The 144,179-nt window shown below is 45.9% G+C and overlaps 2 protein-coding genes across 2 annotated transcripts; one reads left to right on the forward strand and one right to left on the reverse strand.

Annotated features, from left to right (window-relative positions):
• The first annotated feature begins 22,452 nt into the window (after positions 1-22,452).
• On the forward strand, positions 22,453-40,515 carry HMGCS2 (3-hydroxy-3-methylglutaryl-CoA synthase 2). The gene is made up of 10 exons (XM_080800236.1): positions 22,453-22,610; positions 26,519-26,973; positions 30,725-30,850; positions 31,419-31,583; positions 32,908-33,073; positions 34,816-34,986; positions 35,953-36,059; positions 36,672-36,797; positions 38,230-38,341; positions 40,205-40,515. Exons 1-9 carry the CDS (start codon positions 22,507-22,509, stop codon positions 38,334-38,336), a joined length of 1,527 nt encoding a protein of 508 aa, XP_080656362.1. The 5' UTR covers positions 22,453-22,506; the 3' UTR covers positions 38,337-38,341; positions 40,205-40,515.
• A 3,365-nt stretch (positions 40,516-43,880) lies between these two features.
• PHGDH (phosphoglycerate dehydrogenase) lies at positions 43,881-74,996 on the reverse strand. Its single transcript, XM_080802207.1, has 12 exons — positions 74,724-74,996; positions 67,261-67,412; positions 65,516-65,581; positions 61,019-61,073; positions 60,820-60,918; positions 52,275-52,407; positions 51,707-51,855; positions 50,253-50,405; positions 47,301-47,433; positions 46,234-46,364; positions 45,078-45,315; positions 43,881-44,185 (listed from the first exon to the last, which is right to left on the reverse strand). Exons 1-12 carry the CDS (start codon positions 74,859-74,861, stop codon positions 44,031-44,033), a joined length of 1,602 nt encoding a protein of 533 aa, XP_080658333.1. The 5' UTR covers positions 74,862-74,996; the 3' UTR covers positions 43,881-44,030.
• Between the last annotated feature and the right edge of the window lie 69,183 nt (positions 74,997-144,179).

A 144,179-nucleotide genomic window follows, 5' to 3' on the forward strand; every position in this document is an offset into this window, starting at 1 on the left:
CCACCCCCCAATGTGGAGCCCAACATGGCTCGAACTCAAGATGCTGAGATCTGAATTAAGAGTTGGTTGCTTAACTGACTGAGCCCAGGCAGTCTTCAATATGGTAAATATTAATAATTATAATCCATAAGTAATGCTCCTTGGGACCCTCAATAAGCTTCAAGAGTGCAGAGTGGAGGTAAAGCAAATAGTCCTTTAGGATAATACTCATCATTTCCTTGACAAATAGAAGTATGTACACAGTTGTATTTCTCTGAAACTATTGCTGCTAAATAGAGCCTCATCACATATATTCATTCTAACTTATGACCAAGGTAACTTCAAATTCACAAAGAAAACTTGGGGGTGGACAACTGAGCTTACACACCAGCTGCATTGCAGTCCTTCAGAGCTCAGCAATACAATGCAACTTTCTATAGCCATACTTTCTACAACTTCTCAAAATAACAAAAATGAACACATTCATTAGTAGACTCAAGAATATCTAGTCTCCCTGTAGCATATAAGAAGAAGCAAAATTATATAAAGTTAAATTCTGCTTAGTAATTAATGTTTCAGTATTCATCTTACTTAGAATGGTAGGTATTCAATGTGTAGCCATTACTTAATTCAACTTAATGTCAGTCTGAGGTTTAGTTACTTAAACATCCTGGAAATTATCTTCAAGTTGACATACTGCAAAACATAATTGCTGTTGAAATCACATTTTATCAGAATAACAAATCAATTTGGTAAAATACAAAGCTATATTTTTCATAACTTTGAACATTAAGTAGAAGTATTCCTGGCCTATGTGGTCAGTAAATCTACATAAGTTTGGGAAGAATATACCCACATAGAATAAAAATCTACACTTTACACTGAAACAGCAGTGAAGACTTAGCTGTTTTTATTAAATTAAAATGACTAAACTAGCTAATTTGGCAAATTTACCAAAATTATGTGAACTTGAATTCTTAAAACATTTTTTACTTAGTCTGAATAAGAATACTTTTTACTTCTAATACATTGAAAACATTACAAGTTAAATTTCCTTGTTTTCTGGGAATCTTAGAAATATTAATTTATATAAGCACTATTGTATCTCAATAAGCTAATCAGAATATAGATCCTTTCATTTAAGATAATTTATAATTCAATTTGTTAACAACAACCATAAGAAAATATTAGACCCTCACATAATGAGATGTAAAGGTCTTTCTGACATGTATACATCCTGAATCAGAGAGAGGAACCTATCACTTCAATTCTAGAATTCAGCCATGAGTCAAGAGTAAACACAAAATTACAAAGCCCACTGGTCTGCAGAGGAAGATGTGGTGCATACACATGGTATGTGCGTGTATCTGTGAATATATATGAATACATATGAATATTATATGAATGTATATGAATATACTATATGAATATATATATGAATATTACACAGCCATAAAAAGAATGAGATCATGCTATTTGTGACAACATGGATGGGCCTAGAGGGTATTGTGCTAAGTAAAATAAGTCAGACAGACAAAGATAAATACCATATGATTTCACTCATATATGAAATCTGAAAAAAAAACCCAAATGAATAAACAAACAAAAGCAGAATCAGCCTTATCAATGCAGAGAACAACTGATGGTTGCTGGGGGAGGGAGGTAGAATGGGAAAAAAGGGTGAAGGAGAGTGGGAGGTCTAAGCTTCCACTTATGGAAGGAATAAGTCATGGGACTAAAAGGCACAGTACGGGGAATATAGTCAATGATATTGTTATAGTGTTGAATGGTGACAAATGGTAGCTACACTTGTGAGCATAACAACATATAGAAGAGTTGAAGGCTATGTTGTGCATGTGAAACTAAAGTAACAATGTGTGTCAACCATGCTGAAATAAAAATTATCTTCTTATATTAAATATATTTAAACATTAAAATAGACATATATGCTTTATGCCTGTAGCTCTTACAAAACCAAGAAAGAATGACATGTTAAGTAGAAATAAAACTATCTATTTGATAAACTTCAAATTCACATTAATGTGGCTTAACAGAGAATGCTGGTTTGCTGCAACAAAACTAGGCTTACAAAAGGAACCTGGGATATTTTGCTTTAGTTCTGATTCTTCTGGAGTTCAACAGTGACTTTGTGGCTCAAATGTCACTTGGCTTTTCTGCATCCAAACTACAAAGCCTTCATTGTGGGCAAGCCAAGCAGCAACACTTGGCCTCTACACCACACCACGTTACATGGGAAATCAGTCTGTGTTTTCTCCCGTTAGCTTGCAATTAAAGTAACACAACTTGGTACCAATGAATTTTGCCGTTAAGTGTCAATGCAGCAGGAAAAATCTCAAGGCATTACTCAGAAACCGGTTAAGCATATTATACAGAAAATTATCATTTCCCCCAACACTGTCATCAAAATGAAAATGCACTTTTAGAGAAGTTGTTCAGAGAACCAGCAAATTCCCTAAATTATTCCCATTGAGCCTGAGGGGCACACGGCTCTAGTGCGAGAAACACAAGGAAAAAGCATGTATTTTGTTGTCAAATGCACGTGGGTTCTAGTCTCTGATCTGTCTATTAATAGCTGTGTGACCTTGAACAATTCAATCTGTTTTTCTGAGGCTGTTTTCCCCTCTGTAAAATGGAAAGAAAACAAAAGACTTTGTTTAAGGATCATTGAGTAGATTTAATGAAATTGTTTGTTAAGGAAGGTATTAAATTGGGAGCACAGTGATGTATATCCCTTAGACTCCTGCAGCAAATCTTCTAGTTCAAGAAATAACCCACTTGAAGGGCTATTCTAAGCATATTGCAATTGTATATTGCCTGAGGCAGTCAATGTCCTGGGATACGGATTTAACAGAAAGTGTCAAGACTTGGTTAAAGTTCCTGAGATTCACAATTAGCAAAGTGGTCATGGGCAAAAGTGGTGGATCAACACAGGGGTAAGGTGCCAAGCTCTGGAGAATGCATGGTGGGCATCAGCCCAGCCTGTGGCTGATTCTGCAGGCTCCTGGAAGCTGCCCTCCCAACACAGGGGTTATTCTTGGAGGAACACTGGTTGGGCATGGGAGGAAGGCCTGAGGCAGTGGGGAGCTTAGAGCCCAAGTGTGCACCAACACCTGGACCAAAAGTGCCTTTCCTGTGGCAGTGGACACATGTGTCACCTGGACTTGCCTGACCACTCTCTGATAATCAGGACAATAGCAAGACCAAGAGTGACAGCAGCAGAGCAGTATTTGAGTATTTGATCCTTTCCCCTGGAAAGGATCCAGGTCCACGACTGCCCCAGATGCTGAGGGTCCCTGCTAATTTTGGAAGAGCAGTGGACTGTGATGAGACTGCAAAGGGGTCCCACTTGAAGATTTTGTTTTAATAGGGGCAAATATGAAGTAGTTTGCATGGTTATCCACAGGAGAAGAGAGGATGAACACAGTTTTATGAGGATATTAAGTTTTCTGACTTCCAGTGTGATAATAGAGCAGGGAAATAAATAGCTTAGAAGTGATTTTTGAGGATTCTCTTCTTGTCTCTGAATTTCTTAAAAGATGAATCCTCTTCTCAGGCCTCCAGTGAACACAGCAGAGGCCTGAGTGACAAGAGCGTGCCTACTGCCCACACTGGAACGAACCTACAGAAATGGGGGCTGACCTGGGCAAATCTCCATTCAGCCAGACTGGAACGCTGAAATTCCAGAAGTATCTGCCCCACCATTTCTACCCATACCTTGTCTCAAGGGAGGAAATATTTAATCTTGCCTGGAAACAGCACTGAAATGCTAGATAAAGTGGAAATCAGAAAGCAAGTCCAAGAGAGGGCTAAGCTGGTTCCAGCCCATAGCCGTATGGAAGTCTTTGGAGGCCTGTAGAACAGTCTTTGGAAATTTAGAGAGCTGCCAAATAATGCTAAATTTCTCTAAGTTCCTAGAGAGCAGAGGAGAGAGTCTCAGTCTTGTAGTGCTTTCTAAAGGATTCCCTGATTTTATAAGTTGCTAACATACACAGGAGGAAGAAAAGAACTTTAAATACCATGTTGCAACCCAACAGACTTTTGAGAGGAGCCATGGAACAAGGTCCTGTGAGGCCTGACCTGGTCCGGACATTGGGAAAATCTGGTTCCACTGGATCAAGTCCTCCAGAAGGAATTTAAAAAGAAGCATTATTGAAGAAACATGTATTCACCAGACAACTGCTAGAGCATGCACACATTTACCTTTAGTGAAAACAATTCACGAGGAGCAAGAAAGGATGACAAAGTTAGCTGTCCTCAGATAACAAATCAGAGGGCGAATTTGGGCCCGGAGACCAGAGGCCAGATCCTTGCCTGCAAGATCGTAGGTAGGGAATGTGGATAAATGAGTCCCCATCTTGGATCAAAAGGTTTCACATGATGGAATGCAGTTTTTTTTTTCTTTTGCTGCATAAAAATGTACCATAAACTCAGGGGCTTGCAGCAACACATATTTATTATTTCAGAATTTCCCAGGGTCAAGAGCCTGTGCATGGTTAGCTGGGTGTTCCTGCTCAGAGTCTCCTGAGTCTGCAATCCTGGAGTCACTGGGTTACATTCCCATCTGGAAAGATATGGGAAAATCTCCTGCCAAACTCCTGCAGGCTTTTGACAATATTCATCTCCTTGTGGTTGCAGGACTGAGGGCCCTGTTTCCCTGTTGACCATGGCCTGGAGGCAAGACCCATATCCTAGAGGCCACCACAATTTCTTGCCATGTGACACCCACACACGGCACAGATGTGGTTGTCTGCTTCTTCAAAACCAACACCAGAATCTCTCTGGTCTCCTATCACATGACATAAGCCCAAGAGTGATGATCCTGTCACTTTTGCCCTATTCTGTTGGTCACAAGTAAGACCTAGGTTCCATCCACATTCAAGGGGGGAGGAGTACACAAGGGGTGTACACACTGCTACACACTGATATAATTCACTGTGTATATGTAGGTGTTTATGGGCACATGGGCTCATGGGTATGCTTCTGGGTCTGTGTCCCTCCAGACTCAGACACTGAGACAAAGATCCACATGGAACTAGTCTACTTGGGAGATGATCCTAAGAAACCTCCAGGGGAGTGGGGAAACTGAGACAGCGAAAGGAGGCAGCTATTAAAGGGGGTGTTAGCAAATTATAAACTGTGGGTGAGTTGAGCATTAATCCTTTTGGGGAACTCCAGAAGCCCGCCTACTGTACACACCTCACTCAGATCATAGGTGAGGGGCCAGGGAGAAGAAACATTTATACACCAGGAGCAGGCACTGAAATGGAGGCCTGAGAAGGTAGGGAGAGAGCCCAGACTGTGACTTGACAATCCAAATGTCACAGGTGTGATCACCCCTGGTGCTTTCATCTTGCTTCCCCAAGAGCAGGAGAACTGAGAGAAGGAAGATGAAGAAATGCTTGAACTAGAAGTTAATGGGATACCAGAACTCTTCTTCGAACCCATCCCTTGGAGAGAGAATTTATGAATCCAAAGTTGTAAATATTTGCAAATGCTTTATTCAGGTGAAAATGTAACAGGACAGAGAACAGTTTATTTACAAGAACTATGGAAGAACCAGTGGAGGCCAGAAGGTATGATAGGGCTGTTCCCTGATACAGGGGAAGATAGATCGGAGATCAGACCTTCCATGAAGCTGTGCAAAAATGAGGACAGACATATGTCCATGGCAGGAGCTAAAATGCCTGAGCATGAGCAGTGCAGCAGGGACCCAGCGGAGAGCTGAGAGAAGGAGGAGGCCTGAGAGAGGCCCCACTTGGCCAGGCAGCCTGGGAGGGTCTTTAAAAGAGCAGGAGTGTCTGGTAAGTTTTCTTTCACTTTTACTGAGAGATATAATATGTATACAACAGTGGGCACATACGGAAAGTGCACACCTCAGTGAACTTTCACAAACAGAACACACCCACAGAACCGGGACCCAGATCAGGCACCCTGGGAGCGCCCCTTGCGTCCCTTCCAGTCCTGACACCTCCTGCAAAGGGCAACCACCAGCATGACTTTGAGCGGCATCTGTACTCATCTTTGGCTGGTGTCTTTCACTCACCACTGTGTTTGTGAGGTCCTCCATTTTTGTTACATAGTTGCAGCTCACTTATTCTCGTGCTGTGTAGTGTCCCATTCTGCAAATAGACAAGGTTTTATTTGTCCATTCTACTGATAATGGACATTGGGGCAGCTTGTTTATTTCTTTATGATTTGAGAAACCTTTTACATTTTATTCATTTATTCATTCGTTCAGTTATTCATTTATTTATTTTTATGGAGTTATAGTTGACATATAACATTATGTTAGTTTGGGGTGTACAGTATAACGATTTGATATTTGTATGTATTGTGAAATGATCACCACAGTAGGTCTTGTTAACATCCATCATCACACATAGTTACATTTTTTTCTTGCGATGAGGACTTTTAAGATCTAGGCTCTTAGCAACTTTCGAATATTCCATCCAGTATTTTTATTTTATTTATTTGACAGAGAGAGAGAGCACAAGTAGACAGAGAGGCAGGCACGGCGGGGGCGGGGGGGGGGAAGCAGGCTCCCCGCCGAGCAGAGAGCCCGATGCGGGGCTCGATCCCAGGACCCTGAGATCATGACCTGAGCCAAAGGCAGAAGCTTAACCCACTGAGCCACCCAGTTGCCCCTCCATACAGTATTATTAACTGTAAACATTATGCTCTCTGTTATATCCTGTGACTTGTTTTATAACTGGAACTTTGTACCTTTTGACTCCTTTCACCAATTTCTCTGAGCCTCTGACAACCACCACTTTGTTCTGTATCTATGAGACTGGCTTTTGGTTTTAGTTTCCACATGTAAGTGAAATCATTCAGTATTTGTCTTTCTCTGACAGTGGCTTAGCACAATGGCTTCACGTTCCATCCATGTTTTCTCAGATGGTAAGATTTCATTCTTATATTTTTTAATGAGTGATTATGTGAGCATTGTGTGTGTGAGCATGTGTGTGTGAGCACGTGTGTGAATATACCACATCTTCTTTATCCATTCACCCATCAGTGGACACTTAGGTTGTTCCCATACACTGGCTATTCTAAATAATGCTGCAATGAACATGGGGGCTCACGTATCTTTTGGAGTTAGTGTTTTCATTTTCTTCACGTATGTACACAGAAACGGAATGGCTGGATCATACGGCAATACTGTTTTTAACTTTTTGAGGAACCTTCAAACTGTTTTCCAAAGCAACCACACCAATTTGCATTTCCACCAACAGTGCACAAGGTTTCCCTTTTCCCAACATCCTCTCCAGCACTTGTTACTTCTTGGGGGTAGTTTCTTAAGAGAATTTTAATTGGTTTGCTGCATGGTGTACAATACAGCCTTCTCTCTCCACACAAAAATCTTCCATCAAGGATGTGGGATTTGAGGGGATTTTCTAAGGTGAGTGCAGAGAACTTCCAGGTCAGGTGTCAGGGGTAGTTAGGGTGGAACAGGGGCCACTCCCAAACCAGCCACCCTAGGCAGGCTGAGTGTTTCTATTTTTAATATCTTGAATAACTCACTCAGAATTTGTTCAACCAAAGTGCATCAAGTCATCCAGGCAGGCTGACTGGCCCCGGGCAGATCTAAAGGAAGAACCCTAGTGGAAATCTTTGCATCTTTTTCTTCTGTTTTTTCCTTCTTGAGAAATTCCATATAGTTTGGACTTGCCAGTTATAAAAATTCCACTTACTTATCAAGGGAATGGTCATGTGACCCAATATAAACAATTTAAAGTTTCTTTCTCCAAAATTTGAGAGTCAAAATTTGTTTGGAATTGAGTGACCTAATGTGTACCCTAAACAGGTGGTCCAGGAAGCCATACTACAGCAACTTCCAAATGGTCCCCAGTTTCTGCCCTTCTCAGGACCATGAACAGCCTTTCTTTTGAGTCTGCTTAGGCTTCTTTTGTTTGCCACCAAAGAATCTGAACAGTTAAAGCTCCTTTGACTAAAAGCCTCTCCCCCTTTTCCTACCAAAGTCCCCATACTGGTGATCCCTGAGAGTCAGCGAGTGAAAACATGCAAAACTGAGCTATTGTATCAAAGTGTTGGGGAAAGACTCTCTGCTGAGCTGAAATTAATTTCTGAAACATGTTGTCATAGATTTATCAGCTCTCATTTAGATCCATAAAGAAACAGTATACAGAATGAGTAATTTTGGGGGTGCCTGGGTGGCTCATTCAGTTAGGTGTCTGCCTTCTGCTCAGGTCATGATCCCAGGGTCCTGGGATCCAGCCCCGCACTGGACTCCTTGCTCAGTGAGGAGTCTGCTTCTCCCTCTCCCTCTGGCCCTCCCCCAGCTCATGTCTCTCTCGCTTAAATAAATAAATAAAATCTTGGGAGAGGAAAAAAAGAATGGGTAATTTTGGGGTTAGAATGGGACAGTTGGGCACATGACACCCCTCCAGGTAAAAATCTCTGAGCAACTTGGAGAAAGGTGTGAAGGTAGATGATTTTGGCTGAGTGGAAGGAGGATGTTGAAGAGAGCTATTATCCACATCAGTGATTAGGTTTTTTTTTTTTTTCTTTTCAGCGTAACAGTATTCATTGTTTTTGCACCACACCCAGTGCTCCATGAAATACGTGTCCTCCTTAATACCACCACCTGGCTCCCCCAATCTCCCATCCCCCGCCCCTTCAAACCCTCAGATTATTTTTCAGAGTCCATAGTCTCTCATGGTTCACCTCCCCTTCCAATTTTCCTTAACTCCCTTCTCCTCTCCATCTCCCCATGCCCTCCATGTTATTTGTTATGCTCCACAAAATAGGAGAAGATTAGGTTGGTTTTAAGTCATTGTTGGTGGTCAGCTGTGTGGCCTCCTCTCCAGAACAAATGGCACAGGAAGAGTGTTTTCTGTTTTTATTTTTGTTTTATTTCCCCTGGTGATTTTCATGTGCAACAGGTTTGAGAACCTTGAAGTCAAATGACTTCTTAGAATAATTTTATGTTGGATATTACCTTGATACTTTCTTGTTGCTCATTTAGTTCTTTTTTAAGTTTTTATTTAAATTCCAGTAAATATACAGTTTTATTTTAGTTTCAGGTGCAGAATTTAAGACTTGTTACTTACATATAACACCCAGTGCCCACTGCAAGTTCCCTCCTTAATCCCCATCACCTATTTCACCCATTCCCCCATTGAACCTCCCCTCCAGCAGCCCTCAGTTTGTTCTTTTATCATCAAGGGTCTGTTTCATGGTTTGCCTCTCTCTTTTCTTCCCCCAACGTTCATCTGTTTTTTTCTTAAATTCCACATAAGTGGAATCATATGGTATTTGTCTTTCTCTGACTTATTTCACTTAGCATTATACTCTCCAGCTCTATCCATGTCATTGCAAATGGGGAGATCTCAGTCTTTTTGATGGCTGAGTACTATTCCATTGCATATGTGTGTGTGTGTATATATATATATCTTTATCCATTTATCTCCTTTATCTATTTATCAGTCAATGGACACTTGGGCTTTTTCCATTATTTGACTATGGTTGATATTCTATAGCTCATTTTTTTCCTTTTCTTTCTTTTTAATTATTTTTTTTAATTTTTTTATGAACATATGATGTATTTTTAGCCCCAGGGGTACAGGTCTGTGAATTGCCAGGTTTACACACTTCACAGCACTCACCACAGCACACACACACACACACCCAATGTCCGTAACCCCACCACCCTCTCCCGACCCCCCTACCCCCAGCAACCCTCAGTTTGTTCTGTGAGATTAAGAGTCTCTTATGGTTTGTCTCCCTCCTGATCCCATCTTGTTTCATTTATTCTTTTCCTACCCTCCAAACCCCCCACGTTGCCTCTCAACTTCCTCATATCAGGGAGATCATATGATAATTGTCTTTCTCTGATTGGCTTCTTTGGCTAAGCATAATACCCTCTAGTTCCATCCACGTCATTGCAAATGACAAGATTTCATTTCTTTTGATGGCTGCATAGTATTCCGTTATATATATATATATATCACCTCTTCTTTATCCATTCATCTGTTGATGGACATCTAGGTTCTATCCATAGTTTGGCTATTGTGGACACTGCTGCTTTAAACATTCAGGTGCACGTGCCCCTTCGGATCACTACGTTTGTATCTTTAGGGTAAATACCCAGTAGTGCAATTGCTGGGTCATAGGGTAGCTCTATTTTCAACTTTTTGAGGAACTTCCATGCTGTTTTCCAGAGTGGCTGGACCAGCTATAGCTCATTTTTATGCAATGATTGTTTTCCTGAACTTTTAGAAGGTAGCATGGTTCAGAGTAGCTTTTCTAACTTCGCAGAGCTCCCTCTTCTCTTGTTTTCCTGTAGTATTAAAAAATATGGCAACTTGTTCTCTGAGATTTCCTGGCTCTGTTCCATTCCCCAATTTCTATCTCTGCCTCTTTCCCTTTTTTGCTGTTGCCCCTGTCTTTTTGAACTTTGATTCCACAAGTTGCCAGTCAGTACACTGCCACTCCTGGAAAAGAGCTCTGGTTTTTCCCAGTGTTCATGGTTGGCTCCCACCTTGCATGTATGGATTGTGCACCTCTCCTCCCGACTTTGTATCCATGTTGGTAGCATGCAGTGAGCCATGATGGGAACGTTTACAGCATGGGAACTGGCAAACAATGCAAATTGTGTTTTTAAATCGTTAAATGGCACACCACTGACTATGCCATTCCAGCTCTTCTTACTGGGAGACTTCACACTCACCGACACTGAAGTGGCAAAGCCACTCCCATTTTGAGCCACTTCTGTCTAATTGGTTGGCCTGCTCTCCGGTGATTTTTAATTGGCTGTTTAAGAATCCTGTTCTCAGATTCCTCCAACAGGTCATTGCCGCCCTCTGCTTCCTCCCTTGCAGATGTCACCATAGGTTCTATGAGTATAGGCTTATCCTCATCTGCTTGTATTGTGGGGCTCCTAGGGACACAATATCATTTAGTTTTATTACAAATGTTCATGAGATTTTGGTTTTGACACATTGCTGTCATCTAGGCTTTGTTGTTCCATCTAGAAAGCACAGGCAGAGTAGATTTAGCATACTTCTTAAGGCTTCCAGGATTTTTAGAATGGTAAATGAGCATTGACTTCAACTTAAGGTTACCAGCTTCATAAGCCTCTAATAAGAAAGTCAGCCTGTCCTTCAAAGATTTGAAGCCAGCCATCGACTTCTCTCTAAATATGAAAGTTCTAGATGGCATCTTCTTCTGATGTAAGGCTGTTTCATCTACACTTCAGAGGAGCCACCTTCACTAATTACCTGAGCTGGATCTTCTGGATCACTTGCTGCATCTTCTACATCAGCACTTGCTGCTGCTTCTTCTTTTTTTTTTTTTTTTAAAGATTTCATTTATTTATTTGACAGACAGAGATCACAAGTAGGCAGAGAGGCAGGCAGAGAGAGGGAGGGAAGCAGGCTCCCCGCTGAGCAGAGAGCCCGATGCGGGGCTCAATCCCAGGACCCTGAGATCATGACCTGAGCCAAAAGCAGAGGCTTTACCCACTGAGCCACCCAGGCGCCCCCAGCACTTGCTTCTTCGCCTTCCACTTTCATGTTACTGGTTCTTTCCTTAAGCCTCACTAACCAACCTCTGCTAGCTTCAGACTTTTCTTCTGCATTTTCCTTGCTTCTCTCAGCCTTCATGGAATTGAAGAGAGTAAGGGCCTACTTTGGATTTGACTTTGGCTCTTAAGGGAATGTTGTGGCTGGTTTGATCCTTATCCAGACCCCTAGAACTTTCTCTTATTGGCAATAAGACTGTTTCTCAAGCAGAAAAGACCTCGAATAGCCAAAGGAATATTGAAAAAGAAAGCCAAAGTCGGTGGCATCACAATTCCAGACTTCAAGCTCTATTACAAAGCTGTCATCATCAAGACAGCATGGTACTGGCACAAAAACAGACATATAGACCAATGGAACAGAATAGAGAGCCCAGAAATAGACCCTCAACTCTATGGTCAACTAATCTTCAACAAAGCAGGAAAGAATATCCAATGGAAAAAAGACAGCTTCTTCAACAAATGGTGCTGGGAAAATTGGACAGCCACATGCAGAAAAATGAAATTGGACTATTTCCTTACACCACACACGAAAATAGACTCAAAATGGATGAAGGACCTCGATGTGAGAAAGGAATCTATCAAAATCCTTGAGGAGAATGCAGGCAGCAACCTCTTTGACCTCAACCACAGCAACTTCTTCCTAGGAACATCGCCAAAGGCAACAGAAGCAAGGGCAAAAATGAACTATTGGGATTTCATCAAGATCAAAAGCTTTTGCACAGCAAAGGAAACAGTTAACAAAACCAAAAGACAACTGACAGAATGGGAGAAGATATTTGCAAATGACATATCAGATAAAGGGCTAGTATCCAAAATCTATAAAGAGCTTAGCAAACTCAATACCCAAAGAACAAATAATCCAGTCAAGAAATGGGCAGAGGACATGAACAGACATTTCTGCAAAGAAGACATCCAGATGGCCAACAGACACATGAAAAAATGCTCCACATCACTCGGCATCAGGGAAATACAAATCAAAACCACAATGAGATACAACCTCACACCAGTCAGAATGGCTAAAATTAACAAGTCAAGAAATGGCAGATGCTGGCGAGGATGCGGAGAGAGGGGAACCCTCCTACACTGCTGGTGGGAATGCAAGCTGGTGCAACCACTCTGGGAAACAGTGTGCAGGTTCCTCAAAAAACTGAAAATAGAGCTACCCTATGACCCAGCAATTGCACTACTGGGTATATATCCTAAAGATACAAACGTGGTGCTCCGAAGGGGCACGTGCACCCGAATGTTTATAGCAGCAATGTCCACAATAGCCAAACTGTGGAAAGAGCCTAGATGTCCATCAACAGATGAATGGATAAAGAAGATGTGGTATATATACACAATGGAATACTATGCAGCCATCAAAAGACATGAAATCTTGCCATTTGCGACGACGTGGGTGGAACTAGAGGGTATCATGCTTAGCGAAATAAGTCAATCGGAGAAAGACAACTATCATATGATCTCTTTGATATGAGGAAGTGGAGATGCAAGGCGGGGGGGTGGGGGGAGGTAGGAAAAGAAAAAATGAAAAGATGGGATTGGGAGGGAGACAAACCATAAAAGACTCAATCTCAAGAAACAGACTGAGGGTTGCTGGGGGGAGGGGGGACGGGAGAGGGTGGTGGGGAAATGGACATTGGGGAGGGTATGTGCTATGATGAGTGCTGTGAAATGTGTAAACCTGGCGATTCACAGACCTGTACCCCTGGGGATAAAAATACATTATATGTTTATTAAAATAAAAAATTTTAAAAAAAAAAGACTGTTTCTCTTTTTTATCATCCCTTGTTTCACTGTAGCACTTTTAATTTCCTTCAAGAGCTTTTCCTTTGCATTTGCAACTTGGCTAACCTCTTGATACAAGAGGCCTAGCTTATGGCCTGTCTCAGCTTCAAAACATCTTCCTCACTGAGCTTAATTATTCTAGCTTTTCATTTATAAGAAGAGACAAGTGTCTCTTCCTTTCACTTGAACACTTGAAAGCCATTTCAGGGTTTTTAATTGGCCTAATTTCAAAAATGTTTTGTCTTAGAGAATCAGGGGGCCTGAGGAGAAGGAGAGAGATGGTGAAACAGCCAGTCAGTGGAGTAGTCAGAAAACATACACTATTTATAGATTAAGTTTGCCATCTTATATGGGCATGGTTTATGGCACCCCAAAACAATTACAATAGTAACATCAAAGACCACTGATCATAAATCACCATAATGAATATAATATTAATGAATAAGTTTGAAATATTTCAAGAATTACCAAATTGTGACACAGATACATGAAGTGAGCAAATGCTGTTGGAAAAATAGTGCCCATAGATTTGTTTGGCACAGTTGCCACAAACCTTCAATTTGTAAAAAATGCAATATCTGCAAAGTGCCATAAGGCAAAGTGCAGTAAAGCAGGCACCAGAATTTTAATAGAAGTAGGAGTCCAAAGTCCTCCACTTGAGCAAAGCATTTCATTTTTCTGAGCCTGTTTACTCTGTTGAATGGCTTAATACCTGACTTTTGCTCTAGATCCTGCCTCCCCATAACCAAACAAACAGATTTCAAAAAGGAAAGGAAAAAGTTTCCAATGAGCACAAGAGGAAACTTATTCTGCCTCTTATTCTGGGTTTGCAGATCAGCCAAAAGCCAGACTAACTCAACTCACCATACAGAGAAAATCCCTTTTCTCATCAAGTTACAACCAAATATGACTCACAGGTATAATGATTGTGCCCTGATGTCCTAGATCTTGGAACCAGCAAAGTTACAGGCTGCCAACTTCTTTCCTTTACAACCAGATGATTCTTAATTTGTTGCTAACCATTTCATAGCACTTGGTTTTGTACCTCTGACCACATTTCGCCTATTATCCCTCCAATGATGAACATCCAAATGATCTCCAACTCCCCATTTGAGTTCAGTTTTGTTTTGGTCCACAAAGTCCATTTGCTATTAGCTAATCTATCCTCTTCCAATCGATTTGTGGTGCAGTGTGTGTCATAAAAATGTCCATGTACATGCACGTCTGTGGCTGAGCAGCTTACTTTATTCCAGGGGTATATTCTGGCACCCAACCCACACTGTTTTTACTACTAAGGATTTGTACAACTGGGCAAAGTCTCCCTCACTATTTTTATTTTTTAAGTTTAACTTGGTTATTTCTGGATCTTTATTGTTATTTTTATATTTCAGAAAAATATATCAAGTTTTTCAAAAAATCCACCTGAAACTTTTATTGGGTTGCATTGAATTTGTGGATTAATTTGGAAGAATAAATATCATTACAATATCAAGTTGTGCCATCCAAGAGCATAAGATCCTTCTCTATTTTTTCAAATGATCTTCTATGTTATTTTTTCAAATTTTACATTTTTTTCCATAGAGGTCCTGTCTAGTCTTGTTTAAATTAATTTCAAGGCCCTATTTAGTTTTTGCCACTATTGTTAATTGGATTCATTTTTCTCATCATAGTTCCTAGTTGGGTGATGTTAATGCGAAACCCTATTGATTTTTTAAATGGATGTTGTCTCTGACAGCTTTGTTGAATCCTTTCTTTAGTTCAAATATTTCATTGATTTTAGTTGAGTTTTCTAACCAATCTACAAATAGTAATTATTCCTATCTTCTCTTTAATCCTTTCAACTATTCTTTCTTTCTCTTTCTTAATAGCATTAGCCAGAATCTCTAGTATGGTGAGGTAAACAGTAGTGATCATTCTTATCTTATTCCTGATCTTAAATTAATGTTTCTCCTTTACTTATAGGTTTTGAGAATATCATTTTGGGGAGTTTTACTCAGCTTTTTTGGGTATCTCCCATGTATACAGGTTATATACCTGTTACTAAACCTGTTTGTTTTTCTCCTGTTATGTCTTTAATTATAAGGGGAGTCTCAGCCAAGAACCTAGACAGGTAAAGGGAAAATCATTTTTCCTCCTGTGCAATTCCTTATTAGAACCTTATAATACAAAATCTTCCTCTCCGCTCTTAAGTACACGATATGATTATTTTAAATTCTTGGCCTGGCTGTTTCAAAAATTCTCTTTGAGGTGGTATGTATCATTAAGTGTGCTGTCTTTTTTATAGTCCTCAACAACTCATTATTTTGAGTTCATGTGCCCTGGAGGTAATGTTTGCTCTCTGGTTCTGTGTGTTGGGGAGGCATAGAAGTCCTGGCCCCAGTCCGTGTTTCTCAAGACATATTTCAGGTGAGGGGTGGGATAAGCCCACAGTGGAGAGTCCCAGACATCACAGAACCACTAGTGAAATCCCTGCTTGCTGCCACTTCACCAGGAGACTCCCCTGACTAAGGTTTCACATTTAAGCTGTTAGGAAACAATGGCACCAGGAGAAAATATCACTGGGCCGCCAGCTTGGGGGTTTGAGAATGGAGCTTTTGTCAGAGGGATTGTCAGAGCATGATGGTCAGTCTGCAACTCTTTTCAAGAACTGGGCACCAGGATAGGGCTTTTGTGATGTACCTCTTCCTACTGCCGCCTCCAGCCATATTCCACCCCAGGCTTCAGCCTGCTCCCAAACTCATCCCTGCCTTCATTCCTACCCCCCATCCCTTGTCTCCACTCCTAACCCCCATCCCCAACACCCATCTGGCATTCTTCAGACTCCTCAGTGGTTGCTCACAGCGTTTTATGAAACTGTTCTTCAGGTTCATGCTTTTACTCACTTTGCTAGTGCTTTCCGGGTTGGTCTATGACAGTTTGCCATGTTGCCAAATAGAAAAAGTTTCAACATAAAATGCTATGCAAACATAAAATAGGCTAATTAAGACAAATACTTGATAATTGTCAAAATTCTGAGAGCTCAGAAAAAGAAAAGATTTCTTATATTGATAGGTTATTTTGTGACATATTACCGGTCATTGACACAAAATGACCGTGGGAACGTAATTTTTTTTAAAAAACTGCTTAAGTGTCTGTGAAGATAGAGGTTTGACAATAAACCCAAAGAAGTGATGACAGCTGATGCTCGGGTCTGGCTCACTGAGAATCATGGGCAACTGTGCCATCACTACACTGTGTCTCACTCACGCAGATATTGAATCTTCCCCACTTGCGGCTACACATCTTCTTGCTAGGTTTCTTCCCTTGGTGATATGACAAATGCAAGGTAACACCTGGTAGGGTAAAACTCCAGAAACAACAAAACACCAACACTCAGTGTTTTTCTGGGAAATCTCATCAGACTCCATGCCCTTCCCCCTATTTTTCTCCAGACCTCTCACCTAATTAGATAGGAATCTATACAGACCAACTTCAAGCTTCGGTGCTCCTCCTTCATGAAACTCGAGACTCAGAAGCTTTGGAATCAAAGGTCTGAATGTCACTCTCTGCGATCATAAAAGGCAAGCCCTGGCAAGTAAGAGATTGGCTAACCAGTAACACAATCACAAGCAGTATTGGCTCCTCCTCTCCCACAGCAGAATCCCCAAGTAGATGCAATGAGAGAGCCCTAGAAGTGGAGCTCAGCATTGATTTCTACTCCTAGCTATTACCACAAACTAATCATATACCCACCAGCCAGGGCACTTCGTCTCTCCAAGTCCCCATGACCCAATCAACTTTGTAGAACTGTTGTGAGTACAGATTGCATGGGAAAGCACTTCAAAACAGATAAAGAACCAGGTATGTTTGTATTTATTACTGTTACTAAGAAATAAACATGGTTAATTTCCCAAAACATAAAGACATTTCTCTAGCCCTGGACTGTCCATAGAAATAATTTGCCTAAAATCCTGAAAGCATCCTTTCTTTAGGTTGAGATAAAAAGTGCAAATCTCCACTTCAATTTATCAGTCACTGGAACCTAGGGTAAATGCATTTTCCACACGTTTGTTGAGAATCGTGAGTTTCTAAGGTAGACAAGAGATGATATGGCTAGAAGGGTAAATTTACCTGGGAACATTGTTTATAATTTGCTCTCCTAAACCAGCACTCTTGGCAGAATTACGTAAAAAGCAAACTTTGTTTTTGTAAGACTTTCCCCTGGATATCTAAACTTTTTTTTAATCTACGATAATCAATTTCTCTGATTCTTAACGCTCACCTAGCTCATGACACTCATTTTTGATTAATCAACACTCAGCTTTTTCAGCTGCAGCCCAGGAGCTGAAAATCTCAAAGGAAAAATCTAAGTGTCTGTTTTCATTTAGGAAGTATCAGAATGGGACACTTCATTTAAGTGTTTGAGAGGTAACTTCTTTAAATAAAACAGCTAGGTTTTGTCATCTATTTCCTTCAAAACATGAGGCAACTAATAGAAAAAGCCAGTTACTTGATTGTGCTTAAGTACAATTACTTGATTAAGTCCACTAAATTCCCTTCACAGTGGAAAGCTATGACCTGGTGGTGTTTTGTTCACTTGTCCTCCAATTTATACTTTCATAATTGTATTCCCACTACTTCCTAGACTTACAATTTTCCCTTATTCCAAAGGAACAACTTAATATTAGTTTGAACCACACAAAAGTACTTTTTCAGGTCAAAACTGGTTTGAAGACTGGCTCAGATTATGTGTAGGTCCAGATAGCCTAGATTCAAAGCCCATTTCAGCCACTTCCTAGGTCTAAAGCCACAGGTGGTTATATATTTCTTCTAGATCTCAGTTTCCTCATCTGTATAATGGGTGCTGTAATATTATCAGTCTCATTTGTGAAGATTAAATGAGAGAGTGCACAAAAGTACTTAGCACAGTACCTGACACATGGCAATTTTTAAAAATTTATTTATTTATTTATTTTTATAAACATATAATGTATTATTAGCCCAGGGGTACAGGTCTGTGAATTGCCAGGTTTACACACTTCACAGCACTTACCATAGCACATACCCTCCCCAAAGTCCACAACCCCACTCACAGCAATTTCTTAGTACATGCTGACTTCAACAACAGAAAGGAGTAAGTTTGATCTTTCCACTTGTATTCCCAATGCTTAGCACAGTGCCTGGTTTGTTGTATATCGCAAACGAAGTTTATACTAGATTGACTGGTTTTGGTCTTCCATGTTATCAGAATGGCTTATTATGTGTCCATAATCCTGTGTGAATATTTGCATATTGGTCTCCGAGCCTAATGTTCCTATTATTTCCATCTATTTTCGCAGTGAAATGAGGAGTGTACGGGAACCATCTGAAGCACTCCAACATTCAGAGGAAAAGCAGCAGGGAGGAGTGGTAGGTGGTATGGAGAAAAACATGGGAATGTCAGGTCCTATAAGGCAAATGAATAGGATATTTCAGGAAAGAGGGAGTGAGGAGCCTTGCCATACACTCCTGAGAGGTCTAGTAAGCTGAAAGTTTAGGATCAACCATTGGATTTGGCGATGACAAAGTCATTAATGACCTTGACAAAAGGAACTTCAATGGGATGCTGGGAACAAAAGCCTAAATGGATTGATTAAAGATAGAATAAGACCCTCCCATCACCACCACCTCCAGGGTCCAGGAGCACTTGGGGCTCTGTACTCCAGGGCTGTTTACTCTAAGGCTGCTGTCTCCAAGCCAATGTGGACACAAGGCTGGGCCCATGCACTCATTCCTATCTCTCTCTCAAGGCTCAGGGCAAAGACATGGAGCTAGTAAGCAGCCCACTAACCATGCACATGCTGGACACGGCCTCAGGGCTCCCAGCCCAGGGCCTCCACCTCTACCTATCCAGGTTCGAGGACCATGGGCAGTAGTGGACAGAGCTGAGGAAAAACTACTCCAACTTGGAGTCCCCTGGCACCAGGCCCAATGAAGGCAGGCATCTACAGGCTGACCTTTGACACCAAGGGCTACTGGAAGAAGAGGAGGTAGGAGAGCTTCCATTCATATGTGGAAGTCACTTTCACCATCATCAATGAGACCCATAGTTTCCATGTGCCCCTGCTGCGGGGCCTGTAATCCTATAACACACACTGAGGGAGCTAGTAGCTGAGCGATTGTCTCTGGCCAACTGCTGGTCATATAAGCATCAATCCCATCCCCAAGACTCACTGAGGCACTCCTACAGAGAGCACCAGGTCACATACCCTGTGGGAGGTTCTGGTCTCCCAATTTCCAGTAGCACCTGAGTCTCAGGCATTGGTCAAGTTGGTCCTAGCAAAAAGAAGAAGAATGGGAAAAAAAGAATGAGGGGTAAGGATGTAAAACATTGAAAGCAGACAATATTTTTAATGGCTTTTGCTATAGTATAGAGCATAGATTTGGTGATTCACTCAGTAAGACATTTAGGGTCAAGAAGGAGTTTTTAAAAATGGGACTATATACTTACAAGAACAACCTAGTAAAGAGGGAAATTGATCAGGAAGAGAGGGAATACCTGCAGGACCACCGTCCTCATGTAGACCAGAGGTGACACAATCAGTGCACAGGAAGTAACCTTGGCCTTCAATCTAACAAGGACTGTCCCTCTAGATAAGAGGTGGAAAGGCAGAGTGTGGGGTGTAAAGGCAGGCACTTTCCTGAATTTGCTAATGAGAGACAGGTAGTTCTCTTCTGATTATTTCTGTATTCTTAGTGAAACAGTAGTCAAAGTAAGCAGCTAAGAATGAGCAATTATGAGAAGAGAAAATATGATTGGCTCTGTTGGGACTGAAAGAGCCAATGGACTAGGAAAATATAGTAGGGTTTTCAGGCTATGCTGGGAGTCCATTTGAAATGTGTGGTGATAAGTTGAAAGCTAACAAGTCAGTACAGTACTGTGTTTTTCTTCAGCCATGCTCAGCTGTTCAGATATAAGCACAGAGTAGACCAAGAGTGGCTTTCACCAAAGTCAATGGCTTGCTTGGCCAGTCTGACAGAGAGAGTATATGGCAAGGTGTGTGTAAGAGACTCTTTATGATGATGCACTATGGGTAATCTGAGCTGCATAAAGAGAGAAAAGAGGTCATTTAGAGGTATGATAAATGGCAAAAAAGTAGAGGAGCCAATGGTGGTCCCAATGGGAGAAAAAGGTGGGGTTCTTTTAAAGTGAGTAGGAAAGATAGAGGTTATTAGAAATTAAATTGTATGAAATTAAAATTTAGAAGGTGGTATAGACACTATACTGATAAGGTCAAGAGTATGGGTTTAGAGTGGGAGGCTAAAGTCCTGTGGAGGACAAGATCATGGAAGTGGGAACTGAAGTGAAAGGCTAGAGTAGATGAATTATCTATGTGGAGATTAATCTTCATGAATGCTGAGAGAATTGATGTGGAGAGGAAGGCAGTGATTCACGTGCTACAGTCCTCATGAACAAGGGGAGCAGAGCAAGACTGTCAGTTGACCTCAAGAATGAAGGGCATTGAATAAAATCTTTAAAAAAGGGGGGGGGGCGCCTGGGTGGCTCAGTTGGTTAAGCGGCTGCCTTCGGCTCAGGTCATGATCCCAGCGTCCTGGGATCGAGTCCCACATCGGGCTCCTTGCTCAGCAGAGAGCCTGCTTCTCCCTCTGCCTCTGCCTGCCACTCTGTCTGCCTCTGCTCACTCGCTCTCGCTCCCTCTTTCTCTGACAAATAAATAAATAAAATCTTTAAAAAAAAAAAAAAGAATGAAGGGCATTGGGTGGCTCAGAGTGATGGCAAGGGCTTGAAGAGAGTTCGGCCTTTGACAGAAGGAAGAGGAAAAATTCTCTAGCAGTATCAATGTCTTATATGTGCCTTATACTGAGTTCTTATGTCTTATGTCCAGGGGGTAGATTTTGTGGGGCTGGCAGAGAGCCCAACCACGATTTGAAAGCTGTAGGTTGAGACAGAGCAAGAAACAAATGTCATTTTCAGAAAAGGAATTGGAAATAAAGAACTTAAAATTGATGACAGAATTTTGCAAAAGCCTCGGTGGTAGAGCATGGGTGGCAGAGAGAGCTGGGAGATTGGGTTAGAGCAGTAACGCACCAAGGTGTATGGAGAAAAGAACCTAAATGCGTTGGAAGACCCAGGAGACTTGGACTTCTGGGGGAACCTAGAAGGTCTCTGTATGCAGGAAAATGAAGTCACCTCTGATTCCCCTAAAGCAAGAAACACTCTGGTTCTTCTCCATGCCTTCCAAAGAGTCACATTAGAAGGGGAGTTTCACTGAGTGAACCAGTGAGTAAGTGCATGGCCCTCATAAAAGACAGAGGAAGACTAGTACTGTGAGAGAGGGGTGGAGGGAGAAATTCACTAGCAGATCAGATGGCAGGAAACTTTTCACAAAGATGTAGAAGAGCAGAGTGGAAAGACCAGAATCTGGAGTCAAAAGACAGTCCCTTAGGTCTTTGGGAAAGTCATGTCGTCTGACTACATATCACTGGCCTCATCTGTAAAGTGGACCTTTCCTCCTCAGGAGAGTCCTGGTTACCCCTTTGCGACTCCTGTACAGCTCACTAGGAGGTTGTGTACAGCTATACATGTGTAAGAGTGGCAATAAAGAGAGGAGAGGTACAGTGTGCGCCACATCCCTCTACCCGCGTGCCTTTGCCTGTTGTCAATATCTACTCCTAACTACATAAAAGACTGCTATTAAAACATTCATCCTTTCAGTTTTGAAAGATGTTCCATATTATGCATAATGTGTTAAAATAATAACAGGCAACCCCACAGAGAGCATTCTGGAACAGCAAGCAAGAGTAACCCCGATGAGGAGCTAGGGTCCAAGACAGGCCAAATGGGGTTACCCCAGGATGTGTGACAACAGGGAACATCATAGCCGTGCAAGCTGGTTGGCCGTAGGAAAAGTTACCACAAGAGCCTGAGAAAGAAGGAATCAGAGCCATCCATTCCCTCATGTGCCCAGGATCAGGGCAGCTGTGTACAAGTTGGAGGGATGATGTTTTCCTTCCACTTGCCCATGTTCTGAGTGAGAACTTTGGCCCAGTTTTAGAAGTCATCTGAGCCTCGATAAGCAGGGGCGGGGCTTCCAGGGGCAGGAGTCTCAGAGCTCTATAAAGCCCAATGGGGCCCAGCTGGGCAACTCTCCCAAGGGCTGTGAACTGTTGGCTTTGTGCTCATTCCTTTGGAAATGCAACGGCTGTTGACTTCAGTGAAGCGGGTCTTGCAAGTGAAGACAGCAATGCAGGAAGTCTTCGTCTCACCTGCTAGCCATCTTCCCACAGCCCACCAAAGGTGAGTCATATTCGCAGGGACTGTGAGAAGTGTCATAGAACCAGTAAAAGATAGGTAGATAGAAATCCTGCCATAAGGAAAAGCTCTCTAGAATCCCAGTGAAAAGTTGGCGAGGCTTGTGCGCAGCCTTAGATGAGCAAGTTAACCTGTTAGGGTCTCAGTTACCTCCTCTCTACACAGACAGTCCCTCTCAGCTAGAATTCCAGGATCCCAAATCTCTGATACCTGCTGTTCATCGACGGTGATATCCTTCACTGCCCCAGAGGCATGAAACAGTGGAAATATCGGTTCCAGGGCCCCCAGCGTTCTTCTTTCCACCACCATTCCCCCCTTTACCTCCAGCTCCTGCCGAGACCCGTAGCACTCTGTGCCAACCGCAGTGTTAGTCAAACCAGCTGCTTCAAATCACTGCAGCAAGATTCCAAATGGCCTGGGGTCAGAAGCCTGTTTCTCTGCCCTCTGATTTTGTGAAAGGGGGGAATGGGATGTTAATACAAGAGTATATGTCTGTGTGTGATGTGTTGTGCACAGAAGCACACATGCATGCCTTGTATTTGTAAGCACTCCCCAGCTTGGCCCATGTGCTTGGATCCTCCCAACACCGATGGTAATAGCTGTAGCTAAGGCCTTCAATATCCGAACCATGCGCTGTACCCTGAAACTAGCCACTTCTCCCACTTCCACACTGCACTCTATGACGACTTAGAAAAATGACTTTGACTCAGTGTCTTCCCTTGCCTGGGATCCAGACCTGGCTGCATGAATGTGTGGAGTAGGGGATGACGCTCCTTAGCCTTCTTATTTTCTTCCTCACTCTCTGCCATTGTTCATACCCTCCTTCACCCTCTTTAGACAGGCCAAATGTCCCAGCTCAGCATTTGACTTGTTCTTGCATCTGAGAGGAAGGGACTGACATGGGTTTGCTTGTTTCAGTAAGTAACAGTGGGCTGCCCAGCAAGAGACAAACCTCAGAACTCATCCAACCTGCCCCTCCTTCAGGCATCCTTGGTTCACACATTTCCCTTTTTCCAGCTCATCCTGTTTTCTGTGGTTTGAAAGAGTATTAAGGATCTTTCCTATGAGTCTCTCTTTCTCTGTATATCTGTCTCCTCTTCTGCAACCTGCCTCGGCTCTCAATCCAACCCAAGAACTGCTCCCGTTGCAGCTTATGCTTCCCTGCAGGTTAACAAAGAGTGGTGCCCTCCGGTTGGTGGTCCCCACCTGCTTTTCTCATGTGCTGTGTCCCTAATCACCTTCACTCTCCACTCTACCAGGTGCCCTTACTTGCTCAGTCATCTCCCACTGTGACCACCGCCTCCTCCACCCCTCTCTAGTTCTTTATCAGCAGAAGTTCCGCTCATCCATCAAAGTCAGTCTCAAATGTAGCCTCTTCCATGAAGATTTTTCTGAGCCTACCAACCGCAGGAAATCTTGCTTCCTCCAAACTCCGGTGTGATTTTGCCTATATCCCTCTTGAGGTCCTTATCACATTCTGCCTCCTAGCTGGGGTATGCATGTATGTGCCCATTTATTACTCCCATTGGTCAAGGAAGTCCTTAGAACTTTAACCTCCTCTTTTCTTTGTCAACTCTCTCCACCTCGGTAGCCTATCACTAGCATGGTGCCTGACATGTAATGGTGAATTTTGAAACAGAAGGAGGAGAATTGGAATAAAGAAAGAAAAGCTTAATGCATATTCTTAAACCAAGCAACCTCAGAACAAAACCAATTTTAGATTAAATAAAGTTTCCTAGAGAAAATATACAGATAAGAAGAGCACTCTTAACTTCAGTGGTCTGATCTTTCTGGAAGCCTCTACATGCTAACTCTTCTTCAAGGCTCTGGAACCCTTTTCCAGAAATAGCCCCCTATTAAGACAGTTTCAAAAGTTAACAGGTGGCTGATTCTTGGAACCTCTCCTTGAAAGCTTAGAATTCTAACTGGAAAGAGAGGAAAGGAGAGAGAATGAGAATGCAGAATGAGAATGAGAAGACAGAATGATAATGAGGCTGAGGGGAAAGCCAACCAAGTGCAGGACCTCTGCTGGCTAACCATTAGCTCCGACATACTGGGTAAGATTCTCCACAAATATTTGAGAGTACAAACTCCAATTATTTGGGGAACACCAAATAAATAGGGCAGATAACTAAATTCCAAACCTCTCTTATCAGATATGGGTGAACATTTATACTTTGCCTCATTGTCTTATGATCTTGTGATACACTTTACCTCAGCGACCTTTCTGATGGGAGAACTGGGATTTACCAGAAGTCCAGAATCCTCAGGGTGACTGACAGACACACTCAATCTGAGCTACAGTTCCTGTGGCATAGAGCTAAATGCGTAAGCCTGTGGAACCATCCTGTCACTCACAATGGTCAGGAATTCTATAGCTAGGTATGAGTCAAAGGACTCTGGTGGCACTCACAAGTGCTTTGGTGGCCCCAAGGTGGTGAAAGGACAGGATATTTCTAACACATGAGTAACCATGAAGGTACTCTGAGCGCAACACTTCACCAATGCTTGCCTTGATTTTTTTCACCATCTGCAAAATGAAGAGTATCAGTAAAGTAACCAGATTTCAGGTATTTTCATGTGGGAACAGTTGGAGGTGGACCTGGTGATTTCTGTACTTACAGCTGGATGGAGAAACTCCAGATTTTCACCAGGGGTATTGGGAGTCAGGTATTAGAAGAGAGGTGGGTAGGTCCAGGAAAGAAACAAATTATCTTTTCCCTCTTCCACTTACCCCTTCCCCATTTTCTCTGTGCTGCCATGTAGAATTGTTATGTCTTCTATATTCTCACAGCCTTTGCTTGTTATACTATGTATTTAGCTCTTGAACATCTGCCTGTTCCATTAGACTATGCTCTCTTGGTGGCCACAAAGGATGCCTTCTTCTCTACTGTGCATCTGGAACCCACCACTGTGTTGGATGTGCTCCATAAATATTCAGAGGCCCAATCAGAAAAGGCAGAGAGGATGGACTCAAGCAGGAAGCTTCCTTAAAAAGTAGAAAAACAATAGGTGTGTTCTTGTGTAGTAAGAAGAAAAAAGGAGAAAAGGGGTGATGAGAGGGACACTTTATTATTTTTTTTGAAAGGGGTACTTTAAAACTGAATGAGATTTTTCAAGTTATGTCCTATGAGGTTTATAACATGTGTAGAAGTAAACCACATAACAGTAATAGCTCAAAGGGATGGAAAGGATAAAGGGAGTTAAAGTATGGTTTTTCACTGTTCAGAAAACAGTAGAAGTATTAATGTAAGTTAGATCACAATAAACCAAGCATGCATATTGTAATCTCTGAGATCATTACTAAAAGAAAAAGAGGAGATAAAATAGAATAATAAATACTTGTTTAATCCAAAAGAATGCAGGAAAGAAGAAATAAACAAAGGACATGTGAGACAGATGGAAATAAAGAGTGAGACGGTAGATTTAATCCCATCTATATTAGTCATTACAATAAATATAATTGGACTAGTTACTCCAATTAAAGCACCAATACTGTAAGACTTGTTAAAAAACAAAAAAGACTCAACTATGTGCTGTTTAGAAGAGATATGTGTTAAATATAAAGACCCTGAGAGATTAAAAGTATAAAAGGACAACAAAAGATACATTATGCAAACAGTAATAATAATAATAATAAAAACTAAGGCAGCTTTCTTAATATCAGGAAAAGTAGATTTTGTGACAGGACTATCACAAAGATGAATTAAAGAGGGACATTTAATAAGGTTAAAAGTGCTAATTCAACAGAAAGATAACCACCCCACATTTACATTCATCTGATAATATAGCTTCAAAATATACGAAAAATGAATGAGATTATTGCTGTATTGTATTTTGAGGAGACTGGCTGGAGACCATTAATAGGGTTTTGATTGTTATCTCCATTACAGGTTTTCAACCATCCCTGCTGTTCCCTTGGCCAAAACAGATACTTGGCCAAAGGATGTGGGCATCCTTGCCCTGGAGGTCTATTTCCCAGCCCAGTATGTGGACCAAACAGACCTGGAGAAGTTTAACAATGTGGAAGCAGGGAGGTACACGGTGGGCTTGGGCCAAACCCATATGGGCTTCTGCTCAGTCCAGGAGGACATCAACTCCCTGTGCCTGACGGTGGTGCAGCGGCTGATGGAGCGCACACAGCTCCCATGGGACTCTGTGGGACGGCTGGAAGTGGGCACTGAGACCATCATTGACAAGTCCAAGGCTGTAAAAACAGTGCTCATGGAGCTCTTCCAGGATTCGGGGAACACTGACATTGAGGGCATAGATACCACCAATGCCTGCTACGGTGGCACTGCCTCCCTCTTCAATGCTGCCAACTGGATAGAGTCCAGCTCCTGGGATGGTATGTGCTTCCCAAAACCTTATGTAAGAAAGGAACTGGGTTAGAGGCTGAATCCTCAGTTTTGTTTCTCCATTTCCCCAGCGGTTTCATCAGGGAGGAAAGGACAACTTACACAGCTATTCTTATCATCAACAACCACAATGATGATTACTGCTTAGACTTGTGTAACTGTATACTGTTAACTAGGTAGCATGGGCACATGATTCATTTAGTCCTTCCAACAGCCTAGAAAGTGGGTGTTATGCCTGATTTACACATGAGAAAATGGGGGATCTGATATCTTACACAGTGTTTGGCAGGGGTGAGACGCCAAACCAAATCCAATATATTCCTATTTCTCATAAGGTTCTCCTAAGCCTCTGAGAGAGAGTTAAACAAATTTAGGTATTAAGGGGAAAACATGCTGGTAGGAGGAGACCCAAAGAATCACAGGATAAAAAAACAAAACAAAACAAAAAAGAATCACAGGATAGACTATTACACAGAGTATTTATTCTCCTACTCCCTTGCCTACTTGCTAGGAAATTGCTTTTTGCTTAACATATAAATAAATAAAAATTGTTATTTGCTTAACAAATAAATAAATAAAAAGATCTTATTTATTTATTTATTTATTTATTTTAAGGGCAGAGGAGTAGAGGGCAAGGGATAAGCAGACTCTGTGCTGAGCATGCAGCCTGATGCTGGGCTTGATCTCACAATTCTGAGATCATGACCTGAGCTGAAATCAAGAGTCAGACCACTTAACCCACTGAGCCACCTGGGCACCCCATGTTTTTTGCTTAATATATTAACATTATCTTGTTTCTTACTTACATCTTCTCTGGATGTTATACTGGAGGAAGAACCCCCTGTTGTGATAGCAAGAAAAGATCCAAGGGAAACAGTACAAGTTGAGAGTTCAAAATCTAGCTCTGTTGATAACTGCTGACAAGTCCCTTAACCACTTTGAGCCTCATAGTTCTTATTAGGCAACCTAATAATTTGTATATTTTTTACCAGCAGGGCTGGTAAAAGGACTGTACAAGAGATCCACAGAGATCATCTGGGCCGTCAAGGCACTTAGTATGCTAAGTGGAAACTGGAATTTAAACTGTAGATAATTAATAATTAACATTATTTAATTATAATTAATAATTATAATAATAAATACAATAAATATATATTTATAATATATAAATAAATATAATTAACAAATTTATATATTTTTATATATTTATAAATAAATAAATTTATAAATAAATATAAATAAATATATATTTATATATTATATATAAAATAATATATATTTATAATAATATATAATAAATAATAATAATTAACATTAATTATAAAATCTTAATGTTGGCAGAAACCTTGGAGATTATCTAATTCAATATTCTTTATTTCAAAGAGAAGCCATGAAAAGTTGGACAGTTTGCTGTGCAGTGCAATTCCACACACCTGTTCAGTATTTTTTTTTAAAGGGGGCTCCACACACAGTGTGGAGCCCAATGAGGGGCCAGAATTCAGGATCCTGAGACAGAGACCTGAGCTGAGATCAAGAGTCAGATGCTCAACCAACTGAGCCACCCACATACTCCAATTCATTCAGTATTGTTTTGGAATGCCTTGAATAGCCCCACCATCAACAGTTCCATTGATTTGGGATGTTCTAGTCTCTACATCATCAAATCTGTTCTTAGAGCATTTTTCCTATTTGGTAACCCCTACTGCCATCACCACCAATATTTCCAACCATGCAATTAGTTGGGCAGTAGAAATGAAGGGCAAGAGATAGTCACCAGCCTTTAACCAAAAATCAGAACCTTGTTTGGGAACATCATCAGCTTTAATTATGTCAGTTCCAATGAGTAGATTCTGCTGAGTGGCAGGGTATTCCTTCTTTAACAGGATGTCTTGGTCAGAGGGAGAAAAAAATAAACTATTGCGATGTGATTCATTAGTCTGTACCAAAACAAAAAGCATATTTAAGCTTGAACCTAATGGCAACCACCAAGACCAAGCAAAGCCAGTGTAGATGGGATGTCTGCTTTGATCTGACCAACCATCCAGCTGGGATTTCTCGGATGAGCAAAGGTGGTTTTGGGACTCACCAGGAAGTTCCAAATCACCCCATAGAGACAGCAGGTTTTGAGGAAAGGAAAAAGTGGCACAGCCTCAGATTGTCCAGAAGACTTCACTTTTCTTGTCTTTTTTTTTTTTTTTTTAGTAAAAGTAACTGAAATGTATAGTTGAAATAAATACATATACACAAATGAGTGTAAAGCAAAGAAAAAGTTCTCTTTTGACCCCCCATTACCACTTTCCAGAATTTCACACTAATGGTTTCTATGTATTCTTCCAGAATTTTTCTTTGTTCTTGCAAGTATGCACATATATAGCTATTCAGTTTTGGTTTTTAACATTGTACATATTTTTCCTCACCTCCATGATGTCTTAGAGGTCATTCCATACCAATATATATAAAGTCTATCTCATCTTTTAAAAGCCTTACAATATTTTTTGATGAATATGCCAAAGTTTATTTAATTAGTTCCATGTTGATGGATATTTAGGTTTTGTATATTTTTTGCAATTATAAAAAAATGTTTTAATGAACATTGCATAATAGCTTTACATGTTTGTGGTAATATGTTGTAAGAATAGATTCCTAGAAAAGGAATTGCCAGATATGTTGATATAAAAGTTTGATAGAATGTGCCAAATTAGGGCACCTGCATGGCTCAGTTAGTTGTGTCTGCCTTTGGCTCAGGTAGTGATCCCAGCATCCTGGGATGGAGCCCCACATTGGGAACACCTGCTCAGCAGGGAATCTACTTCTCCCTCTGTCCCTCCCTGATTGCTCATGCTTGAGCTCTCTCTCTCTTTCTCAAATAAATAAATAAAAATCTTTAAAAAAAGAATGTGCCAAATTGTCCCTCAAGATGTTGTACTAAAGTATATCCCTACAATAAGTATTGTTAAGCTTTCTAATCTTTGTCAATTTAATATGAAAAAATAAGGATTTGCCCTTTTTTCATTATAAAAAAGCTTCAGTATTTTTTAGGATGTTCATTGGCCATTTTCCCATTACATACTTTGGGTTTTTTTTATGAGACTTTTATAAATGAAGGAAAATAGCTTTTTGTTGGTTGTAACTATTGTAAATACTTCCCCAGTTTGTCTGAGTTTGTTTCTGTAAAAAGTTTGAATTTTTAGATAGTCAAATTTGCTAATCTTTTCTTTAACAGCTTCTAAATACTTTTCTATAGTATATATAGTTTCCAAACTATATATATATACTATATATATAGTATATATATGTATACTTTTCTATAGTTTCTATTGTTTCCAAACTATATATAGATAGATAGATTTCATATCTATCTATATATATATATATATATATACAACAATATTTTTTGTTGGAGTTGGAGTTGTTACAATATTTAAAAGAAGGTTCTTGAGTTTCAGTGAATTTGTGTTGGAATCCTGACTCTGAATCCTTATCATACCATCATACCATCTATTAGCTGGGTGGCTTGGGCCAAGTGACTTAAGATCTTTGGGCCTCCATTTTTTTTGTCCATAAAGAGAGAATAACTGTGCCTGATATATAGGTTGATCATGAGGGAAAGGATTTTTACTTTGTTCACTGGTCTATCTTCAGTACCTAAAATTGTGCCTGGCTCACAGGAAGCACTCTGTCTACTCGAGGTTTCGGTTGTGATCTCAAGTAGAGATAATTACTTCTTGTCTCTCATTACAGGTCGCTATGCAATGGTGGTCTGCGGAGACATTGCTGTCTATCCCAGTGGTAACGCTCGCCCCACAGGTGGGGCTGGAGCTGTGGCTATGCTGGTTGGGCCCAAGGCCCCTCTGGCTCTTGAGAGAGGTCTGTGGTAAACTGTGGAAATGTGGTACCAAGAGACTGTGCACAGCTAATGCATAGCTCCCGATCCCAAGTTGGCATACCCCCTACATAGGGCTGAAGTGTGGATTTGAGGATGACATCACATGCCTTCAGAAGGCTGGACTGGGGAGCAAAGAGCAGGGAGGAAGGGAACAGAGGGATCATCAAGGTTTCCTCTTCTGCACCATCACATATTGGGATCATGATGCATAGAATGAGTAACATTGTTGCTGCAGACCAGGACCTTTAAGGTGCTAGACTGGCAATTGAAGATGAAAGAAGATAATTGGGTATAAGGAGAAAGGTTCTCCTTTGAGACTTTTGGCATCTATTCCAGATTTTGTTAAAGCCATAAAGGTATGGAAAGGGAAATAATAGGTCTCATTTATATAAAAGCAACCATCTATTAGATTCCCTTTGAACGTGGGAGGGATGTTGAGTGGTCTCAGGCAGAGAAAAACCAGGGAAATGTTAGTAGATGTCTCCTTATCCTCTCTGTTCCATGGGGACTGCATCATACAGTCCTGAATCCCCCTGCGTGCCTTGCCAGGGCTTAGAGGAACCCACATGGAGAACGTTTACGACTTCTACAAACCAGATGCGGCTACAGAGTACCCAATAGTGGATGGGAAGCTCTCCATCCAGTGCTACCTACGGGCCTTGGACAGATGCTACACATTATATCGTCAAAAAATCCAGAACCAGTGGAAACAAGGTATGGAGGAGAGCAGAAAGTGGGGACTCTATTACTAGGGGACAAAGAGTTGGTCCTAAAAGCTTAAGACAAGGTTTCTTCTCTCCTTCAAAAATGATCTCAAGAGCATGGCTTCATGTCCCCTTCCTCTTACATCCTTCCATGGGTCTATGCTAAAAAAAGTCCATCTAGAAGCTTCCAATTCAAGTATGAAGCTGCCTCTTGAGCTGAATGCAAGAGATTAAACAATCTAGGACCAAAGCCACCAGTAGGAAACCAGTGACTGTCAGCTACCTGGGGAGGTACTGTGGTGAGTCACTGTAACCACATCCTACTGGGGCTAAGATTTGTTTCTGTTGAAGTCAGGAGTGATTTAACTCACCATTTGTAGTTTGCTGCCTTTTAAAGCCTGGCCGATGTTGAGAAATCTTATCTCTATTTTCAGAATAGTTAAGTGTTCCTGATTTTTCTTTGGATGATAATGTTACAAGTTAATTTTATTTTCACCTTTAGTTTCTGAGTTCTCCCGCTAAGAAAATATGTGCTGCTTTCATAATCAGAAAGGAAATAAACTTTCTTTTAAAAGTTCAGAGCACTCTAAAAAAATCAAAGGGTTCTTATTATGACCAGAAGGGCATCTGTGACAGGCAGTTTTCAGTGTGGAAAAAGGCATATGTGGAAGTGTCAGAGCATGGATGCTTTAGGGAGGGACCTGAGGAGCCACTTCTTGCCCCTTTCCACTGCTCTGAGAGGGCTGCCAGCCACCACGGCTGGCCTCTACAGGTAGCCAGTGGACTTGGACTTCCCTACCTTCCATCCACTGTAAACTTGCTCTTGGCTAACTGCTCTCACCAGCTCTGTATTCTTTCAGCATTCTCATTTTGCTCCCTAACCTTATGTGGAATTTGATGGTTGCTGCTTTGGCCCTCAGCTCTAAGAGACAGTCTGGGATGTCTATAGAGTCAGAAACATCAGAACCTAAATCCAAAGCCAGCCATTTTCAAGCTGAGTAAACTTGGACACATGACCTAGCTTCATATTTTAGAGACTCTGTTTCCTCCTCTGAAAAACAGAGAAAGTAACACAACACTAGTTTGATTTGGAGGAATTATCTGTCATAAAGGTTGGCAATAGTAGACAGGAAGAAAATGCTTGTTTGTTTAGCTTCTTTCTTCATAAGTAGAGTGCTTAGTGAAATGCTTGTAAAGTGAATGAACAACTTACATGTGTTTGCTGAAGGTTCCCTGGGACGCCTCAAGTCCCTCGGAACACTTCAGTCTTGGACTGTAGGTCTAAGTGGCTCATTGGCCATGGCATATCCTTGTTTTCACACTTCCTCTTCCAGCTGGCATCAATCGGGCTTTCACTCTTGATGACTTACAGTTCATGATCTTTCACACGCCCTTCTGCAAGATGGTCCAGAAATCCCTGGCTCGCCTGATGTTCAATGACTTCTTGTCAGCCAGCAGCGACACGCAGACCAACCTCTATAAGGGTCTTGAGGCCTTCAGGTGGGTCCTCTTCGGGGAACCCTGGAGGTTCTTGAGGGCTGGGGAAGGAGAAGGTTTCCTTACTCCTTGAGTCACCAGCCAACCGTGGGGGTGAGAAAAGGACAATCTTCCAACACAATAGAAAGGACACCAAGTTCATACATGACCTACTGGGTTATGGTCTACATGGGGTCCCCCCACCTTTTATCTCAGGGAACACGGGGAGTTTGCCAGCACCTCTAGATCAAGTGGCTGGCTATCAGAAGCTTCAGAGAATAAGAAAAAAGGGAAATGGAGTGTGGCTAAAACATTCAGTCAGCAAACATTTTATGAACATCAACTATATGTCAGGCTTCATACTCAACTCTAGGGACACCAAAATAAATATGACTCCGTGATATCCCAGTCTGTATAGACAGAAATACCTAGAAGTAAATAATCGCAATACAGGATGGCAACTTGGGAGCATCAAGTCTCATTCTCACTTGCCATTGTTGAATTAATGTCTTGCCTGTTGCCTTAATTTCCCCCATCTATGAAACAGAGATAGTCCAGCTCCTCCCCCCTTAGAAGAATACTGTTTATTGAGGAATTACTCTAAGACATTAAGAATAGAAGAATCTTTAATACACAGTTCCCAATGGGAAGAAAATATTCCCTTTTGGCATGGTACCTGTTTAGTTCAAGTTTTGGGGTATTCTACCAACATCTGCCCCCATTACTAATTACTACTAACCCTGCCACTACCTAAAACACCAAAGTGAGCACAAACGCTATTACGAGACCTGCCCCGTGAAAGAAAATTCTAATATATGCCAAAGATAATAGCTTAACATCTTTAACACATGGAAGTCTCATCAATAACAGACACTCTAATAGGAAAACAAGCTAAAGATATGCCCCAGAAATTTCCTCAAAGAAGAAATGCACATTATCCCATTTGCAAATATGCTTGCCCATTAGTAAAAAAATTTAAAGAAGCGACCATTTTTCTTACATAGCCTTTTTTTTCCCCTAAAGATTATTTATTTATTTATTTGACAGCCAGAGATCACAAGTAGGCAGAGAGACAGGCAGAGAGAGGAAGGGAAGCAGGCTCCCTGCTGAGCAGAGAGCCTGATGCGGGGCTCAATCCCAGGACCCTGGTATCATGACCTGAGCCGAAGGCAGAGGCTTTAACCCACTGAGCCACCAGGCGCCCCTTACATAGCCTTTTTAAAGATCTGAATACTCAGAATTGAGGAGGCTCTAAGAAAATGGACAACAGTGGATGTGTGAATTGACACAAGGACTTTGGGAAGGAGTAGGAAAACACAGAGCAAAAGCCTTAAAGACGTGCACACTTTTTGGTTCAGCAACTCCATGTGTAAGAGGGAAGAGGCAGAGTTTTAACTGGTGAGGACAGGATGGGGAGATTGGTAGAAAATTAATTAGGGAAGCATGTCGAATGGAATATATAGCATGATTTTATTTTCTGGTTAACCTCTGAGGGCAGGGATAGATTCCACAAAAACAACTGACCTAAGGGCTCTCTCTGAATGGTACGACTGTTAGTGACATTGGTTTTTTGTTTTGTTTTGTTTTTTTGTTTTTTGTGCTGGTCTGTATTTCCAAATATTCTGTAAAAAATAAACAAACATACAAACAAAACAAAACAAAACATGTGCCTAAAAGTCTGTCCAGGAGCTCTTACTTTTCCCCCTTGCTGCCTCCCTCCCCTTCTGTGGTCTCTCACCTGGCCCATGCCTCTGCTTGCCTCCCAGGGGGCTAGCGCTGGAAGAAACCTACACCAACAAGGACATGGATAAGGCACTTCAAAAGGCTTCCCTGGACATGTTCAACAAGAAGACCAAGGCCTCCCTTTACCTCTCCACTCACAATGGGAATACGTACACCTCATCCCTGTATGGGTGTCTGGCCTCTCTTCTGTCCCAGTGAGTACTACCCCCAACCCCATGGTCAAGGTCAGAGGGCTCAACCAAATTTGGTTCCTCTTCCGGTTCAGAAATTCTTAAGGAAGGAAAGATAATGAAAGAAACTTCTTTCAAAGGGACATGTGTAGGCAGCTCTACTATCAGAATTAAGTAATGGTCTCCAAAGTGACGATGTATGACATCAAGGAATGTGTAAGGTGTGCTTGGATGCAGCAAGCACGTAACAGAACTTCGATGCATAGTTTTAGCTCATCCATTTGAAATCTCTGGCCTTAGTAAAGCACAGTGGTTAAGAGAGTCTAGCTTTAGAACCCACAGCTGGGGTTTCAATACCACTTATTAGCTTTGATCTTGGAAAAACGCTTCATCTCTATGTGCTTCACTTTCCCCATCTATAAAACATATGCACTAATAATACGTCCCTCCTAGCATTTTGATGAGCGCTCAGTGGGTAAAGGAACTAAAACACTAGAGCTCAGCAAGTGCTCAGATACTGGTTGTTATTTCTATTGATACTCTATTTTCTGGGGTTTATAGGAAATACTTGTACTATAGTACCTGCACATAACATAGGAGATAGATATACATGAACTCAATCAAACGATTACTGATGAGGATACAACTGCTGAAACATTACCAGAGAACATGGGAGCCTTGAAGTGGTCTGACCTCCAAACACCAGAGTTCACTGAATTCATCTTGTCCCCATATGTGACAAGAAGCTCCAAATTCTGTTATGCTCAATGGGTCTTCTGTATCTTGGATTTTAGCCACTCTCCTCCTGGCAAGTTTTCTTCTTTCTGGGTCTATCCCCAGGGTCTTCCAAAAGCCCCTCTTTGTGCAGGGTGCCTGGAGCCCATTTCTACTTGCAAGAGGTTGACTAGATTGGGGCGATAGGTTGGTAGCTTATTTGAAGGGCAGAATAATGCCAACGTGCTTCTTGGATTTTGCTTTCTTTCCCTAAAGGTACTCTGCCCAAGACCTGGCAGGCTCTAGGATTGGGGCCTTTTCTTATGGCTCTGGTTTGGCAGCAAGTTTTTTTTCATTTCGAGTGTCCAAGGACGCTACTCCAGGTGAGTCCTGTCTTTTTATTAGGCCCTGCTGGTGTGATTCATCTGGTCAAAGAAACCACTCTCTTCCTCCCCACTACTGAGGCTCCCATCTGGGCAGAATTATGTTGTGATTAAGAACAGAGGAACTCCAAGAAGGGATTTAAGCAATGGAGTAAGTTTATCTCATTTATGGAGTTGAAGCATTTGGCAGGCTATGACTTGGAACTAGATTGAAGAGAAACGAAGGCGGAAGTGGGAAACCAGTCAGATTGTTCCAGCAAACAGTTCAGGCAGGAGGTAATTCATGGCTGTTTGGTTGCAATTAGTTCAAGGGAAGTTTATGGATTTGAAATTTTCAGTAAATATATGTTGATTATTTTCTGTGAGATATAATTGCGGGTGTGTACCTAAACACCCTGCGGGACATTCCTTGACTAAAAGAGTGTGTCTGCCAGTAGGTTTCGCTAACATTATGTTTGATGACCTTTATCATTTCTCGACATTCCAAGCTACACACAACACTGTCCTCCAGGGTTGGAGCCCCCACAGAACCTGGCTCTCTATTAAACTCATGATTGGCAGCAGTGACGATGACAGTGAAGCAGATATAACGATTTTGCCTTTGTTTCCCAGGATCCCCCCTGGAGAAGTTGGTGTCTAGTATGTCGGACCTTCCAAAACGCCTCGCCTCCCGGAAGCGTATGTCTCCTCAGGAATTCACAGAAATAATGGACCAAAGAGAACAATTCTACCATAAGGGTAAGAAAAAGGATGAGAAGAGAGGAGATGGCAATTTTCTAAGATTCCATGCTGGTGGCAGAGAGCCGGGGATTTACCCGAAGTCTGGACTACAGTGAGCCAGGGCGAAGATGTCTATACAATATGATTGGGAGAAAATCTGTCAGGCCCAAAGGGGCAAGAATTGGGTGGGAAAGCAGGAGGCCGAGTGGAGAAGAAGTGGGCAGTAGCATGCAGCTTCCCAGGATAGATCGTAGCTAACCGCTCAAAACAGGATCCTGGAAAACGCAGTCCCAAGGACTTCTGGCAGGTGGTCTTTAAAACTGCTCTCTATGCAACCGTTGAAGTAGACGGACTTTGGAGCTAGATATTCAAACCTAAACCGACCTGTGATCCCCGGTAGCTCTTGGGGAAATCATTGATTTTTCTCAGTTGTCTTATTTCTAAAATCATACCAACTTTGCAAGACTGCCACGCAGATTAAATGAGTTAATGTACATTAAAAAGTTCTATTATCGACAGATATTACTGTCTCTGTGCACCTGCCCCCCTTACCCTACCAAACATAAAAACAAAATATTGCCCAATGGGGCACCTGGGTGCCTCAGTCAGTTAAGCATCTGCCTTTGACTCAGGTCATGATCTCAGAGACCTGGGATCGAGCCCCGCATCATGCTCCCTGCTCAGCAGGGAACCCACTTCTCCTTCTCCCTCTCCCCTGCTTGTGCTCTCTCTCTCTCTCTCTCTCTCGAATAAATAAAATCTTAAAAAAAAAAATATTGCCCAGAAAAGCAACAAAGGAAAAGGAGACAAAATGACAGTTATGACTGGAGAGACCAGATGGTGGTTTTAATACCAAAACAAAGCATATTTTCTCAAGCAAGACTTCAGACACGTGGCTTGCAATGGGATCTGAAAGGGAGACAGAATACATGGAACTGGGAATGTTCCAGAAAACCTAGGCCTAGTAGTCATCCATCTTCTCTGGAACAGGGACATCTTAGGTCAAAGAGGAAAAACAATTAAAGTAAAAATAGGACTTCTGAGATGAACTTTGTTGAACAAAGAACAGAAATAGGACAGTGAATCAGAGCCAGAGAACTTAGGGCTAAGAAAGAAGTGTCTATTAGAAGACAGGAAGCTCTGAGGTATACATACCTCAAGGCAGGTATCCCTGGCAAGAGAGCGTGGTGAGGATTTCAAGAGAGGAAGGTCATATTTACTGTAGGAACACGTCATACTCCTACAGTAAAATTGCTCATAACTGAGGCTTATGTACTAGATCCAAGATGACTGCCTCTGGTTCTTGGGCTGGTCCAGAGGTCTGCTGGGGCTGGGACAGGTGGCCAGCCTCGCAGCCAGAAGAGCTTCATGGTGAAGGCATCCCTGGCACTCTTTCCTCCTCCCAGCCTCATGTATCCCTCAGTAAGTATTGCTTCTCCTCATGCCACAGTGAATTTCTCACCACCTGGCGACACGAGCAGTCTTTTCCCCGGCACGTGGTACCTGGAGCGAGTAGATGAGCTGCATCGTCGCAAGTATGCCCGGCGACCAGTCTAAAAGTGGTGAGCGACATTCTGTAGGGTTGGTGATATCAAGTTTGTCCTCTGGGTAACAGATTCAGTTCCAATAGTGTAACCAGGCCAGACAAGGTCTATAGCTCGGAAATGATCGGGGGTGGGGAGTTTGTACCATGAGGACCACCCAGAACCGGTGGGGCTCTTTGCCCTGGAAAGACAAAAGCTGGGGGAGGGGCACATTTTAAACTCTGGAATGCAGGGAAAAGTCAACTTGTTTACCTGATCTGCTCAGGATCAGAAGCTCCCCTAGAAATGTGATAGAAACCAAAGTGGCATCTGTTAGGGAAATCTTCAGAACCCATTCCTCAAAAGGGGTAAGGTAGGAACAAAGATGAGTGACTTCAGAAAAGGTTCCTACATATTCATGAAGAAACACAGTGTTGGGGATTCTGTTGGGGCCAGAAGCCTTGGGAGGAGGGAGCCTCACCTGGGTAAAAGCAGTGAGGTTTGGAAAATCAGTGGATGGGGGGATTGGAGGTGGAAGGAAAGAAGGGTTTCTTAAAAGAGGACTGCCTGAAGGGGAGATGGAAGACCTGTTGGGATACTTGTTAAAGGAGAATCAAGTATTTAGAAGGAGAATCTTGGGGGTGTCTGGGTGACTCAGTGGTTTAAGTGTCTGCCGTCAGCTCAGGTCATGATCTTGGAGTCCTGGAATCAAGTCCCATGTCAGGTTCCTTGTTCCGGCAGGGTGCCTGCTTCTCCTTCTCCCTCAGCCACTCCCTCTGTTTGTGCTCTCTCTCTCTCTCTCTCTCTGTCAAATAAATAAATAAAATCTTTAAAAAAAAAAAAAAAGGTGGGGAGAAGGGTTAGAATCATATAGTTCATGGACCCAGACATCTACCTTCAGTTTATCTTCCAAGTTGCTAAAACAAGTAGAATGGAGGTGTGAGAAGCCATTTCTTCAACAACCCATAAATCTCAACAAATACAGTCCCCAAATACTCCCTTTATATGTGTGTGTGTGTGTTTATTGTTTCCCTTCTCTGGTAGGTGAAGGGTAGAAGAAGTTTTGCCGAGGGCGGGATACGGAGCTGGGGAGGAGGAGGAAGTCCACAGGTAAAGGAGATACATAGACAAAGCAAGAAAACCACGGAGTAGACGGGATGCCCTTGGTTCGGTGCCCATGGCCTCCTCTAATGTGATGTTAAGTGCTCAGCAGGGTGGACAAGGGGCCTGACCGGCCGGGGCTGCAGATGTTGTCGGACTCCAAGCTCAGTATCCAGGGCTACAGACTTGGACACGGCCCCTAAGTCATATGTGTGCCTGCTGGCTTGTAATAGGATTCTTAAGGGCAAGTCAGTGGCGAAGAGGGGGCAATTAGATGTGTCAATGGCTAGTTCAGTCATCAGAAGGAGAGAGAGAAAAATTTGGGATTTTCAAGGGCAAGTTTCTAAATCAGGCTCCCTCCCTCTCATGGTCCTCAAGCATCGTACCTCTGAGGAGGAAAGTTGGGACTCTGGTCCTTGTCTCATGCTGATGGCTCACACAAGCAAGGACCTCACAACAATGAAATTTTAAGCGAATGAAAGATTTTCTGTCAGTGTGCCACTCTGTGGAGGTGTCTCTTCACCATCCAGCTTGTCCAGCCCTCTCTTCCATTAGGTAGAATGTGTCACAGGGTCCCTGCCCCTCTCCCTTGGCTCCTGTGGCGTTGGACACAGGTGGCTCAGGTGTCCAGGCATGGAGCTGGGCCGGCAGCAGAGCCCCCCAGACCTCATGATGCAGGCAGGAGATGCCTTGGCATTGTCTTACCTCAGACAAGACACAGATACTGGGAGCAAGGCCGGAGGGATGCCTGGGATGAGGCTCACACTGAATGTCCTTCTTTTGTCTCTTTAATTTCTACAGACCGCGGTTCCTGGAAAATCTACAGTAGCAGAGTTTGTGCTCATGGATCCTACTTTTAAAAGCCCACTCTTAGATGGAAATGAATTAGATTGGACACCATAGTCCCCAGAAGCAGCAGCCTTGGAGAGTGAAGGGCTGTCCTTAGCAATCTTTTCTGCCTTTCTCTGGGCTAATGGTGGCACAGGGGTCTTCCGTGGAAGAAGGAATGCGAAGAAAGCCTAGCCCAGAAACCTTGCCCTCTGGAACTGGGGAAAAAATCCAGATAACTTTGCCTGTCATGTTCCCTTGTGGCCATTATTATCATTACTAGATTTCTGTGCTGTTGTATCTTTTCTCATTTCTTAAGTTTTTCCATCAGTTTCTAGATGTTGCAGCTGGTACTAAGCCCATACAACACAATGCAAAAGTTAGAGAAGGAGGCAGTCCCTCACTGCATTGTTTGGAAAAACCAGGGCTCAAAACAGGCACCAGCTGACATGCCGAGGAGACTGCCGGACACCCCGGCTCTGAGGGTCCCACTCTCCGTGACCCCCACCTGCCCCCACCACTGAGTGCTCACCTCACACACCCCGTCCCCATTCCATTCCATTATCCAAGAAGCACAGGAGAACAAAGGTGGGGACATACAGCCTCTGCGCCCAGCTTCCTTCCCTGATCTAAAGACGCCACCTGTAGACCGGGCCAGAAATGCCCTCAAGGGCGGCTGCAGCTCCTTGCCCAAGCCTTGCCAGTGTTCTCTGGGCAAATACACACCAAGCAGAGGTTAATGCGGCATGCTCTTGACTCCTCCAGCCAAAAAAAAAAATTGCATTTTGATACCTAGCAGGGAATTCTTCTGCTAGAGATTGATTTGTCTCCCTTGAGTTAGGCCACTGCTTTTTCCAGGACCCTCTTATAAAGTAGCAAGGGTCCATGGCAGTGGGCATTGAGCTGGGGAGGGGGTCTGGGAGGGGGAGGAAGGATACCAGGTCTTTTAAAAAGCTTCCTCGGCTGCCCCGTTTTGTAGAAGAGAAGCTGGCTTCCTTTGGTGGGAAACAGGGCTGGCTAGGAGGGGGGTTGCCAGAGACAAGGGGGCACGGGGCAGAAGGGAATGAGATGCTGAGCCCGCCCACTTCACAGCCGGCCCAAGGCTGTTCACATCCCCACACGCACCAGAAAATCCAAGATAAACCCGATTTGAGTTCAGAACTCAGGAGGAGTTCAGCTGACTTCCCCAGCCCTCTCTCCAGGTGCGTGCTGAACTCCTCCTGTTCCCCCAACTGCCCCTCTCTGCCAGCCGTAGCTCCTCCCCTGCGAGCTGCCTGGAGGCCCTTAGTCTAGATGACAGTCCCACAAGACAGCATATGCCTTCCCTAAGATCAATGGCGTGGCGTCGGAGTCACGGGCCAAAGCCCCTACTCACGATAAAAGTCTCTGGGCCTTGCCGTCTATCCCTACGGAGCTCAGTGGGGGGCCTTAGCAACCAGGCCCTTCATGTCACCCGGTGCCTCCACTCAGGAGTCCTTTGGACACGATGTGGGAGTGAGAATAAGATCTGACAATGAGGATGTCAGGCTGCTGACCGGTGGAACGGATGCTGCCCGTGCCCCAGGCACACCAGGTGATTATCAGCCCTGGTTCAACTCCAGGCACTCAGGACGCCATCGGTCATTGCCTCCACCCCGCAGACTGAGATTCCTGGCCGCTTCTTCGCCAGCTTTGGTACTGAGCCCTGGGCCTTCCGATGGCAGTTCTGGGAGCACTTCAGTGAAATGGATGCCTGCTGGCTGCTGAACAAAGCCCTCCCCTCCATGTAAGGTCAACACAGGAGGGAAGGATTTCCAGTCGTCCTGTCCCGTGCTCACCCTTGGGTCTGCTCCTACCATTTGATTCCTTGTCCAGATAACACTGGCAGGCAAAGACTCTCCCTGCAAGGGCGTCCGGGTGGGTCAGTCGTTAAGCGTCTGCCTTGAGCCAGGTCATGATCTCAGGGTCCTGGGATAGAGCCCCACATCAGGCTCCCTGCTCAGCAGGGAGTCTGCTTCTCCCTCTGCTCCTCACGCCACTCGTGCTCTCTCTCTCTCAAATAAATAAAGTGTTTAAAAAAAAAATGTCCCTGCAGAGGCAAGAAATCGCCCTGGCTGACTTGGGGCTGGGAAGAGGAGGAAGGGATCACCAGCTAAAGGCACTGAGCCACGAGAGAGTGTATCACATGTCCTATTAAACCGGACGTGAAGAATGGCCAGCCCACCATTTCTGTCACAGCTCTGCTTCCTAGCCGAGGTACGTGGAATGACACGGCACTCTAAAGTGAGGTAGGGCGGCAATGTCACAGACCACAGAGCAACACCAAGGAAACGCCCCCCCCCCCCCCCACCGTGGGGCGCCAGCTGGATTGGGAGAATCTTGCCCTTTTCAATCTGGGAGTTATGTGGACAGCCACGGGACAGGAGGGATGCAAGTTAACTGTCCCAGGCCTGCCCGTGCCACCCAGGGCTAGGAGGCTGTTTGGAGATGCTCAAGTAATTTGAGCCCCCAGAACTGGTTCTGACCACCTCTGAGCCCCAAGTATGCTGTGTCCAGGGAATTTCGGAAAACAAGGCCAAGAGATTGAATATTGAGCTCAAATTTTAACAGATTTTCTAACTCCATCAGTCAGCCTGTTTTTCTAGGATCAGTGGCCTCAAGAGAAGGTCTCCTTAGTGCGAGGGGCTCAATGAGAGACTGAGGGAGACGTGCTGTCCATCTTCAAAGGGATGAAACGTTTTAATCCCTTTGTCACTGGAGCTCTGAGGCACCCCATCCCTCTTACAGATGAGAAAACAAAGGTGTAGGAGAAGTAAATATTCTTTGAAGGCCACCCTCCCCCCCTCCAGGTCTGCTACAGCCAGGCCAGAACAAAGAGGCCAAAGTGGTGGGTTTGCACCCGCCGTGTCCATCAGCTGCCTTGGTCCAACCTTCTCCGTCCAGTCGGGAGCCTCAAAAGCAGATGCCATTCAGCCCAAGATGGGGATGGATCATCCCCTACTAATGGGGGGGGAGACCCTTAAAAGCTGACGTCCTTAGGTTCAGGAGTGCTATTCTGCTGTGTTTCAGAAAAATCACTTTTTTTTAATGTCAAGTAATATACCTGTCCAACCTATACTGAGCTGGCTTTGTGAGATAGGCAAATATTCTCATGCTTCATACCTTAATGCACTTTCTCTCCCTTATGAAACCCTCCCAACATCTCAGACACCACCCTCTGCTCAAATCACTCCCCTGGACTCAACAGAATTCACACCCACCCCACCACACCCAGGGGCCTCCGTGTGCTGTCCCTCCCAGCGAACGGAGACTTCGCTGGGAATGGTCTGGGCTTTAACCCTCCTCTGGGACAATTAACCCAGCCCATCGTCTGGCATGAAGGGCTGTGCCTCTTTGCTGATACATTTATTAACATGCGTGTACACCCCCAGAAGGAAGGGATCCGAAACACCACAGGAATCGGAGATACTGAGTTGTGTTCCCATAAAGATGCCTCTGAACAACCTGAGACAGGCAAGAGAGAGATCCCTCTTCTGAGCACACACCTAAGCGTGCTCTTTGCCCACCCCCATCTCCCCCCACATCCCCAACCCTCCTGCCAGGGAACCTGCTGCAACAGCCCACGGCTGCCCTCTGGTGGATCTGCAGGGTAATAACAGAGAGACGCAGGGACATTTGGGGCAGGCTCTTTATTAGGTGGTTATTGCTGCATTATGGAGGTCAGCCAAGGTCTGCAGAGTAAGCAGCTGTCGGCCTCAGGAATGTGGATCTTCTCTGTTGATCACAGTGGGCAGGTTTCTTCAGAAAAGCTCCCCAAAGCTTAGAAGTGGAACTGGAAAGCCTCAGTCACATGCTGCTTCCATGTTTCCAGGCTGGGCAGCAGGGAGGAGATGCCCATGACGTGCCAGGTCTCCCCATCTGACACCACCGAGGTCTGGTAGGACAGCAGCTGCACGCCTGCTTCTGCCAGGAGGCCTGGAAGTAGAGAAGAAAACTGCTGGTTGGCACAGGGCACGGGGGAAGGAGAAGCAAGAGGCTGGGAGCGGGGCTGGAAGCCTTGGACCCCTGTGAGCAAATTTGCAATGAGGGGTGGGGAGTGATGGTCTCAGAATCAGAGAGCAAAGAGATGGAACAAGAGGGCACCTGCCCAGCCTGTTCACTATGCAGAGACTCTGTAGGAACACCCTGACCATCAGGTCAGCAGGGAAGGAATGATCCAGCCACAAACTGCTTAGAGTTACAGCAATCTCCTGACTCGCCGGTCATCAGTTTCATCCAGACCAAGAGCGAAGGAGCAAAGCAGGGGACAGTTCCTCTGGTCAACTGGCAAGGATGGTGAAATTAGGGCTTTTGAGGTCTGTGGACACATTCTTCCACACCTGGAAGTGCTCCAAAATGCCCAGGGCCCCAGAGCCAGGGTCCTGGGGCAGGTCCACGATGTCCGCGGACTGCTGGAGTGGACGCCCTGACGTGGCAGTCAGGCTGGCCCCCAGGGCCTGCGGTCGGAAGCAGGAAACCTGCACTCAAAGGCTCAGAGTTCCTGGGACACAGCCCTGCAGGCAGGTCTGCACTGTGAGCTTCACGATGGTGAGCAGGACGATTAACAGGGGCTCTGGGGTTCTACCCCTGCCACGTGGCTCTGCTACCTCTGAACTCTGTATCCCCTTCCCAGATGTTCTGGAAACTGACTTGACAGACCCTCTGTATGCTGCAGATCCAGAAATACCCTGAGAGACGGAGCTAAAGGAGGCCAAGGCCCATGGAGTCCAATCCCAGGAGAGAAACCCTCTGTCACACACACCCACACATGCACACACACTTGCCCCCGCTTCAAGGATGCAGGCAAGCCCCACAGAGCCCTCCTCACCGATCATGGTGGGTAGCATCACAGGGTTAGACGGCTGGGCCCGGAACAGGAGCAGGGGCAGACCCCTGCGGAGAGGCACTTCCGGTCTGAAGACGGCTCCGTTGAGCGCCTGCAGCACAGGCGTGGTGCCCTGGACCAAGCCCACAGCCTGGTAGGGAGCACCTGCCAGGGCCACGGTCAAGAGGCCTTCCCCAGAGCCCTGCTCCCCTGGCCCCGCAGGGTTGTGGGAGGTGGTGACCTGCAGGGAGAAGAAAAGGAGCCACGGTCAGTCCTCCCAGCTGTATGGCACCCACCCTCTGCATCCACCCAGCAGCCAAGTGGTAGGGCTGCAGCTGGGCCAACATGCTCAGCAATTCAGGGCCAGAAAAGAGGGCAAATGGGCCAAGCCTGGTGGTCCTGAGCATTAGCTTCCTGGGACAGTGCATTGCCTCCCTCAAGGGAAGGCCAGGAGGGATCTGCCAGGTACAGGTGAAGGCTGGGAGCTGGGAAGGAGGTGGAAAGGAGGCAGGCCTGTCCCAGAGGCCGACACAGCCGGGCCCCTCCACCTCACTGCTTCCTGAACAGAGTCAGTGGCCTAGTGGAGGGGGGGAGTAGAGGAGGGGAGACGTGAGGGCTCTGCTGCCCACAGTTCCTGCCAGCTCCCACAGGCTGAGGGATGCAGCCTGCGATCTATAAAGGTAACCAGAGGGGAAGACACCTAAGGGTCAGTGTGAGGGCAGCAGAGGCTAAGAGGACACACTGCTGGCTTCCGAGGCGACAAGCTTATCAGGGGCCTGGGGGCGGTGGGAAACAGAGCCCTGCATGGGGTCAGACACTGCCCGCTGGGCCACCCCCCAGCTTCCCACCAGAGACAGGGCGGCTCCTCACGCTCCCCAGCTATAAAGGGCCTCTGCTGCCACCGCCTCGCACACACAGGGCACTTGTGCACAAAGCGCTTTCACGAGCATTCAGTTCACTCTAGCAAGGCTCAGAGCAAGGCCGTGGGTCTCCTTGGCAGATGGAGAAATCCGAGCTGCCCGGCCCAGGTGGACCATGTCAACAGCAGGAGCTGCGCCCAGGGCTCCCGGTCCACGAGCAGGGCTGGGAGCGTGCTCTGAAAAGGCAGGGAGAGAAGGACAGCGCAACAGGAGAGGCAAGGGGGCAGGGGGACACGCACATTGAGGCCGGCCTCTTTCACCAGCAGCTTGGCGTTCACCAAGTTCACATCCGCCTGATCGGCAGTGTCTTTCAGGAGGCCGACAATGACCGCGGGGCTTAGACAGTTGCCAGCATTCTTCAGGGATGTTCCTGGGGACAGAGAAACTACCGTGAGTTCGCTGTTGGTTAAGCAACGCTGGAGCCGGCAGATCACCATCACCTAGCTTCAGGTCAAGGACTCCTCACTGCCTTGGGGGCGCCAAGGCCAACTGGCCGAGGCTGTCCTGCTTCCCTCTGGAAGGCAGACAGACAGTGACTGTGCCCCGTTCCCTGCCGTGTTTCCTCTGGGGATCCCCCAGCTCTGACTTGTCCTGTCACTGGCAATGCCCAGGGTCTTACCATCCCTGAGCTCAGATGCCCTACAGACCATAGAGAGGACAAGCTTCCACAGGGTTTAGGGAACTAGAGCCTTCCCCAGTCTCTCAACTACATCTGCACAGGCTGGAGCCACTGTGAAAGTGGCGGGAGCCCACCCAGACCCTCAGGTCAGACATCTAGGGCGCTGTCCTCATTCCCGCTGGTCAGCTGAGCAGAGGCTCCCGAGGACCACCCACTTGCTCGAGGACCCGCTTCACTACGTCACAGAGTACAAACTGTCCCACAGTCGGTCTAGCACAGCCATCCCAACTCTCACTTTAGACACAAAGAGCCCAAAGTCAGAGAAGGGAAAGTCACATGGCAGGTAAGCAACAGGGTCAGACCCAGAATCAAAGGTCTCATCGCTTATCTGGGACTCCCTCCACCCACCTGCTGCCTCTCCCATGAAAACTGTCTCTCGTGGAAGTTTCTTTTTGCACCCAGCACATGTCTATCTTAAAACACTATTTAAATGTGATTTATGAAAATCACATATTTCCCAGTGATTTTCTGTACCCTTCCCTGTGAACCCACTGGGTAGCAAGTGAACAGCATATAGACAGAACATGGGAATCACAAGGCCCAGGGTCAAGTCACTTGCCAGCCCCTCACTGTGACCTGCTGCAGACACAACCCTATTCCCCTCCCTCTGCAGTGTCCCCTACTCACCCTGTGTTACCACCTGGATGGTCCCTTTGGGGGATCCAGCCCAAGCTCGCATCAGGGTCCCTAGAGCTTCTGCCAGACCAATCCAAGGCTTGGTATGTGGAGAAAAGGCACTCGTGAGGGCCTGGGCATTCACCTGCACAGAAAAGGGGAACAGAGCTGAGGTCAGGAAGAGGCTGGCAGAGCTCTACCTGGAGAGGAGAAGGCACAGGGCCACCCTTGTTTCAGGTGCCTGGGGTTGGGGAATGTGGAGACAACTTCCATCAGGCACCAACGAGACAATGACTTGTGCCTTTAGCTTGGGAGAGCTGTAGAGCAAGGAAAGAACACAAAAGGCTAAAACCATTCCAGATTGCCAGAAGCAGGGAAAAGGCATTTCTCTCACCCACTGAACTGTGCCTGCTTCACGCCCTCCACAGGAGACTGGTTTTTCCGGTGCTGGGAAAGGTCTGGACAGCACAATAGGAAGGTGGGTCTCTGACATAAGAGGGATATTGAGTCACGGATTAATGGGACCTAGGCTAGGTCTCTCCAAGATGCCTTCCTTTTTATTTATATGTCAACTAAAAAAAGAGAGTATGTGTTCACACTGTCATTAATCACTTTGGCCAAACAGCACAATTTATAAAGCTGGATTCACATATCCTCAACGACCCTATCACTCTTCAAACACTGGCCCACGGGAAGTCCACCAGGAGGCATGCTGGGCAGCTGACGGGGACAAAAGCCACATGTCCTTCTGAAGTTGTAACTCTAGGTTCTGGACAGCTGGATCCCCACCAGGGGCTTGGTAACAAAGCCAACAGGTCAAAACCGCAATTCCATTTTGTGGTTCATGATGGTCTGGCTTCGAATTAAGCATTGGCCACTTCTGTGAGTCAGTGTGTAAAGAGAACCAAAAGATCTAAGGATTTAATTCGAAACGCAGGGTTTGATACAAATCAAACAGGCTGCCCATGTTGAAAACGGTCAAGGGGGCAGGGCTTCCCAGCAGACCCTTCTGTGCGGCTGGCCGCCTCGCTCGAGGGTTCCCGCAGTGGGTCTCCCCTTGCTCCTCTCCAGAAGGACACAGAAAAGACCAGCAGTGAACCAGGAGGTGGGATAAGGGCAGGCCAGCTGCTGGGAGCAGAGATGCAGGCCCGTGTGCCAGTGGGCTGGGCTGAGGCTACAGCAGGTGGAGGGAAGTGACCTCCAGATAGCCCCCATGGAACCCGCACTGAGGATGCTCATGTCAGGTCTGGAGAGCCAGCCGAAGGGCTCCAAGAGCCAGGCGCCCTTGAGCGCCTTTGATACTATGTTCATCTGCATCTAAGGTTCTGACAAAACCGAACCAGAGAGGACACAGAGAATGAGAGATTTCCCATGTGACACAAATGTCTTTCTTTCTAAAAGCCTACTGTAGGACAACCAGCCACTTTGGCCGGAGATCGAAATCTGTCCAAGCTTCATGACTTTGAGAGATTTTACCACTGCTAGAGGATAGAAACAGTCTAGTTCCATCTGGCGGAGCTGGTGGCAAGGAATCCCCTTCACGTGCCACCCATCACAGTGACTCCCAAGGGCTGCAACAGTGAGGGCAGAGGCCTGCCTGGCAAAGGGCCTTGGAGGGAAAGGCCCAGCCCTGACTGGCTGGCACTGGCCACAACCCAAGCCTCAGCCTTGGTCTCAGCACGTCACCTGGGGAGAGTGGCTCAGAAGTGATACGGGCAAAGGGAATGAAAAAGTGTCCCATGCTCTGAGGAGCCAAGAGACGCGGACCAGAGAGGGGAGAGGCACAAAGATGGGCAGGTCAAGCGTCGTTGTCATCATCGTCATTGACCACCATCCTGTAGCTGCCACCAGGCTGGCCCTGAGGGGTCCTTCAGGGGAAGAGCTGGCTCCCTTACTCTCCCTGGTGGGGGGAGTAGTTTAGAAGGCATGGTGGCCCGGGGAGCTGGGCCATCACACCAGGGCTGGCAGATTGAACAAAGCATGCTGTGTCTCTCCTGCTGTGGTTCTGTCCTCAGAAATGAAAACCCCCAGCGGAGGGTCAGCCAGGAAGCTCGCTCACCAGTCTCAGCCCTGCTCCCGCCTCGTTCCCTGCCTCTCTCCTAGAAAGCCACACAGCTGCAGAGAAGCTTACATCCTGGGCTTTTTTTGTCCTCAGAGAATTCAGAATTTAAAGATACAAACTCAGGAAATCTTAATAAGAGAGAATGTGGTTCATTGCAAAAGGGTGGAGGCGGCTGGGAAAGCCAAGCAAGTCTTGGTGAAGGGGAGGCAAGCCCCTGAAGGAGAGCTTGCCTTGCTCATCTGTGTCCCCCGAAGGGCTACCCTCTGGGGCTTAAGGAACATCCAAGGACTGAATGGAGGAGACAGGACTGAAAGTGTAGGTCAGGTTAAGCTTAGGGGAGAAACATGCCAGGAAGGGCGCAGTGTGAGCTGAGACAAAAAGTAAGAACATTAGGCCATGATCTGAGGACAGAAAGAGGGCCTGGAGGGTTCATTCTGGGGGCTGGGACTCGCCCTGCCAAGAGTTCTAGGATGGGTACCGTAAAAGGAACGTTCAGTGAGGTGAGAGAGGGCCCCGACAGGCTTCTCCAGAGCCCAGCCCTCCACCCGCCGCTCCACCGCATCCGGCATCACCCAAGCCACACTCCTTCACTCCCAAGGCATGTGGAGAACAAAGGAGCCTTTCTCTGAAGCCTGGACCCTGGGAAAAGCCACAATCTCGGCAGCAAAGCGACAATATAGCAGGGCCAGGCCGCTCCCTGCTGCTCCCCACCCCCCCACCACCACCGTTAGCCAACCCAGAGGGCTGGCTCCAGAGGAGCGCTTATCTCCTGCTCCCAGGGCTGAATCTGGTCAGCACACCAGTGCTTCCGGAGCTGTCACCGTTCACCAAAACCAAATGCCCTCCCCTACCCTGCTCCTCCCTCTGCCCTCGGGGCCCCAGCCTCACTTGGCCATACTTACCACACCCGCTAGAGATTTCCCCTTCACCATGTCCACAAACTGGATGGCGATCTCCTCCCCGCAGCGGCTCTGGGCCTCCTTGGTGCTGGCGCCCAGGTGGGGGCAGCTGATGACACTCTCGTGGTCCACCAAGGCTCGGTCCCGTGGTGGCTCCTGCCCAGGAAGAGACACTTCTCCGTTGGCTATCAGGGGAAGTTGGAGAGGACGCCGGCAGGGGGAGGACGCCTTCCATTTCGGTTTTGCCAGAGACGTCACGGGTTTTGAGCAACTGGCTTCCTTGTCAGTGTCCCTCCACAGCCCAGTGGACAGAGCTAGGGATGGGAGTCGCCTCTCAGCTCCCCACTTATACCTATGTGCCCTTGGGTAAATTGCACCTCTCTGTGCCTCAACTTCCCCATCTATAAAATGGGTTAATACTACTCATCTCGTATCACTTTGTGCACACTGTGATATGTGTAAGAACAGAAGGTTCTCAGCCAGTGGAAGCTACTGTTTCTGCTACTGGTTTTTCCCTCCAGTTTCCCCTCACCCCTGAATCCTGCCAGCACTTACAGCTCCTCACGGCGTCAGACTTCACAGACCCTCTGCACAGCTGTCCCAACCTGGCTCTCACCATGACAGGTGGGCCCCCTGAGCACCTCTGCCCACCCTCCAGGGTCCTCTCCATCCCTTCTGCTTACTGGGCACCACGTACTGCCCTTGGGAGGGTCACTCAGGCCCCTTCTCTGGCCACCTGGGCCTATGAGTGCTGTCCACACAGTACTGGGGGCCACAGGAAGGCCAGGGATGGCAAGGGAGGGGCTGAGCCAGGGAACTCTTTCCCTTGGATCTGTTATGCTGGTGGCAGGACTTTGAAGAGAGGCCAAGAGGATTTGAGTGGGCATGCACTGTCCATCATTCCCTTTGGTGTAAGCAAAAGAGCAGGCAGGGAGACAGGGAGCAAAGACGGAATCTCTGGCTCCGACACGGAGGCAGGGACAGCAGCCCACACAGGACACAGGAGAGCGCTTCTAGCCATTGTCCTCAGGCTGCCTTCCCACAAGAGAGGAAGGCGGGGAAAGCCAGCGGCTGCTGGGTGGGATGTCTTCTTGGCAACAGGATTCATTTCATCAAAGACCTGTATCAACGCATTAAATCCTGCCCCAAATCCTCAACCTCAGAACGGATTTGCTTCACCTCCTCTGTGGAATTCCCACATGGAATTCAGTCCAGGGAGCCCGAGACGGGAAACTGGGTCCTATTTAAAATCTGGCTTTGCCAAAAGGCAACATGGCTACCTCCACGCTATGCCCCGCCAGGGCTTCCGAAACCACAACGGCGTTATTTTTGGCAACAGAATTTCTCCAGTTTGCTATGGATGCCACTGCCCTTAAGCCGGAGCCCTCTGTACACACTGGGTCTCCTGAGTCCTGGGCCCCTCTGCTCAGCGCCCCCTCCCTCCTGCAGGCACTCACCTCTGTAAAGACGTCCAGCGCGGCACCAGCACACTGACCAGACTGCAGGGCCCGCAGCAGGGCCCCCTCATCCACGATCCCTCCCCGAGCGCAGTTCACCACGCGCACGCCCTTCTTGCACTGGGCGAAGGTGCTGTCATTCAGCAGGCCTGCAAGGAGGGAAGAGCTCTCCTACAGCCCGGGTGCCTCGCCTCTTCTCCTTCCCCACGGGCCCACAGCCTCTCTGGCCTCACCTCTCCCTTCTCAACTGTTCTGGATTTAGACCAAACCCTGTTTAGAAACATCCTAAACGTCCCTGAGCTGTGAGTGCTTTGAGTAGGTCCTGGAACCAGGGAGGGAAGCAGTGGCCCCAGGAAAAACCATGGGGTCACCGTTCGTGCACATCCATCCCGCTCATGTGTTTCCAGCTAGCTCATCCTTCCTCCGTGTGGGGCAGGTAAAGCCAGCAAAGCATCCCTCCGTGCTCGACGGACCTAGTCCCCAGGGTGTGCGGAAGGCGCAGACCGAGGGCCCACCCTTACCTGGGCAGTGGTTTCTGTGGCTGACCTACAAGCAGGGACACACCTACCTGTGGTGGAAGGCAGGAGAGGCGTATGCACAGTGATAAAGTCACAGAGAGGCCAGATCTCCTCCAGGGGCAGCTGCTGGACTCCAAAGGAGGCCGAGACCTCTGGCGCAATGATGGGGTCGTACCCTACAGTCTGGCCAGAAGCAAGAGAGAGACCAAAGCACAAGTGAATGTCGCTGCCCCGATTAGTACTGGTATTATTAATAACGGTGGCCATTATTTGAGCATCTACCAAGCACTACTGCTAAGCCTTTCCAAATGCCAGTTTACCGCTCACAGTAAGGGTTGCTACCATTCTGCTTTAGAGATGAGGAAAGTTGGGCTCACGCATCAGGAGGGGCAGGCCCGGAGTGCGAAGGGAAGTTTGTTTACCTCTAAGCTCTTAACCACGAACAGATGCATGAGGAGCAAGTGTGTGCGTGCACATGTGTGTGCATGTGTGCACGTGTACACGTGTGTGGTTGGATAAGGTGGAGCTCAGAAACCCTTAGCAAGCAGGGAGCCCAGGAGAGGCAGGACAGCCACATGGGGAGCAGCGACATGCTCATAGGGTACGACCGGGCAGGGGAGGACAGGCTGGCCACAGCTGAGGACACTCTGGGCCAAAAAGCAGGCAGGGCCCCTGAATTTTTTCACAGAATGAGAAAGAAACAGGAAGGGGCGGGGGTGCAGAGCAGGGTTATCAAGGAGACCAAGCCCGGTCCCTGGGGAGGGGGCATGCTGACGCAACAGCAGGCAGAGTCTGGTCCCCTCTTGACGTTCCTTTTAAAAAGGCTTCATTCAAATGCATCCAGTCTTGGAAGGCCTAACCTGGGGACTAGCCACGTGGAGATCTAAAGGACTAAGGACAGATCTTTTCAATAAAGCAGGTTTGACGGGGACAGGGAGCAAGCACATTAAGAAGAGGGAAAAGCGAGGCATAAAAGCACCATGGATGGGGAAGGACCCAGAAAGAACCTTCTTCTGGGCTGGCAGGGGAGGAGGGACCTCTCTAACGCTGCGGAGAAGGGAGGGAGCAAGTGAGGCAGGGGGAACTCTGGGGGTACAAACTACATCAGCCTCACGAAACTTGCCAAAGGTCATCAGATACAGGTGAGGGCAAGAAGGAAAATCGGGAAGCCAAAGCTCAGAAGAAAGGTCACGTAGTCGTAGCTATTAATGGCAAACATTCTTTTAGCGTTTACTGTGTGTTAGGGGCTTTCAACTCAGACCCAATGGATTAGGCACTAGGACTTCCCCGTTTTACAGTTGAGGAAACTAAGGCAGAGACGTGAAAAGATTCAGCCAAGGTCGCAAAGCTGAGAGATGGTCAAGAGGGGACAAGAACCACCGTTTGGATCCGAGAGCCTGCACGGCGAGTGCCCATCCCTCAAATGTGGGGCGAGGTCAGGAGGCGCCCAACCCCACCTGAGAAAACAGGGGTGCTGTAGATAGCAACAGTCTTGCCGGTCACACATCTCCCCAGCAAGGACAAGGCATTAGGGATGACCACGTCCACACCAGCAGCTGGGAAGAATCCATAACCAGCCAGGAAGTATCTGTACCTCTCGTTACCGCAAACACTTAATCCACTTCCTGTGTGGTCTACTGGGGAGGCCCCCCCAGGGCTCTCTCCATCAGCTGGGTCCACATCAGCCCCACTGACTGCGGGGACAGAGGTAGGGGAGCCACTACAATCTCAAAGGCATCACTCTTCTCAAGAAGGCAGGACAGCCAACTGACCCGGACAGAACTACAGGCGCCAAGGTACGGACGCTGAACCAGGAGGCCCAGACCTGAGTCCTCAGTCCGAAAAGTAAAGGAGCTGGCTGGGTGATTTCAGAGTCATCCCCTGCTCCAACACTCAACAACTCAGTGTTCCTAGAAAAGGCAGTTCCCTTAACTCTAAAAGGTTACAGGTGAATCCTAGAATGTTCAGAGGTGGCCGGGGATTGAACAAGAACAAACCAACCCCACAGAAAGCAGGATACTCTGACCATGGTCATCTCTATGTGGTGGAATTCATTTTTTTTTTTTCCTCCCTTAGGCTTTCCTGGGCTTTGCAACGTTGCCCCTGCTCATCCTGAATCTCTTTGCGGGGGAAGAGAAAAGTCATCTTAGAAAATAAAGGCAAAGAGGAATTTCTATGTAAAATTCAGCCCTTCCAGAAAAGAAGCAGATGTGGTTATGAATGAGGTATAGCTTTCAGATCATAGGGGAGAGGCTGTAGGATCTCAAGCTCATGACCACCACAGTCCCCATGGCCGTTCTCCTCAGCTGTAACCTACTCATTTCGGCCGGGACAATGAAGCATCCAGGCGAGGAGAGAGGATCCCAGGATCCCTGCCCGGACTCCTCCATGTCGTCTTTGGCCACCGGCTTGGAGGCCACCCGGAACAATGGCCCCGTTCATCTCTAATCCAGATGTACTTTGTTCATGTGAGCGGGAAGAGGAGGGGGGATACCAGCAGAGGTCACAAAGCCGAGCCCGACGGAGGCGAGTCCACCCAACTCTGGGTCTTTCAGGCTCTCGGGAGCCAAGAAACAACATGGAGCCACGGAGAGGAAGCGTCCCGAGGGCCGAGCCGGGCCCAGTGGCCCAGTGGCGGGTGCCTGCAGCTAATAGGGAGCACATCGGCCAGGAGGAGACACGCATCTCCCACAGTGGTCAACAGGCTGTGACTCGGCTTGCTTTCTCTTGCTCACCCGCAGAGAACTGCAGGGAAGAATTCGACTGAGGAAATTGTTTTCATCTTTCACTGGAGATACCCTGAGCAGATGGGAGCTGAACACCGCCAGGAGCTGGGATTCTCACACCAGGAGACCATGTTGCGGAGACTGGAAAGAGTAACATTGGGCCCGGGAGACCAGTGTCTGAGTAGGGTCCTGACGTGTCCTGGAAAGGGTCGGAAGTCCTGATCCACGGAAGGTGGAACAATTCCAGATATGTATCATCCGAAAACTATTCTTATAGAGGAGCCTTAGGAAAACCCACGGAGGGGTTCCCCACTTGAACCCCAGCCTCAGGACAGACTCCTGATGCTGGGCAGCAGGGGAACCCTAGCTTTTCCAGAGGTACTCCAGAGCCACCTCCTAGTTGGAATCGTAGAAGGCAGCCTTGAGAGGCTGACCACAGCTGCCCTGGGCCCTCTGGCTTGGCAGTAGATGCTGGAGAAAGAGGGGGCCTTCATGGTAAGGAGGCTCCAACAACAGAGCCTAACTATCACACCCTCTTACTACCTCTGGCCAAGTCTTTCGGCTTAGGATTCAAACTCTCTTCCCCTCACACACTGAAATCTTAAATGGAAACCCAATCTAAAAACTGACCAGAGAGGCAGAGGTGAAGGCCCAGAAGCTCCACCACCTACTATCTTTCTCTAGGGTTCCCTCCCTATGTCCCTAAGGTACTTTCTAGAACTTGAGGCTCTTAAAAAAAAAAAAAAAATCAGTACTCTAGGGCAGTAGGCATTCTAGTTACCAGACTAGGTGATAGGAGCTGCCATCCTGGGGAGCTACTATCCTGAGTAAGGCTGAGCACAGTGACCGTTTAACCAACATGGATCAGGAACAAAGACGGTGGTGGTGATGCAGGACAAAGGGTACCAGACTGGAGGTCGGGAGACCCAGACTTTAAGCTGGACTCCATCATTTACCAGTCCTATTATCTTGAATCTATAGTAAAAGCGTCCTGGGCCTCAGTTTCCTTATCTGTAAGCCTGGGGTAAGGATACTGACCCCGCAAGGGTCATTGTGAGCACAGTAACTGACACAGCAGACCTCAGTAAACATTAGCTGGGCCTGAAAGAATCAGGGACACCTGGCATCTCGGGTTCAATGTCCATCCCTCTGGGCTAACTTTGGATTCATCACAACACTGGCCTCCAAGAAACTGGTAAGAAATGCTGGCCTGCTCCTCACAGAAGACCTTCGAAAGAGAACACAAGGCTCAGCTCCTGGCTGGCTTGGGCCTGTTAGCTTAGGCCAACACATTCTAGGGGCCATGCCAGCATGCATGAGCTGTGTCTCCAAAGTGTAGAACCTGTTCTTCAGCAACATGATTAAGAAAAAGCTTCAGGCAGAAGGAACGCCATCATGCCTCAGACTCGGATGACTCAGACCACCAGCAGGCTACTGACTGCCAGAATCCTCCTAAAACCCACATCTGGGCCATGTGGCTCAGAGCACACCAGCAGGTGCTCTCAGATGGCCTGTGAAGGTTCCTTTCCAGGCCTGTGCCGGTTGGGAGGGGCAGCCTCGGTAGGCCCTCCTCCAACCAACACCACCATGCACACGCCAGATTCCGCTGCGGAGCCGGGTGGCTAAGCTCCCTAGCAGAGCTAAGGCCTAGGATTCCCGCTTCCCTGAGCGGGGGGGTAATTCCCTGAATTACCCCTGAGGGACCGGATAGTGACAAAGAAAGGACAGGGGGCAGTGCATCCCCAACATCTGAGCACAAAAGTGTCTCTGCCGATCGCTTCTGTGGCACAAAGGGATCCATCCTTAAATCACAATACTCTGGAAGGGGTCAGATGTCAGTCATCCATTAACAGCCTTATTAGTGATTAACAGCCTGGGTGACAGCCTGGGAAAGACCCCAGGGCCAGGGAGGGAAGGGGGTAATACAGATGATCTTCACATGTTTTGCAGCAATCCCTGAGCCGGAACTACTCAGGGTTCCCTATGCCACCTGGTCCACACTCTCTTTAATTACAGGGTTCTCTCAAGTTTCTGTAACAAACCACAGTCCTTAATAATTTTGCTCTATTTCCTATGACCACACGGAGAACTCGCTGCTAAAGATCATTTCACAGATAAAGAAACCCGTAGCCCACAGGCAATGATGGGTGCTCGGAGACATCAGAGCTTTCAAGCCACCTGCTTCTTCCTCTCTGCCAATGCTCGCCGCTCTTCCTCACATGCTGGCCAAGTGTTTAACCAGGCTCGGGTGTGTATCTGTAGTAGTGGGACACTCACTCTCTCCGTTCCATCTGGGGCCAGCTCTGGCTGCAGCTCTGCCCCCTCTGGCTTATACCTGCTGGTCCTCCTTGGATCCACTCCTCAGATGGCATGACTCTTCTACAGACTGCCCGTTAGCTATCTGATGGCCTCCCAAGTCATGATGGGGCTTCAGTGACCCCAGTGCCTTCAACCTTCCTTAGGAAGTACAGACATGAGCTTCTCACCACCACCTTCCATCTCCGGAGCTTGCAGTCTCACAGAGCATATGAGAGTCTGACATGTACAGAGCGTGAGGAAGGTCACCTTCCTTGTTCTGGAAGCCATACTTCTTTTAATGTGGCCAAAAGTCACATTACCTTTTCTATCAGCCATGCCACAATTAACCACACTGCATTTTTGTCAACCGAAGGTCTCCTGCCCTAGAAAAACTTTTTAACAACACCTCTACATCCAATATGTGTTTAGTTGCTGTTGGGGTTCATTTCACGGCACTTATGGGGATTCTAGCTGAATTTCCTATTAGGATGGCCAACCATTCTAGCCTTCTTATCTCTTAGGATCTGATTCCACACTATTTTTTTTCTAAAGATTTTATTTATTTGACAGACAGATCACAAGTAGGCAGAGAGGCAGGCAGAGAGAGAAGGGAGGAAGCAGGCTCCCTGCTGAGCAGAGAGCCCGATGCGGGGCTCGATCCCAGGACCCTGAGATCATGACCTGAGCCGAAGGCAGCGGCTTTAACCCACTGAGCCACCCAGGCGCCCCTGATCCCACACTATTAAGAATTACCCACTTCTGCCTGCTTCCTGCCCCCCAGGACATTGATGAGAACAGTGGAGAAGGCAGAGCCCTGCACCGTCCTATACCATCTCCCTCTGGATTGAGACAGAGCTATCCTTCAGCCAGTTACTAAACCTTTAGCACCAAGCTCATAGTCTCCATCTTAACCTCAAGGGTATCATAAAAGAGCTCACCAATGTCTTATTCAAGTCTGAATTTCCAAACAATGTAAATGTCCATTCTTGAGGAAATGGCCAAATAAAAAGCAATTTGCCCACACAACAGAATTCCATGCAATAGTTTACAAATACAGTAAATTTATTTGTTCTAAGACATACACTTTTATCTTAACACCACGTACAATATTCTGTTTTCTATAGGCATAGGATCGCTCTAGAGGCAAAGAACTGTATGCATTCCATGTAAACGCAGAGAAAAAAGTCAGATGATACACACCAAACTGATGATACCTGTGAGACCGGGACTGGGGTGGTAATCAAGGAGATAAGAATCTATATTTCAATTTTTGTGAGGATTTATTCACCTCTTATGTAACTAAAATACAATCTGAAAGACGTTATTTATTTATTTCAGAGAGTACACAAGAGGGAGTAAGATCAGAGGGAGAAGGAGACTCCCCACTGAGCTGGGACCCTGATCAATCAATTTAAAATTGGTTTCCAAAGAGAGAACAAGGGCAATTTAAAACAATCTGTGCTTAGCAAACACTTATCACTGTTTCCTGCCTGGATGCTAATAAACCATCTCTTTCACAGCTTGTTCAAGAATCTTCCTCCCTTGCCCTTTAGAAAACCTTGCTCTTCCCCAACAGCTCAAATATCAACGGAGGAGCTCTGGATGATGTCGTTCAGTCACCTGTCTGCCCCGAGGCAAAATTCATCTGGACCCGGAAAGGTTAGGGAGCTCAGTCAAAGTGCCACCTGGGCCACTCCGAAATGACAAGGACTGCTGGCAGGGTCGGAGGGGGGGGGTGGGGGTGGGGGAGTGGGGGCAGGGGGTGGTGGTGACCATTCCAAGGCATGTTTCCCCGCTTTACAAAGATCACATCCCAGAAGCAAGACAGCCTACAGTGACCCCCCCGGAGACATCTGGACAGAAGAACCTGCAGGGGAGCAGCGAGGTGCTGCGACAGACAAAACCACCCACACCCTCAAAGCCGTGCCGGGAATGTGGTTGGGTGGTACCTGGTCTGCCCAGACACCAGGATTCACATTCAGGAGCAGGCGCCAGACCTCTCTGAATTGAACACATGCCCCAGGGCTGAGGACCCGCTTCCCTCCTTGGGCCACTCAGAAGCACGGCAGCTGCTGAGTTGCTGAACGGGGCCAGATGAGCAGAGAAGGTGACCAGTCACCTCCATGACTCAGGAAATGAGGCGAGGCTTTCTGTCTGGGTAAGTCACTGGCCCAAAGTTTCAAGTCCCTGAGAACGAAGGCTCCCAGTGAGCCAGCAGAGGCCATGGGGAAAAGGGAGCCAAGTCTTCCCCAAAGTCTCTGTGTCATCAGCAAGGCGCTCCCATTTGTCTACTGCACTCGGAGTCATACTTAACAGCAGGCCCCTGCTTTTTGAGGATCAGAATTCTCTGTGAGCTAAGCCTTTCCCTTAATCCCTCACAAAAGAGGAAGGGAAAGCGCTTCTTGTGGCATATGGCACCTGGCCAGCCCTGCACAGGAGGGCATGGCTTTGGTTTGTCCTTATGATCAGTGGATCCTGCGGGGCCGCCTCCCCCTCTTCCAGGGATCTAGAAAAATGTGCTGAGGCTTAGGAAAGTGGTCTGGCCAGCGTAAATAAATGTGGTGGGGGAGCAGGGACACGAGGAGGAGGAAGATGTTCAGTGCGGTATCACGGGAAGCCTATCTGGGCTCTTGTCTACCTTCCATTTGCTGGAGGCCTGCGCAAAAACAGACCAACTCCAGACACCAATATAAAATTAAGGATTAATCTCTAAGGTTCCTTTGAACTCTATGAAGCTGGGGCGACACGGAGAAAGGGAGGAAGAAGGGGAGAAAGGGAAAATGCCATTGCAGCTCTATGTCAATTTTTCTAGAAATGATCTGGCTGTCAAAACTGTTCTCCTTTCTGTTTCACGAAAGCCTTCCCAGCGGCAGTTTGAACAAGGAACACACCATCCTCCCAACAGCGAACAGTGAACCAGGAGAGAACAAGGAGACGTCCACAGTCACTCCTGGCCACCCCCTCACCAGCCCCAACGGGTTGTCTCCTGTGGCTCTACGGCCTCCCCCTTTGCAAGGTCTCCTGAATGGGCCTCAGGGGATGACAACCCTCCCTCAACCAGAAGAACCACGGAGTTCCCAGAACAGGATGAAACCGGGTCCTAGGAGGAAACAGGTCAGGGAGGATTTCTGAGCAATAGGTGAGGTGATCGAGCCACCACACCTTGACACCAACTCACAGCATTCACACCATCACCGCTCTGTCCGGCGCCCTGTGGCGCGGAGCTAGAAGATGAACGACTGCTCTGCCAGAAGGCTGCACATTTGTTCCTGCTTCTCTGAATTATACAGGCAACAGACACAGGCAAACAAAGAGCCCTTGTGGCAGGTGGGGAAAAGATGGACAGGATGCGTGACCCCACTGAGCTGAGGAGCCTCCACCAAGCGCGCCCAGACTTTGAGTTCAGGTGTCCAGAACGGCAGCCAACACTCCCCTCCCCAGCGCCCACGCCGACCTCATCAGTGACTCTGAAGGAGGGTCAGACCCTCTGAGGAAAAAGCCTTCACCTTCTCTCAAGCAAAGCTGCCCCTCCCGAGGAAGCCCCACGTCGAAGGGTTCACCAACCTCTTACCTTCATCCCAAAGGACTGCATCCGGGTTGCCACCTCTCTCCCGATTCTGCCCAGGCCAAGAATTCCCAGGATCTTTCCATTTAGCTCTGTTCCCATGAACTGCAACCAGAGAAGCAAAAGGCAAAGCGGCCGAAGTAAGCACCACGAGTGGGACCTCGGCCACTGAGCCGGGAGGGACGAGGCAAGGCTGGCCGCTCACCTTCTTCCGTTCCCATTTGCCGTCCTTCATGGAAGCCGTCGCCTGTGGAATCTGCCTGCAAGGACAGACACAGGCTCAGTGGGCTCATGCAGAAGGCTTGTGACATGAGGTCTGCACGGCGCCCCGCTCTGACGGTCATCCCCCCAAGCTCAGGCTGCGTCTGCAGCTCAGGGGCAGAGACACGGAGGAGGGTCAAGGGAATTCAGCAGAGGGAAACCCATCGGCGAGACCTGATGTGGGAGCCCCGGGATTTTTGTCTCCAGCTCCGAGGGGCCTGGGAGAAGGCTCTGATTCTACCCAAGCACTGAGTGACTCCAGGCTGGCAAAAAGAGCCAACCCTCCAGGGCTCACGGGGTAATGAAATGAAATGGGGGTACCAAGGGGCTCTGATAGCATCAAGCGCTCCAGAAGTCCAAGGATTTTTGCTTTGCTCTTCCATCCAAGGCCGCAACCTACACCCTCCACTGTATCAGCGGACAACTGAGTACTTACTCTTCCTTGCAAGTTTCTTAAGCCCCAGCGGTCAAAGGCTAGACTAGACTGGGTGAGTGGGTGAGTGCCAAATCCATACCAGCTCCTGTCCCAAAGCAGCTCCCTCCCCAGCCTATCTCCTCCTTTTGGTCAACATGGGGGTCCTACTGTCTGCTCTACTTCAGACACTCCATGAGAAACATTTAGACACGCTTTAGCCCATGTCAAGCTCACCCCAACTGCATGGAGAGAGACAACTGGGGGCTTCAACCCCTTGTACAGCACCAACCCACCGGAAGTAGCTGAATGGACCCAAAGCCGAGCACATCCCCAGCACAGTCAGGCTCCTAAGTATGTAAAAGCAGTCCTTCCTCCCAGCCACAAACTCAAGAGTGCCGTGTGTACACGTATGTACGCATGTGCGTGTGCGTAAGGAGGGGGAGACTCCAACATACTGTTTCCATGCTCCATCTCACTGAGTTCTTATAAGAGAACATTCTCTCGTGTCTACACATTGCCAGGACACGCGTCCATCTGAGGATCAGGTTGAGGGGAGGATCTGTGCTCCTGCAATCTCACAGGAAAACTCCCAAAGCTTCAGTGATGAGCCTCGTGGGGAAGAAGCTCCATCGCGCTTGCTCTGCCCATCAGGCCCCAAGAGAGGGTCCTCGTGTCAGCAGTGTCCCAAGGGCAATGACTTGTCGTGAGGAAGTGCTCCTTGCTCAGCAAAGAGAGCCTGCTCCTATGCCCCTGACCAAGGGAGACAGGGCCCAACCGCCTCCTCCCAGGTCTGGCTCACGTCCTGCGCTCTGCCCCCCTGGGTCCGCAGTGCCATCCGAGAGGGCACGTGGCACTGGACATCCCCAGCCCCCTCCAGCTGCTCATGGGTTCTCTCCAGCCTTTAGCACTTCAGGCTGCTTGCTCACCCGGCGTCTGGGGAGGACGACGATGTGGGCAAGGGGCTTACTGAGAACCTAGCGGTAGCCATCCTGACTTACAGAAAGAGAAGGTAAAGCCGGCGAGATGAAAGCCATGTAGGTTGCATTCCCCTCTCTTTCTTACTGTGTAACTGTTGTTCCCCTGCACTTCAGGAGCTTCTGCCGTCTGTTCAAAGTCCCCCAGTGTGAGGCCCATCCAGGCCCTCCCTCCACCCACACTGCTCAATGCTCTCAAGCTTCCAGCCACAACGCCCACTCTACTGTCACTGCCCTGCTGGGAAAGCAGTCTGAGCAGACACAGGAAAAGGTATGACAGACTGGCCATTCCTCCTTTTTTTTTTTAAAGATTTTATTTTTTTATTTGTCAGAGAGAGAGAGAGAGAGCTTGTGCACAAGTAGGGGGAGCAGCAGAGGAAGGAGAAGCAGGCTCCCTGCTGAGCAGGGAGTTGGGCAAGGGGCTCGATCCCAGGATTCCTGAGATCATGTCATGACCTGAGCTGAGGGCAGATACTTAACTGACTGAGCCACCCAGATGCCCCCAGGCCATTCCTACTTAATAGGGTGCTTAGTTCTTAATTTTAATGCATCTTTGATGAGTGAAATTGTTGGATAAGAGGTTGGAAATGGTGCATTTCCTTGAAATCATTCCACTTTATTTTTATTTTTTAAGATTTTATTTATTTATTTGTCATATATATAGAGAGAGAGCACAAGCAGAGGGAGCAGCAGGCAGAAGAAGAAGTAGGCTCCCTGTTAAGCAAGGAGCCCAATGTGGGACTTGATCCCAGGACCCTGAAACCATGACCTGAGCCAAAGGCAGATGCTTAACTGACTAAACCAGTGTTTAGTCAGGTGTCCCCTTTACCTACTCTCTTAAATAAAGCTGGTCGTGGAATAGGACAAAAATTATTCCTGGCTCCCAAGTCTTTCCTTCCATCTCCAGAAAAAGAGTAAGAGAATTAATTAGATGGAGAGCTACAGATCAGTCACTCAAAAACAGAAACAAAAACACCACTGAATTTAATAGCACAAGTGAAACCAGTGCCTGAGGCTTCTCCAGGGGAAATCCAGCCAGCCCAGATGTTCTGGAAGATTCAGACAGCCAGCTCCCAGGCCCCTTCCAGGCTTGGTCCCTTCCACTGTGCACACTGGCCCTGCTCCTCCCTTTCTCCAGTTTCCTCTTCTCTTCACAGGCCAGTGAGTAGCCGCAAATACTTAGGAGCTCAGGTACAAATCTTGGGGAGGAGTTAGAACACAGGTCAACTCCTCCAGATCCTGTCCCTGAAGGAGGGAGAAGTCGTCTTGCGAGGGGAAAAGAATAATTTCTCAGCCCCAGAAGTTTCAGGCCCGAGTAGAGATGTAGAGTCCTGGTTGCCTGGGTCCCCTGGTTTAAGGATTGAGGGTCTGTGAAGGGACCTAGCAGACTCCCTGCCCTCCCCACTGACTCAACATCAGTCCTCAATACAGCCATTCTACTGCCCAATAGAGGAAGAAGACTCACGCCCATTCTGTGCCATACCTAGTGGTTCCTAGGCTGTCCCCCTCTACTCAAGAGGCCGACACCCCCAGAATTCCTGCTGCAAGAGCAAGACATTTGACCATTTGGACTCCCTTGTGTTAAGAATCCACAGGTAGGGGGGCGCCTGGGTGGCGCAGTTGGTTGAGCGACTGCCTTCAGCTCAGGTCATGATCCTGGAGTCCCCGGATCGAGTCCCACATCGGGCTCCCTGCTCAGCAGGGAGTCTGCTTCTCCCGCTGACCTCTCTCCTCTCATGCTCTCTCTCTCTCTCTCTCTCAAATAAATAAATAAAACCTTTAAAAAAAAAAAAAGAATCCACAGGTAGGTTTAGCTTTTATTCCATTCTATCACAATAAAGATCTGTAAAACCAGCGACAGAGGTAAGCCCTGGAGGCCAGGGCAATCAGTGAGGGACACGGCCCAGCCAGGGAACCCAGAGAGAGCTTCTTAGATGAACTAACAGTCAAGCTTAATCTTGAAGAATAAGAGTTACCCAGGGATGCCTGGGTGGCTTAGTTGGTTAACCATCTGCCTCCAGCTCAGGTCATGATCCCAGGGTCCTGGGATCGAGGCCCGCATCCAGCTCCCTGCTCAGCGGAGAGCCTGCTTTCCCCTCTGCCTCTGCCTGCCTCTCTGCCTACTTGTGCTCTCTATCTCTCTGTCAAATAAATAAATACAATCTTAAAAAAAAAAAAAAAAGAATAAGAGTTACTCGGAGAAAGATGATGGGGAAGACTTTAGTTAAAAGTCATGTATCGATATCTCAATGTTAGTTCATTGATAGTGATCAATTTAGTCTACTAATGTCCGATGTTAATAATAGGGAAGACTGGGTATGAGGTATGTGGGCCTATCTTTACAACTTTTCTTTACATCTAACCTCTCCCAAAAAAAAGTCTATTAAAAAATCCCCATGCCATATTTCACTCCATCCCAACTAAATACAAATTTCTGGGGTGCAGGCCAGGCATTAGCATTTTTTTTAAGCTCCCAGGTGATATCAATGTGCAGCAAAGTCTGGGAACCTCTGGGATCTGAGAAGTCTCTGAGGTACAGAAACTGGTACCTTTTGGCATTAATTCACTCAAAAATGTTCCGAAGTAAATAAAAAACGTTGAGCGCTGCTTCTGTTTTCTACCTATGTGAAGTTGGATTTTTAATAATGAGTATGATAAAAATAAAGTACTGGAAAGACTCAGGGAAAAAAAAAATAGATGATGAGGAAGACTATTCCAGGGAGCAGAAACCGCATGCTCAAGGTTTAGAGGTTCAAGAAGCCAGAGGGTGGCGTGGACTGCAGGAAATGCCTAAGGAGGAGAGAAAGACAACACGGCAAAGGAGCAGCCACGCCAAGCGCCCCTCCCCCACCCGATCCCTTCACCAGAAGCCACCTGACCTTCGTGTGCCAGAACAGGGTATCGAGTGTTTCATAAAGGATGGGTGGCCTGGAAGGTTCTTGGCAGTGCACACGGTGCCCAGCCAAAGTGTTTCCACCCTTCTCCAGGTCACTTCGTTTGGGGACACAGGGACACATCAGAGGCTGGTTCTGCTGGGAAGATGGGGACTTACCTGGCCAGGCACATGATCATCCCGCAGGTGAGCTCCGCAGCACTGAGGCTGTTCCCATTGGGGGTGCTAAAGATGGAAGAAGGAAGGGGACGTCAGTGGGTCCAGACCCCGTATTCCCACTCCTGTCCGGACAGACACCCCCACCCATGCCTCCCACCTGGGCTCTCCGATGGACACCTGCCCTAATCCCAGGGCTGGAGGGAAACCCCCACCCCCGGCTTTATGTTGTCACGCCGAGGGACTCCAGTGAGGGAAACACAGCCGGCCTCTCTCCCCAAGCTCACTTCTCCCAAGGCAGAGGAGTGCCTCACTTGATTGGGAGATACACGTGTAGCTCAGCATTTCGTTTTCCTCCTGTTTCAGGATCCACCTGTCTACGGGGAGCACGGACTCCCGCAGCTCCGAGCCATTACTCGTCCTGAGGAAATGCCCCAGATGGGTGAGCAAGTCTATCAAATTCAGGTCAGCCCACTGCCCACACTCCTTCATCAAGCTGCCCAGCCCGGGTTCTGTCAGCAAAAAAGCTAGGATTTTTTACCTCCACCTGTCTGACTTCTCCTCCTATCTCTCAGCAAGTTCTGAAGCGAGAAAGCTTCCTAACACCTTAATGCACGGGGCCAGGCTGACTCGGCCCACTTCACAGAAAGGAGAAGAGAGCTGAAACCCGTGAAATTATTTTCCCTTTCTCAAAGGCTCTTTTGTTTGTTTGTTTGTTTGTTTGTTTTGGAATAATTTAACATACATGTTCACCCTCCTTTGTCCTCTATTGGATCTTTTCACCTCTGGAAATGAAGGTTACAAGGAGGGAAAAGTCAAGAGATCTTATCCTCCCCCCCCAAAAATAAAAAAAGCCAAGAGAAAAGGATTCTCGGAGTCCGTCCTTTCCCCTAGCTTCCTGTCTAACCCTGCGGACCAGCTGTAATGGGATGCAGGAAGGGTTGCGGTGCTGGGGGGCGCTGCCTCCATACCCAGGCCAAGAGGGCAGGAAGGGTTACCATTCAACCTTCCTTCGGCTGGTTATTCACCTCAGCCCGATGACCAATTAACTCCTACGCTATAGGAGAAGTGGAGGCAAGGGAGGGAACGGTTTTGAGGACACGGAGCCTCCTAAGGGAAGAGAATGGGCTTGGGGATGAGGAAGCGGGCTACAATTACCTCGCCACACCATCTAAGTGCCAGACAGGAACGAGCAGCGTGTGTGGCCGAGGCCTGGCGTGCAAGTCACAACCTCTGCGCTGAGTTTCTGCAAAAACCATTCTAGGGAGGACCCTTTCCCTCTAGGTACTGGCGTGTGAAAAGAAAAATGGGGGCAGGGGTCCTGGTTGCCGAAGGGTGAGGGGCCGTGAGGAAGGGAAAAAATGCAGAGCCACTCAGCTGGAAAACGCCGTGGACCTGCCCGGGGCGGGTGACCAAGCAAGCCAGAGCTAACGAACACGGGGCTCCAGCCAGAAAAACGGAAAGTGCTGGGGCAGGACTGCAGCTAAATTCACTAACGTTCTTGTGATTCCCAACCAGGCTGCAGTTCAAATGTCTGCAGAGCAGGTTTGGGAAGGGATCTGAGATCACAAAGGGAGCCTCCTTGTCAAGAACCTGGGGAACCCCAATCCTATGAGCGCGGACCACCTGTCTGGACTCAGCCTGGCCCAGGCATCCTTGTGGATGACTCCGCCTTCTCTAATCAAAGAGCTCCCATCCCCCTGCACGGTGAGCCTCCACCCTCACCCCTGCCAAGCTCCACAACTTACTTCATGACCAGAACGCCCTTCCTGGTGGCAGCCTCCAAGTCCACGTTGTCCACACCCGTGCCTGCCCTGCCCACCACCTGGAGCTTCTCTGCGGCGTTGATGACATCCGCAGTCACCTTGGTGGCCGAGCGGACGATGAGGCCTTCACAGTCCTGAGGCAAAAGAAACATCTGGGTCCACAGTGGGTCCTGAAGACCTCCTAGCCCCTCTTTGCCCAAAGTGAGCGTTCCTGCATGCTGGCTGGGTGGATAGCTTCAGAGAAAGGAAGCGGATGGCAACCAAACCCAGCAGGGGATGCCAGCAGGCAGGCCTGGGGTCAAATCCAAGCTCCATCCCCAATGAGCTACGATCCTGAGATGTGGTCTCCTCGCATGTGTGAGGAGGAAGTGAGAAAGGACAGGTACAGCCCGACACGCCTGCCTCATGCTTAGTGGACAGCACCTCCGCCATTGGACACAGCGAAGCTGAAGGGGTGAGGCGGGACTGAACTCTGCTTTGAAAGCCCCAATGACTAGCACATGGAAGGCACTCAGTAAGTACTGGCTGGCTGAATGACTAAGACATGAACAAAAGACAAACTGTTGAAAGAAAGACATTTCCTATAATAGAGTCCGAAGTAAGGGCAGGAAGGGAGAACTATTAAACTGGTCTATAGCTGCTCAGATAAGCCAGCAATTTTGGACTCAAAATATACATATGCAAAAAATAAGTACTTTCTGGATTCATCATAGCTGCTTTTCTTGGGCTAAGCTAGCCCCCAAGACAGTCTTTCCTAGGCTGATCCAGAATCCAGTGATATCTTCTCAGAATAAGGATGTTGTTGCCTAAACACCCAAGGAGAGTCCCCAAGAAATGGAGTGAGCAAGCAAGGACATGCTCTGTCCCAAAATGACTGTCCAAGGTTGGTAAGGAAGCAAGTATTGTTGCAAAAGCAGCAAGCTGGGGACCAGGACGCTGGGGTTCTGGTCACGGTGCTAAGTCACCCCATCCCCACTCCTGGTCTTCATTTATAAAATAAGAGGGTTGGAACCCTCGGTTCATTCCCACGTCTGATCTGACACCAATGATGTAAGCATCTCTGCAATTTCCGCAGAGAGCCAGATGCAGGACCCCTCCCAGTCTCCCCAAGCCCTTTCAGGTCTACAGTTCGGAAACAGAGCCTCAGAACGTGATGCTCCAAGCAACACTGATAAGCCTCTGGTCCGACTCCATTTCACAGATGAGACACTGAAGCCCACCAAGATTAAGGATGCCCATGTCCCCTCCTCCTGCCCTTTCCACGTCCTCCTTCCATCTACTGGGTGTCTGATCAGTATGCATCCAGCATCATGCTAGACTCTGTCAAGCCAAGATGAAGAAGTCACAGCTTACCCTTCAAGAGGCTCACAGTGCCAGACACCCCAAAACTCACCAGTATACATGTATGCTGTGACTTCAGAACATACAAGGCCACGGACATGGAAAGGTTAGAGCAACCAAACAGGAGCCACCCCATCTGGGCTGACAGCCAACACTGGCCAAGGCCAGGGGAATCTTGAGGGTGCTTGGAATTCCTCCCTATAAAGCAGCCTAGTTGAACATCAGCCAATGCCTGGGCAGACGGGGACACTGACACAGATGAAGTCCCACATTCAAGTCCAGTGCACTTGGCTCCAAAGAAAAGGCTCCCCCTGCCTGGCCACCTATTACCAACTTGGCAAGGCACAGTCAATTTCCCTTCTATGAAACCTTTACCAACAACTCTGGACTCAATACCATACCCTCCCCCAACCTTTCTATCATCTGTTTTACGTTTGGGTGTCCTCTGTCTGACCTCCAATTCGGTCTCCTCATCTGTATTTTATATCTCTAAAGCAGGACTATCTCTGTAGCTGATGCTGAAACACTGCACTGAATACATGAATTCAGCAATTTGAGAGGCTGGTGGAAACCTACCCTCACCATTCTCCCCACACCACCTTCCTTCCCTAAATAATTCAAACACGTCACATGATCAAAAATCCACCATGGGAAATACCTTCTCTTGACTGTGATAAGGAGGCATCAGATCTATATGACAGCACTCAAGAGTTTTGTGAGCATAAGAATACGGAGAGAGACAGGAGAAAAATGTTCTGAAACTAACAAATTGATCAAAAGAACTAGATAGGCACCTGACAAACAGACTCATGTATGTCTGGGACAGACAAACAGACCCATGTATGCCAAACTGATGGGGAAAGGAAGAGCTATGCAATAAAAGGTATTAGGAAAAGTCAGGAAAAAGCCTCAATACAGATTTTTAAAAATCCAGAAGAATTAAAGAATTTTTTAAAAGTAAGCATTAGTAGAAAATGTAAGGGGATATTTTTATGATCTCAGGATGGGCAAGCTTCATAAGCAAGGCATAAATCCCAGAAAGCGTAAAAGAAAATACTGATAAATTTGATACTGATAACTTTCCAAATGTCAATTGTTTTTGTTTTTGTTTTTTAAGTAAGCTCTAAGACCCATGACCCCCAAAGATCAAAGAGTTGCATGCTCTAGGGGTGCCTGGGTGGCTCAGTGGGTTAAGCCTCTGCCTTTGGCTCAGGTCATGATCTCAGGGTGCTGGGATCGAGCCCCCCATCGGGCTCTCTGCTCGGCGGGGAGCCTGCTTTCCCCTCTCTCTCTGCCTGCCTCTCTGCCTACTTGTGATCTCTCTCTCTGTGTCAAATAAATAAAATCAAATCTTGAAAGAAAAAAAAAGAGTCACATGCTCTACCAATTTTCAAATGTAAATTTCTCATGGAAAAGATCCCATAAACAAAGTTAAAGACAAGTGATAGGCTTAAAATGTGGGAAAATCCTTGCACTATACATGACAGAACAAAGACTCATCACCAAAAATAATCAAGGCTTCCTACAAATCATTTTCTTAAATGCTGAAGATCCCAGTGTAAAAATAGGTGAAGGTCCAAGTAGGCAATTCACAGGAGAAATACAAAGCGGCCAGTAATTTATAAAGACTCTTAAACTGCTCGATATCAAGAAGATAAACTTTGGGGGCACCTGGGTGGCTCAGTCGGTTAAGCGTATGCCTTCAGCTCAGGTCATGATCCCAGGGTCTTGGGATCGAGTCCCAGCATCAGGCTTCCTGCTCAGCGGGGAGTCTGCTTCTTCTCCTTCCCAGTCATGGTGCTTTCTTTTGCTATCTCTGTGTCTCTCTAATAAATAAATAAAATCTTTAAAAAAATAATAAAATGTAGATTTTAAAACGTGGGATTTTTCAGGCATCATATTGACAAAACGAAAAATGGTAATAGTCAATGTCGGTTAGAGTGCAGGGAAAAAGGAGTATAAATTGCACAACCCAGAGAGAGCAATTTGGTGGTGTGCGAGCACATTTTCACGGTGCACTCCTTCACCGCCAGCTCTGGCACCTCGGGTCACTGGTAACACACTGAGGATGTCAAGCTTCCTTGGAAATGATCAGTCCAGGACCAAGGGCCAGCTGACAAGAAGCAGGCCTGGAGCAGGACCACCCAAAGGGTCATGATCTTCTCACCTTGACGCTCTAGTATCAAATTCCTGGGCCCAAATCTGAGGCCCAAGTCCTCTTCCGAGGGGCCCCAAGAATCTGGCCTCCTTGAATGCTTTCTCCAAAAGCCACCACCACCCTCCCCAAACCTTAGGAATCTGCTTTCCAAAGTGGGGGCTGCAGGCTCTCCAGGACCCTACCCCAAGCTCGCAGGCCTAGGACAAGCACAGAAACATCACGACTAGCCTTGAACAGGCTCAGCCTTGATGCTTACTCCCTAGACCAGGTTACTTTGAAGCCAGAAGTCTGAAGAGTCTCCAGTCGGACCAGTAGAGATGTTCATTCAGATCTCCCCAGTCCCAAGCAGGGAATCTGCCTTTTGAGACTCCCCTTCAGTCGATCTGGACCCACACTGAGCGCGACATCCCACCTGCCAGGACCCACTAGCTTTCAAGGTCTCCTAACACCCTCTGCCACCCCCCAGTTCATTCAATTGCAACACCAAGTGATACATTCGATCAGCACATATTGGTGACCCCTCAAAACCCCTATCCCCCCTCCCCCCATACCATCCCCTCCTCAGGTCACAACATCCATCCAGACTTGGCCCCAAGCTGCCTGCTCCTCTACTCTACTTATGCAAACTGCCGGCCTTTGCACATCCTCCCACATCCTCAGTGCTGTCTGCCATGACTACGACTTTCTTTCTCCCGTGTCCTGCAGGCCATTTTGGCCCCTTTCAAAACCTCACCCATTCTGCTCTCAACTGCTTTCCGCAGCTGCCTTAGAGCTGGAAAATGGCCACTCTTCTGCTGGATTTATAGTTGTTCCAGAAAAACTATGCTAACTCAGTAGTAGAAAGCCATTCACATCTCTCAAGTTCAAACACGCTTCCTTTCCCCAGGACGAGGACGACAGACTTGGCCCTGAGGGGGACTCTAGCATGGCGGGTGCCTCTAACTTAAATCAGACACAAAGCCAAATTCTCCAGGTCATTGTTCCCCAGCTAGGCAATGCGGGAAGGAACTGTTTGACACAATATGCATGTTTCTGATTTAGCCGATGTCTATTTAACTTCTGCAAATTAAGCCCTAGTGCAAGGGCTGAGAACTTGCTAATTTTTTTCAAAGATTCATTTATTTTTAGCTTAGAGAGAAAGGGAGTGCACACACTGGGGCAGGAGCAGGGGCAGAGGGAGAAAAAGAATCCTCAAGCTGAGAGTCCAAGAGTTTTGTGAATTCTGAACACGATGCTCCACTGTTCCAAGCCAGTGTTTTCCAAATTTTTTTGACTAAGACTTACAGTAAGAAACATATGTTTAAGTTGTGATTTTATACTCATAAACCACACAGGCACCACCACTACCCACATAACTGAAACAAATTTCAGGGCACCCTACTGAGCCTATCTGCCTCACTTCCAGATAGTTCTTATTTTGTTTTTTAAAATGCTAATCACGACCCAGTAAACCAACATCACTACCCACCAATGTGCGATGACTTGCTTGGAGTCTGAAAAGCACCATTCTCAATTGGGGGAGGGGGGAGGTGGTAACTGTACTTCCAGACCACGGAGTGAGCGAGAGCAGACCGTGTCTGCCCAGAACACCGAGGTGTGGGAACAGAGGCCAGGCCTGGGCAGGCAATGTGCTCAAGCGTCCGGCGGTATTAAAGATTTCAGTGGGCAAAGGCAAGGGGCACTAATGCAGACACCTCTCCACCCAGAATGAAAAGACACAGTGTGGACATGTGGCCCCTCCAGTGGGCTGCCCAGGTGGGCTATCCTGCATTCTGAAGCAAATGTTTTACAAAGACAGACCGAAGGCTGGGGGGTCCCCTCACAGCCCAGCCATGACACCAGCCAGCAGACAAACACTCCTCCCTCCTCTCCTGCCTGGAGTTTTCAGTGCCTTTAAAATGTCCTCCAAGTTGCAGGCTAGACTCCAGCAACCCACCCAGCCAACTTTACGACTTCACAGAACCCCCCCACTGCTGGAGAGGACTCCCGTTCTTCTCAGTTCTGCCTTTATCCCACCTGCCCCCTCCCTAGAAATCATACAAATTCAGATTTCTAATTTCCACAAGAAAGTTGCAAAGCCGCAAGTGAGGCCACTCGTCCCAACCTGGTGCTCTGGCAATCTGGCTGAGGTGAGGGTCAGAGGCAGCTCTAGAGGCCACAGCACTGCATTCTGGCCATTGCCCTGAGCCAAGGCCACTGACAACACGCATACAAAAGAGGGGGGGAGGGACACCTGGGTGGCTCAGTTGGTTAAACAGCTGCCTTTGGCTCAGGTCATGATCCCAGCGTCCTGGGATCGAGTCCCACATCGGGCTCCTTGCCCCGCAGGGAGCCTGCTTCTCCCTCTGCCACTCTGTCTGCCTATGCTCGCTTGCGCTCTCTCTCTCTCTGACAAATAAATAAATAAAATCTTAAAAAAAAAAAAAAAAGAGGGGGGGACAAGCAGAAGGTGCCTGCCTCCCATCCATTCCGCTCCAAGGATCAGGTTGTGACCCCGTCCCCCCGCCCCCATTTGGGTTAATCATCCCCCTTTTCTCTATTTTCAGAGCAGCAGAGCAGGCAGGGGCTAGGCTGCTGGGTGGTCTCCCTTGGCACTCAAGTACTGTGCCATCTGTTCAATCCTGGAGTGTCCTGGGGGTGTTGGCCAGGCTCCCTAACTAGTCCACAAGCTTCCGAAGGCAGGGACTCAGATGCTTCTCTAAGTACAGGACAGTACGGGACATACTCTCTAAGCACTCAGATACAGCACCATGGCGGTGGAGGGGGTGGGGGTGGGGGGCCGCACCGTGGAGAAACACGGCAGCAGATATAAGGGAGCACAGTTTCCATGTGGTTCCGGCACAGCTGCCTCTGTGGTGTCATTCAAGGGGCCCTCTGGGGAGAAAATGGAGGGGGTGGAAGTGGGCGGGGTCGAGCGAGGTTGGTAGTAGGCAGAGCGGGGCTGTGGGAAAGAGAATTCACTGAACGTGGGACATCAGCCCCCGGCGTGCTGGGTGCGGGAACTGGAGTCACGAGCTCACAAAGTCAATGTCCTGCACGAGGCCACCTTACAAACATGGGAGAGAAACCTCACAAATCTTACAACAGGACCCTTAGAACAGGGAGAGAAAGATCTGAAGTAGACGGCGCCAACTATGCAGCACGACAGACTGATACATGCCTGAGAATGATTTGCCAAGAAACAGAAATTTCCTGGGGGCGTTTGGGATCGGAGTCTAATTCCTGACCAGCGACTGAGGCCAACGGTGGGGCAGGCGGGCAGGAACTAAGCCCGAATCCCTGAGAGGGGGCGGGGGGTGGGGGCTGCGTGGGCGGCCCGGGGACCTCCGGCGCCCCCCGCCTGCCCCCCCCCCACTTCCTCCGACGGCTCCCTGGAGGCCGAGGGGCGGGGAAAACTCGCGGCGGTCTTGCATCAGACGAAAAGCGGGTACGGCGTTTGCTGCCCTAGCCCAGCCGCCTTGCGGGCAGCCTCTCCAGCTGCAACGAGACAGGCTGGGGCCCCCGGGAAAGCTGGACTCGGCCGGACTAAGCAGGACTTAGTCCGGGAAGGATCGCAGGTCCCTGGACGCCCCGCGCGGAAGCCCCTTTGGCGCCCCTTCCCCCCGCCGTGCAGGGCTGCCAGGGCCACTGTGCGCGAAGGCTCTGGGGAGGCGCGCGCTGGCATCCCGCGGGCAGCCCGCAGGGCCAGTTGGAGCAGCCTGCACTCGCAGCGCTCGCAGGAGGCGAGCTAACGTGAAACACGCGGTTGCAAACTGAACGCAAAGTTTGCATCCTGCAGCTCGCCGCAGTTTGCTTCTCCCTCCCCCAGCCCCCAATCTCGGGAGGCCCCAGGATTGACTGGAACAGGGGACGGGGAGTGGGGGCGGGGCGCGCGGGCCCTGGCGCGGGCCGGCGGGTTTCTGCAGGAGATGCCAACGAACCCTTGTCTCTCTCCCGCTCGTCCTACCTGCAGCTCGGCTATCAGCTCCTCTTTGCTCAGGTTCTGCTTCTCCACCACCTGCAGCCCTCCGTCTTGCAGGATCTTCCGGCAGCAAGGGTCCAGGCTATCACTGATGAGCACTTTCCGCAGATTTGCAAAGGCCATGCTGGAGTCGGCCTCGGAGTCGGCCGCTCGCTCGCGGGGCAGAAGCACCTAAGAAGCTGTAGTTCCGGCTGCCGGGCTGGTGTAACTGGGCAGGATTCTTGATCTCCCGCTCCCCCTTTTATCTCCCCCTTCTGCTCCTACCGCCTCCTTCTGATTGGACGAAAATACTCAAACTCTCGGAGACTCCGCCTCCTCCCCGAGGCTCGAGCCTTCAGTTCCCCGCCCACTTTATTATTCTCCAGCGATGAATTTCTCAATCTCAGCAAAAGCCGTTGCCTACACCTGTTGAGCATGGAAACACAATTTGCGCTGACTAGCTGATTCATATCTCACCCTGAGAGAAATGTTTCAGGTTCACTTCTTTCTTCCGAAGAACGTACTCAGTAATTCCTTCACATGCATTTACTGCACGCACCTATTATGTGCAAGGCACCGTCCTGGATACTGAAGGGGCTGGGACATCCTCTGGTGGGCTGACACCGAGGGTACCAAAGGCAGACACGGAAAATTACGTACTGAAAACCAGTAGGAAACTTCCTGAGACCTCACAAAGCAGTGCTTAATTACAAATGAACGATGCCTTGAGAATTATGAGTTTGAAAGAGAACAGGGACCAGGATGCATTCAAAGCAGCCAGAATTTGCGTTCAAGTTCCCTGTTCTCCTCTTCCTCCACTTTCTTTCTAATTAGGAAAAGACAAAAGGTTATATGATGTCAGTCTGATATAATTTGTATATGACCGAGGAGACACTTCCCAGCTCTGAACTCCTTTATGTTTAAACCCCACAACAAAACGTGCCTATCCTATGCCCCTCTTTCTGGTAATACTGGCGGGGCCGAGGGTTGGGGGGGCTGGGGGGTGGAATCCATTTGGGATTATTTAAGGCCCTCTAGGATCCGAAGCAGAGTTAGGCATGCTCCTAGGTGAATGAGAATTCAGTTTATCCAGCAGTGAGCTATCCTCAGCCAGCGTGTGCCCTGGTCCTGAGAAACACCCAGCTTCGCCTGGGAGCACCAAGAAGGCTTCCAGCAACGCTGCCTTTCATAAGACACTCTGATGCTCCAAGAAGGCCAGGACTCTGAGAAGACCTGAGGATATGGTGATAAGTAAAACATTATCTGCCTTCAAGCTGCTCTTTGTCAATTGTCTAATCTTGAAATAACCAAGGAGAGAAGGCCCAGGGCGTGAAGACTAGCTGAAGGAGATGCCTAGGGGTCCCGGAAACCAAAGTGCAGAAAGGTCAGGCTGCCCAGCAGGGGCCTTGCCCTGGGGAGGAGTTTGAACCACACTCCAAAGTAATACAGTGGCCCTGAGTGACTTTTTAGGTGGGACCTGCTTACATTAGCTGAGCTGAACTCTGGCACTGCTAATGGAGATATCTCTCTGCACCACCCCCCCTCCTCCACCTCATTCCCACCCTTCACCCCTACCTCCAACATCCACTGTAAGTGGAGGATTTTGCTTGTACAATCAGCCTAGGAGCAGAGGAAATATTATCTCCCCCACCCCATGTTATGGTTTCCATCCATAAAATAGGAACTTTGGCCTTCTTGGAAGTATTAGGAAAATAATTCTGCCATTCTCTTAAGACCCCTCACTCCCTCCCCTCCCTGAGCCCCAGCCCCTTGGGAAAAGAGACATTCTGATTAGTGAGTTTAGGAGAAAGGTCCTAGTGGCAGCCCAGGCCAGCCCCTGCTTAGTTCTGTCTTTTGGAGCTGAAACCACAAATAATGTGCCCTCCCCTGCTTCCTTGTGTAGTGGTGAGCCCACCAGGCCCCACCACACACATCTGAGGGGGCAGGAGCCACACCGGTCCAGCTACTCTGTCTTTATAGGATAAGGTCCATGGGAGAGAGGGAAAGGGGAGAGGTAGGAATCCTATTTTTTTACTTGGAGCCTGGCTGTGATCTCCAAAGTCACATTAGGAGTAATAAAACATGTTTTGATAAGTAGATGATGAATTGTCATCTGCAAAACAGGCACATCTGAATTTGAATCCCAGCTTCTGAAATTACTGATTATGTGACCTTGGGCAAATTACACAGTTTCTCTTAGACTTAGTTTTCTTCTCTGTAATATGGGGCTAATAGGAAAAGGCTTACTTCATAGGATTGTTGTGACAATATTCAAAGCACTCACATGAGTCCAATCTGTAATGCTTGGCTTTCATTCATTCATTCATTCATTCATTCAATCAGACAGCCAATACATATTTATTGAGAACCTGTTATGTGGCGGGCACTGCTGAGGGTGCTGGGAATGAAGCTTTGAAGGGGACAAACATGGTCCCTGCTCTCATGGAGCTTGTGTTCTGTTTGGAGCCAGAAAATAAATAAGTGAAAAATGGAACAAGATAACCTCAGGATGTGAAAGTATGATGAAGAATACAAAACAGAGCGACATGATAGAGAGGCTGGGATGTGGGGGCATTCATGTTAGACTTTACAACCAGGAAGGGGCTTTCCAAGAAAAAGATACTTCTGTTGACACTGAAATAAGTCACTTTGCAAAGAGTGGAGGAAAGAGAATTCTAGGCAGAGGGCAAAGCAGAACAAGTCTGGCACATTCAAAGAACTTGTTCCCAGATATTCCTGTAGCACTTACTGTGTGCCGGGCACAATGCCACGGCCCGGGATAACAATGCTGAACAAGTCACACTCGGTGCCTGCCCTCCGGGGACTCGTGGTCTAGCATATGAGTGTGTGTGCGGTGTGCAGCCCAGTCGGACGGTCAGTAAAATCTCTGAGAAGAGCAGCACTTAAGCTGAGATCTGAAGGTGGAGGAAGAGCCAGGGGAGAACATTTGGAAGAATATTCAGGGGGAAAAGGACAGTAAGAATAAAGTCACTTGGGTAGGAAAGATCATCTGTCATACAGAGATGAAAGGGGGAATGAGGCACGAGATGAGATACAGAGATCAAGAGACGACAGAGCACTCAGGCCATGTAAATAGTCTGAACTTCTGTGGATACAAATTAAAAACTCAGTTTAAACTGGCTCGAGGTGTCTGAGAAGATCAAATGTAGACAGAAATGAGCTCAGACTGGTGTCATTGGCAATCTGTCTCTCTCCCCTTCTCTGTTTTATCTGACTTCGCTTCATTTCCAGAAAAGCAAGATGTGGCAAGAATGTCACCAGTTAACAAAGACTGTAAGATTCAGTCAAAAATTCTAGGCAGTTTTGCAATCCTAGAAGATTGTACTCATTTTCTAAGAATTGCCACAGTATTTTCTTTCTTTCTTTTTTTTTTTTAAGATTTTATTTATTTATTTGACACAGAGAAAGAGACAGCAAGAGAGGGAACATAAGCAGCGGAAGTGGGAGAGGGAGAAGCAGGCTTCCCATGCAGCAGGGAGCCCGACTCGGGGCTTGATCCCAGGACCCTGGAATCATGACCCAAGCGAAGGTGGACACTTAATGACTGAGCCACCCAGATGCCCGCCACAATATTCTCATACCTGATCCTCATTGGGTCAACGGGGGTCATGGTTCCATCCCTGAACCTATCCCTGAGGCCGGGGCAGTGGATATGCTGACTGGTCAGTCCTGAGGAAAGCACCCACTTCACATCTGAGGAAAGTTCCATCTGGAATATATGCAAAGACTATGAGGAAAGTGGGTCCCCAGAGAAAGCTTCAGGGTGCTAAGCCAAAAGAAGGGGAGTGGGGATCGGCGGGCAGGCTGGCAACACCAACAGCTGACCACTCCACCAGGCTGAGGGGGTTAGATTTTATTTGAAGTAGGATGGGAAACCACTGAAGTTTAGTTATAAGGAGGGGAAAGTATTAAGTTTTAAAATGATCATTCTATATTTTACACCAAAAGACTGCTTTTTACAGTGCTGTTTCGATTGTCATTATGATAATGATGACAGTGAAAACCATGACAATAACAATTAGCAGAGAGGTGGGTCCCTTGTTTGGCTCCTGGAACGACTCAGTAAAGCACAGTCAGAAGTTGAAAAGGTAGGGGCGCCTGGGTGGCTCAGTGGGTTGAGGCCTCTGCCTTGGGCTCGGGTCATGGTCCCTGAGTCCTGGGATCGAGCCCCACGTCAGGCTCTCTGCTCTGCAGGGAGCCTGCTTCCTCCTCTCTCTGCCTGCCTCTCTGCCTACTCTGTCAAATAAATAAATGTGATCTCTGTCAAATAAATAAATGTGATCTCTGTCAAATAAATAAATATTTAAAAAAAAAAAAAAAAAAAGAGAAGTTGAAAAGGCAGCTCTTGACAGTGAAACTAATAGGAATCAATGAATGGATGAAGTTAACCACCTGAGAAAGGAACCCATCCTGAGAGCTGGTAAATGTCTGAAAAAGTTTTGGGAACAACCAGATCAAAATTAAGAGAAGAATACTCTTTCATCCAAATACTACCAAATATTAAAAAGAAAAAAAAAATCCTCTTAGCTAATCAGTTGTATTGTAATTTTTCTGCAGGAAGAATATATTAATGGAAAGGCTGGTCTGCGTGTTCAAAAAGATGATCCAAGGTGAGTCTTGGCTTTTACCCAGCACTGTTCCAGAAGAGAGGAAGACTGCATGTGACAGACAGGTGTGGTCAGTAGCAAGGTGTACTTTGATGTGGTACAGGGAGAATTCTCCAGATTTTATCATAGTTTATATAAAAAAAAAATCCCTTCTGATTCTGCAACTCCTTTCCTTTGCTGTTCTTCTGAATACCTATTTTATTTTCCAGATACCCTGATTTCAGTAAAGGATTGCTGAGTGGATCTGTTTCTCACCAGATCCCATTGTCAGGTCCTGTGGCAAAAGGGGAAACAGGCAGAAGCCAAAAGGCTGGGTTTTTTTCTTTTTTTAAATATTTTTTTAAATTTTTTATTAACATATAATGTATTATTAGCCCCAGGGGTACAGGTCTGTGAATCGCCAGGTTTACACACTTCACAGCACTCACCATAGCACATATCTTCCCCAAAGTCCATAACCCAACCACCCTCTCCTTACCCCCCTCCCCCAAGCACCCCTCAGTTTGTTTTGTGAGATTAAGAGTCTCTTATGGTTTGTCTCCCTCCTGACCCCATCTTTTTTCATTTATTCTTTTTCTGCCCCCCAAGCCCCCCATGTTGCCTCTCAACTTCCTCATATCAGGGAGATAATATAATAATTGTCTTTCTCTTAGTTACTTATTTTGCTCAGCATAATACCCTCTAGTTCCATCCACGTCATTGCAAATGGCAAGATTTCATTTCTTTTGATGGCTGCATAGTATTCCATTGTATGTATATCCCACATCTTCTTTATCTATTCATCTGTTGTTGGACATCTAGGTTCTTTCCATAGTTTGGCTATTGTGGACATTGCTGCTATAAACATTCAGGTGCACATGCCCCTTTGGATCACTACATTTGTATCTTTAGGGTAAATACCTAGTAGTTGGATTGCTGGGTCATAGGCTAGCTCTATTTTCAACTTTTTGAGGAATCTCCATACTGTTTTCCAGAGTGGTTGCACCCGCTTGCATTCCCACCTACAGTGTAGGAGGGTTCCCCAAAAGGTTGTGTTTTGAAGGGCTCCTGTCAACAGGAGAATGCTGTCAAGCAACAAGGGTTGAGGGAAGTAGGCATAGTCACTAGATACACAACCTCCCTGTTCATGAACACAAGAGTAAGGGGGAGCAAAGTATTTGGCCCCAAAATATGCACTATGGCATGTGGATTATTTGGAACTGAAGGCAATCAGGACCCAGCAGTCTCAAGAAAAAGAACTAATACCAGAGACGACTTCTTATCTGAAAGACCTATCCACATGGCAGGACAACAACAAATTACGAAACATTTGCTCTTCTTACCATCCTGTGAATTACTCTCCTCCCTTTTGAAGCTCAGGCCTCTATCCTATTCCTTAGCTCAGGAGGGTATATAATCTATCACATGATTTGACCTTGGGTCTCATATTCTAATAGGGCTTTGGCACATACATATATTTTTTTCTCCTGTTAATCTGTCTTATGTGAATTTAATTAATAGGCCAGCCAAATCTAGAGGAGTAGATGAAAAATTTTCCTCCCTTGTAGGAGAATTTGGGTTTATATTCTTGTCTCTTGTGAGTTAGGCTAGTGGTAGTCTCTAAAACTCTGATCGACACAACACTAGCTTCCCTCTGAGATCTCAGGTTCTCTTCTCAATACTTTTAACTACAATGTCTCAAAACCTTTTTAGGTCACTGAACTCTATAAGAATCTGAGAAAAGCTACAAACCCACTCACCTTCTAAATTGTGCATACAGTTTTTGGGATTCACATACCTTTTATAGCCTACTCCTGGGCCTCCTAGGATCCCACGAAACTCTTGTTAGATGCCCATATTTACATGGATTAGGCATGGTAACAACGTGAAAAATAGTCATTGTGATAATACAAATATTTATTGATCATTTTAAAGTGCTAGCTAATTATAACTCAAGAAATCTTCACAATTCTATGGTATAGGTGCCACTATTTTTTGGTAAGTCTGAGACACATATTTAGCCCAGCTTTACAATTTAGAGAAGTAAAATGACTTACCAAAAGTTACATGACAGTAGGTTGTAAAGTTATGACTATAGCATTTCCTTAAATCTCTAGTCAGACTTCTAATTGTGCTGTCCTCACATTTTTCAAAATAAAATAAAAAGTCCTCCTTTCTCTAAAATAGTATACTCAATTTAGAAATAACAATACCGGCGTGCCTGGGTGGCAATGTCAGTTAGGTGTCTGATTCTTGGTTTTGGCTGAGGTCAGGTTTTGGCTTGGTCTCAAGGTCATGAGATCCAGCCCTACATGTGTCCCTGTGCTCAGCGCGGAGTCTCCTTAAGATTCTCTCTCTCCCTCTCCCTCTGCTCCTCCCCGCCCCATGCTTGCATGCTCTCTCTCTCAAATAAATAAATAAATCTTAAAAAAAAAAAAAAAGAAACAATACAATAGGCATTCATTTCATCAGCTATTTTTTTTTAAGTAAACTCTACCCTTATGTGGGGCTTGAACTCATGACCCCAAGATCAAGAGTCACATGCTCTATCAACTGAACCAGTCATCCCTGTGGGGTACTCTGATTGGATGGGGGGATCACCAAATGTGGGGCATCCCAATTGGGTTGGGGCCGACAGGACCATTGATGAAAGAATTTGCTTGAGGCAAAACAAAAGAAAAAGTTTATTGAATATGCTGTAAGCCAGCAGTGGGCAGGAGAGCTAAGGAGAGACTATCTACAACCAGGTTGTGGTGAGAGGCTGCTGCTCTACGGCAGAGTGAGATGGTATGGGGACATAGGGAATTTCCCATTTTTTTGGTTATTCTAGGAACTGTGCTTATTGTAATTGGTTACAACAGTAACCAATTAAGATCAATGGCCATTTTGAGGTGGGTCGTTTAATGAGTCCCTTTGCCTTCAGCTTGGTGGTTACAGTGGGGCCTTCTGCCTTGCTCAGGTGTCCATTGCTCAAGCCTGTTTCCCAAAAGTGGCCTCTTCAAGGTGCCCTCGAACGTTGTAACTATTGATGACAGGCAGAAATCAGGATTCTGTGTTGCCTGAGAAATTGTCTGAGACATTGGTATTTACCGAGAAGTGTGAATCTTGGTTTGATAAGCTGGTCTATGATGGCTCCCCAGAGATGTCCACACCCTAATGCCCACAACCGGAAACTACCTTATATGGTAGAAAGGACTTTGCGGATGTGGTTATGCTACAGAGTTTGGGGTGGGGGGAAGATGATCATGGATTGTCTGGGTGGAGTGATGGAATCACAGGAGTCCTCACAGAGGGGCACAGGGGGACCCAGGAGAGAGTAGCCATGTGGTGATGGAATCAGAGATTGGAATGATGTGCTTTGAAAATGGGGGAAGGGCCTCAAGCCAGATACACAGGGGCCCTCTAGAAACTGGAAAAGGCAAGGGCATGGGTTCTAGCCTAGAGCTTCTGGGAGGAACCAGCGCTGCTGACACCTTGCCTTTAGGCCTGGGAAACTGATTTCTGTCTTTGGAATTCCACAATTCCAAGAGAATAAACGTGTGTTGTTTTAAGCCACCGATTTTGTGATGATTTGTTAAGCACAACAGAAAACTAGCACACTTGGAAACCACGAGAAAGGAAAACAACAAAATCTCATCCAGACAGAGAGATTAAGTAGCAGTGAAGCACAAAGAAATTTTAGAAGACAGAAAGGGTAGAAGGAACAATAGCGGACCCCTCCCAACCTTGCTTCTTATTAGCCAGGGGAATTTAACATTAAAACAAACAAATAAACAAAATTCCTAGGTAGTCCTAGTTAAGCCTAAATGAGACAGGGTGGATGGGATCTGAGCAATTTCCTACCTTCTCCTCTCACTGCTCAAGCATCTATTTCCCGGTTAGCTGATAAAGGATGCCGGAGGCCAGAGAGGAAAGAGGATATGAAGGAAGGGCAAGGTGCTGCCCATCCCCCAGCCAGTTCCAGGGTTGTGTTGTGAACCATGGGAGAGCAGGGCCTGTCAGGCGTCCCTCCAGTGCCTTCCAGACCTTTGGCTGCATCACTGGTAGAGACTCTGGCATCATCATGGTGAGCACCAGCAGCCTAGTCCAAGGGAGGTAAGGGGCAAGAACCAGGAAACTCAGCCTCTCAAAATTTAATGTAATGTAAGAACCTGGAAGCTACATTTAAATATAGAAATCTTCTGGGGCTCTCAGTACAGTCTTCTGACACACCTCTGAAGATTCAAGCACTGTGACCAATGCCTAGAGAAGGTGCAGTTTGATCCCTCAATGCCGCTAGCCAGTCCCCTGGGTGCTGTGCTGTAGAAGTAGTGACCCTTAGGTCTGAAAGATGTTGAAGAAACCTGACCTTGGAGCCCATGTTTTTTTTTTGGGGGGGGGAGGATTGTGCTAAGGTTTTGGAGCATGCTGTAGACTGAATGTTTATGTCTTCCTAACAATCCATATATTGAAGCCCTAACCCCAAAGTAATGGTATTTGGAGATGGGGCCTTTGAAGGGGGTAGTTAGATTTTAATGAGGTGACGGGGACAGAGCCCCCATGTTGGGACTGATATTCTTATGAGGGGGTAAGGGATCAGATCGTGCTCTCTGCCATGTGAGGACCAGCACGGAAATAGCCGTCTGTAAACCAGGAAGAGGGCTCTCACCGAGAACTTAGCCATAGTGGCACCCCGATTTTGCAAAACTGTGAGAAATAACTCTCGTTTCAGCCATCCAGTCTGTAGTAGCCTGAGTTGACTGAGGCATTAACAGGAAAGTAGCTCTGTCCTCCACAGCTCTCCGATTCATTTTGATAATGACAGGATGAAATGAGATGAAAGTTTCCGTCTGGTGTCTACTTAGAGATGCCCGTTTCGTCTTCAATGCCACTACCTGTGTGCATGGCAATCAACCAAAAGAGTGAAGGTGCCAGGGTCCTCTCCCCACCCAAGGTCAGGTTTCCTCAACATCTTTCAAACCTAAGGGTCACTACTTCTACAGCACAGCACCCAGGAGATTTCAGAATCCAAATATATATGGGACACATGAGTTACAAATTCAAAGTCTCCATTTATTCACATTGCATTGGCTGTACTGTAGGAATTAATCTTTCTTTTCTCCCGGTTCTTCACTTCATTGCTCTTCCAGACAGCAAACGCCCCATTTGTAATCCTGACCTTGGAATTACTCTTCTCTCTTCTTACGTCACCTTCTGATCTTTTCAGGCCAGAGTTGCTCTCTCTCTCTAAGTCCTCAAATCTTCAAAGAGGTAGTAGTCTTTTCCACTGAGGTCCAGTTCTTTTACTGTCTCATAGAAACATTTAATGTTGTGTTTTAGGGTAATCTGGAATAATTCATTGACCACATTACTCTTATCTAGACTTATTCTTCTATATAATCTTTATCTTGTATTATAGAGAGTAAAATGCCCGGGGCAAAACCGGGTTGCTATCTTTAATGCTAGTGTCAACTTTGAATCTTTTTGAGTAAAATCTCCGATTAACCATTCTCACTAAAGTGCAAATGACTGATACAATCTTAATATTACTTCTCTCACAGTTATCTGTATGCACATTTCATCTCTCCAAACAAGATCGTATACTTATGTAGGAACTATGTAGTTCATAACACGGTGATGACTCAGTAAGGCAGAACAAACTGATACTATCAACCCCATTTCAAAGACGAACAATCGAGGCTCAAAGAAGCTGCATAGGACTTCTGCTGGTGGCCACCATGGAGTAACAGGGTCCAGGTTTACCCCTTACCTGAAACAACCAAAACAAAAGACAAATACATGAAACAATGGTTTTCAAGACCCTGGATGTTAGATCAAAAGACAGTGATCTCTGAGAGTTAAGAAGCCAATAACAAAAGCCCTATGATTGCCTCAGCTTACTGTCTGGAGAGAGATTCCAGGCCAGGGCAGAAGTGGGGAAACCAGGTAAAGCACAGTGGTCTTAAATAAAATCATTACCCTATTCTTTCATAGGACAACGATTTACTGGAGGCTTCGTTATGAGCTGTAGTCAGCGTTGACAATAGGAAAACTAGTAAGACATTATGTTATTATTGTTATTTTTAAGCACCATGGATCATTTGTTTGGTGGTTTGCTCAGAGGTGGGATAGATAATCAGGGACTATCATTTCTGGAAGACTTCATGGAATGGTGTACCGGGCCTTTAAAAAGGGGTAAGATAGGGTGGGATAGGATAGCATGGGCAGTGAAACAGAGTGAGCCTTTCTGGAGGGTTCTAAGCACAAATGTGGAAGCAGCAACAGAAATTAGAGATTGGTGGAGGTGAAGTTGGGGAGAGGGTGGAGGTTGGCCTGCCTGTAGCAGATGCTTTCTGTTGGAAAAGAAAGGAGATTCGTTTGGAAAAGGAGGTCATGGTAAAAACCTTTTATGTCACAGAGGGGTTTTTAATTTAGAGTTTGATGCAGGATTCAGGCTGTTGATAGGGAGGAAAGAAAGATAAGCTAACTGGTAAATTTTAGAGTCAAGTCCACGATTATATGCTCATTAGCAATTTGCTCCAACCATCTATATAACAAGTTACTAGACAATGTCTAATATATGTGCGTAATCGTTTATGTGTCTGTATTCTCTGGAAGGCAAACAGAGACTCTTTTTACCTTCTCTTCTAGGCAGAGAAGGTATAAATCAGCGATCTGATCATTAAAGTTGATAGACTTTCAATTTGGCCGTACTGTGGCTATTGGATCTGTGATAAATCACTTCTCCTCTACACAGCTCATTGTTGTCATCTGAAAACAGAGTCGTTGTGAACAGGTCCTGAAAAAAATAAAGGGAACGTGCTTTGAACGCAAGCATCCTAAACAATTGTTATTTGTTATGACTGTTCCGTGATGAGAAAATACAGCCCCCTACTGTTCTGGGTGTGTTTGAAGAGTACATACTTGATTTAAAAAAAAAAAAAAAAGGCCAATGTGTTCAATGTGTTTATTTTCTTGTAGTCTGGAACTGTTTTCATTGAAACTGTTTTTCTTGTAGCGTTTTATTCATTGCTCTTTCCTTTATCCCATGTCTCTTCTTGCCTTGCCCATCTGTACAGAGTTATAAAAGTCACCCCAACTACAAATCAAACAAACCAAAGAGTTGAAGCATATGGTGTAAATATTATTCATATATTTGTTTATTCAGATTTATGGCTCTATTTAAATAAAAAAGAATTCGTAGCTTCGTAGCTTTGAGGAGCTGGCAGTGAGTAGGTCACACGTTCGGGTAAATCAGTGACTTTTTTTTTTTTAAGATTTTATTTATGTATTTGAGAGAGAGAGAGAGAGAGTGCACACATGTGCACGGGATCAGAGGGGAGGGGCTGAGGGAGAGGGAGAAGCAGGCTCCCCACTGAGCAGGGAGCCTGATGTGGGGATGTGGGACTCAATCCCCCCAGAACTTGGGATCATGACCCCAGCCAAAGGCAGAGGCTTAACCAACTGAGCCACCCAGGCGCCGCAATTGGTGACATTGTTGCAGAAAAGTGTGGGAAGTGCTCTGGTGAACAAGGTCTCAGAGGCGCTGGTAGAAAGCAGATCAGCTGGCAGGGTTGTGAGGCTGGGCCGAGGACGTCCTGGTGCTGGGGACGTGGAGCTGAACCCTGAAAGCCCACAGGAGCAGTCTAGTAAACACATCTCACTTTATGCAGAGGGAATGGGATGCCTAAAAGTACCAGTGTGTGAGAAACCATGACGTGTTCTGGAAAGGGCAAATGGATCTGTAATATTGGAGCGTAGGATGGGAAGGGAAAGTGATTTGTAATGAGCCAGGAGGAGGACACTGGCCAGGTTAGGAATAACCCTGCAATCGAGGAGTGTGCATATTATCCCAAAAGAGATAGGGAAGCAGGGAAGGGGTAGACAGTTGATTTGGTCATGGGTTTTATCTGGAATATGTAAGAGGGACTCTAGGTGTGGACAGCATTCAGGTATGAATTATTATGGAGCCTTAGATCACCTTTGTATTGTCTGGTCCTTTTGCTTCTCTCACTGGTTTTTGTTACTGAATGTCTCTGGACTATTTCAATGTGGGTAACCTTCGGGACAAGAGAGTAGGGTGAGGAAAAAGATAAATTAAGCCTGTGAATAAGGGAGTAACTGTACCACTGGTCATCCAAATGACTCATGTGTTGAGGGTGGACTGAATAGAATAAAATGGAAGCAGCTTGTGAGCAACAGTGCCCACCAAGGGTTAGCTATTATTATTATACATATTTTGTGTCTAGATACTTCATACAGAGAGGTAATAACAGGCAGCATCTCCAATCCATTTGAAAAATCAAAGGGGTATTATAAGTAAGTCTGGCAAAACCATGAGGCAAGACAGGAAATTTTCTGAAAGAGCAGCTATAGGTCTGTGAATGTTCTAGAATGAGTGCCATGGGTAGTCATGAGTTTGATAAAGATATATAGTAGAGACCAAAGGGACAGCTTGTAAGCTGGAAGCTTACCCAAACCCCTGAGGGTCAACAGAAACCCACAAATAATTAACCTCAGAGAGTGGAAAAACTAGCTTGTTGAAGTTCGGGAGATATTAATAATGCTCTGTTTCTCCAGTGATCCTTTCCCCTTGGGGGAACAAGAGTGCTTGGCAAGCAGCCTCATTACTCACAATCCTGCTTCTGCTGGGGCTGGCAAGTTTGGGAGGCATCGTTAGACACACCGTCATCACACAGTAGCAGCAGTGAAAGCTGAGGATAGTATTCCTCAGGCCACCCTAGGGAAGTGAGGTCCATTCACCAATCAAGAAACATTGACAGAGTCCATACATGTCTGGCACTCAGTAAGTGTCCAGTAAAGTCTCAGTTATTATAGCCCAGTGTCTAGTGTATAGTAGATACATGGCATGATGATTTATTGTGGAAGGATCTAGAAATAAACTTAACCATGCTCTTAGGCTAGATAGAATTCCTGCTACTACATGTTCCTTCTCAGTCCCCTGTTGCAGGCCCTGTTAGCTGATCATCAATCCTGTTCTTCTCTAGGACACATTATCCTACAGGTACACAGACAGACCACATTTTCCAGCCTTGTGGGAGTTAGGTGTTGTCATGTGACTGAATTCCAGCCACAGAAGGCAAACAGAATCTATGAGACCCCACTCCAGTCCTGGTCCTTAAAATCTCCTTCATAGTGTCCACTTCTTGTAACGAGAAATGAAGATGCTACAGGATCTCTCCCCCGCCCCCACCCGCAAAACATCTATCAAGTCTGAACATTTCACGGCTATCTGAAGATACTGGAAAGTACTGGATAGTAAGGAGTAAACTCTTTGCTTGTATTCAGGATATATAAAGAACTCCTACAACTCAATGAGGATAATGAAAAACCTGATGTGTTAAGGCTCTGCCTGGTCATGGTCATGATCTCAGGGTCCTGGGATCGAGCCCCACATCAGGCTCTCTGCTCGGCCGGGAGCCTGCTTCCTCCTCTCTGTCTCTCCGCCTGCCTCTCTGCCTACTTGTGATCTCTGTCTGTCAAATAAATAAATAAAGTCTTTAAAAAAAAATGGGCAAAAGATTTGAACAAAACAAAACATACAAAAAGTAAAAAAGCATGTGAAAGGATGCTCAGCCCCTAGTTAGCAACATGCAAGCAAAGACCAAGATTGTTGGTCTTTGTTTGATTGTTGGAAAACTCCACACCCACTAGAATGGCTAGAATTAAAAACACTGACAGTTTCAAGTATTGGTAAGGATGTGGAACAACTTAGAGTCTCAGACATTACTGGTGGGAATGCAAGATGGCACTGCCATTTTAGTAAACCCTACAGCGATGTCTTACAAAACTACTGGGACCCAGTGGGTCCCACTCTGAGGTACTTACACAAGAGAAATGAAAATAATATGTACACATAAAGATGTATGCAAATCATGGCAGCATTATTCCTAATAACTAAAAACTGGAACTCATTCAAATGTCCATTCACTGTGAATGGATTAGCAAATCACGGTGTATCCATAAAACAAGACACTGTCAGTAATAGAAAGACGTGAACAACTAATACAATCCTCAACATGGGTTATGCTGAGGAAAGGAAGCATGCCACAAGATATTACATGTTGTAGTTGTAGTCCATTTATGTGGAATTGAAGAAAGGGCAAAATTTATCGTTATTGGCAGAAAGTTGCCTGGGGCTAAGGGTTGGTAGAAGGGACCAGATATAAAGGGGCACCAGGAACTTTTCAGAGTGTTGGAAATGTCTATATTTTGATTGTCACAGTGGTTATACAATGGTACACAATTACCGAAAGCTCCACCAAATGTATCATTTAGAGGGTGAATTTTATTTTATGATACATGAACCTCTCGCCCCTACTCATTTGCCAGCTGAGATCAGAGAGTCTTTGGAAGTCATGTGTTGACAATAGTAAAGCCCCATCACCCAGGGTCTTTAGTGAATAAGTGGGGCAGAACCCCACCCCCCGCCCCGCACCACCCAACATTGCTGACCAAAGGATACAAACAAGAATTGAACATGGCTCTTGATGTTGAAAAACTCAAACTGGGATTAAATAATATTTGGAGAAGCCAAGTGTTCTTTTTTTTACCTCCTTAAAATTTGACAAGTCCAAGGGGTTTGTATGGTGTGAGACAAATAATGTTTTATTCCATTACCTTGTGAATTTTCCCAGGTGCTTCTCCCCTTTGATGGATTAATTCTTAGTCTTCATCCTTAGGCAGACCCTTCACATTCCAGAAACCAAGACCCAACTATATTAGGGCCAAATCTCAGTAGGTCCCTGGAGTCCTATGTCTACCACCAAAATCTAACCCAATACTGTCACCATGGTGGACCATTTCTTGAGCACCTCCTTGTCCAAGAGATTTCACTGGAGTCTCAGAATTCATATTGAGGTGGCCTGAGTCATAAATGTGTTCAGTTTCTTTATTATATTTCAACATATACTGTATTTATTATGTGCCAGACACTGTTATAAGCACATTCATCCATTACTCATAACAATGCCATGAGATGGGTACTAATATTACCTTCTATCCTGTAATAGAGACTATATTAACCTCTCTATGAGGAATCTAGAGATTTTTAACACATGCCAATGTTTCACAGCTAACCTCGTGGCAGAGTTGAGATTTAAGTCAGGGATTCCACCTCCAAAGTTTATATTGATAACCACAACACTACTATCTTTCTACTTACTTAATGGAAAACAAAAATTGCATAAAACAAAACAAAACAAAATCCCCAGCCTAAATACTTCTGGTTTAGGGTATGTTCTGTGCTGACTTCCCACTCTGATTATTACATAAATTACTACCAAAGATGGGAATGCTGGTGATATTCCTTCGGGTTTTTGCCTGGCTCTCTGTCCCCTCAAGACCTCTGAGACCCTCTAGTAGATCCATTTGGTCCCCACTTTTAGAGTCAGCCCCATCCTTAACTCAGAGATGAACTGATACCTAGGAAGGATGTAAGGAGCTATAGACCCAAAGCTCACTGACTTAGAATCAAGTCAATCTCCTGCTAGCCCTGCTGGGAATTTATCCTTTGGTTTGTGGAAAATGTGCTTAATTTCCAAATCACCACTTTCCAGTGTAATACTGGTGACTAGGTGTCTGTTTTTTTCCCCTGTGTCTAATTTTCTGCCTTAGCTACAGCTTTGAATACTAGTTCCTGTCTTGCTTCTCCAAATCCTAGAGATTATAGTCCTGGCCAGACCCTTGGTTCCCTGGCTAGGTTCCTGATCCCACCAGATATCCTGTCAGGCTTTCTCAAGGCACCCCTCACCTGCCTGGTTACTTTCCTGATACTAGTTTCAGGATATCCTCAAGTTACCCTATTACTGAAACCTATCCCAGCATAGTAGAATGGTCAGGTTTGGGGGTATCAGCCTTCTCATGGTTAGCCCATCACTGATGCTAACAGATCCCCAGTTCTGACCCAACCCCATCCTAATCCAGCGGAAGGAAGAGAGATACAGTAAATGGAGGAGATAGGACCCAAGCATGAAGTTAGAAATAGGAGGTCTTAGTGGTCAGATATGATCTTAATAGGCTATAATGGCACAGGGAAGCTTTGTATGGTACAGGACCCCAAGTTCTTAAGACAGTATAAAAAGTGTGTCTTGGAATCCTGCTTCAGTTTTGCTGGAAGGTGGCATGTACTTTGGGAGAGTTTATGGTCAACAGGTTTCAAATTAAATTAGATCTACAGGCTCTGTGCAGTTGCCTTACTCCTCATTCATCTAGCTGGAGTTCTTGACCTGGGGTCTATGTATTCCTAGGGATCTATGTGCAGGCATTGGGAAATGTATGCCTATGAGTGTTTTTTTGTTTTTTTGTTTTGAGGGAAGACTCAGTTGCTTTGGTCAGATTCTCTTAGGGACTTGTGCCTGAAAACTCAAGAAACTTTCCCACAATTATCAGCAATGTAATTGTGAGTTAGGGATCAGGGTGAGTTAAGGGGTCAGGCATTTTTCATCAACTTTTTCTATCCACATTGAGTTCTCTAGAACTTTCAAGCTGTGAATAAGGTGGAAACATGTAGTTTAAGTAAAACATAAACAATTATATACGTTCATTACACGTAATCTATAATGTACATACATATATAATTATACGTGTATTATATTACGTGTGTGTGTGTCTTGGGGTCTACATTCAACCCTGCTCTTTTTATTTCATTTTTTTTAGATTATTTATTTATTTGACACACACAGAGAGAGAGATCACAAGTAGGCAGAGAGGCAGACAGAGAGAGAGAGGGGGGAAGCAGGCTCCCCACTGAGCAGAGAGCCTGATGTGGGGCTCGATCCCAGGACCCTGAGATCATGACCTGGGCCGAAGGCTGAGGCCCAACCCACTGACCCACCCAGGTGCCCCAACCCTGCTCTTTTAAAAGACCAATTGGCAAAATGATTCACTAGCTTTAGCATAGAGTGCTTGATTGAAGTTAATTTGATTAATTTGACAGCATCATAGGCTTCTAAGTAAATGAAAACAGAAAGTTTGAAAGACCGCACCCAGGAAAAAGAGTGAAGTAGAGGCTGGATCTAGTTCAGATACACAACACACAACACACTGCAGAGATGTGCAGCAGAAAGAAGCACAAGAGACAGCTGGGTTTGAAAGGGTGGGGTAGGGAAGGGTTGCTCTGGGAAATATTGTACCCAAAGAGAAACGACCTGTTGTTTTCCTTAAAGAGAAGTTCATCGTCCTGAGACTTCAAAGAAAGAGCACTCCTGACCTTGAGGTTCACACTGAGCTAGGATTATCAACTGACACTATTTAAAAACCAGCCATGTGTCTGTGGGCGGCGAGTCAAAAGAGTGGAGAGAAGCTTAGAGATCTTCTAGTTGATGGGTCACTAACACTGGTCAAAAACAAGTTTGTTTTTTGGCCCGTGGAGTGTTTCAAAAGTAACTTGAGCCAGTGTTGGACAATTCGGAGATTTCGCGTGATAATCAAGATTTGCATTTCTTTTGAGAAATCTGAAAATGTTGCATCACTGGCCATGCATACCCCCTGGGCCCACTCTTGGCAGCGGTCCCTGATACAAGGGAACGTGCCCATTGGTTCCCCTGGGGCCCACGGTCTGGAGGCGGGGCAGGGCAGAGCTGAAAAGGCAGGGGTAAGTTAAATCACACACAGTACAGCTGAGCCCCTCATGTGACCTCTTATCCGAGGAGGGCCTGAAGTCGCCTAGAGACCTCTCTCAGAAGTCGCCTAGAGACCCTGAGAACTCTGCTGGGCTCCCTGTGTGGGCCGCGGAGGCTCCCTGGCCTGGAGTTGGTTTTATTCCTCTATGGCAGGCAACATACTCATCCTTCACAACCCGGACGCCTCCTTCCTGATTTACAATTTCTTCTTTCACCAACGGTTCCAACTTGACTCCAGTATCCACTCTCAGTTTATACTGCATCAGTATTTACTCTTTCAACAATTTCTGGTTGCCTATAATGTGTCAGTTGCACAGGGTGCTGAGGAATTGAAGACAAGACATAGTGCCACTGCGAGAGGAGCTTAAAGTGTAGACCTGGGGCTAATGGAACTGGAGATCTTTGTAGGGAAAACGGGAGCCACGTTTGACGTGTTAATAGAAATCTGTCCACCAGATGGCGCTCAGGAGAGACCCGTGTAACAAAAACCACAACGCGAATGGGCGGGGTGGGGGGGCGGGAGAAGGAGCAAAATGTACCAGGCGGAAGGACCTTGCACCGTGACTTCTATTTCACATGTACGCTTATATTCTATCAAACCTCCAGCTGTTGGCTTCCCCAACCTCCAGGACTCTAGGTGAGATGTTTGGACAGGGAGGAGCTCCAGCTCCCACACGGCCCGGTGCCCTGTCAACCCTATTCTGAAAGCGGAGCCCTTCCAAGTGAGACTAGAAGAGAACTGCCCCTTCGGGAGGTGTGCTTTCCGGAGCAAACACCTCCTTTTGGATGGAAGGCTGTTTCTTACCTGAGTTCTTTAAACAGTTCGGCAGCGTCCTTTGGGAACAAGCCAGGTCTCTCTTCTCATAGCTGCTCTGGTCTTGGTTCCTGGCTGTTCATCTGCTGTGTCATTGGATTAAATATATTGATATTTTGGGGCGCCTGGGTAGCTCAGTGGGTTAAAGCCTCTGCTTTCAGCTCAGGTCATGATCCCAGAGTCCTGGGATCGAGCCCCGCATCGCGCTCTCTGCTCAGCGGGGAGCCTGCTTCCTCCTCTCTCTCTATCTGCCTCTCTGCCTGCTTGTAATCTCTATCTGTCAAATAAATAAATAAAATCTCTAAAAAAAAAAGAATTTATAAATATATTGATATTTTAAATGTGTCATCTATTCTAACTGCTTAGAGCTTTTCAAAACGCTTTTTCTGATGATAATAAGTTCATTAAAAGAAAGGCAAAGAGAGAAATGAATGATTTAGAAAGGGTATAATTCCAGTACACATAATTAAACTCTTGGAGATACTCACTGTGAAGAGTTTGGCATATATTCGTCTAGAACAGGGTTTTTTAGCCTTGGCACTACTAGTATTTGGGGCCAGAAAATTCTTTGTTTGGAGGATTGCTCTGTGCATTGTAGCACATTCAGCAGCATCCCTGGCTTCTAACCACTGGACACCAGCAGTGAACTACCCCCCCCCCCCGCCCCAAATATATCCAGTCATTGCAACATGGTTTCATACTATACATGCAACTTGCTTTTTAAAAAGGGGGCGGGGAGGGACGCCTGGGTGCCTCAGTCATGAAGTGTCTGCCTTCAACTCAGGTCATGCTCCCAGGGTCCTAGATTGTGCCCGGCTCCCTGCTAGGGGGTGGGGAAGGCTGCTTCTCCCTCTCCCACTCCCCCTGCTTGTGTTCCCTCTCTCGCTGTGTCTCTGTCAAATAAATAAATAAAATCTTTAAAACAAACAAACAAAAAACTTAATAAGCACATCTTAGTCACCTTTCCATTTTGGAATATCTGATCTCTTGCGTTCTTCAATAATCATCATCATAATAATAATACTGATACAGAGTGAAGCTTAATTGATTGTATCTTTGCTTCAGACTAGATTTGTGACCTTGGGCAAGTTAATTTGCTTTCTAAGTCCTGGCTCCCCCTCTATACAATGAAGATAATCATAGTACATGCCTCATAAAAGTTGTTATGAAATGTAACTAATTAATGGTTGAAGGGTTTTAAGAAGATTGAGAAGCACTTACGCAGTACCTACTATGTAACATGCATTCACCTAATATGGGTATTATGATTATTATCAAAAGAAACTATTGAATTCTATTTACCTTGAGTTTGGCCATTGTATTTTCTGTTTTCTTACTCATCTTGACTTCTTTTTTTCCAGTTTATTTCTTTGAGTTCTTTAATGGATATTATCATTTGTAAATAGTAATTCTTTGTGCTCACCTTTCTAAAAGGAAATTTATTTTTGTGTTCTGTGTTGGCCAGAACCTTTCAAATGATGATAGTAATCCAGGAGATAGTAGATATTACAATGGAATGACCTTCAGTAATTCACCAGTGAATACATTGTTGACTTTTGGTCTGAAGTTAGATTTTTTTAAAATCATTTTAAAAGAAGCACTCTTTTATGTGTAGTTCCTTTTTGAGATACATTTTATTTTTTAGGGAAGTTTTAGATTCACAGAAAAACTGAGCAGAAAGTACGAAGAGTTCCCATAGACCCTGCACACACAACCTCACCCACTATCAACACCCTACACCCAGCACCAAGTGGTATATTTGTTACAATCTTTGGACCTACACTGGCACATCATTATCACCCGAAGTCCTTGGTCAACATTAAACTTCACTCTTGCTATTGTACCACCTATGAATGACATCTTTCCTTAAGGCCTTTCTCAAGAATGGATATTTTATCAAACGTTGTTTTAGCCTCAACTGAGTTGGTATGATTTTCATTTTTGACCTGCTATTGATATTAATGGACTTTTTCATAGTACTTTATCCTTACCTCCTTGGTAATGAAACTGTTTTGTCCTCATGATTTTTCAATTAGTGGTAGTGTCATCTTTGATTCATTGGCATTTTTGGTGAAGATTTTCATATGAAAGTTCATAAAATGGATCGGACTATAAATTTTTATTGTGTTCTGTCTCATCAGTTCATGAAAAGCCCTTGCAAACATTTGAGCCATTCTTAATTTGAGCCAGTCTTCTTTCTATTAAAAAATTCTTTTTCTGACAAACAATTAGTTTGTCCCTTTCAGGTTCAAAGAATATGGTTCTGACAAATATTGAAGAAAAAAAAAAAGAATTGATACCAATTACAATTCTTCCAAAACAACAACAACAATAATAATGACAACGGAAGAGGAGGGAGTACTTCCCGCATCTTTCTATGGGGTAATACCCCGAAACCAAAACCAAAGACATAAAAAACTGGAGACCAATATCCTTTATGAATCTAGACACAAAAACCCTCAATGAAATGCTAGCGAGTTGAATCTAGAATATGTAAGAATAATTACACACCATGACCTAGGATTTCCTGGGATACGAGGCTGTTGCACCTTTAGGTAATATCTATTTGCCCTCCCTTCAGCCTACCATGGCCAGAGATCTGACCAGTAGTACAATTTGGTCAGGACAGAATGTCAAGAACTATTGTAGGAGCAGAAGTCTGGTTAAAGCTAATATACTTAACGCTTACCCTTGGAAATCTTGCCTGCCTACCCCTAACCTCATGAAGTACTGATCAGCTACTCCTTGGTGCCCCACTGGGGTGTACCCCACACATCCATCCATGATGGACATCATGAGGCCTCAGCAGAAAGTGTAAGGTGTCTCCAGAGGAGAAGAGTTGCCAGGGGTCTGAGAGTGGGACTAGTCAAGGATTCCCACAAGGGTTACTGGGAAGGTCTGACAGTGGGAGGCATCTTGCCATTCCCAGCATCTGGCAGGTGCTTAGTGTGTTTTTCTGAGTGAATAACTAGTCCCTACCTTCCAGAGGCATGTAGTCTGACTGGGGTCAATCGTACATAATCTGTAACATTAACAGGTGGGAAGAGGCAGTCCCTCGGATGACCACTGGGTAACCGCGTCCGTAGTTTGCTCCCTGCAGCCAAACCCAGACTTTCCCAACAGACTTTATGATACCTAAGTGATCTTGAGGAGAATACTAATGACAACATAACTCATAAATGTTTTTCAGCTAACCTCTTTCCCATTTCATTTCACATGCTTCCTCATTAACATGCTCATGGGGTTTTGCTTACAGTTTCTTTTTTTTTCATTTTAATTCCAGTATATTAATGTACAATATTGTATTAGTTCCAGGTGTACAATACAGTGATTCACCGCTCCCATGCCCCACCCAGTGCTCATCGTAAGTGTACTCCTTCATCCCCATCATCAACTTCAGCCATCCCTCCTACCCAGCTCCCTGCTGGTAACCATGTCTATGTTCTCTAAAGTTAAGAGTCTGTGTCTTGGTTTGTCCCTTTCTCTCTTTTTCCCCCTTAGCTGGTTAGTTTTATTTCTTAAATTCCACATATGAGTGAAATCATATAGTATTTATTTTTCTCCGGCTGACTTATTTCATTTAGCATTATACTATCTAGCTCCATCCATGTCATTACAAATGGCAAGATTTCATTGTTTTTATGGGTGAATAATATTGCATTGAGCATATATGCCACATCTTCTTCATCCAGTCATCTATGGATGGATGTTTGGGCTACTTCCAGAATTTGGCTATTGTAGATAATGCTGCTATAAACATCAGGGCGCATGTATCCCTTTGAATTACTGTTTTTGTATTTTTGGGGTAAACACCTAGTAGTGAAACTGCTGGTAGTGGAATTACCCTCGGCAGAGGGTAGATCTATTTTTAACTTTTTGAGGAACCTCAATACCCATTTGCATTCCCAACAGTGCAAGAGGGTTCCCCTTTCTCCACATCCTCCCTAACACTTATTCTTGCTTGTATTTTTTTATGGGGGGGGGACAGGGGAAGAAAGAGAGAGAGAATCTTAAGCAGGCAGGGACCTGATGTCGGGCTCGATCTCATGACCCAGAGATCATGGCCTGAGACAAAATCAAGAGCCAGCCACTTAACCAACTGAGGCACCCAGACACCCCTTGCTTATAGTTTCTTAACTGTCCCTGTTACTAGCCTGGAAGAGTGAAGCCCGTTTTGCACAAACGTATAAATCTGTTTTCAGTTTATTAAAAAACCCAACACGTTATTTTTAGGCCACATTCCCTTTCACTCTTGTCCATGCTCTGATGTACAAGCCCAAGTACGCTAATATTTTAGAGCAAACTCAGTCAATGATTAATGTAAAGGGGAAAACAGTTTGGCAGAATACAAGCTCCCTAGGCCAAAGGTGGAAACAAACACAGAAAGCCAAACATCCACATTTTATATATTGATCTCTAGAGTAGAGACCTGTGAAACCCCCAGGCCGCCCCAGACTTGTTTTGTTGTCTGCAATTTGGTCCTAACAGATGCGTTCCACTTAAATTAACACAGCTGCCCTTAGAGAAAAGGTCTATGAGAAAACAGTCTTCCCTTTCGAGATCAATTACAAGGAAAACCTTGCAACTCTTCTATTCATACTGGCTGTAGGTCTCCAGCAACAATCTTCTCCTCTCTGAGATGTGTAGACTAAATGAAAGGCCCATATGTTACATCACAGTAGCCAAACATCTAAAAAGACGATGTGTACTCCAGTGAAAGTATGAGCGTTGAGCCTTCCTGCGGGTGTCTTATTAAAAAACCAGCTCAAGAAGAACAGGAAATGTTCCTCCAAGACCGCCCTTCCATCGGCCCTTGGTTTTGTTCTCTTCTGGTTTTGCTCTCGCTTTCAGAAAGTGAAAGGACCAAGAGCCTTGAAAACAAGGACGTGCGTTTCCTATAAGCTAAATCTTTTACAAACATACGTAGAAAGAGAATTTATCTCAGAGATTCGTTTTGGATATTTACAGTGAGGACTCCATTTGGCCGAATTCCAGAAAAAAATCTTGATAATTGGGAGGCGCAGTCAGATCTGAAAATGAAACTAGGAGTTTTATGTATATTTTACACCCACCAGAATGGCCAAAATGAAACAAAACAAAAAGAAAGAACAAACAGGGGGAGGCCAAGTATATAAACCCACTAGAGCTCTCAAACATTGGGAGAGTATCAGTTGCATGACCGCTTTGGGAAACTGTTTTGAGACTATCGTGGAAGGCTGAGCGTACATATATACCCTATGACCTAGCAGCCCCTCTAAGGTGAATGCTCAGCGGAAATGCATCACGTATTTACCAAAACGCATGAGGTAGAAAGACCATGGCAGCCCTATTCATAACAGCCTCAAACTGGGAATAACCCAGATGCCCAACAGAGGTAGAATGGATAAATAAATAGCAGTATATTGGTAACGAAATTCTACACAGCAATGACAATAAGTAGATTACAACCTCCACAAAACATGGGTGGACTTCGTAAATGTAACATTGGGTGGAAGAAGGAAAACCAGAGAGTTAAGGTCACTTCCAATTACAAAAAAATTCAAGGGCACACAGAATTAATGTATGGTGTTAGAAGTCAAGATGGCGGTTACTCTCAGGAGGGGGGCAGTGACCGGGAGGGGGCGCAAGTGGACTTCTGGGATGGTAATAACATTTTGTTCTGAATCTGGATTTTGACGGCACAGATGTGTTTGTTCTCTCCGGGAAAATTCACAGGGCTGTACCCCTGTGATTAGCGTGTTTTCTATAAGTACTTGCACTTCAATGGAAAGTTTACTTTAAAAAGAAATATAATGTAATTATAGTCTGTATCCCCCAAGCTTTATTAGGCAGTTTTATGTAATTATAGCCCATGGTCCCCTTTATAATAATAATCAAAATCTTGATCCTTCATGCCCACCACTGCTGACTAGCTGGAAGTCTTTTGTTTTTCTCACTGTTAATTTCTCCAGCTCTTTCTGAGAATTCCCCAGAAATGTAGAACTTTATTGGAATCACCAGGTTTTGGTGGCTGATCCCTCTGAGATTTCCATAAGTCAGACCATCACCTCATATATCATCAGAGCCCCTGCCGACCTTCTCCTCTGTTGTCTAATGTCACTTTGATCACCTCTGGGTCCTGGTCTTGTCACTGCTGTCCTTCTCTGGACATCAGAGTCTCTCTCTCTCTCCCAGTCTTCTATGCTCTTGTCTCTTTGGCCAAGACATCCACACATCCAGTTCTTTTAGGAAGACCCCCACAGTTGCACTCTAGCATGTCTACCCTCCTAGGACTCACAGGTACCCAGGAATGATGAGGGACTGGGAGGAGAGATAGAAATAACTGTGCTACGTGATGGCTGGAACAGCTGCTCTTTCTAACTCCAGATGCTACTGCTCAGACCCTATCCTAGACACACTTCCTTATTCTAGGTCGTTTGTTCTCTAGGGGCTGGATGAGAGTCCCTACTGTTCTGCCTCCCTCAGGGTTCTGCAGTTCACTAGATAGCGTGTTTGTTTCTGGACCCCAATTACAGACAAGCTTCCAGTTCCTTCCAACCGGTAGGGTAACCAACTCATCCCAATGTGCCCAAGATTTTCCCAGTTTTAGCACAGAAAGTCCTACGTCCCCAAAGCCTCCTCAGTCCCAGACAAACCAGGATGATTGGTCAGCCTACCAACCTGGCTTCAGGGACCCAGAATGGGCTCCACCAGAGAAAGCTGGACATCCGTTTTAATTTTCCCCCAATTTTCCATGGCAGTTATGAAGATGATCCACCCAGAGCACACACAGGACCTTTAGAGAACACTTTTGCTTATCTCTACAAGCAAGCTTATTGGCTACAGCTTGACAAGAAAATTGAGAAATTGAGAATTAAAAGAAACTTGGACCCACAGTCAACTGAAAAGATTGTCCTAAACCTGGCAGATCTGATTCTTCCCGGCCAACAGGAAACACAGCTAGCCAGCTCTTGAGAGTCCGAAGCTGGAGAGTCAGTTGACTTTCCACACCAGGTCACATTCATAAAGGCAAGACTCACAGGAAGTGATCCAGATGATCAGAAAGTAAGCCACAGGCCATCACCAAAGAGAGGTGATTGGACATTGGCTGTGGACAGCTTGAGCTTCCTGACCATCCATCAGGAAAGATCCTGGCATCAGATGGAAGACCCAATTTACAACGGGTATCAATGAAGGGAGAAAATTCTCCTTCCATTAGCTGCAGGGTGAAGTAAACAAGAGGTTGAATCGGCTAAAGTGCATTCAATTGGGAGACTCCTTGTCATTTAGACAAAACTAAAGATTAAAAAAACAGTAACTAGCTCATTGTTCTCAGATAACACACTGGGAGCATGTTGATTTTAAGCAGTGATCCTTAAATACACCCAGACAAGGAACAGCCTGAAGTCAAAATACTCTTCACCAAAACAAACAAACAAAGCCAATAACAGTGAAAAACCACCCTCTACCCACAAAAAAAACCCCATAAAATACTGCCATAGGAAATATTTGCTCCTGGAATATTTTTGTGCTGATACCAGAGTTTAGTATAAGTGAAAGATAAACACTTATGGATAGAATCGAGAATTTTACCATTAATCTTTTTCTGGGGAAATGACACCATTTAGTTCAAAGTCAGTTCAAAAAACCTTCCTGTTTATGGAAAAAGTAGGAGCTGCATTTGAGAACCACTACCTTAAGGAACGAATAAGACTCTTTGGGATTTGTACTCAACTTGCTTCAGACCTGTTTTCTTTTACTTGTTTTTGTTCCAGACTCCATAAGTTAAACATTTCCTATCGCGATCTTGGTCATGCTCTTCATTTACCTTGCAAATCCTGTTATTCAAATAGTTCAAAGATGAATCAGATGTGCAATTTATTGAGATTTTACTGCAGGGAACAGAGCTGGTTTCTCTCCCTTTCACGTGGTCCTGCTTACTTCTCGCCCCTTGCGCTTCTAGTTCTTTCCTGGGTGACAACCTGAGGACTTGGGACTGGCCATATATACTCTGTAATGCCTGGACTTAGTCCCACAGTCAACAAACCTCATTCACCACTAAACAAGTGACTTATCATCAAGGAGGGAAGGGTATAATGAACCAGCTGCAAAAGAGTGTCTCTTGACTCCGAAGACTTAGGTAAAGAACCCCAGGGTCATCCCTGTGGTGTAGTTGAGCTTATCAGCCTCACGGCTCCTTAGCCTAGAGCGTATTAAGCTTGATTAGAACTCTTCTGCAGTGGGATGGGCTTCACGGAGGTGGGCTGATGGTTTCTAACTGTGGTTTAATTTGTCATGGTGTTGGCAGTTGGTACAACTGTGGGGGTGGGCAAATCTCCCACTATGTGCTCTGGTAAGCCTCCTCTGGGTCCATCCGAAGCACCTATCCTCTCTCTCTACTGTTTCACCTCATGGAGTGTGACCTTAACCCAGTTCTTAACTGGCCTTTTTTTTTTTTTTTTTTTCCAGTTTCCTCCAGAGCAGAATCATCCCACAACACAGTTGCTGATCAGATGTGAGGTCATATGTGAGGGGACATGTTAAGAGTAGACACTTTATGGGGCACCTGGGTGGCTCAGTGGGTTAAGCCTCTGCCTTGGGCTCAGCTCATGATCTCAGGGTCCTGGATCGAGGCTCGCATCGGGCTCTCTGCTCAGCGGGGACCTGCTTCCCCCTCTCTCTCTGCCTGCCTCTCTGCCTACTTGTGATCTCTCTCTGTCAAATAAATAAATAAAATCTTAAAAAAAGAAAAGAAAAGAAAAAAAAAAAGAGTAGACAGTTTATAAGGTACTTTCATCTTGGTTAATCCTAATTGGAATAGTCAAACAGAATCTACCAAGTTCTGTAAATTTCCACCGGGGGGCACCCGTTCATTCCAAATTCTCCATGCAGTTCTAGTCCGGATTCAGCAGGTGGAATTTCTGTGCTTTTTTTCTTAGCCTTGAGAGGCAAGAAAAGGGAGGGTACTGCCTCATGCCCTCTCAGGCTTGAGACTGGACATGGCTATCATTTATGGTTAGGACCAGAAAGATCCCTTTCCTTTATGCTCTTAGCAAATAATGCCCTAAATAATCGATTAGTTTTGAAGTCCATTTTTATGGGAAAATTTTATGGTCAGCACTGCAGAAAAAGAAATGATAAAGAATATATACATATGTATCAACTACATCAGTGTGGTAATGGGGGGAGAGACGCTTTGGGGGACAAAGTCATTGGTAGATGCGGGAACGGTTATTTGAAGTCTATCTTGTTCTAGATGTTTTACAGATATTACTCCACTTAGTCCTCGATAACGGGCTGGCAAACTATGACCCACATGTCAGATTTGACTGACTGTTTTTGTAAGTAAAATTTTACTGGAATATGGCCACACTCATTTGTCTACGTATTGCTATGTGCCTTCACCAGACAACAGTGGTGACCATATGGCGTATGTTGTCTCAGGGATTTACAATCTGGCTCACAACAGAAAGGGTTTGCTGACCCCTGCTCTATAACAATGTGAGATGGGAACTATTTGCATTTCACTGATGGATAAATGGAAATTCAGAAGAATTAAGTAACTAGCCAAAGTCTCGTGCTAGTAAATGGCACACCTAGACCTTAACTCAGAGGCAACTTTCTTTCCAGATTCCTTGCTTTTAGTGCTCTAAGTGTACAACAACCTCCCAGTTTATCCAGTGCCCACATGGGCTTGGTGTTTTATCTTGTGGATCTCATTTCTTATCATAAACCCAGACTACTTTGCAGTGTTTCTGGGACTGCACAATCTAATTTCAGCTTGCCATTCCTGTCTCCCTCCTGCTCCTACCCTGGTGAGTGTCACGAGAGTGGAGCAGGTGCTCCCACTGCTTCCAAACACACCCATCGCTTCTTCACTCCAGGCCTCCCTTTTTTTATTCCACTGCCTCCAGGTAAATACCCTCCCCCGCCTTCAGCTCCTGGCTCCGGGAATCCTGGCTGGACTGCACATTCAGGCATGATCTCTCCCTCCTCCATCCTGGAGAGCAGTTCTTCTTCCTGTTGATTTAGCATTTATCATATGCTGCCTTGGATGATCTTTTAGATATGCACGTCTTATCTTCTATGGGAAGTTATAAACTTCCTGAGCTCTGAGCTCAAGTACTGTCCACACCTCGCTCCACATCAGGGAGGGTAGCGGGGACACTGTGTCATCCACGTTGGTACTATGTAATGGCAGGTCCATTTGGCTGATGAGCATTCTTGCATGGAAACAAACTCTGTTCACCCTTCTCCACAACTCAGCACATCACTGAAAGCACAGTCCTGGCCCATCTGGATATGGGGTGTAAAATGGGATCAGATGAAGAAAACTGGGGAAAAGTTGCAAAGAAATAAGCATCCTTCCCTTATTTTTTAAATCGAGGACTGCATTATTAGATTTCCCTTCAGGTGCTTTTCCTAGGACAACACAGTGATTAACAGCCTGAGATCTAGAGTCAGACCCGGATTTGAAATCTAACTCTATCATTTACCAGCTCTGTGACCTTGGGCAAGTTACTGAGCCTCTCTGAGCTTCTGTGTCCTCAAATTTACAATAGAAAAAGTAGTCATGCCTAGTTGGTTTGTTGTGAGGAGTAAATGAGGAGATACATTTAAAGATACATCTTAGCTCAGTCTCTGGCGCATATGAAGCTCATAATAATCACCAGCTATTATTTTTCCAAAGCTCTGTCCCCAGGTAGGCACCAGCTCTAAACATTTAGGACCGACTGGACCCTGTCCTCCCACTGCTGTGCATGAACCATCCTTCCTGACTGTGTTATCAATATCACAAAGTAGCCCACGGTGATTTGAGGGGTTACCAAGAAAGTAGATGATGGATACCCTGCCCACACCACCTGTATTTTAATAGCGACGCATGAAGCAGAAAAACAGATATTTCTTCTCATCCCCTTCTCTCCAAACACCATTTACAGCAGACATGTGGTTTCAAACTGGAGACAGAGTTGAGAAACAATCCTGAGTCCTAGTCTGCTGGTGTAATGCCTCAAGGTCTCTTGGGTAGGAAACTCTCTTGGGTAACAATAGGTTCCTTCATCTGCCATCTCCAAGAGAATCTGCAACTCATTTTTTTTTTTTTAAATTTTTAAGATTTTTTATTTATTCATTGGTCAGAGAGAGTGAGCACAGGCAGACAGAGAGGCAGGCAGAGGCAGAGGGAGAAGCAGGCTCCCCGCTGAGCAAGGAGCTGGATGTGGGACTCGATCCCGAGACCCTGGGATCATGACCTGAGCCGAAGGCAGCCACTCAACTAACTGAGCCACCCAGGCGTCCCTGCAACTCATTTTTAATCTATGGTTACCTTGCTGCTGGAGGCTAGTCCCCTCCCAGCTATTCCTTTCTTCCCCATACTTCTGCAGCTCTTTGTCCGTCCAGAATACACTTGAGATTTCAGATTTAAAAACTGACTCTACTGTAGAATGAGGAATTGGGTTGATGTGAGCAACATACAGATGGAGAAGTTATTGGTATTAACCATGGGCATTTAATCCAGGCTGGTTCGCTGAACTCTGGGTTCACAGCTCCTGTCTCTTTTCCCTCTGTATTTGGTGAGACAAATTTTCAATATGGTCCTTGTAACCATATGGTGTTTTCTGTTGACTGTGAGGTTTTATCCCTGGCTTCTAGTGAAGACTGTGTTCAATCGGGAGCTATCTGAATTCTTAGATAGTTATTCTCTGGACGCCTGGGTGGCTCAGTCGTTAAGTGTCTGCCTTGGTTCAGGTCATGATCCTGGGGTCCTGGAATTGAGCCCTACATTGGGCTCCCTGCTCAGTGGGAAGCCTGCTTCTCCCTCTCCCACTCCCCCTGTTTGTATTCCCTCTCTCGATGTTTCTGTCCCTCTGTCAAATAAATAAATAAATAAAATCTTAAAAAAAAAGAAAAAGAATAGTTATTCCCCTGATTTCTGTGTCTTCAAAATCTTTCACATAATCCTTAACTTTGAGACCCCAGTCTGGCACACACCCTTGTTCTGATTTTCTGGCGTCTCTAAATGGAATCCACCCAAATATCCCAACAGATGTGTCTCGGGGCACAATCCCAATGAACTATCCACCTTCCACCTGGCACTGCCTTCCACTCGCCCTCCAAAAAAAAAAAAAAAGAAAAGAAAAAAAAAAGTCTTGACATAAGATATAATAATTCTCCTTAACTCTTCCATTCATTTTTAATGAGTCCACAGATGGAATGCGTCCTTTTTCAGCTGACCTTTTAGAGCTGTTAAACTGGTTTGTTTATATTCAACAGCCAAAGCAAACGACCATGAGTAAAAATCTCACAGGGGGAAAAAAAAAGTGCACTATTTTATCTCTAGAGTTACAGATTCTCTTCCAGGCAGGAGAACATGCAGGTGTAATCAAAACCCGTAAGGCACAACCATGCCAGGAAAGAATTTCCCATTCTTCCCCATGGGCTGGGGTGGGTAATTGGTATAAATAATTATAAGTGTTAATGATTAAAGCAACTATTCAAGAGTCCATTCGTAACAGATTAAGGGCCTCCGGGAGCAGCCAGAAGAAATAGAAGGTCATACAACGAATCCTGGAGTAGGAAGAGGAAACAAAGTTAGGAAAATAAGAGAGAAGAGTGTCTTTGAAGTCCTGCACCAGAAAGGATTTCTGGCTTGAGAGTGACCAAAAAGTTAAGCCAGGAACTAAGTACAGCTGGAGTACTGACTATTGGACCAAGGAAAGTCTACTTGGGGAAGCAGGACCAGGAAAGATGAGTGAGTTTACGGAAGAGAGCCCACAGAGCCGAGGGCTGACCGAGACTGACGGCCATGCTGGGAAGACATGAGCTCTCCATCTGCTCTGGGCGGTGTCTGTGTCGCTGCTGACCAGTTACTCTGAGTTCTGTGGAAGGGAGAGGGGAGGGTTACACAACTCCTTGTGCTTCTGAACCTACTCTGTGCACAGGGCAGCGCTGGCACTCAGTGGGGGAGGCAGGTGAGGATAAGCACGAGGCGAGATTCCTGCCCCAAGAGGCTTCGAGGCTAGCTGGGGAGACAGAATCAAGAACAAGACAGAATCGCGAAACATCTCATGAACCAATGGAAACAGCGTGAAATAGACTGCAATCTATCAGTAGATGAATGGATAATGAAGATGTGGCATGTGTGCACACGATGGAATGTCACTCAGCCATAAAAAGAATGAGAGCTTGCAGTCAGCAACAACATGGATGGACTTAGAGGGTATTAGGCTCAGTGAAATACGTCAGCCAGAGAAAGACAGATACCATATAATTTTACTTATACGTGGCATCTAAGAAGCAAAACAAATGAAAAACAACAACAAAAAAAAAACAGAGTCTAAAACACAGAGAACAAACTGGTTGTTACCGGAGGGGAAGTGGGTGGGCTGATAGGCAAAATAGGTGAGGTGGATTGAGAGGTACAAACTTTCAGTTATAAATAAAGAAGGGATGAAGAGTACAGCCCTGGGAACATAGTCTAAAATTTGTAATAGTGTCATATGGTGACAGACAGTGACAACACTCATCGAGGCGGACATTGAGTAACGTATGGAATTGTCGAACCAACATGTTGTACACCTGAAACGAATATAACATTGTATATCGTACAATTGTATATTGATTGTATTTCAATTTTAAAAATCTGAATGCCATAGAGTGTGAGTGTTCTGTGGCTCAGTCTATCAGGTCTCTGGGCATCTGGGAATGGGGAATATGGGAAGGGAAGGAGCAAAGAATTTCAAGGAGAAAACAGACAGTAAGGGTTAAAGAATGGAGCCTCAGCCTACAGACTTGAGGCCTGGAGGGCAGATCTAGACCCTGGATTATTTGGCATCCCTTCAAATTTGTAGTCTTTAATAGGGAGGGCTGGTGAACCCTGATGATTAGTTCCGTTAAGAAAAATCAAATCTCTCTTTATGCTCAAATAAAGGGATTTATTATATGTGCAAACTACAGCAGACTATTTTACTTGTTTGGAATTATCTTTTGCGGTGCAGTTTTCCCAGCACCCGTAACTGGAAAGCATTAGTCACTCACACTCACCAAAGGCAGAGATAACTTATTTGGATATAACTGCACAGTCTTGTTCAAGATATATTTCCTAAAAAAAATATTTTTCTCAAATCACTGTGGGAGTAGCAAGACCGCCCGCGGTATGTGAAGAGTGACTTTTCATTTTTCATCTGAATACCTTATTGTTCTAATTCCTTAATAGCAAGGATGGATTCACACTTCTCTTGTATCATCTATAACCCAAACATATTTTTGTACATTTCCTTTCTATTACTTATTCATTGGCTTTGACACTCATGAAACACTTACCGCATTTCTGCAATCTTGTTTTTCTCTTCCATTTCCATTTCCAATTACATGACTCCATGGGAGGTATAAGGAAGGGATTAAAATTTATACTTAAAAAAAGCTCTCATTCTCTATGCTTTGTCATTCACTGGCTTTAGAATTCAGCTGCCAGCTTCAGATTTTCTTGGGATTGGGACAAGACTCTAGTTACACCAAGAAACATACATGTGTGTAGCATAGAAAATCTTCACTAAGGTATATACACAGACCTGAGAGTGTTTTTATATTTTTATCCAAGGACACTTACTCCTTGAGTGAGAATAGAAACAATTCACATCTCATCACTTGTGTTGAGAGTGTTGGTGGAAATCTGAGTTAAATGGCATGGAATCTCTGATTAATTCCCGGGTAGTTTCAGTGCCTCTGTGGATTGTGGCTGGGGCCACTGGCCATGCCCTCCTGGCTCATGTCACTGAAATGCTAAAGCTCCATTTCCTCATCTGCGTGGAGATTAATATCTATGGAGTCTACCTCACAGGGTCACTTGAAGCTTGGATGAGATAATGAACATGAAAACATTTTTGTAAATTGGACAGTGTTGGCTTTTTCTAGGCTGTTATCTTGTGAAAGGGGGAGAATGTTAGATTGCTCGTGAAATAGTCCAGTGAGAATCCTGACTTACAGCTCTGCTTGGCTTCTCAACAAACACTCCGCTTGAACCTGTGATTCAGGAGATCTAAGCAAGTGGGGTGCTATTGGAAAGAGCATTGACTGGGAAGTATGTGATTCTGGGTCAAGTCCCCAACACTGCACTATACTGAGTTGTATGAATGTGGGTAAATCACTTAACCTCTTTAGTTTCTTTGTCTGTAAGATGAGATGCCTGGACCAAAAACTTTATATATTCTACAAATATGAAAACCATGGTTCCAGACTTCTAAGATACTCAGGATATGCTGAAGTATGCATAGTGCAAGCTCATGGACCTGTCTTCTTCACTGAGGTGTCCTCTGGTGTTATATACTAGGCCTGACATCTAGTAGGTGCTCAATAAATTCATGTTGAATTTAAGAATGATGGTTCAGTCACGGTAGTAACTGACTTGTAGGGAGTAATTTTACGTGTATTTTAATGCAATTCTATTCCTCGCAACAAAGATGAAAGGTTAAATACGTAACTCCATGTGGTCAGTAAGAAATATTTTTCTAAGACATTAAATGAATCCACAAATCCAAAAACATGATTCAAATTTTGGCTTCGAAAAAAAAGTCATCCTATCTTGAAAGGGATATGATATTTGAACTCAGGATTTTCTGGACCTTGTCCAGAATCTGTTCCAATGTCTTGCCTACATGTTTTCTTCCAGCACCAAATGTTAAGATCTAAGTCAATCAACTGAACTTTTATTCCTCCCCACCTCCACTGTCACTCCCTCATCCAGGCCTCATTTGGTCCTTCAGGATGCTTTGTGATAGGTGCCAAGCTGTTTCTGGGCCCTGAGACTTTACAGTTAGGATTACTTTGACCCAGAGTCACTTCCCTCCTTTTCTCTGTCACCTGGCTAGCTCCTACTGTCCCTTTCAGGTTTGACTTGAAAGTTTTCCAAAAATGGCTCCTGACCCTGAAGGCTGGGTTAGGTACCAGTAGTACCCTGAATGTTTCTCTAATGCAACATGTCTACGTCATGTCATTTATCATACTAGATTGTCGTTAAGCTGTTGAAGTGAAGGGGAGAAGTCACAGACACTGGAGCTATGCTGTTGGGTGTCCAAAGGCCACTAGTCAGGTAAGATGGCAGGGATTCCTCATACAACCTGCCTCATAGAGTTGTCCAGAGAATTAAATGACTGACAGATTCCTGTGTGGGAGAACGCAGCTTGGCACACAGTATCATATAATGTTTTCTGATTCTGGTGTTATTATCTGTTTGGTCAACTCAAGCCCATAAGCTCCTTCAGAGCAGAGACCATATTTTATTTACTGTGGTATCCCAGCACCATAAACACTCTGTAAACATTTGTTGAATGAATGGGTTTTTCTTTTCTGTTTCATTGAAGCTATATTGGGGGACCCTCTTGCTTGACTGGAGATGAAGACACAAGGATCAAAGAGAAAAGACGATGAGTGGGTGGGGGGTACTAGCCAAGTGGGTGGGAGGCTTAACGCAACCTTATTCAGTATAGGATAAAGTTTTGGTAACACCCTTTAAAAAGCCGTGACTGGTGGTAAAGGACAGGAAAAAGAGCATGACAATGGAAGTGATCATTGCGATCATTGCTGGCTGTGGAGTTGGCAGACACAAAGACAGTAACCCCACTTCCTCCTTCAACCTGTGAGGGCTGAGCCATGTTCTTTCCAGTCTGTCTACCCTTATAGATGCTTCTTTTTTTAGTCTGTCTCATTACCCCAGTGCCGCGTCCACTGTCCACACTCTTCCACATGACTCACGGTGACATTCAGGAGCCAGGCCGGTGCCTGATTCTCTAGCCTCTGTCTCCCTGCAGAGCCATCCTGCCCCACCCTCTCCAGTACGGCACCTCAGTGTTTGTCCTCGCTGGGAGCGCCCAAAAAAGCTACTTCTCTTCTCCAAGACTCAGCTCTGGTGTCACCCCTGGGAAAGCAACCTCTGACAAGCCCAGTTTCTTCTGGGCCCCGATTGCTTGCCACGTAAGCCCAGTCACAGAGTTCTCTCCCCGTGTGTTTATTGTTCTTTCACCAGATTCGCCGTTACTACCTGTGGCTGCCATTTTGGTGCCCCCAATGCTGAGCGCTGAGCACAGAGGGTGCAGGCATGGCTGGAGGTCTGCTGGGTGGAGCTTCCTGGCTCTGCCCTTTACAATGCCACACTGGATGTTCTCATGCTTGCCTCGTGGCCTTAAATTCAGCCTCTGAGGCTTACTTCTGAATAACCTTGGTCTAATGTAGCCACCCAGAGCCTCCTTATTTGTGAAATAGAGCCTATTTGTGAATGTTAAATAGATGGTTCCTTGTTTATGATGAATTCCATGTAGATGATCATATCATCTGCAAATAACAGCTTTGCCACTTCTTCTTTAACGTTTATGCCTTTGATTTTCTTGTCATTTGCGTTGGCTTAGATTTCCAGTACCATTTTGAAGAGTAGCAGTGATACTGGCCATTCTTATCCTGCTTCTAATCTTAGGGAGTGGGTGTCTAAAGTTTCTCCATTAAATAGATACAGATTTGTTTTAAGAACTTAGTGAACTTGGGGTGCCTGGGTGGCTCAGTGGGTTAAAGCCTCTGCCTTCAGCTCAGGTCATGATCCCAGGACCCTGGGATTGAGCCCCGCATCGGGCTCTCTGCTCAGCAGGGAGCCTTCTGCCCACCTCTCTGCCTACTTGTGATCTCTGTCTGTCAAATAAATAAATTAAAATAAAATCTTTAAACACTTAGTGAACTAAATATCTTTCTAGTTTCTGAAGTACAGAGGTGACTGAAAGGTATAACTTGGCCTCCTTAACCTAATTTTTCCCAGTACTCACAATTTATTTTCCTCGCCTCCCCATCCTTGAGGGATAAGAGGTTCTAGGCTATTTGGAGCCCAGCAAGGAAACAAAGTCTTGGGCTCATGCTGGGAGAAACATATGTAGGAAGCAGATTGTCCAAGACCTAATCCTCAGCCAAATTAATCCCAGCAAAAACATCCCCTTCTCCTCCCTCTATTTCCTTTGATCAGATGGAAAATACCTTCGCTTATCCCATCCCCAAATTCTGCTCTAGAAAATAAGATAGTCTTTGATATCTGCATACTTTACTTTAATGAACTCTTCATTTTTTAATACATTATACTTTAATAAAAAGTTTACTTTAGAAAAGTGGATCTGGGATGCCTGGGCAACTCAGTCGGTTAAGAACCTGCCTTCAGCTCAGGTCACGATCCTGGGGTCCTGGGATCGAGTCCCACATCGAGCTCCCTATTCAGTGGGGAGCCTGCTTCTTCCTCTGCCTGCTGCTCCCACTGCTTCTGCTCTCTCTCTCTCTCTCTGACAAATAAATGGATAAAATCTTTTAAAATAAACAAATAAATAAATAAATGGATCTAAGAGAAGTTGCCCACAGTGAACAGTAATGTTACTCACAGGTGCTTAAAAAATATTTCTTCATTAAATGTATTCACCAAATACCTCTTGAGTTCCTATTGTAGGAGCTGAGCACTGTGCTAGGCTCTTGGGACAAAAGTATGAATCAGAGAGACACAGACCACACTCTGGGAGTTTCCATGCTAGCTGCAGGAGAGAGACAAAACACAGCAAAACAAAGTTTATTAAAGTGTTTCAAACATGAAGAAAGCAAAGAACTGAGAGAAAGAAGGGGAGTCTACTGTAGACAGAGTGGTCTGAGAAGGTCTCTATAAGGAAGGGACAGTTAGGTTTAGGGTGGGAAGTAGTTATCCACAAAAAGATTGGGACTGACAGTGGAGAGCCAGTCGGCTCTGGGCAGAGGAGAAAGAAAGGCCTGGCAGTGTAGGAATATAAGTTTTAGTTAGGGCTTGAGAAGAAGAAGATAAATGCCACCAGAAAACAAAACAAAACAGAGCTGTATGTTACCTAATAATAAACAAACCAAGTTACACAATAACTGTAAGGGTTGAAAATCTTTTGTTTTTGTTATTTATTTTTCAGCAAACATACCAATACAAGGATGAGAACATGTCTCTTCCAAGTTGGGCACTGACTGATCCTTGTGTTCTGTGTCAATCCAACCCTGGAAGGCGGTCAGTTTCCCACACACAGTCCTAACCAGCCTGGATGATGGAATTAGGGAGCCGGTACAGGTGCCTACTGAGACAAAGAACATTTCACTGATAAGCTGCCCAGGTGAGCTCATTCTTGCCTCCCGCTCCCCTCCCTCTTGCCTGACAATTTTCACCATGAGAAACACCAAAACACATTCTCGGAGGACTTGAGTTAGAACTCTTTCTGTTGAAGTGGGTAGACGTCCAATTGAATTAGATAAATAAATAAACACTGTAATGGTTAGGGATATTTAATCATTCACGTAACTGACAAGTACAGGGATAGGGTGAATTGAAGACCTCAAATAAACTTCTCTTTCTTTCTCTGTCTTTCCCTCTTCTCCACTCTTTTCTGTTTTGATGCTGCATTCAGGTTCCAACCTCCAGCCTCCCTTCTCCAGCATCTTCAGGTTTTTGTGGTCTTTTCTATTAGCAGCTCCACCAGAGAAAGAGGGTTTCTTTAACCTTAGCTTCTGGGTCACTTGCCCCTTCTTGATCCCTCCCTGGTCTGTGGGAGTGCCGACTGGCCGGCTGGGTTACAGACCTAGCCCTGGAGCTGCATGATTAAGAGGTAGAGGTGGGGAAGGTGAAAGGCTCTTCTAGACAAGACTAAAGCTGAGAGACGGACAGTTTCTCTGAAGGAAAATTAGGGCATTTATTCTAAGAAGGGAAATGCAAGCTGAGCCAGCCCAAAATAAGAGCTGGGTCCTACAGTCCATCTCTTGGCTTGCTTTCTTCCATACACTTGATTTTTATTTTTTATTTTTTTAAAGATTTTATTTATTTGAGAGAGAGTGAGAGCATGAAAGGGGCGAGGGGCAGAGGGAGAAGCTGGCTCCCTGACGAGCAGAGGGCCTGATGTGGGACTTGATCCTGGGACTCCAGGATCATGAACTGAGCCGAAGGCAGTCGCTTAACCAACTGAGCCACCCAGGTGCCCCCCATACACTTGATTTTTAAAATGTCCCCACCTAATAGCCTGTAATGATTCTATGCATACATGAAAAGGTACTCACGCACACTCCAAAGGGAGAGAACTTTACTTTGGGTCTAGTTCCTGGTCCTTGACCTTTAAGTGATTTCTGTTCTGATAGCTCATGGCGAAACTACAGATCTGGTGATGCCCCCACACAGTCCGTGTAAAGTGGTAGAAGGAAAAATAGGGCAACTCCACTTGTAGCAAAGGAAAGGGAAAATAATCAGCAGTGAGACTGTCCTATAGGATGCGTTCAACTCTGCTAATTAGAAATAGCAAGAATTACCCGCCGCGAAAAGAACTGAGTTGCCAAGACAGCCAGTGGAGCTGTTTCCACTCGAACTCTTGAGAAAGATTCTTATTCATTATTTTCATCGCTGAGCACAACCTCAATGGGAATTGGGGAGGGTTTCTGTTCTCAGGACTGAACTGCTTTCCCACCCACTTGCTCTTGTAACTCAGCAGTGTTGGGATTCATCTACACTCTAGACCCTGGCCTGGAACTTTCTGTCTGTTAAGGAAAAGCCTTATGGTTGATTCACTTTCCAGTCTTCAGTTTAATGGCCACCATCCTGACCTCTGCCTAGGGGCAACCGGAACAATGAGCTGGGATGGAGGAGGACAGACTGATCGGGCTCTTGATGCAAGGCTGTATCCTAGTGGTGAGCTCTTTTAATTAGGGTGACCTGCTTTAGAGCTTTCATTCAGGTGTAATTATTAATAGCACCCCTCCCCACACTCCAAATTGTCCCATTTTGGATTATAAATTATACGGTCACCCTACTTAAAATGGGGTTAATTCTTCCCTTTCTCGGACAGGGATGGTACAGCAGGAGTCTGATGCAGACCCTGGAGACGGTCTTTCCATGATGAGTTTTTTTTTTAACCTTCCTGCCTTTGCTGTTACTCTGGAAAGGGCAGAGAATTTCCTTTTTTCATCCTGGCATGGCTCAATATATCTGACTCTTGACTGTTTGGGTTTGCTGGCTAGAGTCAAAAAGAGCATCTTTTAGCCAGGCTGTAATTTCTTCCTTCCTGCTTCTGAGAGGCCGGTTTCAACATTAGCATGTCTCTTTCTTTTGAATATTTATAAACACTGCAAGCAGTCCAAAGGCTGACATTTGTCAATCAAGACCTCTAAAACTCCACCTTTGAAATGCTGGGACCTGGAGACCTTTTATTTGGTGTTTTTGATGACCTGTATCACAAAGATTTCCAATTCCCCAGCCTGGGACAGAGGGATCCTTTCACCTCTCACCCTTCTTCAGCTTAACTAGCTGCCCATTGAAGGATCTGCACTGTAGCACCCCATACTCAGCTGTAGAGAACTCTCTTGGCTACAAGAGATGGAACTGAAGTCAAAATAGCTTAAGCCCAAAAGGGAATGTTCTGGCTCATCTAGCAAAAAATCTAGGGTTACCTAGCCTTCAGGAGGGATCAAACAATATCATAAGGATTTGCTGGTGCGTGTGTTCTCCATCTCTGTCTCTGTATGTCTGTATGTTGCGTGTGTGTGCATGTGTGCATGTGTGTGTGCACACGCCCACCTTTCTCAGCTTTGCTTCTTTTTTTTTTTTAAGATTTTATTTATTTATTTGACAGGCAGAGATCACAAGTAGGCAGAGAGGTGGGCAGAGAGAGAGAGAGAGAGGAAGGGAAGCAGGCTCCCCGCTGAGCAGAGAGCCTGATGCGGGGCTCGATCCCAGGACCCTGGGATCATGACCTGAGCTGAAGGCAGAGGCTTTAACCCACTGAGCCACCCAGGCGTCCCTCAGCTTTGCTTCTTTTAGTAGCTGATCCTTTGTACAGCAATGGAACAAGGTAGTTGGTAGGTGATGATTATGTACCCACCACTGAAGCAGAGCCCCTCTCAAAACAGTAAGGGCTAAGCTGGAAAGGGGATTGTTTCCCCAAAGGTGTTGTTACCACAAAAGGGGGGGAGGATGGATGCTTGTCAGGGTAAGGAAACAACAGGTGTCTACCTCATGCTTGTTAAAACATGGAGGCAAATCTCTCCAGGTTCAATTCCCATTTTGAAAAGTAAGGATGAGTATAGTTACCTATTTTATCTCAAAGTGAAGGGAAAAAAAGGCAAGGGTAAAATATTTGCTTATTCTTTTTAAAAATATTTATTTATTTAACAGAGAGAGAAAGAGAGAGTGCACATAAGCAGTGGGAGGGAAAGGGAGGAGGGAAAGGGAGAAGCAGGCTTCCCACTGAGCAGGGAGCCCAGTGTGGGGCTGGATCCCAGGACCCTGGGATCATGACCTGAGCCAAAGGCAGCCACTTAACTGACTGAGCCACCCAGGCATCCCAAATATTCACTTAATTAAAAAATTAAACACATAGGCTGGGAAGTTAAGACTTTTCTGAAGTTGCTGTGTGCCTTTGGAATCTGCCATAGAATTGGAAAACTTGACCTCCATCCTGTAACATCAGGGAGCCCTTGTTTCCCTCCCCTCACTCCTCACTCCCTCCCCTGAGGGCTTGAAGGGCGGGGGAAGTATGCATGACGAGGGAGAAAGGAATGTCATTTCTGTCTGGTCTCAGGCTTTGCCGATATTAGCTGGGAATGTGCAATTTATTAATGTCGATCTGAACATCTTCAGCAATGATATGTAACAGGAATTAGTTAATTCAACAAGTATTTGTTGAATGCCTGATCTCTTCTCCTTTCTCTCTCCTCTGCCTTCACCCTCTGCCTCTCTCCTAGACCTTTCCCATCAGCTTTTAAGCATCCCCAAGGAGCTCTCATCTTAAAAACTAAACAAACAGAAAGCCCACAAACAGAAATCGTCTTCCTCTTAGACCTTATTTCCTTCCCAGTTACCACCCCCTTCACAACCAAATTTCACACACCCAGTGTCCCTATGTACTACTTGCGTTTCCCGGCCTCTCTTGTTTCCCATTCCTGATTTTGCCTGAACAAAAGAGTTTATGGAAAGAGTGAGACCCTCTGAGAACACAAACCTCTAAGTACGGCTGTTATAGCACTTAAATATTATGTGGTAATTGTCTGTGTGATGTCAGCTGGAGTATGAACTTTTTTTTTTTAAGTAGGCTCTACACCCAGCACGGAGCCCAGGAGTATGAACTTCTTGAGGGTTAAGACAGAGCTTACTCAGTAAATGTCTTACAGTGGAACGTTAACATATGTCTACTCCGGGCATGGTGACTAACATGTAGTAAGTGTTAAACAGATCCCTACTGAAGTCACCAGTTAACCAGGGTTGGCAACAAAAGAGAGAGACGGTTTTGGTATGGGAGGGAGGTGAGTGAAATTTTAGGCATCTTGAGCTAACTTAGAAACGTAGGAGGAGAATGAGGAGAGTGCACTATATTGGAAGGCAGAGAATAGCTCTGCTGAGGGCATAGCAGGCCATGTTAAATGCTATAGCAAGTGTTTCATCTTTTCAAACTGAGCACTACAAGAGGTCGCTGGGTTTGCCAAATGATTATCAATTATCTTTTTTTTTTTCTTGGTGGTGGTGGAGGGAGGGGCAGTTTTATTAGAATGTTACCAGACAGCAAACCCTTAGGAAGCAGTGATTTGCAGGGTCCCCCAAATGCAAAGATGACACCAAAATTAATTTAGGTGGACAGTCAACAGGGAGACATGCAATAGGAACTTTGGGGAGGTAGGTGATGACATCTGCACACTTCTCACCATTGCTACACCTTAAATGGATCCAGCCCATCTTATCCCTGTGGTTAAGTATCTCAAGAGAAAGAACTAGAGCCGCAACATGGATGCACTTTTCTTAAATGCACATTGAATGTGCACATGTGCATTTGAAATGTGAGAGGCCAAATGGATAGGCATGGTCATTATGACCCTCTCTCTGGTTACTTTTCAAACACATTTTAGAGCATGTTGGAACTCCTCCTTTCCTAGCTCCGCTAGTTACATTCTGATCACCCTCCTTAAGGAGAGAGCACTGCTTCTCCTAAGTCTCCATGTGGCCCTTCCTTGATTTTTCTCATGAGCGTCCTGGATATGCAGTTCCAGAATTAGACAGGAATTTGTGGAGGACTCCTGATAGGCTGGGCTGGAAGTGGAGTTCTCTCTTACAGCCGATGCCCAATGTTCCTAAACCCCTGATACAGATGGCCATACAGTGGCCATCGGGTCTGTTTGTAAGGCGGACAAAACCAAATCCTAAAGGCGAACAAGAGAAAGAGAAACAGAAATTCCAGCATGCTCCTAAGTCTGCAGCACAGGTTGTTTTGTTGTTGTTGTTGTTGTTTTACGTGTCTTGGAGTTAATTCATGCAATTTGTCTTCAACCTCTTAATTTAACTACTCTTCTTGAAAACACGCCCGGGACAAGGCCAACATGGGAGAAAGCAATGTCACCGGGTCAGGATCTGGAAACAAAACAGGTCTTACGGTTTTAAGGATGAAGCGCCCAAATCTTAAGGAACCTGAATTCCTGATGAGCCGTCAAGTTCTTTATACCGCCCCCAGCAGGATTGCGGCGGTTTAAAAAAGACAAGGAAAAAGAAAAAAGAAATCTATTGAAAAAGCAAGTCAACTCAAAAAGAACCCACCCCAAACTTCCCCCTATCCGAAGAAATGGCAGCTCTCACCGCAGAGTCCTCCCGCACCCCGCGACAGCTCGGCGACAGGCCACCAGCTGCGGGGGCGGCCGCATTCCGGAGCGCGGAGTCGCTCCCGGCGGGGCCGCGGGGCGGGGCGGGGCCGCAGGGCGGGGCGGGGCCGCAGGGCGGGGCCGTGGGGCGGGGCAGGGCCCAGGGCTGGACGCTCCTGCCGCTCCCAGCCCTGGAGCGCGAGGGAAGGAGCGAGCGCGTGTCCTCGCGTGCCGGGTGCGCGTCCGGCGGGGGAAGCCTCCGCGCCCGCTGCCCTGGTGGCAGGAAGTCCCCGGGAACTACAAATCGAGGCATGCTGGGAACATTCCCCTGCTCCTCCCAGGAAATGTCCTTTGTCCAGCCCTACAGGAAGCCCCAGTGAGGAGTCAGCCGGGCAGCCAGCCAGTCAGCCAGCCAGCCAGCCAGCCCGTGGCCGCTGCAGACGCCGCCGCCGCAGCAGCAGCACAAGGGCAGACGCGGCGCGGGGCTCCGGCCGGGGCGCGCGCTGCCCTCGCTTCTCGCAGGTAGGAGCGTGGCTGCGGCGGGGCTCTCGACAGGCTGGGGTTGGCCCGGCACCCGACCCGGCCGCTGCGGGGATGGGCTGTGCGCCCGCGAGCGGGTGGCGGAGCGGCTGGGCGAAGTTGTGCGACGCGCGCTGGACCGCTCTCCGCTCCCCGGGGGCGCAGGGGCCCCGCGCGCGTGGGGTGCTCTTGCGGCCCCCGAACCCGGGCTGAGCTCCCTCCGGGGTCTGTGGCGAGGGGCGGGGAGGAGGCGGCTGAGACGCGAGGGAGGAGGAGGCAGAGCGGCGAAAGCGGGTGGGACCGTCCCGCCGACCACCGAAGGGGGCATCCGAGACCCTCGGAAAAACGAAGCCCAGGGAGGAGCTTGGAAGGCAAGAAGGTGAAGGGCTTTGTGTGCAGCTGCGGACAGGGACCGAGTGTGCTTCCCTTCCCTTGTCTGTCTGCGCCCCCAGCCCGACTCGAGGCTGGAGGGGTGGGGTGGGGCACTTCAAGGAGGGGCAGCGGGTCTTCTTGGGTCCCTGTGCGATGTGTTCCTCTTTTGCCCTCTCCGCTGCATTCTAGCCGACTCACATCAGCGGCTTGGGCTGCCATCAGACTGGGCAAATGGCACAATAAGGATGAGTGGGTGGGAAGATGGGCAGCAGCTCGTCGCCCGGTTTAGCAGTGGTAGACTTCCCAACCCCAGATGTCCATGTCTGCCGGTGGATGGGTAGCGGGGCAAAGCTGATACATTCACCCAAGGATAATGCTGTGAGTGGAGGCATGGGGGTGAGTCGCGTGTTGGGAGGAGAGGGCGAGTACGAAGAGGTTGAGGTGGGAGAGCAGTGGCAGCAGGGGCGCTGAGTGTACCTATGAGCCAGTGTACTACATTCTGGCCAGGCTTCGAGAATAGGGTTACCACTTCCTCTGGGACTTTCCACGATTTTCCTTTTTTCCTAACTGCCCCCCCTCCCCAGGAGTGAATCACCCACCTCTTGCTACAATGAGCGCTAGGCTGCGTTCAATTTGGACTTGTTGTATCCCCGCTTTTATAACGGACTTACTTGTCTTTTACCTGGGGTTGGGGGTGACATGAATACGCCGCATCCCCTCTGGCCTTATGCTCTTCCCTGGGGGACTGAGGGTGTGGTGAAAGTGGTTGGATAATGGCTAACAAGTTAATAGTCTTCGAGGAGCTGTGATGGATGAGTGGGCAACTTTGAACACCGCCCAAGTGTTATTGCTGTATCTGAACTCACTTGACCAAGGGGCCTCTGTTTCTCCTTTTCCCCTTCCCCAGTCTTTTTTTTTTTTTTTAATGCTGTACCCAGATGGTTACCTCTTTCTCTTAACAAGACAATACATGGATATTAGTTAATGTGGAATATATTTTAAGAGCCAAATGGACCTTTAAAAATGCCACTTGGGTGGTGAGGCAGGAGCACCCAAGGCTCATGGCTAAGGAGGATGTGGTATGGCACAGAGCCTTGCACCTTGTGTAAAGGGTTTGTAGGGAGAAACACACTATTTACACTGATTTCTGTAGGAGAAGTGAAGCATCTGAAGGTAAGGTAAGAATGGGAGGGTGGGGGGAGAGACCCAGGTGTCCAGGCTGAGGGCATGAAGATGGTAAAATAAAGGGGAAAAGCTCTGTCAGTTTGGAAGATGATTTCAAGTTGGAACATTTTGGCTGTGTGTGCGCGTGCGTGTGCGCGTGCAAATGTTGGAGGTGGAGGTTGTTGTTGGGGGAGAATTTGATGTCAGAATTCCAGCTGGGCCCCCAAAGAGAATAAGATGGCACCAGAGTGAAGCAGAGTCATAAAGGAGAAGTCAGGCCACTCTTTACATTACACACAAAGGAAAACATTGGTGGCCTTCAAAAACCGTTGGGATTAAGGAGCTGAATGGAAACAAATCAGACTGGGGCAAAAGAGCTGGTGCAGCTGGAGTGAGGCGGTGGTATGAAGCTGACCTCACCGAAGGTTGAATGACTAAGGCTGATGGAGTTGCACCACATTTCCTCCCCCACCCCACCCCCCAAAAAGCTCCTTGGATTTCCTCAGAATCTACATGTTTGCCTCATTTCTAGCATCCGGCTAAGGGAAAGAGAAAGGGCAAAAATTGGTGATAAAGAGGATAAATTAAGACAAGAAAGATATTGCGTGCTCGTGGAGGGTGGGAACCCCCTTCCCCCAAAACTGCAGTGCCGTTTTAAGAGGTCTGGAGCCTGAAGCTATGCCAGTGCTATGTGGGCTTTTCTTTGGATCTAAGATCTGATTTCTTTTCCTTCTTCCCCCCACCCCTCCTGAACAGGTTTCTTAGCACTATGTAATGTTAATGTACTCAGTATAGTTGCCGCCTTAGCTGGGCATGCAAAACCTTTCACGGTTCTGGGCCCACCTACCTCCATTGGATCCAGGGCACCCCAAAATACCTACCCATTCTTGCAACAAACAGCTCCCCATTTCCAGACGACACAGATAGACTTCCCCCAGTGTCTCCACCACGTTGAATTCCATGCTTGTTTGACATCCCTGCGTGGCCTCTGATTAATTTCTGCAAATCCTTGCCTATCTGATGTAGCACCCTTCTAGAAGGCTTCCCAGACCTCCCAGTGAGCATTCATCCCATCCCCATGGTACTTTGTATGCTTGGGATGACTCCTACCTCTGGTTGGCCTTGTGATAGCTAGATGTTAATTTTATGCCCTTGGGACTGTAAACCCCTTGAGGGCAATGGCTCCCTCTACCTGGTGCTTTATACCTAGCAGTGCAGAACAGATGTTTCTTTGAAATGCATGAGTAAATGAGGAATGAGTGAAAGAATGCGTATGTCTTTAATTTATCTCTTTCCTTTTCTATAAAAAAAGGGGTGAAGCCTTTCTCAGAGACCTGTGAGGATTCCTTGCAGTTGTAAATTGAAATCGTCTGGGGCATGAGAGTCTCTGGTGCTTTTCCTTGTGCTCCTGGATTAAGAGGCCCTAAAAGGATCCATCACAGTGTCTAATACAAAGACACTCATTAAAAATTTGTTGAATAGGTTCTTTGCCAGCCTATGTTTTTAAACTCTTATAGACAGGGTACAGAATGGATTAATCCCAGGTAGGTAATTAGTGAGTTTTCGCCTGGCTCCTGGACTGAAGAAGGTGACTGTTCTCTCTCAGTTGTGCAGGTGAGATGTACTTTCTAGAAAGCAGCACCAACCAAGGCCGTCCTGGTATTTGGCCGTGACGCCACTGACATCTGTCATGTTGCTTTGATTTTTATAGTCCAAGCCATCTACCAGGATTAAAATGTTGTATGTAAAAGTGCAAGGCAGATCAGACTCTCAGATTTTCCCCAAAGGTGCTGTCATTTTGTAGTCCCTCGCTTAACCCTGACTGGACAGCTTTTTGTGCTGCTTTTTGCACGTGATGACAGCAACTGTTAACCGTTTATTGAACATCTATGTATTGACTATTGAACTGGGTAATTTCCATGCATTGCCCTAATCTGATGATTTATGTATTCTCTCCATTCAAAAATTGAGGAAATGGAAGGTCAGAGGGAAGTTAAGAGACTTGTTGTAAGTCCCAGTTTCTGATCTGGAAATAGGCTGGAAATTTGGGTCTGTTGACTCCCAGTCCTGTTCAGAGTAGGTGGATCTTTGCTTACCCTGGGAGAATATTGCCAGGCCTTCCTTCCTTCCTTCTCTGAGATCCCTCACTTTCCAAATTTCCTACCGGGAACATTGTTGGTTTTTTTTTTTTTTTTTTAAAGATTATTTATTTATTTATTTGACAGACAGAGATCGCAAGTAGGCAGAGAAGCAGGCAGAGAGAGAGGAGGAAGCAGGCTCCCTGCTGAGCAGAGAGCCCAATGCGGGACTCGATCCCAGCATCCTGGGATCATGACCTGAGCCGAATGCAGAGGCTTTAACCCACTGAGCCACCCAGGAGCCCCACATTGTTGGGTTTTTAAATTCATCCTACTAGATCTCATTCTTAGAGGCACTGGTTTTTCATAAATTTGTTGTTCTTATGCCCTTAAGCTCCCATGGGTGTCAGTTAGCTCAGGTTCAGAACCCCTAATAAGATCTTTGAGCACAGAACTGTTTGCTCGGAATCCTTTTCCTTTCTCTCCCAGCCTATCTGAATTCTTTCTGTTCTTCCCTCCCGGCCAAGTCTTACCTTTTCTAAGTGCCTTTCTTGACACTCCAGGTCACATGCAGCCTCTCTAATTTTTTGCGTTGTCTGAAATACCTGGAGCTCAATGTCTTCCCAATGAACTCAAACCTGAATAAGCCCGCACCCCATGTGGGGACATTTGCATATTACCTGCTCATGGCAGGAACCATATGTCCAGAACACAGCCTGGCATACAGTGGACCTTCGGGAACTGAGTTGAGTTGACCATAAATTGGTAATGACTGACAGTGCAGAAATGTAGACATGAAACATCATTTGCATGTTGATAGTTTGGGAGACAGGTCAGAGGGATTGTTTTCTTAGTTAATTTTCATCCTTTTCATGTGACTGCCACAAGAAATAAGCACCTTCTGGGAGCCTGGGTGGCTCAGTCAGTTGAGCGTCCAACTCTTGATCTCAGCTCAGGTCTTGATCTTGGGGTCATGAGTTCAAGCCCCATGTTCGACTCCATGCCCAATTTAAAAATTAAAAAAAATAAAAAAATAAAAAGCACCTTCTGGAAATATGCCAAAGCAGACCTGTGTGTTGCTGAGTTTCATGAGCTTGAGGTTGACTCAGACATCACTGTTAAGTGATTATGGTGTTTTATTGATATTGGGTAGTATGGGGGCAGGGACCTGGCCTCAGTGCCTGCCCCCTTGATGTCGTGCCCGCCTCTCCATAACCTTGTAGGGAGGGCCTTTTGTTGCACATCTGAGAAAATCAGAAGTTTCCTTGCTTCTGCAGAAACAGTTTGGGGAGGCGAGAGGTAAGGCTAAGGTGAGGAAGGAATTCATTCCTTTTTTTTACCTCTGGGGGAATAGCATCACTTGGGTGGGATATGGGTTTGGGCTTTATTGTATCATGTATTAATGGGGATGGTAGAAAGGTCAGCCGGCTTCTCCTTTTCTGGTGGAAAAGGTGCTTACCCACCACAAGACTGAATCCAACTCCAGAGGCTGACTGTGCCACCTTTTCCCCTAACCTCAAGGTAACACAGCGCTTTGGAAGCCTGCATACAAACACAGTGTGCTGTGGGTGGTTGTTAAGCACAGGAGTCATTTTAAAGGCAAATAGGATAGTTGTTGCCATTCCTGCATTTGTTCAGCCATTCACTGTGTATCCATAGCCTGGCAACAGTATTCCAGCTAGGTGTGGGGAAGGACATGTGCAAGTCTTCGTGTCCCTTCCTGCAAAGGGTGAAGTGTGCATCTTATATATAGCCCTATAGGTGCAGCTTTAATTTGCTAAAATGTATGTAGTTAGGGGGGAAGGGCCTACTTGTATTCTGAGAGGCATTTTAAAGATTTTATTTATTTGACAGGCAGAAATCACAAGTAGGCAGAGAGACAGGCACACAGAGAGGGGGAGGCAGGCTCCCTGACGAGCAGAGCCCGATGCGGGGCTCGATCCCAGAACCCTGGGACCATCATGACCTGAGCCGAAGGCAGAGGCTCTAACCCACTGAGCCGTCCAGGTGCCCCCTGAGAGGCATTTTGGATATATATTGCCTTCTGAGAACTTTTCTTAGGGTCATATCCTAAGTTAGAAAACAGGAACCATTCTACCTGGGTCTTATTAATAATAAATGTGTCACTTTTATCATTTCAGTGCTGTGCATATTCAAGTGGTTAGCACACCTTTGATGTCTGATAACAGTTAGGCGGGGCACCACTGGAAGAACATACTGCCCTTTGTTGTCCCCCCCCCCCCAACACACACACCTAGGAACCTTTGTATATTTCAAAGAATCACTGTTATTTTCTTTCATAGTCTTTTTTCTCTTTTTTTGATAGTCTCCTAGGCAAGTACTGGCAGTGATTTCTGTTAGCAGTAGGTGGTTTTGAGAGCAGTAGATTTTGGGAGTACCTGGGTGACTCGGTTAAGCGTCTGCCTTTGGCTCAGGTCATGCTCTCAGAGTCCCGGGATCAAGCCCCCAGCGGGGCTCCCTGCTCAGTGGGGAGCCCGCTTCTCCCTCTCTCTCTGTCCCTCCCCCTGCTCATGCTCTCTCTCTCAAATAAATAAAATATTTTTTAAAGAGTGGATTTTTAAGATTATTTCGTTAGAACGTAACCTCCACAGAGCAGAACCCAGAATAATGGGTAGTAGCACATGGTAAATGTTCAGTAACTGTTGAGCGAATGAATGTTATATTTTTAAAATATTTCATTTTGATTTTTTTCCCAATAGTGCGGTATTACCAGTTTTCTACAGTGAGGTGTGGCACAGGGTGTGTGCTTATGTGCTCTATAAGCAGAGGAAATAGATATAATTTTGTAAAAGGTAGCCTTTATTAGTAGAGCCGTTTTAGGTTCACAGCAAAATTGGGCACAAAGTACAGAGAGTCCCAGTGTGGCCTGTGGCCCTACAAATGCGCAGCCTGCCCCTTTATCAACCTCCCATATCAGAGTGGTGTGTTAAATCCATGAACCCGTATTGACACATCATTATCACGCAAAGTCCGTAGTGTATTTTAATGTTCGTTCTTGGGGTTGTACATTCCGTGAGGGTTTTGACAAATGTGTAATGACATGCATCCACCACCCTAGTATCATACAGAATAGTTTCATGGCCCTAAAACATTCCTAAAACATGTGCTCCACCTGTTCATCTTTCTCTCCCCTCTAACTCCTGGCAAACACTGTCCTTTTTTACCATATCCATAGTTGGCCTTTTCCAGAAGGTCATATAGTTGGAATCATTGTGTATGTAGCCTTTTCAGATTGGCTTCTTTCACTTAGTAAGAGACATTTAAGGTCCCCCCATGGCTTGTCATGACTTGCTAGCTCATCTCTTATTAATCAGCTCTGAATAATATTCTGTTTTCTAGAGGTATGGCAATTTGTCCATTGATCTGTTGAAGGACATCTGGGTTGCTTCCAAGTTTTGGTGATGATGCATCAAGCTGCTGTAAACCTCCACAGGCTGGTTTTAAGTGTAGACAGAAGTTTTCAACTCATTTCTATAAATACCAAGGAGTGAGAATATTGGATTATAGGGGGTAAAATGCTTATTTAATTTTATAAGAAACTGCCAATCTCTCTTCCAAAGTGGCTGTCCCATTTTGCGTTCTCAGCAGCAGTAAGAGAGAGTTCCTGTTCCTTCACATCCTCGCCAGCATTTGGTATTGTCAGTGTTCTAAATTTTTTTGCTATTCTGATAACTGCATGGTAGTATGTCATTGTTGTTTTAATGCGTAGATCCCTAATGATATATCACATTGAACATCTTTTCATAGGGCTTATTTGTCATCTATCGATCTTTGGTGATCTGTTTAGATCTGTTGCCCTTTTTTAAGTCAAGTCGTTCATTTTCTTTTATTTTTTTTTAAAGATTTTATTTATTTATTTGACAGACAGAGACCACAAGTAGGCAGAGAGGCAGAGAGAGAGGGGGAAGCAGGCTCCCCGCTGAGCAGAGAGCCCGATGTGGGGCTCGATCCCAGGACCCCGAGATCATGACCCGAGCCGAAGGCAGAGGCTCAACCCACTGAGCCACCCAGGCACCCCAAGTTGTTCATTTTCTTACTGTTAAATGTTAAGGATTCTTAACATATTTTGGATAACAGTTCTGTATCGGATGTGTCTTTGTAAATATTTTCTCACATCCTGTGGTTTGTCTTCTCATTCTCTTGATACTTTTTTTAAAATATGTATATGAACTTTTCCTCTTTTTTTTCTTTTTGGTGAGTGTACTTATGCGTTCTATTTTTTTTTTTTTAAGATTTTCATTCATAAAAAAAAAAAAAAGATTTTCATTCATTTATTTGACAGAGATCACAAGTAGGCAGAGAGGCAGGCAGAGAGAGAGAGGGAAGCAGGCTCCCTGCTGAGCAGAGAGCCTGATTCGGGGCTCAATCCCAGGACCCCAGGATCATGACCTGAGCTGAAGGCAGAGGCCTTAACCCACTGAGCCACCCAGGCGCCCCTGCCAGATCTATTTTAATGTAAAACCAGCTAACCCCAGAAATGAGAAATCACATGTGAAATAAACCTGAAGAAATGCTCCCCTGCTTTTTTTCTTTTTTTAAATTAGGTAAATGTCAGTTGAATTCTACCAGACTGTGGCCTCAGTCTGAATTAGCTTGGGGGCAGTTGCTATAGGAACTCGTCAATTTCTGTTTCCCTACTCCCTAGTAGGTATTCTGTGTATTGATTGAATTGGTGGTTTGGTGACTATTTCTAGTCACCTACTTTCTGTAGAGTGTGTGCCCTTTTTACAGATTCCTTCAAGAGCCTATGTGTGTCTCATAGCTTAATTCTGGACCCTTAGGAAAAGGGTTTTTTAGGCTGATTGCTTGTAGGTGAGAAGAGAAATCAAGACATGCATGCCCTTCCTATTATACTAGTAAGAAAACCAAGCCAAAACACAAAACTCTTGAAAACTGCCAGAGGATAAGCTTTGGTCTGAGTGGACACTTTCAGTGTTGAGTATCAGTTTCTCCTATGTTTCATTGTGCTTCCTGTTCTACCTCCCCACCCACCCCTTCCCCAACCACACAACTTCTGAAGTTATTAGTCTCTTTTTCGTCCATGGTTTAATTTCTGTTAGTTCTAGTCCTGTCTTTCCTCCAGGGATGAGAGAGAAGCAGCTGTCCTGTCAGGCTGGCAGAGTCTAGTGGCGTTTCCTACCTTAAATACAAACACAGCTCTGCGCCACCTCTGTTCTTTGCAGAGCTGAACTGAGTGTTAAAATCTTCCAGTGGAGGGGAGGATTCCAACAGGACAACTGGATGCAAATAAGGGGTGCTGGCGTTGGGCCAAGGGATGCAGGATTCTTTTTCGAGAACATTCTGTCTAACTTCTGAAACTAATCACCACTTTCTATCATGTCTACTTATTTAGCAGGATAATTAAGCATGCTTGGCTCTTGGTGTTGACAGGTTATTGGATCCTTTTAGGAGAGCTAGGTTGTTTCCAGGGCTCTGCCTTACCTGGTGTGATCTTGGCCACATCACTACATTTCCTGATCTTATTAGCTCTTCCTGTTGAGACTGAGGGAGAGAAATAAGTACACCTAATTTTACCCATTTCAAGGAATATTTGAGGGCTCATTATGTGGGGGATGACCAAAGTGACTAAATCAGTATGTTCCCAACAGGAGCTGACAGTTGGGAGGTGGGACAGAGAGAGGACAAACAAGATACAAATTATCATAACTCTGATTATATTTTAAAAACTAATATCAGACAGAACAAGATAAGGAAAAGTACCTCAAAGAAGTCATACGAAGTGAAATAGTAATAATTCTCTCTGAGCACCTAACAGTAATCCTATAGAGTACATAGAGTTGTGACCCATTTTACAAAAAAACCACCAAGGCTCGAAGAAATTGAGGAACTTGCTTAAGATTATAGAGTTAGAGACTGGATTCATGCAGGTGGTGTGGCTCCAGAATCCGAGTTTTTACCACTCCAGGTGTTGCTTCCCTCCAGGGAAGGACAGACTGCCTCATGCCGTTCTGAAGAGGAAGAGCATGGATAGAGAGGAAAAACCCTGGGTACCTCCTTGGGGGTCATAAGGCAGTCCCTTTGGCCTGAGGTTAGCTGATTAGAGGTTAGGGAGAGGTAAGGGTGTCTTGGGCTACATTGTTGAGGACTTGGAGTTTGTGCTTCTTTGAAGGCTCTGGCTGTCCGTCAGAGGTTTCTGAACCAGAGGGATTAGCGGAGGGGCAGCTGTGTTTTCAGATGGATCCAGCAGTGGTGCGTAGATGCCTGTGACTGGCAAGCGTGTCTGTGGCAGTGATAGTGGCTACAGAAGAAGGAAGTAAAAGGAAGGCCTGGGCAGTTGATTTGATTGAAAGGGGTGAGGAAGGGTCAGTCAGACTCAAGGGTTTTGAGCCTCCCCATGAGTAAGGACAAAGAGGCATTAACAGAAATGGGCACCGTGAGGAGCTGATTTGTAATAAAGATTCAGAAAAGAACTACTGGGTTTTTTTGGTGCGATACGGGTCAGATGACAATTGGAAAGGACAAATGGAAATTCATTTAGTCTTCACAATGGCCTTTGAAGGTCACTTGTTTTTCTCATTGCATAGATGAGAAAACTATGCCTAGAGAGCTATATTAGCTATTAATTTAGCTAAAAGTAGCTAAAGAGCTAAATAACTGTCCTGGGGCATATGACATGTAGGTGGTAAACTTCTACTTGAACCCGGGTCTGTTGATGCGTCCTGTCCTGTGTCCCATGTGATGTGCAGGGCAGCACGTCAGGATGAGGAGGGGTATTGAAGCTCCTCGTTGTGGTGCTTGGTGCATCATTAGAAACAGGGAAGTGGGGTGCATATCGGGGCTGGGGGCAAGAGGTTCAAATTACCGAGGTCTCTGAATAGAGGTGTTTATTCAAAACTAGGGAAAGTGGCTGGATGATTGCGTGGTGAGAAAGAAGAAAATGTAAACAAGAATCTTGGGGGTTGACTTGTTTTAGGAGTTAAAAGAAGGCAAAGTGGTAGGTGATCACGAGAAGGACTGGCACAGTATAATAACATGGATGCTCAGGAAGGAGAGGATTTCCAAGGAAAGTATCTCAACAGGATTTTTGCCGTCACTTACTGAATCCCCTGTTTTGTATGCCAAGCACTTTACAGTGTTGATGGTGTTAACTTTAAAAATGAAAGTCACTTATTTTACTAGCAAAATGGGTTTATTTGGGAAAAGTAGAGAACTGTAATTTGAGACATGAAAGCTATGGCAAAACCATAGGCAAGTCCAAGCAACAAGGGAGAGGAACATTATTTTACAATGAAAAAGGAAGTGAAGAAATGTTGTTTTGCATGCTGTCAGCAGCAGAAAAGCCCAAGTCTAGGGTGGTGACTGTTTCTTATTGGCTAAGTTACAGGGTAGTTGATTTCTTGCAGGAGATGCAATGTACATCTTTCTCTGTTGGGGTCTGAAATTGACAGTGCTTCCTTTGACTGACCTGAGTAGCATGGGTGGATTTGGAAGTTTGAAAATTATAGCCGGTACTGATGTGAGCCTGACTCTGGAAATGTTAGTGATGAGTACTGTGTGCTGAGACGGTGAACACCTGGGAAGCCCACAGTTAACTGGGAAACTGATAGGTGTGGTGATGATGAAGCAGTTTATCAGGGCTCAGTGGCATTGATCCCTCCTCTTCCCAGGAGTCTGTGAGACTTGTTGGCCAAAAAATGGCACTGTAGAAGGGAATGTAATATAGCTTGATCATTGGTTTGGGGAATTTAAAAGATGATAGTGTTAGGGAATAGTGTCCCTTCTTAGAGTTTCATAGTTTGATAGAAAAATGTCTTTTAAAATTCTTTTAAAATGGCATAACCAATACCATTTCTTCAGGTTTATGGCCTCCTGGGCTTTCTTTTCTCTCTAACCCTCTCTCTCTCTTATGAAGACTTTTCTTTCAAATGCTGTACCAAGGATTTGGACTTATTAACTGTTTACCATAACTTAACTCCATTAAGTCAAAGCTAATTCAAACGACTGCTTTGTTTTGGCCAACAAGATGTCTGTTTTGTCTAAGAAAAACAGCTAAATCTGAGACCATTTCAAAGCATCCCATGAAGATAAGTTTGAAGGACATTTTCTGTGTTTTTTAAGAGGAAAGATAATTAAAATAGAAAAAAAAATAGGAGCCTGGGAGGGAACAAGGAAAATAGGAAGAAAGAGGGTAGCGTCCTTGAAATGTCTTATCAGTAAATCCAGAGCACTAAACCCATAAATATGACAGAGCTGGCTGGGAGAGTTCCGTGCAGGGGAGATTGAACTTCCAAGGAATCACATAACCTGGATGGTAGTCACAGTTCTACCACCAGCTGACTACCTTTGTGAATTCAAACAAGCTACTGATTTTCCCCTAGTCCTTATTTTCCTTACTGGTGAAATGAGGGATCCTTTAGGGGTGCCTGGGTGGCTCAGTCGGTTGAGCGTCTACCTTTGGTCCAGGTCACGATCCCAGGGTGCTGGGATCGAGCTCTGCATAGGGCTCCTTGCTCGGTGGGGACCCTGCTTCTCCTTCTTCCTCTGCCTGCCATTCCCTTGCTTATTCCCTACCCCCCCCCCCGCTGTTGAATAAATAAATAAGATCTTTAAAAAAGGGGGGGGGGATGTATGAGTGGCTCAGTCGGTTGGGCTCTGCCTTTGACTCAGGTCATGATCTCAGGGTCCTGGGATCGAGCCCCACGTTGGGCTCCCAGCCTGCTTCTCCCTCTCCCTCTGCTCCCCCTGCTTGTGCTCTCTTGGTCTCTCTGTCAAATAAATAAGTAAAAACTTTAAAAATAAAACAGAAACTGAGGGATCCTTTAAAGACATTTTCAACAACAACAAAAAAATACGGTGAGATTGTCTCAGGATCTGTGGATATTGTCTCTTCAGCAAAATTTAGCTTGTGGTTGGCCTGCTTCTACCACCTGGCCTGCTTCCGCTCACCTCCCACACAGGGAATGCAGAGCTGTGCGGGAGCAAAAAGATGTAATAGAAAAAAGGGTGAATCAGAGAAACTGTATTCATTGTAATGGGTCATGTTGAAGGTGGATGGCGGGGTAGGTTTTTTTTTTTTACTTGCCATTAGGTGTGAACCAGGGCTCCTTACGTTGTGGGGTTTTTTGATAGTCCCAGAATCCCTTTTCTCACCTGGGAATTTCCAAGTTATTATTTGTAGGTTGGATGACTATGTGAACACTTTGAAGATTGGTTAGGAATGAGTTGGCGACTTTGGCCAGATTTTAGTTCTTTTTCCTTTGAGAAAAGGAGGATTAGCTAACAAAGCATTTTGTGTCCTGGGAAGGTAATGGCTTGATTAATGTGCTTTGACTCACTGCCCAAGTAAGCAGCTGATGGGAGCCATAAACCCAGGGTCAAACTTGTATAAATTAGCTTCATCCCAGAGACGCAGTGTGTTAAAAGCTTGAAGAGCTACTTAAGGCCCTCTTAGTGCCCCTGCCGTGTGACACAGGTGATTAGGAAGTGAAAAGCAGGTGAGGTAATGATCGGCGTGGGGGCAAGCAGGAGTGCTTCAGCCAAGCACCAGAGGCTGCGTGGGGTTGAATAGAAAGGGGATTGGGACAGAAGTTTCTCGATGTCAGTGATTTCAGCTCAAGTCTGCCCTTCACTGGCACATTCATGGGTAATTCACTTAACCTTTCTGAGTCTCTGTTGCCTGATGCATCTATGAAATAGGGTCCTGGATGAGACAAACCAATCAGGCAGGTTGCTGCACCCCTCATTCTGCTCTAGCCCCTATTTGAAGTTAACTGCTGTTTTTGTCTCTGCTACCACCTCATTTTGGCTCTACTGTCAGTATCTTCTCTTCTCTACCAACCCACCAGAAGATTTCGTGGCATATAGTGGTGCAGTGGGCTCTTATCCCTCTTCCCGAAAGCCACTGTGGATTTCTGAAATACTGTGCTAGGGAATGTATTGTGAGTCCTCTGTAGCAACGGGGGAATTGCTGGGATTTTGTTTTGTTTGTATGCCATGGATCCTTTCAGAGTCCAAAGGGAAGAAAGCTGTGGGTCTTCTCATCAGAAGACAGTTTCTGCAGACACCTTCACGTAAGGTTTCAGAGTTCATGGACTCTGAACGCCCTCGGGCTAAGAACCCACGCGCAAGGAAGATACCATTATTCTGTTTCTGAGCTTGTACAGGACTGCTGATCTCTCCAGGGAATCCTAGGAACTGGAGGTAAAGGGGACATAAGGAACCCAAAGGGCCTGAGCCTCACGAATGGCTTAGGAACTATGGTATTCGAGCAGCGAATGAGGCCTGGACACCAGAGTCTCCTTGAGACAAGTGCGCCACTTCCTGGATGAAGCTGTGACCCGTGACAAGTTCTCCGCGTCCTTTGCTAAAACAGATGGTATCTCTGAGCTTCCGGTTTCCAACCTAAAGTGGAAACATGCTACCTTCTTGCTGCTCTCTTTGTAATGTGGGGTGAGTAGATTTGGGTGGCATTTCTCTGAGAAGGACACTCTAAATTTAAAAGTTGTCAGTTTGGGCTAGTAAAGTAATTCCTGTTCATCGCATGGAGATCACTAATTACTGTTTTCATAAATCACTAGTTTTCATAAATCACTAGTTACTGTATTAACTTTCTGTTCACCAACACACCCTAACATTTTTCATGTCTTTAGAAGATCATTCTGGGGATGACCGATTATCAGTGTATTCAATCTGTTGGATACCTCACGTTATTTCGTTGGTGTGACTCCTGGGGATAAAGCATTCCTCTCACAGACTGGTCAGGACCTCAACGCCTAGCCAGGTTTATTTCCCCCTTTGTCTTGGGTATAAAGTTGCTGAACTAATGGTGGAAATAAATAAGCACCAGCTGTGGCACGATCGTTTTTTGAGTTCTTTGGGAATACAAAAGTAGATGAAAGTGGAAACTGTTTTCTGATTCTTTTTTGCATGTAACAGCTATTGTTCTGTCTCATAAAAAGAAAAAATGTCTCAAAAGCATTGAAGTTAGGGTCTTTAATCTCTTCACCCCACTGCCTCTGACCCCAGTTCTCATGGGCTCTACTCAGTATCGAGCATTGTCATCAGTCCTGATTTGGCGTACTCTAAAAGCGAGCTAGTTCTTTGGTGGAAGTCACTGACCGTGGATCACAGCCTGTTCAGAATTTAAGTGAATCTAATCAACCTCAGTTTCAGAAACAAGAATGTATGTTTCCTATTTTAAAATTTTTTATTAGTAACTTTTCTAGCAAACACAGGAGTAGAGGAGAACCATGAACACCGCTCAGCTTCAACAGTAATCAGTGGCTGGCCATCTTGTTTCTTCCGCATCCCTGCTCATTCTCCTTTGTCCTAGAATTCCAGACATTTTGTTTCAAATAAGGCAAATTCCAGACGTGCCATTTCATCTGCAAATTTCATTAGGTATACCTTTACCTTTGTAAATTGATTCCCAACACCAACACCTTAAAAAAATGAACAAGTTTCTTACTATCCAATATCTAATCAGCATTTGCAATTTCCTGACTGCCTTATAATTTGTTTTTGTACTTCAGTTGAACTGGGATTCAAATACTATGCGTTGATGTTGGTGGATACATCTCAAGTTTTTTGACATGCAGTTTTCCTTCCTTTATCTTTCTTGCTACTTTTCTCATCGCTGTTGATGAGTCTCCTATAGTGCTCCTATAGTTCCTGTGATCTGGGTTTTGCTGATAATGTTATTTTCAAGGAAATAAGAATAACACAAGTATGTAATTTTTTTAAAAGGTGGTTTTTCGTGTATATAAATGTTTCACTTTGTGCTGAAAAACAGCCTAGCTCTAGAGTTTACAATTTAACTAGGCAGTGAAATGGAAGCATCAGGAGATGTCTCTACATTTTTATTTTTGCTTTCTCTCTGTTGGAAGACACCTTGGCTGATTACATGCAGAGGTGTTACTTACCCACTGCTGAAATGAACTGGGCGGGAACACCAGCCATCCTTCAACAACAACGCCAAACAGTTATTTTGGGTAGAGAAATGGAAGAGCAGTTTTGCCTGTTGAATCTGTAGAGGAAAACGAGGGTGATTGAATGTATGCATCAAACCCTTTGGTCCCAACCCTCCTCTCTCCCTTTGAGGGTGTGGTAAGCATTCCCTTAAGGACTGTTCATTCCAGAGGAAATATGATCACAGAATCATTTGGGGTGGAAAAGACTTGCTGAGGTCACCTGGCCCCATCTGGTAACCTTAACAAGAATTCTAGCATCAACTCTCCAGAAGGAGGCTGTTTGTTAACAACTTCCTTATCCCACATACAGCTGCTGTACATTCTAAGTGGGCTTTCTGCCTTGTCCTTCAGTGAAACAGATCATTAGATTGTGTGTGTCTCTGCAGTGGGAGTGTGTGTTTGTACCCATATATGTGTCATTGTAGCTCTTTGGGTAAGATTAATTTTGATTCTTTCCTGGTGTTTGTACAGTGCATACACACCCAGTTCAACTATATATAGGAATAGTTTTTATAAAAAGAAAGATGTTTTTAGTGAGTAAATTTTGACTTATGATGGCATTATTGTAGATTTATTGTGTGTAATGATTAATTTTATGCATCAACAATTTTATGCTGAGCCACTAGGTACACAGATACTTGATCTAACATTCTGGGTGTTCCTGCAACAGAGTTTTGGGATGAGATTAACATTAAAATTGGTAGGTTTTGAGTAAAGCAGATTGTGCTCCATAATATGGGTGGGCCTCATCCAATCAGTTGAAGGCCTGACTAGAACAAGAAGATTGATTTCCCTAAGTAAGGAGGAATTCTCCAGCAGAAGGGCCTCAAAGTATCAGCTTTTATGGATCTCCAGCCTACTGGCCCACTGTGTAGATTTTGGACTTGTCAGTCTCCATAATCACATGGGCCAGTCGCTTAATAGTGACTCTCTTTCTATATGCACATCCTGTTGGTTTTGTTTCTCTGGAAAGTGCTGACAAATGGTGTGGAGGGGAAAAAAAAGCAAGTCAGTATATGCCCTGGGTTTATCTGGCTGGCTGGTTTTTTTTGTTTGTTTTGTTTTTTAAGATTTTATTTATTTATGTGAGAGAGAGAATGAGAGGGAGAGAGCATGAGAGGGGAGAAGGTCAGAGGGAGAAGCAGACTCCCCCGCTGAGCAGGGAGCTGAATATGGGACTCGATCAAGGGATTCCAGGATCATGACCTGAGCTGAAGGCAGTCGCTTAACCAACTGAACCACCCAGGTGCCCTGGCTGCCTGTTTTTGAAGTGGTGTTTTCTATTAAAGAGATGGAAAGATCAGTGGAGAGGCCATGAGAAAATTGAGATTTTGACCCTACGTCTTCTAGCAAGCTGTCTTTCGGTTCCTGACCCTGTCATTTTCCCTTTCCGAGCCTCACTTTCCCGTCTGTAGGAGTTTGAGCTAAGGGATTTCCAGCTCGATGATTCCATGAAATAACAAATGTTGAACATTTGAGCGAGCTACCGAGGAGGCATCTGAGGGCAGTTCTCCCGAGGACTGCCCAAGGGATACATCAGGAAAAAAGCCAAGGATGTATACAATAGTGGTGGTGGTACAAGGCCAAGCACAGTGACGAAAAAAATCATGAAAAGAAGGGATGCTCTGCACATCAGGTAGGACATTCCAATTGGTTCAGTGTAAAACATGGATGAGTAAATGTCCGCATGAGAACCTGTAGCTTCTGTGCCTTCTCCTCGAAGGGCAGATGGTCTCACTTTGAGGGCACCCAGAATCTGTCTCTGAATTGGAGGAATGCTTTTTTTTTTTTTTTTTTTTGCAGCAGAGTAGGGTGGTGGTGAAGGCTTGACAGCCGTGACAAGCTGAGGCCCTCCCGCCAAACTGAGGGGCCCCTAGCACAACCAACAGACAGGAAATGCCTGACCCCAAGGACATCTGTGCTATTCTTGACCCAAGAGATTGGAAGGCGTCTCAGACTAGCTCTGGCCAGTGGGATTGTCTATTGATTTCTCTGTTGCCTCGGTTTGAGCCTGTCTCTTTTTTTCAACTTGGGCTTTCCCCTCCAGGTGAAAAAGCGGTAACCACAAGGAGGAAACCGTATTATTTTTGCTTCTCCTGTCTGGTGAGTACTCAGTATTTAGCTGCAGTAATCTTTTGGCTTTCTGTGAGAAATTAATGTTCACCGTGTGGCAGCCTGCCACTGGTCAGGTTGGCATTTTGGGTTGGACAGTCTGGGTGTGTGACTGGGGAAATCAGCTGCCCCCTTTGGATGTGGACACACTCTCCTTGATCACTGGAGGCATCCAGGCAAATAATGGTGAGGTGGATTTCTTTGCCTCTGGGGTTCTTCCCGACCACAGGCTCATCGTGAGGAGGCAGGAGCCTGACGGGCATCTCCCCAGAGAGGCTAGTGCTGGTTGACTGTTTACTCAGTTGGTGCTGAGGACTGACAAATGATTAACCCCATGGAATCCCTGGTTAGACCCCAGTTATGGTCATGAGTTCAGCCTTTTGAACTGCAGACTGAAATTGTTTTTCCAGCATTCTCCCCAGTTGGCGTCCCTGCCCGTTCCTGCCCAGCCTCTGCTATGGAAACCCTCCCCAGGGAGCAAATGGTGCGCCCGGGGGGCGTGGGAAGTGAAGGCTGGAGGCCTCAGTCGGCTGCTTCGGGGGAGGCGGGGAGGCCAGCCGGCCCTAGCTGAGGTAAGGATGGCACTCTGGAGAGGACGGGGAGACAGGAAAGGCACTGCAGCCTGGAGGAGGCGGAGTGGGAGCTGCTCCTGGCCCTCTGCCCAGCTGCTTCCTTCCCGTGACATGACAGCCCCGTCAGCCTGGCTCCTGGCCACCTGGCAGTGGCCGTGGCATGTGACTCCCCCACTGGGCCGGCGAGTCTGTCGGCGGAGGGCTGTGCGTAGGCCAACCCCTCCACCTGCCAGGGCCCTGGGTGGGCCATGCTCCGCTCCCCCAGCTCCCAGAGCTCAGCGTGCCCTTCCCGGGCAGCAGTGCTAAGGCAAGGGGCCCGGACACACTGGCCGGAATCCTTAGGATACCTAGGAGCTGTGTCACTGGGAGCTCATCTGCTGAGCCCTGCGAGCTGTGGTGTTGGTTATGTCTAGACCTGGGTAGATGGCGCTCCTTGTTTAACCTCCTCGGATTACTGGATTATTGGAGTCAAATGAGCTGCAACACCCAGGGGGAGACCGTCTCACAGCAGGGGCCTGGGAGCACCTTGTGCTACTCCATGTACCCTGGCCAGAGGTGGCATGACCATGTGCGGTCCTGTACCAGATGGCCTGGAGAACCACGGCCAGCACTCTCTCTTTCAAGAAGGTGGGGGAGTGACCTAGGTTTGTCTGCCCCAGCCTGCTCCCAGGAAGTGCGGTTGACTTCATAAATTGGTGGGGCTCTCACTTTTGGAAAAGAGCTAGGTTTTGCACATAGCTGCAAAGGGGACCACTGTGAAAATGTACCAGTACACTGTGGTTAAATGGCTAATTTTGGCCCTGCTCCTGGCTTCGCTTCCTCTTCCCCCACCTCATTCCTTCAGTACCTCCTTCCAGCATACTTTATCCCATTTACTTCTACTCTGTGGCATTGTCTTCACATTGATCTGATTAATCTTTCCAGTGGGGTTGAATTTGTCTAGAAGGCACTTGAGCATTTTCCTAGTGACTTTCTAGGGTAATGAACATGACTGTTCTTTGTGTTGAGGGGCATGGGGTAGAAAGAGGGGACATGAAAATATTGCATGTTCTAGAAACTAGGATTTAAGCAGTCTTCGCAGAGATAACTGATCCCACCCTGGAGTGATCTGCACCCAAGGAGAAAGGTGTGGTGGTGGTGGTGGTGGTGGGGCAGGGAGGTAGGGGGTGGACACTTGAGGCGTTAATAGCTTTGCTGTGCTAGTTGAGTAAACATGAAGATGTCTAATGACACTGACAGTGATGTCCCCTTGAATTACCTCTCTCCTGCATGTCATGTGACAAGTCAGAAGAGGTCTCGGGTCCATTCAGACTGAACCTCCTCATGGAACAGAAACCCAGAGGGGGCAAATACTCAAAGTCACACAGCCCAGGGGCTGCGCTAGTCAGAAACAGGGGCTCCTTCCTCCTCATTGCTGCTAGTTCAGTGATTAGAGCTAGACGCAGGATTCATTGGGTCTGCCTGACTGCCTCCACCACTACCTGTTTGGTTTTCTGCCCCCTCCCCACCCCTTAAATTTCTGTCTCTTCTGCAGGGGTGGGCAGGGGGATATCCCCTACGGTGGAGTCCGGATTTATTGAACACCTCATTCAGCTTGCTTGTACTTTCTGAATGCAGGCTGTATTATCCACATCTCCAAACCACTTTGGAACTGCACCTTTGCTGGCTCTTGTGTCCACAGGATGGGCTGTTCATTATAAAGTCTTTAGTAGTGAGGCCACAGGAAACTACGATGTACTTGCCAAAGGCCATTCTTGGTGAATAGCCGTGACCTTCAGTTTAGGAGGGGTATGTGTGTGTATATAATTTTTTAAATCAAGAAGTTTGCGTAAGTTTCCTAACATTATAACTACTGTTTACTGTGTCACTATGCCTACTGCTTTTCCTAATCTTAGAGGATATAAGCAACAAATCTCATAGGTGGCAGTGTAGTTGTTTTTTTCCATGCAAGCTCTGAAGATGAGCAAGGTTTAGTAACTTGCACAAGGTCACGTAGCTGACAGGATTTGAACCTAGGTCAGTGTAGCCGCACATCTACCACAGTGCCTGGCCACCCATTCATTATCCACCCCTGGCCTTGCCCAAGAAGGCATGTTGCTAGTTTTTGTTTTGAGAATGAATGGGAAAGGAGTTGGAACAAAATGTGCTTACAGATCTACTGACTGACACGTCAGTTATACCACAGTGTTTAGATAACGTTTCTGAAAATTGTCTTTCATAGATTGAGATAAGCACAACGTTCGTCTGTCCTTGTTGTTTCTAAAATAATGTAGCTATTCCTTCAGTGTACTTTATCGCATTAAAAACAAAGTTGGCTTTTTTGCTGAATAAAAGAATATATCTTTATTATAGAAAATAGAGATGTTCACAAAAAGGAAAAGCGATCCCAAGCGATACACCAGCTTTTGGCTAAGACTGTGAGCACTGGAACTATCCTGTAGGGGGGTTTGAATCCCCACTGTGCCACCGGCAATATGTGTGACCTTGAGCTGGTCATAGCTTCTTTGCCTGTTCCTTCATGTGTCTCTGAAGTTGAAAATTGACCCTGCATCATTGAGTTGTTTAGATTAAATGGTACAAAATGCTTAGATGTGACCAAGAGATGTTTGATTAATACCTCATCAATGTTCTAATTTTCCTCTCTGAATCTGTATATACATGTGTAAGTATATATATGTGTGTATGTATATTATATTGTATGCATATACTAATAAATGAGATTTTTTTTAAGCCAGCTAGTTTTCATCTAATGATATATCATGACTGCATTTCCTTACTTCTAAATAGTCTTCTCTAGTACTTGGTAGCTGCCTGGAACCTCCAGATGGGTTGGTGTGAATGGAACCGAATCCATTATTGTGGGTCATGAAGATTTCCAGGTCTGCTCTAACATAGTACACTCTTAAAGAAATCTCAGTAGATGTTGCACCATGAATGGTGTTCCTCTAGGTGAAAGGAGCTCCCCACTCTTCCTAGAGCATACCTAATCTTCCCTTTCCTGGTGTGAATGAGGATCTGAGCATTTCCCTCTGGGAGCTCAGAAGCTTCTGAGTGTGGCACCTGTGAACTTCTATATTCCAGCCCCGTCCGGGGAACTTGGGCTCTGCCTCTTTTTCTTCCTCTCCCTTAAATCTATAAAAGCTGTGTTTCTTTGTTTAAGATCTCTGGTATCTGGTATCTCTTGGTTCCTGAGAAATCACAAATCAGAAAGTACTCTCATTCTGTTTCTCTGTACCTGAGGTACTTTTTTTTAGGGAAAAAAGGAGAAACCCTAAGCATCTCTGTTTTCCAGGGTGGACCCCTAATGCCCACCCATCTGGGTGAGCTGTAGTCACTTCTGTACCATTCCAGGCACCATGCCCTGCCATTTTAGTGTTAATTTAATTTAATTTGATTTTATTAAAGACTTTATTTGTCAGAGAGAGAGAGAACAAGCAGGGGAGTGGCAGGTAGAGGTAGAGGAAGAAGCAGGCTCCCTGCTGAGCAAGGAGCCCTGATGTGGGCCTCAATCCCAGGATCCTGGGATCATGACCTGAGCCGTAAGGAGCCACTTAACTGAGTGAGCCACTCAGGCATCCCTGCCATTTTAGTTTTATGCATTTCTGGCGACATGCTTATTTGATGATTTTTTGGATGTAGAATTCTACTGGCTGGTCTGAGATTAGGTTTCCCAGAAAGGGGCACTGCCCCTTCTCTGCTTTTAGCCTCTAGCAAACCAATAAGTCACATGTTTTGAAAATCCTGCTCTGCCCTCTCCACCCCTAGCCTTAGGGGTGTGTCATATATGCAGACTCTAGGGATGTATTTGTCTGTAGAGTCTGAGCTCCAGAAGACAAAGAGAGTTATGGGTGGAAGTGACTTGGGGTCAGTAGTATCTCATGTAATATTCCTCTTAAAAAGTTTATGGCTTGGGGCACCTGGGTGGCTCAGTGGTTTAAGCCTCTGCCTTCAGCTCAGGTCATGATCTCAGGGTCCTGGGATCGAGCCCCACATCGGGCTCTCGGCTCAGTGCCCCCCCTCCCCTGCCTGCCTCTCTGCCTACTTGTGCTCTCTCTTTAAAAAAAAAAAAAAAAAAATTTATGGCTTTACTGAGATTTTCTCCTGGACCCTAATCCTGAGTGTTTGGAACCTGTCATTTTAAACTGCATCGAGTCTAAAGAAACTTAGCTACATTCCAGGACACTGTTGACTAAACAGCCTCAGACACGGCCATTTTATTTTTTTCTTTTCTTTCTTCCTTTTTTAAGATTTTGTTTATTTGACAGAGATCAGAAGTAGGCAGGAGAGGCAGGCAGAAAGAGGGGCGGGGGGAACAGGCTCCCTGCTGAGCAGAGAGCCTGATGCAGGGCTCAATCCCAGGACCCTGAGATCATGACCTGAGCTGAAGGCAGAGGCTTAACCCACTGAGCCACGCAGGCGCCCCAACACGGCCATTTTCTGATGATGGTAGAAGGCCAGGCTTGGCTTTTCACTGTAATCTAGGGAGTACATCCTCATCTCCGAGAGAGGGTAGAATATGCTAGTTAGGGCAACGGGTCTGTGAAAATTATGGTGGTGATTGTACGTCTGAGGTGTGCTGGAATGGCATCAGGACTTAAAAAGAGAAATAATTCATATTCCATATTGGACTGAGAAATGGCCTGTGTATTCCACGTTTGTAATGCTCCAAGTATCAGTTCCTCGCTACAGTGTTTTCTAAAGCCCATTTTAATGTTTCCTTCTGATATCCTCCCTGGGAGAAAGGTTAAGTAGCATTGTCCTCCTTGCACTACTGAAGAGGAGGTGGAGACAAGGACAGGTGAATTTCCTTGCCTTGGACCCTGAAATAAGGCTGGCAAGAGCTTGCAGAGGCAGAAAAAGCTTCCAGCCAAGGAAAGAGCATTTTGCTCAGCGTTATTCATGTAAGTCCTGTCTGGGGGCTGCTGAGCCAGAGAGTGCTGGACACTTCAAAGTCATAGTTCAAGATCCTTGACCGTTAATCTGCTTTGCTGCCTTGAGCTAAGCCCTAAGAGTGATGGATGGCAGAAGTCGATTATTTTTGGCTCGGCTGCTCCGTCTTGGCAAGGGGCCTTTACATGTAAAGCTGACATCTACAAAGGGTTTTGGAACCTGATGTCATTTTCTTCCTACAATTCACATGTTGGCCTGTCCTATAGATGGGGTTACCTGTTATGTGAGGGTCACGTCCCTGTTTGGGGCTCCCTGTAGAGATGGCTTCTAACACAGAAGGCCCCTGCATCCTCTTCCACACCCCAGCAGACTGGCTAGAGCTTCAGTCTCTTGACTCACTGGGTGCAGGAAAGCAGCAGGCCCTCGCTGGTTTAATCCCCACCTTACTGCTTATAGGTTAGTCTAAGGCTGACGGGCTCCTTCTTTTTGAGCTTTATGTTTTCTCAGCCGAAAAAATGGGAACAACCACTGTTAAGGCTAAAAAGCCAGTTTAATGGAGAATCCACTTCAGAGATGGGAGGAGATGAATCTGCATCCAATCCAGTGGGAGTTGGCATGTGATCTCAGATGGAGTTGACACTTCCCATGCCACACAGACCAGCCTCTTTTATGCTTGGTTCTCTGCGTCTTAAAATGTGACGTGGAGCAGAAATTTGTCATGTGGGTCTTGAACCTCTACACATTTTCTTAGACTGAGCCACTGATTTTCATGGAAATCAAAGCCAGATACGGTGAGGGAGTGAGGCCAGACTGACCTGACCTATATCTGTGTTTTGTCTGGAACAGGGGTCCCCGGTCACCTCCCTTGTGCTGTTCTTCCTGGATGGAACAAGAAAATAAACAGGGTGTGTGTGAAGCCCAGGACTCAGCAGACAAAGGGATGGGCTCTGATTTTGAGAACTCTGACGACAGAGAACGGGACCCAGAAGAAAGAGGAATGGGCTCTCACCCACAGGATGCAGACAAGAGAGAAGGCCCCCCAGAGCAGGAGCTGGACTCCAACCCACATGATGAAGCTCTGGGAGGGGACCCAGAGGAGAGGGAACTGGTATCTGACATCTGCCCAGGTGAGGAAAAGCTGGCATTTCCCTGGAAGTTGCCCCCACTCACAGTTATTTCTAGCTCCTCTAGAGTTAGAACCCAACGCAGCATTCTTTGTGGGAGAGCCCTCTAGCAGAGACCATTACGAGGAACCGTAAGCCTGAGGAGCCTCCTTTTCTTCAATCCAGTCTGAGGTGGGCTGTTCTGGTAAACGTGGATGAAGAGGGTAACTCACTGGTGTCGCACTACAGTGTACAGAACACTGCTATAAATTAACACTTGCAATGACATGAGAGGGAGCACAGCTAATATCAGAACCTACCTCATCAGGTTGTTGGAGGAGTTTAGATGAGTTGCTGCATTTGAAGACTTATCACAGCATTGAGCTAATAAAGTGTCCAGATGTTTGCAGTTATAGTCATCATCATCTTTGTTTGCAGATAAGTAAACTCAGTGGTAAGTGACCTGCCCAGGTTTATGTGGCTAACGCCCAAAGTGCTCAAGGCCTCTGCCAAATCCCTTGGTATTCCTGACCTGGAAAGAGGAAGCACTGGCCCTCCGCCTCCATCCACATCCTTGGTCCTATCTCTGGGCATTTGTTGCTTTATACTGCTCTGTGCATGCCTTGGGGACAGAAATGAACTGAAATAACCTTGCGGTCAAAACTAATGAGGTTACATTCCCTCCCCTGTGACACATCCCAGACTTCCTCCTGCTCTCCCCTGCAGTGTACATAACACCTAGTCTTTAATATCTTAGTGACTTTCTGGAGTGCCCTCTGTTCCGTGTTAAGCAGCCAGAGACAGGTGTGTGTTCTGGAAGTCTCTAAGCTGGGATCCCCAGCTCTAGGTCCTGTGCTCATTCCTCCTGCCTGGCTTACATAGTAAAGCCCTTAAGTTGGGGTGTGTTTGGGTTTGTTGTTCCACCCCTAACAAGTTTTATTTTAAAAATCAGCCCATTACCTCATTAGGACGGGTGATCTTTTCTTGTGGTTGGCTGGAGTGGCCTTGTCTTTTGAGGCCAGGGCCCTGAAAGGCATTAGGAGCTGTGAGAGTAA

Source organism: Martes martes (assembly GCF_963455335.1).
Source record: "Martes martes genome assembly, chromosome: 4".
Classification (NCBI taxonomy): domain Eukaryota; kingdom Metazoa; phylum Chordata; class Mammalia; order Carnivora; family Mustelidae; genus Martes; species Martes martes.

Excerpts from the sequence above, each read along its gene's own strand:
- HMGCS2 (XM_080800236.1), top strand. The coding sequence starts at position 22,507 with ATGCAACGGCTGTTGACTTCAGTGAAGCGGGTCTTGCAAGTGAAGACA. Across the intron at positions 22,611-26,518 it reads CTTCCCACAGCCCACCAAAG|GTTTTCAACCATCCCTGCTG; the intron begins GTGAGTCATATT and ends TCTCCATTACAG. Across the intron at positions 26,974-30,724 it reads AGAGTCCAGCTCCTGGGATG|GTCGCTATGCAATGGTGGTC; the intron begins GTATGTGCTTCC and ends CTCTCATTACAG.
- PHGDH (XM_080802207.1), bottom strand. The coding sequence starts at position 74,861 with ATGGCCTTTGCAAATCTGCGGAAAGTGCTCATCAGTGATAGCCTGGAC. Across the intron at positions 67,413-74,723 it reads AGCTGATAGCCGAGCTGCAG|GACTGTGAAGGCCTCATCGT; the intron begins GTAGGACGAGCG and ends CTTTTGCCTCAG. Across the intron at positions 61,074-65,515 it reads ATGATCATGTGCCTGGCCAG|GCAGATTCCACAGGCGACGG; the intron begins GTAAGTCCCCAT and ends CTGTCCTTGCAG.